This window comes from Hypomesus transpacificus, chromosome 23 (assembly GCF_021917145.1).
Source record: "Hypomesus transpacificus isolate Combined female chromosome 23, fHypTra1, whole genome shotgun sequence".
Taxonomy (NCBI): domain Eukaryota; kingdom Metazoa; phylum Chordata; class Actinopteri; order Osmeriformes; family Osmeridae; genus Hypomesus; species Hypomesus transpacificus.
This window is the reverse complement of record NC_061082.1, coordinates 399,560-543,738: the sequence shown is the minus strand read 5'-3', so window position 1 is coordinate 543,738 and position 144,179 is coordinate 399,560. Positions and strand designations below refer to the sequence as shown.

At 47.5% G+C, this 144,179-nt stretch overlaps 1 protein-coding gene across 1 annotated transcript; it reads left to right on the top strand.

The window, feature by feature from the left end:
- The first annotated feature begins 25,803 nt into the window (after window positions 1-25,803).
- nrg3b (neuregulin 3b) lies at window positions 25,804-141,432 on the top strand. The gene is made up of 9 exons (XM_047047206.1): window positions 25,804-27,594; window positions 87,540-87,672; window positions 122,891-122,964; window positions 127,428-127,454; window positions 130,470-130,572; window positions 133,879-134,005; window positions 136,632-136,789; window positions 138,062-138,226; window positions 140,742-141,432. The coding sequence occupies exons 1-9, from the start codon at window positions 26,730-26,732 to the stop codon at window positions 141,430-141,432; spliced, it is 2,343 nt and encodes a 780-aa protein (XP_046903162.1). The 5' UTR covers window positions 25,804-26,729.
- The last annotated feature ends 2,747 nt before the right edge of the window (window positions 141,433-144,179 follow it).

The following is a 144,179-nucleotide window of genomic DNA, read 5'->3' as shown; positions in this document are numbered from 1 at the left end:
GCAGGGTGGGAGCTGGTCTCATGGTGCAGGGTGGGAGCTGGTCTCTCATGGTGCAGGGTGGGAGCTGGTCTCTCATGGTGCAGGGTGGGAGCTGGTCTCTCATGGTGCAGGGTGGGAGCTGGTCTCTCATGGTGCAGGGTGGGAGCTGGTCTCTCATGGTGCATGCTGGGAGCTGGTCTCTCATGGTGCATGCTGGGAGCTGGTCTCTCATGGTGCAGGCTGGGAGCTGGTCTGGTGTGGGTCTCTGATGGGGAAATGACAGTGCCACTTCTCCATCAACACTGCCTCTCCTGGGAATAAGTATGCCAATCACAGCCACGCTATCCGACAACAAACTCCTCTTTCATTGTTTCACCCCAACACTGATGACATCTGTATTCTGGCTGAGTGAGAGGGTGTGTGTGTTTATGTGGCCATTAGGCCTACACTCCTACACACTGTAGTGAGTGAACATTTTGGAGCATGTTTTTGATGACAATGACAGAATGACTCTTCCTGCAGATGCGGGGGAGAGGGGGAGATGATGGAGAAAAGAGAGGCAATCGGAGAGAGGAGGAGAGGGAGGGGAGGTGATAAGAGAGGGGGAGGTGATGGAGGAGAGGGACTGAGGAGGAGTTGGAAACAGATGGTGTGGTGATGGGGGAAGGCAGCAGGGAACAGACAGGGAGGTCACTGTACAGAGAACACACAATGAAAGAGGAGAGAAAGACCATGTTAAACAGAGAATTCATATTCAAGCTGTGGCACGAAGGGAAGGTTCTCCTATGTGACAGGCTGAAGGAGCGATCCATACAGCAGGAACATGGCTCTGTGATGTCTGTTGTGATGGTATTTTAGTTGACACTCTCTGGGGTCATCAATACAGTTTCATGTTGTGGCATTGATTTAGAGTGAGGTGGGCTGTGTGGACGTCTCCTTAACGATCCTGGGACGCTGTGGAGAATCTTTAACCTGCGTGGCTTTTCATTCTTATTTCCCTGCTGACTGTCATTTAGTCATTGTGTCACATTGTTGTGGAGAGAAAGCTGTTAAAATGTAAATTCAACAGCAACAGCACCAACAAGGAGAGAGTAGCCTTGTTCTGCTCCCACTAATTATCTCACTAATCCATATTATGCTCAACATGAAGGTTTTCCATGATTAATGTCTGGCTCCCCTCCTCCATGCCCCCACACGGTCTCACCCTGACTGCCCTGAACTCTTGGAAATCTCTGGAGCTCACCTTTTAACCATTTTCCTCCAAGGTAGTTGAGAGTTTGGAGGTGGTGCCAATCTAGAATCAGTTATTGGCGTTTCAACAGCAAAAGAACCGGCTCCCGGCCAGGGTGACAGAGCAGCTACAACCATCAGCTGGTCTAGAACACTTAAATCAGGAGCTATGGAAGGGATTATCAAGACCATTATTTCAACCAATACCCCTCCCTCGCTCCTCTCCCTCACTCCTCTCCTCATTCCTCCGCTCACCCCTCTCCCTCACTCCTCTCCCTCACTCCTCTCCTCATTCCTCCGCTCACCCCTCTCCCTCGCTCCTCTCCCTCACTCCTCTCCTCATTCCTCCGCTCACCCCTCTCCCTCACTCCTCTCCCTCACCCCTCTCCTCGCCTTCACCATGGACAAACCCCCTCACTGTGTTCTGTGTGCCTGGGCTCTGAAGCCTGTTCCAGGGACTTCTGTCCAGGCGACAGCCAGGATGAGACTGAGCTCCTAGCACAGTGCCAGACCCTTCTCTGGAGCAGATGAAATAAAAAGTGTGATTCATCTCTTTTTTATTTGTCTTTCTCAGTACAGCTCCTTGACCCCCCACCCCCCTACCCAGCATTCATTCTCCATCTTTCATCACGGGTCCTGGAAATGGAGCAGTGGAGTTATGGTAAAGGAGAAAGTTCATTTCCAGAGGCTGACTAACTGAGTGATTAGACACCTTTTTTTTGTCAAGTGAGGTCATCATGGTGAAGATGTGAGGTTATCAAGGTGAAGATGTGAGGTCAAAATGGTGAAGATGTGAGGTCATCATGGTGAAGATGTGAGGTCATCATGGTGAAGATGTGAGGTCATCATGGTGAAAATGTGAGGTCATCATGGTAAAGATGTGAGGTCATCATGGTGAAGATGAGAGGTCATCAAGGTAAAGATGTGAGGTCATCATGGTGAAGATGTGAGGTCATCATGGTGAAGATGTGAGGTCACTGTGAACTCAGACCATCTCTTGACTTGTTGAAGGTATAAAATGGGAGCTTCAACAGTTAATTTCTGAGTCAGAAAAGGCTATTTATGCTGTGCTGCTGAATATTCATCAGTGACACTGTCACGGCACACTGCGAGGCCTGGCTTCACAGTTAATATCTTGCTCATCGCATAGTCATCACATAGAAATGCATTTATTTTTTCCTCCTTGAAATATATTAGTTATTTCATGCGTGTTTTATAAACAATAGGTTTATAGTGTGTTTGATTACCTTGATTTAAAACAGCTGTGTTGTGACCTTTTAACACTAGGACAACAACCCAAATACTTTCAACGCCTAAACTAAATCTCATTGTTAGGTCAAAGCATCCTTATTCATTTAAACTGTGTTTTCCTGTCAAGCAAGTGTTTAAAGTGTTTAAGTGGTAATGTAGAGTGTGGCTGTGTGTGAAATCTGTGTGCATGCAACCCTTATCCTCTTTTCCCCAGTGGAAATCACTCTCTGACCTCCATTGCTGCATTTAAACAACAACTTCACAGTTAATTACCATTAAATTACCCTTAAACCATTTATTGTGCGACTGACATAACTTATTTATCTTGTGTTCAATTCCCTAAAAATATGTTGTTTGTCTTACCTTTGTGGAAACGTTGTTTCCAGACAGGCCAGACTAGAGAAGGGATTAAGGAGAGCTCCTTGTGAGTCTTAGCTGAAGCTTCAATTCCATTCAGGTGGGACTATTATCAGGTAAGCTACTTATCCCTGGAACCTTGCAGCCATTGTCCTGCACTTTCCCATGGTCGTCTGACTCAGGAAGGTGCAGTTCTAGGGATTTAGAGTAAAAGAAAATGAGGATGCCTTTTTGCTTGTCATCTCGTTATTCCACCTGTTCTCTTACCTGTACAATGACCCCGCAGGCTTTCTGCAAATGTTTTCTCATCTATCACTATGAGAGATCATTTCATCATCTCCAGAGGCTTTCCTCTCATACACCAAACATTTCTTTTTTGTTTTCTGGAAGAAAAAATGATAAGTATGGATGGTCTTTCATTAGCGCTCCAGAGCTTCCCTTGGGGGGGGGGTGGCTTCCCCTGGGGGGTGGGGCTTTTGCTGGGGGGTGAGGCTTTTGCTGGGGGGGTGGAGCTTCCGCTGGGGGGTGGGGCTCCCTGCGGGTGTCCTGATCCTTGCTGCTGAAGGAGGCGCTGCCCACATCGCTGCATGACACCTCTCCTGTCTCTACCTTGCTGTGTGTGGCTTCACATTTGCATGCATGAAGAATAACGTTCTAGTGCACTGTGTGCCAGCATGCTTTGGACATGATTATGTGGTTATGTGTGTATGCATTGCCTTTTCCACATGCTCACACACACCTGTTTATACAGGCCATATGCAAATCTTCACCCATGCAGAGCTTTGATAAGAGCGCTCACCAGGCAGAAATGGTAAACTGTGATCCAGGGAGCTGTGCACCCCCCCCCACCCCCCCCCCCGCCCCCCGCTCACGTCCACCTCAGGCCCCTCCGCCTGACCTGAATGTAATCTCTGGGAGAGTGATTGCACAGGGAGCCTGGGGGGCAGGGGGGCAGAGGCTTATCTCCAGAGCCTGAAGGGTGAGGCTGCCCAACGCGGCGACGAACCAGGAAGAGGAATAGGGTGCTGGCAGCAGCCAGAGATCAAACACTGCATGCTGGGTAGCAGGGGGAGCGGAGTGAAGGGCAGAGACTGGGGAGAGACGCACAGCCTTTACTGATCGAGCAGATCTCTGGAGCTATCAAACAAGCCATCCAACATGCCTTGAAGCTTGTCTGCAGATGACCTCCCATACGGAAGAAAAATATATTCACCAATATATAATTTGAAATATATTGTGATATATTGTGATAAAAAAACAATTATATACAATTTTCCAATATATAATATATTGAAATACATGGGATAATATATTGATGATACATATTTTTTGTATAGTGTATAGTAGTATAATAGTATAATTTTATTCTAACAACGTTGTCACCGGAAGTATATACTGACAATGATCGCTTCCAGCACACTTCTTTCAAATTAGCCATTTCCCCCTAAATAAATGTCAAACTTATTTACGTTTTTTGGGCATATTTTCAGTTAGCAGATGGTACTGTTTGAATCAATAAATAATAGTTTGTTAGAATGCCTTCTAGATGGCTGAGCAGTTAGGATATCGGGCTATTTATCAGAAGGTTGCCAGTTTGATTCCTGGCAGTGCGAAAATGACGCTGTGTCCTTGGTCAAGGCACTTCACCCTGCTTGCCTCTGGGAATGTCCCTGTACTTACTGTAACTTACTGTAAGTCCCTCTGGATAAGAGCGTCTGCTAAGTGTAAATGTATATATGTACATATATACATACATTGTATGTGCATATTCTCATATATGTACACACATTATACAATATATATGCAACCCTGCGTCCACACCCAGCAACAGCACTGTCTGTAGATGACCTGGCACTCTGCCTCCACACAGCACTGTCTGTAGATGACCTGGCACTCTGCCTCCACACAGCACTGTCTGTAGATGACCTGGCACTCTGCCTCCACACAGCACTGTCTGTAGATGACCTGGCACTCTGCCTCCACACAACACTGTCTGTAGAATCAATGCAAGATCAATAAAGATTGAGTGAGAGTTTTCAGTCTTTGTGGGATTTCTTGACCTGCAAGGTCCCCTTCAATCAAATGTCCATAACAGAAACAGAAATACTCTTTCCTTTAAATCTAACTATATCAAGGTCATCAGCCACTGGGTTCATACATTTTCATTTGCAGTTTGTAGCTGTAACAGTATATTGTATGTAGAAACGGAACGAAATTCAAGAAATAACAATGACAAATGCCTTTATAACCATGTGGAAAATCCTTTAATTTCTGTCCTCTGCTGTCCCTGGCAGAATGTTCAATTACTGAAGTTGTGCAAATATCTCCTGCCAGTCAGCATGCTCTGACCACTGCAAGGTCTGGTGACAAAGGCTTCCAACGATCTCTCTCAAACGATCTCTCTCAAACGTTTTCTTGTCTTGGGTATAGCAGCCATTAGTGTTCTCTGTATCAGCACTATAATCCATGCACCAAATCAAACCAGTCTTTTTTTACTTTAAATATTGTATGTAACAAAAAGCAACTTAGTCAATAATTGAAAAATGTATATATCCTTGTCAACCACAAATAATTCTGGACCAAGAATGAAGTCAGAACATGGAACAGGCACCATGATGCTCCTAACCGCTGCTACCATAGACATATATACTATGGCTGCTACACCCAAACAGGAAACATCCTGCACACCACAGCTGATGGTATGCTATGAACTGGTGACCTCTTCAGGGCTACACAAAGGAGACTATGCAAGCTTTACTTTTCACACAAAAACACTTATATGTCTGATATCTCTTCCTCTCAGAGGGTTACTATAGCTCTCAGCCCACCTTCCATGCCTGCAGTTTTGTCTGCTAGCACATGCTGGTGGCTTGTCAGGCCTGTGCTGCAAATCGATCCTTGTTAAGAACATCCAAGTTGGAGATGCATTACTTCCAATCCAGGGTTCTCCTTGGGCATTAGCTGCTTTGATTTAACATTCTGAACAGGTTAACTACAGGTTAGTTGCTGTGATGTGAGGTCACAGTATGCTCCGACCACCAGCACAACAACTGTCAACAAGTGTTCCACAGATATTTGTGTTTTTGTGACAATGGTATCAAAAATAGTTGATTGACTTTCTCAGTGAGGCACCTGTGTGGCCATGATGCAATTGCTGTCCTTTCTTCTCCTTTGACAATCTCTACTACCTTGTAGATACAACAAGCACACTGGGATGGTCTAGCTCATTAGTGGAGCATAGGGATGGGTGTAGTTTAGTGGTTAGAGCATGGGCAAGGGTGTAGCTCAGTGGTAGAACATTGGACTGCAGATCAAGAGGTAGCAGGTTCAAATTCCCCTCTGTATATTGCTGTGGATAACAGTGTCTGTAACATGAACACATATAGAGGTTAGAGGTTTCTCAGTTCAAACTACCAAACAGTTTGTCTAATGAGCATGTCTTTGTTAGCTTTATGATACTATAATCACCAAACTGCCATTTTCATCCAAGCTTTCATTTGAAATTCCACAGTGCTACAAACATCAGTGAATAATTAGGATTATTTAGGAGTAAAATCCCTCTAATTATCACATGTTAATGTGCTGAGGCATTCATTTGTAACACCACTTTAAAATTCAGGATTCATGTCTCAGTAATATAGCTTTCAAACCCAACTGCGGAACATGAGATGTTAGTAGTACAGTAGAGGTGATTCGAGACATGGAAAGCGGTGTGGCAGGGCTGTTGAGAGGTGTGTGGATGCTCATTTGGATTTGTTACCAAATCGTCAAAATGGCCTTAAAGGCTTTAAATGGCCTTTTGCCATGTTCATCTCCAACATCCAGACAAACCTACCCATAATCAGCTGTGATACCACTTCCACCCAGTAGCAGGTCCTGTGGTGTTTATGCGTGTGTGGTATGTATTATCAGACCATACCACACACAGAGCTAATGATACTATCCACACATCTGCATCTTCCCTTTGGTTGCAGACTTCGTCTCCCCTGCAAGTCTTTTCTTCTTTTTTTATGCTTCACCCATACTCCACTCCACACTCTGAAATGTTACAATTTAAGATCCACTTAAAGCTTTTAATTTTTTATTCTCATTTCATATTTCATTCGAGTATTCACAACATAAATTTGGCGACAGCAGTTAATGCGATTTTGGAGGCTGGAATTATTTTCGCTTTGGCACGGGCGGTAGATAAAATAAAGCATGTAATTGCAAAGTCGTTCCTGTCCTCTTATCGGCTTCCCTCCCTGGGAGGAGCCGAGCAGAAAGCCCTGCTGACTGACCGCTGCCTGGCTGGCCGCTGGAGTGGGCGCTCTGATAAGGCCTTGGAAGTGTTTACGCCCAATCAAAACACAGCTGTGATTTAATGAAACTTTTCTGTAGTTTGGCTGTGGAATATCTCTTTCATGGGAGCCCCTCAACCCTGCAGAGAGAGAGAGAGTCGGCACAGAGCCACCAGGCTGCCCTGCTGCCCTGACTCCTGCTGCTCTGACTCCTGCTGCCCTGACTCCTACTGCCCTGACTCCTACTGCCCTGACTCCTGCTGCCCTGACTCCTGCTGCCCTGACTCCTGCCGCCCTGACTCGTACTGCCCTGACTCCTGCTGCCCTGACTCCTGCTGCCCTGAATCCTGCTGCCCTGACTCCTACTACCCTGACTCCAGCTGCCCTGACTCCTGCTGCCCTGACTCCTGCTTCCCTGACGCCTGCTGCCCTGACTCCTGCTTCCCTGACTCCTACTGCCCTGACTCCTGCTTCCCTGACTCCTGCTGCCCTGACTCCTGCTTCCCTGACTCCTGCTGCCCTGACTCCTGCTTCCCTGACTCCTGCTGCTCTGACTCCTGCTTCCCTGACTCCTGCTGCCCTGACTCCTGCTTCCCTGACTCCTGCTGCCCTGACTCCTGCTTCCCTGACTCCTACTGCCCTGACTCCTGCCGCCCTGACTCCTACTGCCCTGAATCCTGCTGTCCTGACTCCTGCTGCCCTGACTCCTGCTGCCCTGACTCCTGCTGCCCTGCCCACTACTGCTGCCCTGACTCCTGCTGCCCTGACTCCTGCTTCCCTGACTCCTGCTGCCCTGACTCCTGCTTCCCTGACTCCTGCTGCCCTGACTCCTGCTTCCCTGACTCCTGCTGCTCTGACTCCTGCTTCCCTGACTCCTGCTGCCCTGACTCCTGCTTCCCTGACTCCTGCTGCCCTGACTCCTGCTTCCCTGACTCCTGCTGCCCTGACTCCTGCTGCCCTGACTCCTGCTGCCCTGACCACTACTGCTGCCCTGACTCCTGCTGCCCTGACTCCTGCTTCCCTGACTCCTACTGCCCTGACTCCTGCTTCCCTGACTCCTACTGCCCTGAGTCCTGCTGCCCTGACTCCTGCTGCCCTGCCCACTACTGCTGCCCTGACTCCTGCTGCCCTGACTCCGGCTTCCCTGACTCCTACTGCCCTGACTCCTGCTGCCCTGACTCCTGCTGCCCTGACTCCTGTTGCCCTGACTCCTGCTTCCCTGACTCCTACTGCCCTGAGTTCTGCTGCCCTGACTCCTGCTGCCCTGACTCCTACTGCCCTGACTCCTACTGCCCTGACTCCTGCTGCCCTGACTCCTGCTGCCCTGTCCACTACTGCAGTATCTGATCTGGAAATCATGAAGGCTTTATTTTCTTTCAGCTGAATTCAACATTTGGCCTGGGCTATAGGCTTAAGTTGCTTTTTCAAAAATCTGTCTAAATTATTTAAGTGCTTTGAATATAAATAGGCTTTTTAAAAGAAGCCCCATGCTAATATTGCTCTGGTTGCCGTCTTCATGCTGAGGTGGGTATCAATTAGGTGAACCAGGCATGTAATTGATTTTCCACTGGTTAACTTTGCATTGGTAAGCCATGACGCTAAGACAGACATGCTGCAGACCAACACTTGTCTTCCTGCTGCCCAATGTCAACACTAACAAACATGCATGCATCAACACACCAGGGACGGCAGCTTGATATAGCAAAAAGCACACTATTCTATTCTGTTAACGTTCCTCAATCCTGTTCTATTCCATTCCCCTCCTTGACAATGTTTTAGTGTGTGTTCTGATGTTATCCAGTATCGCTGGTTCGGTACAGCGAGTGCTGGAGCAGCTTTCCTGTGAAGCACTGGAGCGCTACACAGCACCTCCTGCCCTTGGCGATTTGAATAATTCACTCAGATGTTTGGCTGTGATTGGGCCACCGACCTCTGTCAGGGCGGTCTGCCTCTCTGTATGCGAGGGGAGATAACGGAGAGAACTGTGGATAGAGATACCTGAGGGAGGAGAGGGGGATGGGGGTACCAGGGATCACCAGGGGTCAACAGTTTCCTGCCTGAGTGCCTGTGCCAGGCAGATGTGAGAGCCTGAGCCGATAGGATGCTCGTGATTGGCTGATGTGGTCGCAGCTTGCAGGCTGAGGGGTTTGACCTGACGTAACATGGTGAGTTGTTGGGTGATGTGATGCTCTGGGCTCAGAGGCAGGGAGGTCTGAAGTCTGGCAGGTGCTGGAGGAGGGAGGGAGGAGGAGGTACGGAGGAGGGAGGGAGGAGGAGGTATGGAGGAGGGAGGGAGGAGGAGGTATGGAGGAGGGAGGGAGGAGGAGGTACGGAGGAGGGAGGGAGGAGGAGGTACTGGAGGAGGTACTGGAGGAGGGAGGGAGGAGGAGGTACGGAGGAGGGAGGGAGGAGGGAGGGAGGAGGAGGTACTGGAGGAGGGAGGGATGAGGAGATACTGGAGGAGGGAGGGAGGAGGAGGTATGGAGCAGGGAGGGATGAGGAGGTGCTGGCAGAAGGGAGGGATGAGGAGGTGCTGGAGGAGGGAGGGATGAGGAGGTACTAGAGGAGGGTGGGATGAGGAAGTACTAGAGGAGGGAGGGATGAGGAGGTGCTGGAGGAGGGAGGGAGGAGGAGGGAGGGAGGGAGGGAGGGAGGGAGGGAGGGAGGGAGGGAGGGAGGGAGGGAGGGAGGGAGGGAGGGAGGGAGGAGGGAGGGAGGGAGGAGGGAGGGAGGAGGAGGTTCTGGAGGAAAGAGGGATTAGGAGGTACTGGAGGAGGGAGGGATGAGGAGGGAGGGAGGAGGGAGGGAGGAGGAGGTTCTGGAGGAAGGAGGGATGAGGAGGTACTGGAGGAGGGTGGGATGAGGAAGTACTAGAGGAGGGAGGGAGGAGGAGGTGCGGAGGAGGGAGGGAGGAGGAGGTGCGGAGGAGGGAGGGAGGAGGAGGTGCTGGAGGAGGGAGGGATGAGGAGGTGCTGGAGGAGGAAGGGAGGAGGAGGTTCTGGAGGAGGGAGGGATGAGGATATCATCAGACCAGTATCGATGGAGGGAGGAGGTGTGAGAGATACTAATCGTCCCTGCTTGCCCGCTGTGCCCTTGGGCAAGAAATGTCACCTCAATCTGCCATGTGGCTCTGAACTATGATTGTCTCAGACTATCAGACCAGTACACCATCAGACCAGTGCGATATCAGACCAGTACAACCTAAAGACAGACAGGTCAGACTGGAGACAAACAGGTGATGGACAGGCTCAGCTTTCAGTAAAGACAGAGGACCAGAGAGGGTGGCACTATCAGGAGGACAAAGAGGCCAGGTTACAGACTCTTCATACCCCGTATTGATTAGTTTCCAGACTTCCGATACAGATTGTTTTCCTTTTCATGATGTGGGAGGACAGCTGGGATGGTTGCCTGTGAGGCTGGGAAGGGGCGCGTCGCCTTATCTACCTCAACAACCGGGTTTATCTTTATTGACTGTAATGCAGAAAATTAGATTTCAACCCAAGTTCACACTAGAATGGTCACTGACAGCACCTATGATGCAAACACAACAGAAATGCAGATAGCTGCATCCTCAGTACCCTAAGTGTGACAGACAAGAATACTTATCTGCCACTATCACACATTCATACTTGATGGCCCGTCTGGAAGATGTATTTATAAATATATAAGTATGAAAGTGTGATATCTGGAGATGGATCAGTTGGGAAGTCTACAAGGCTTTGTTCACATGAATGTGTTTCTGAAATGCACAGACCTATAGAGGAGGTAATGAGAACTGTGAGTGGAAGATGGAGAGACAGATAAAAACACCTTCTTTCACTTGCTTCTGGGTCCTCTTTAATATGCTGTCAACCTAAACTAGGAGGTTTTGCTCATGGAAATAAAGAAAGGAGAAAGAAAGAGGCTTTTTTACTGCGAGCCTCCGGGTCCAATAATTTGATTTGTGGCCCTTCAGGATGCTTGGCTGAGACAGGCCTGCTCTGCTTCAAGGTTACAGCTGCTGTTCCCCTCTCACAGACTCTGCAAACACACATTTCAGCCCAGACAAGATTTCTCTCTCTCTCTCTCTCTCTCTCTCTCTCTCTCTCTCTCTCTCTCTCTCTCTCTCTCTCTCTCTCTCTCTCTCTCTCTCTCTCTCTCTCTCTCCACTTCTCTATTTTTCAGATTGTTTTAGTTTTTCTCAGTACATGGACAATGCATTCCAAGGCCACTCAGGTCTTCACAGTTCATAGAACAACAGAACAATGTTACAGTGGGCCTCAGTCTGGAGTGCTTTCACAGTCACGTCTTCCTACCTTGCACAGATGTAAACAAAGCCTGAGTCATTTCATCCATCACAGAACATTACAGGAAGTTGTTTGTGAGTGTTTGCATGGGTGTGGATGTTTGCATGTGTGCCCCAACCTTTTGTCATTGCTGTGTGTGTCTCTTCGTGTGTGTCCGTGTCTTGTTTGGTTATGGAATTATGAACCGTCTTGTCATTTCCATTTTTATTCTAAGATTTTGGCAACAGAGGAACCAGAGAGAGGCATCAGTGAGCTTCCAACAGGCAACGCCTCAAGCCTGTGCATCTGGTCTGAGGGAGGAGCTACACTGTTCAGACCAGTTTGATCTGGAGATAAGAAGCTGTGAACAGGTTTCAATTGTGTGTTATCTGTGTGTGTGTGGGAGTGTGTGTGCATGTGTATCCATGTGTGTGTATGTTCATTACCTGTATGTGTGTGTGATATCTGTGTGTACATGTGTGTGTACAAACTATAATCCTCTGTATTTAATGTCAAGATGAAGGAGAGGTCACGCAGGGAGTGATGCCATTAAGCCGAAGATCCAACAGATGGTGGTGAACACAAGCCTGCCATGACACTGATCTAGTCAATACTATATCTATGAAATGCATCTATGGAGTAGAATGGCTTCAGACTGGTGTCATGGCTTAGTCGAGTTCAATACAGCAGGGTTGGGCGAACCTGCTGGGGATTAGGATGCAAGATTAAGATGTCATCTCACTGTGTGTGGCGTGTGACAAACACAACAATGCTGAACTGGCTTGTCAGAAGCTGTTCTCATCCATGTGCAGAATGGAAGAGGAGAACAACAGGGAGAGAGGAACCACATCTGCTTCATGCTTCGCAACAATTAATAGGGGGGGGGAATTTCGGTACCTCACGATTCAAATCAATTCTTGGGGTCACGATTCGATAAAAAATCAATTCACAATTTTTCAGAGAATTTAGGAAAAAAATCTATATTTTACAATTATTTTATATATATATATATATGTGGTCCCACCGGTCAAGACCGCCCGGTCCCAACACAAGCTCTTCTCCTGCCTGGCACCCCAGTGGTGGAATCAATTCCCCACCTCCATCAGAGACACAGACTGTCTCTCCACCTTCAAGAGAAGGCTCAAGACACACTTGTTCCGGGAGTACAACGGTACTTAGGAATGGTTTGCTGAACCCAATGCTAGTTTCCTCAAGGATCACAATGACTCTTGCTTAGAGACTTGTTGCTCTTGTTGGTTAGTGGTAACTGATTTAAACTGTTGTATTCGCTGCGAAATATTCTATTTTAGTTTATCTTATTTTTACTGTTGCTTGCTTTTTCTACAGGTACACTTGCACTTAGAGATTCATGATGTTTAATTGTAACTTGCTTAACTACATGCTCTTATGGTTCTTCCCTTAAGCACTTATTTTTTGGTTGTTCACAATGTGTGCTTCTTGTTTTTGCTACCCGCAATGCTTTGGGGCTATCTTGTTGTTATTATCAGTGACCTATGCACTTTGTTAAGCTCTCTCTTGGAAGTCGCTTTGGATAAAAGCGTCTGCTAAATGAATACATGTAATACAATGTAAATATATATATATAAAACATTATCAAAAAAAAGGATTCACATAAATTTGGGAATTGATCTGAATCGCTAGCAGACTGAATAATGATTCAAATGTGAATCGATTTTTCCCCCACCCCTACAAATTAATATATTCAGTTTTATTATTATTTAATGTTGAGACCAACAGCCATTGTTCATCAAACATGTTTGACTCAGAATACATTTAATTAATATTCTTACACATGCAGTGTAAGTGAGTTAGTTTTGTAAACTTGAGCGATGACAGTTGGCGAGTTGAAGCAGAACATCTTAATTAATTGGAAAAACTGTCAATTTTGCTGGTGAGAGAAGACGGAGAGCATAGTGACCGTGTCAGAAGAGGTCTGGAGGAGGGTAGTCATGGCGATGCAGAGCATATCTGACTAAGCCTGAGTTTCCTGCAAATGTAATTATGGTCTGCCTTTGTATACACACTCCCTGTGTGTGTTGTGTTCTCCAAGCTGGTGGTCTTGAGTGTCGTTCGTCTCCAGACCTGCACGCTTCATTATCCAGCTCATATCCAACACATCAATCAGCAACAAGTTATTATCCCAATGTATTTATAATTATTTATGCAGTTATCATTCCAATGTGTTTATAATTGCATGCCTAGAAATGTATTCCTTCAGTTAATACGTGTGACATGAGACTGCGATTACATAAATTCTACATTAACCTTTCTCTGTGCATTCTATAATAACCCTCATTGTGCAGATCCATGTCTTCATGATGGTGTCATGGTTGCGTAGCCACAGATAGGTTCATGCAGACATTAACATGAACGTCATTAGTGTGAGAGAGCATCAAGCTTCTGGTGATGCATGTCTTTCCCAGGGTCATACCAAAGTAACTGAGCTGAATTGGTTGAACTCTCTCCTCAATCGCCCACCCATGAATGTAGCATGTATATATATACACATCATACCACCCATGCCATCATACAGCCAGACTCCTGGTGTCCTAGCTGATTAAAACTAAATGTCTAAATCCTGTCCGAGGCGGAGATCTCTGACCTCATTCACTCCGATTGCCCCACCTCCTGTTCCCTTGATCCTGTCCCCTCCCCTCTCTTTCAAACCACCTCTCCCTCCATCATAACTTATATTCTCCATGTCCTCAACTCTTCCCTTGCTTCCGGCACTTTCCCCTCTGCCTTCAAACAGTCCAGAGTTAGCCCTCTACTCAAAAAACCCTCCCTTAACCCAGCTGTCCTCCAGAACTACAGACCAGTATCACTGCTATCCTTCTTTTCAAAAACAATTGACCGTGCTGTATCTAACCAACTGTCAAACTTTCTCTCTCAGACTAACCTGCTTGACCCCAACCAATCGGGCTTCAAGACTGGCCACTCCACAGAAACCGCCCCTCCTGTCAGTCACCACTGCCCTCCAGTCTGCCATGGCGGCTTTGAGGTCATCCGTCATCATCCTGCTGGACCTTTCTGCAGCGTTTGATACGATTAGCCATCAGATCCTGCTTGCCAGACTTTCTGAAATGGGCATCACTGGCACTGCACTTCAGTGGATCTCACCCTACCTGTCGGAAGATCCTAGCAGGTCTCCTGGGGAGGCAAAGTGTCAGGACTCCGCCAGCTCTCCACTCGTGTCCCACAGGGCTCCGTCCTTGGACCCCTCCTCTTCTCCCTGTACACCACCTCACCTGACTGATCATCACCTCCCATGGCTTCTCCTACCACTGCTACGCTGACGACTTGTCGCTCCCCCCGACTGATCCGGGGATCTCAGCGAGGATCAAGGCCTGCCTCCCAGACATCTCCGCCTGGATGACCAAGCACCACCTCCAGCTGAACCTCGCCAAAACAGAACTTCTCATCATCCTGGCCAAGCCCTCCATCTCCCAGGATCTTTCAATCACCCTGGGATCTGCAACGGTGACCCCTTTATCCTCTGCCAGAAACCTCGGGGTTACCATGGATGACGAGCTCTCCCTCACGGCCCACATTGCTGCAGTCTCCCGGTCGTGTAGATTCACCCTCTACAACATCCGGAAGATCAGGATATACCTGTCTGAGCACTCCACCCACCTGCTAGTCCAAGCACTTGTCCTCTCCAAGTTGGACTACTGCAACTCGCTGCTTGCCGGTCTCCCAGCATGCGCAACCCGCCCTCTCCAGAGGATTCAAAACGCAGCAGCCCGCCTAGTCTTCAACCTACCCAGACGCTTCCATGTTGGCTTCCCATCAGGGCCCGTATCAGATTCAAGACCCTGGTACTGACCTTCCGAGCAGTGAATGGGACTGCACCCGACTACATCAAGTCTCTCCTCCAGCCTTACACCCCCACCCGCCATCTACGGTCTTCTTCTGATAACCGCCTGGTGGTCCCACCGCTCAAGACCGCCCGGTCCAACACAAGCTCTTCTCCTGTCTGGTCCCCCAATGGTGGAATCAACTCCCCACCTCCATCAGAGACATTGACTGTCTCCCCACCTTCAAGAGAAGGCTCAAGACGCACTTGTTCCGAGAGTACAACGGCACTTAGGAATGATTTGCTGGACCTGATGTTAGTTTCCTCCAGGATCACAATGACTCTTATTGAGAGACTTGTTGGTCTTGTTGGTTAGTTGTAACGGATTTAAATTCTTATTTTCGCTGTAAAATATTTTACTGTTGATTGTTTTTCTACAGGTACACTCTTGCACTTTTTGAGGTTCATGTTGTTTAATTGTAACTTGTTTAACTACATGCTCTTATGGTTCTTCCCTTTGGCACTTATTTGGTTTTTCACAATGTATGCTTCATGTTTTGGCTGCCCGCAATGTTTGGGGCTATCTCAGTGACCTATGCACTTTTGTAAATCTCTCTCTTGGAAGTCGCTTTGGATAAAAGCGTCTGCTAAATGAATACATGTAAATGTAAAGTGTGTGTGTGCGTGTCAGCAGCACTCCAAGTGTAAGGTTCTGATGAGTGACACCTGTGACACCAACATTTATGCTCTATCCTGCAGTAGTCCAGGGTCCAGCTGTTGTACACACACACATGCATGCTCTCTTTCCCTCTCTCACGCACACACAAGCTATCCCTCTCTCACACACATAAGCTCTCTCTGACACACACATGCCCACCTAAATCCACTTGACACACTTACTTGTACACAGGTGCATGCTCTCTCTCCCTCTGTCTCTCTCTCTCACACACACACAAGCTATCTTTCTCACACACATACACTTTCCCTCACACACAAACATGCACCAAAATCCTCACACATACACTTGCAAAACACAGAGGAATGTTTAGGAAATGTTCTGGAAGCTAAGAAGAAATTCAGTCAGAATAATGATCTATGGATATTTAGATGTCTGTTAACTTATAGTAAAACTGTATTATTGTTACAACAACAAAAACATCATAAATAAAGATCAGAAAATGACATTGTGCTGCATGCCAATTACGTAAACCATCCACCGCTGGGTCCTGCCAGGCAGCAACAAGGATATTGATATGCTTGGGCACGTATATTAGGGTTTGTATTAAATCATCTGAGAATAGTGGATTTGCTTTGTGCTTGGAGAAGCCTGTGGGTGAGTATTTTCCCAGCAGCAGGTCTTTGATCAGAGGGGCTGAACTTTCATTAAGAAATTAGCAGTCCTGGTTCACTGGTGGCTGGGTTCCCATAGCAGCCCATGCCAGGCTGGAGGCAACCAACATGGCTGTAGAGGCAGGTGTAGGGCCTTTGTATGGACCTGGGGAGAGGACAGCCTTGAGAACAGCCCAACATTTACTTTCCTCCTCGAGCTTTTTGTCTTTTTAAGTTAATCATCATAGTACGAAGCAAGGACAACACAAAGATTAATAATGGCTAGGTCATTGTTGCATTAACTGTTTGGGAAGAGTTTGATCAAAATACTTGAAGCCTGACTGACTTGACACGATCTTGACAGTGTGTTTAAGACATGCATCCTGTCAAGCAAAAAACATACACACAGTCTCACACAGCCCTGACCAGCCAGTCCTGGGGCGCTATGCGCCGGGGATGTGACAGTGTATAATGAGAGCAGACGGCTGACACACGCTGAGAAAGGATCCCCTACGGGCATCTGGGCCACAGCCAGGGAGCTGGGACATGCCACAGTGAATCAGCAAACCAGCAAATCTGGACTCCTTCAGCACAGTGCTGCTCACCTGCAGTGTGTGTGTGTCTGTGTGCTGCTCACCTGCAGTGTGTGTGTGTCTGTGTGTGTAGATGTGGATTAGCGCAGCCATGTTCGAGATAAAATCATGTTTTTGGGGGTTTTCATAATTTGGACTCTTCTTAGATTTATTCTCTGTTCTCCACTCCCATCTCCTCCTCCCTCCTCTCTTTTCGCTGTGTGGAATAAAAGTGTCCCCCCCCCCCCCCCCCCCAAAAAAAAAAAAAAAAACATCTAAAGGTTTGGAAAATGTTTTCTACCAAAAAATTGGAAAGGTTGAAAAAAAATAATTCTTGTGGTTTTGCATTTTGACATTCTGACATGGGTCTAGATTATTTGCAACACTATTTAAGTAATCCACAGTCATGGGGCTCAAATAAATGTCTGAATTTCAATGTGAATACAATTCTTGGTGTGGCTGTAGCCCAACCAAGCCATACACTGATACCGCCCATGTGTGTGGTAGCTTCATGTCTTGACATGCCTGTACTGAAAGAGGTTGAATGGCCGATAACGGGACACACATGGCTAATGTAACCGCCCCCCCAAAAAACTAACAAATAACTATTGGATTTTAAGGCCGGAATGTTTTGATATAGCCAGGTGTGTATCTACATATTAAAGAATAATGTTTTGACAAGGTTTTTATTGGGTGTGCTCCAGCCTTTGGCGAGTACAACCGTTGTTTTCTCACATATTTCTTTCTTAAATGAAGCATACATTGTTTAAACTAAATAAGTCCCAAAGGGAAGACCCATTCTTTATTATTTATCCCCCCCCCCCCCCCCCTAAGGATCCCTAAATATTTGGGCTACATAGACAACGTCGGTGTCAACAGGTTCATCTTGCTAGCGATTGCGTTGCTTGTATTGGGATTTACGTTCCGTTGCACGTTTTAATAGGCTACAATGTTTTTGTGGCAAAAAGTGCCTTGTGTGCACAAAGGGAACTCCGTGCTAGCCTAACATCACAACGTCAGCACACGTTAGCAACGTCACATAGATACAACGTGCATAGATGTGCTAGTAAGACTGTTGCACAGCAGGTATCGTATCGTGTCGTACTAGCAGCATCATACATTTATGCATTCAGCAGATGCCTTTATTAAAATCATTCCTAAGTGCCGTTATACTCCCGGAACAAGTGCGTCTAGAGCCTTTTCTTGAAGGTGGGGAGACTGTCGGTGTCCCTGATGGAGGTGGGGAGTTGATTCCACCATTGGGGGGACATTCAGCAGAGGAGCTTGTGTAACCTAAGTTAAAATATGATATTCATGGATTGTTTTACAATGTTTGTTTTGATGTTAGCCTCAAGTGGAGTGATGGTTTGATTTTGTTTTAAAAAGAAAATAAATAAAAATACTTATTTTATATATTATTTTCCAATTGGTTAACCTAAGTTAGTACAACTAATCAGAAACCCCCAATTCAATAACCAATCAGAGACAGGTGCCTAATAAATCTCGCGTCTGCTCGTTTTTCTTTCTTTATTACCATACCAAAACGGGCATGAGAGCAGCCATGCTGACGAACAGATCAATTACATTTACATTTATTCATTTAGCAGACGCTTTTATCCAAAGCAATTAGTTGAGACAAACATTCAAACAACAGTTTAGTAATAAGTTTACACTGAGTTGGTTTACTACTGGGACAAAGATTTAAACAAGGTAAAGAATACGTTTCACATTGAGTTGCTATACCGAATTGAAGTTTGCAAGCATCGTGGAGATCCTGCAGTTCAGATTGTTAAAATAACGCATTGGTAAGGAATGCCGTTGCTAGTATTTAAGTGATAGCGTATGTATGTCAACAATGTTTGTTAAGATGTGTATTATATTTTAGATGTTTCAGTTGAATTTGGGAACGGTGTTTTGCTAATTGGTAACGCATGTGGCTGGGTTGCCATAATGCTACATAGCTACTGTTGCACGAGGCAGAGCACGAGGTCATATATATTTGGCATCGATGTGGCCAGTTGGTACTAAGTGTATATATTAGATTTAGATTTATTTATCCATTGTAAATAAGAGTTTGAACACAAGTTCTGACCTTGCCCACATAGGTCAGGTTTTTTTTTAGTTTGAGTTTGAGTCGATCCTGGATTGGATTCGATATTTGATGGCGAGCTACAACCCAACGGAAAAGACCTACGGAGAATTGCATGCTGAAGATTGAAAGACTTTGTACTACACACCAGTCCACTCAGCAGTGTGGTAGGGTGTGCATACCGGTCCTAGGTATCAAATATCGTCAAGATTTGTGTGTTAGCTACATTGTTATTTAGACCATTGAAATGTATGTATTTTCTTTGGTTACCCGGGTAACAATGAAAAGGGATTCATTTAAAGGAGACATGACATGAGAACTTCATTTTATGAGGTTATTTAATATTAATGAGTTCCCCTAGCCTGCCTTTGGTCCCCCAGTGGCTAGAATTTTCGATAAGTGTAAACCAAGCCCTGTGTGTTCTTCTCCGCCTTTGACAAAATGAAGGCTCAATTGCTCTGTTTGAAAATCTCCTCCTAGTGACGTAGATAGGAGCAAGGTTACTTCCCTCTCTCGGCTTTGCCCGCCCAGATCATCTGGCCCGCCCATGAGAAACTGCGCTACCACCGTGCAAGGGCGAGTGCAATATCGTTTTTTCCTGGGGAGACGTCATGGCGAGCAAACAAACGAAGCATAACAGTTGCTCAGTGCTTGGATGTACAAATCAAAACAAAATAATTTTTTTAGTTCCTTCATCCAAGCTTCTGCACAACCAGTATCTTAATTTGATTTTCGCTGGAATTGCACCGACACAACTTCACAAAGTTTTGTATGTCTGCGCCAAACATTTCAGCCTCTACTGTTTCCTCAACTTGAGCCAATACAAAACTGGCCTTGCTGAAATAAAATTCTGGATCATTACTAACTCTCCTTGGTCAAGCTACAAACCTTGGACAAGTAAGTTAACTAACGCTATATAATTGTTGCTTTACTGTATATGGTTACCTAGCTTGCTACCCTTAGAATGTGGCTGTAACATTAGCTCTGCAGCTAACAGCTGAGTTAGTATGTGTGTGAATACAAACGCTGTAACGCCAGTGTTTTTCACTTTGTTATTTGGATAACCGTTATGCTGTTGGTGTTATGGTGCGCGATATCCGCCTTTCTCTTCATTGAAATGACTGTGTGCACCTCTGCAAATCAGGGTGATCAGATGAGAATGGCTAAATTCGAGGCATCTTACAGCAACGGGGGCTACGAGCCATTGCGATACATCCGTTGTAAACATTAGCGCATGTTGCCGCCCATCTCCTCCTCATTAGCATTTAAAGCTACAGACACCAAAACAGCGCTCTCGAGGAAAGCTCATTGTGGGATTACTCGTAGTGGCTATTATTCTGCACCAAGGCTGAATTTCGGGAAAGAGACTTCAGATACAGTACTAGGGGACCACTAAGGCCTATATAAAAGCATCCAAAAACGGCATTTCATGTCTCCTTTAAAAGGTAATGTTTGAAAAGGTAAAACTGCAAAGATTATCCGAAGAGTAATATTACTGAATAAATAAGTTGATAAATAAAATAAGAAAGTAATAGATAATGAAAAGCCGTTAATGCGTAATAATAATAATAATAATAGTTAAATAAATAGTAACAAATAATAATATTAATAAATAGTAACAAATAATAATATTAATAAATAGTAAATGGATTATAACAAATAGCTTAATAATTAATACGTAAAACTAAACAGTTAATAAGAAACAGATAATCAATAATTGGGACACAAAAATAGTATATTCTGACTTTTTTTAACGTTATAAAAAAGATTGATTCCCAAAAGGAAATAATTGGTGTGTTGTGATTCCGGGTATTGTTGTCTATGCTAGACTCCATCGTCATAATATAGTATACACTGTTTTTAAATGTTTCTATATGAGTTCATCTTTTGAAGACGACTTAATTAAATTTCTGCACTTCCTGGATTTGATGGGATGGTAAGTAAGTAGGTCCTACTAACTAATCTCTGAAGGTGCAGCCAGTTTTACACAGCGTGGCTCTCAGCCAAGTCCAGTTGACAGTCTGTACATCTCCCCCCTGTGATGCTGTGTGGAATATGCTGCCACCAGCTGAACTCAGCAGTGAAGCTGTCAGCAGGACAACCTTGCATGATCACCCTGGACGGGCTTGTTTGAATTGTAAACCTCTTTATGGACCGTGCGACCTCCCTTCGTGATGTAGCAGGTGCAGGGAACTGAAATGGAGACACTTTGGACAAATCACTTCAGACACACATTATCAAAGATTTGAAAGTTGTGGAATATAAGGGATACGTGATAGTTTTATTTTTTTTAATAAATTGCTGCCATTCTGTCTGAGATTGGAATCTGCTGTGGGATAATGTGATGGGAGATGGATGATCTCCAGGTAAATCTCTTGAGTGTTCTCAGGTGTGGCTTGTGCATGTCTGGTACAGGGTGTTGAGATTGACGCCCTCTGAGCTTGGAGGGTAATTCGTACATCAGAGCTAAAATAATACAAATTCACTAGTCTTTTTATTGTCATAAAACTCCTTTCGGGTCTGAAACTGGAGTCGTCAAAACATCTTATTGAAATTCACTTTCAAACGTTTGAGTGAATCTAATGAAGGAAGGCCTTTATGGCTGGTAGAAGAGTTTGGGACAAAGATGTATGCTACGTTTAGGAAAATGTAGTTGTTCCACAGTTTAAGTGGGATTTGCTGTCCACTGAATGTGTTCCCCAGGAAAGAGCCATCCCCTGGAATACTGCACTGTGTTCCCCAGGGAAGAGCCATCCCCTGGAATACTGCATTGTGTGGCGGCAGGTCAGCCTCTCATCAATAAGTCATTCGATGCTAGCTTAGCGCCAGCTTAGCGCTTGTGGGTGGAAAAGTGAGGTTAACCAGCTGAAGAGGAGCTGTAAAGGTGTGTGGAGCCTTGGAACCAGGAGAAGCACATGGGAACATATATTGATGTTAAATAATATTTGCTTGTGCCTTTACCTCTTCCACTATGCTAATGACTTGAGGACTGGATACACACCACAACATTACCTCTTCAAGTGTTCTTTCCAAATATCGCAATCAGTAGGAAAGCTGTTGCTTGTTGAAAGCTGAGAAATGTGTTGCTGACAGTGTCCTTCTGTAGTTACACTATATTTAGCTTGAGAAGACACTAGCTGTTACTGCCTTGTTGGAAACAGCTTCCTCATGCCACATGTCGTGTCATCTAGTGGGGAGGATTAAAGGCAGTTGGCAGGTCGACATTTTTATTCCATGTTGCATATGTTTATGAATATTTTGTACTGAGGCTAATATTAGATGAGCACTTCTTGTGTATGTGTATTTTTGTGTGTGGCATTTTTATTAGTGTTTGTGTGTGTGGTATTCTTATTAGTGTTTGTGTGTGTGACAGAGAGAGGGAGATAGATGGGGAGAGAGGGAGAGAGAGAGAGCGATTTGGAGATGGGGGAGAGAGGGAGAGTTGTTCTACATGAATGCCCTCAAGTCGGCAGTGCTGACTCTTACTTTCCCCTCGTCTGCTGTTTCTAAATGTGAGCGCTAATAATGTTGTCTTGCTTAAGCTGGCTCACACATTTGTTAAAACAATCCCGGGAAATCAGTTTGATACAGCGGGATGTTAAGATGAACAGCAACTTATTAACTGTGTATATTGATGGATTGATTGTTGTTTCAGCGATTTGTGGGAAATATTACTCAATTAAATGAATACAATAAAATCATATAAATTGGGTTTGACAGTTTTCACTGAAATCTAATTTAATACATTTTTAAAGATTTCGTGGTCTTTTTTGGGCTTTGTTTTTAAAGACTGGAAAGCAGGAATAGAGGGGAAAATGCAGGGAAAGAGAGGGGAACATGCAGGGAGAGAGAGGGGAACACATGCAGGGAGAGAGGGGAACACATGCAGGGAGAGCGAGGGGAACACATGCAGGGAGAGCGAGGGGAACACATGCAGGGAGAGCGAGGGGAACACATGCAGGGAGAGCGAGGGGAACACATGCAGGGAGAGCGAGGGGAACACATGCAGGGAGAGCGAGGAGAACACATGCAGGGAGAGCGAGGTGAACACATGCAGGGAGAGCGAGGGGAACACATGCAGGGAGAGAGAGGGGAACATGCTGGGAGAGAGAGGGGAACATATGCAGGGAGAGCGAGGGGAACACATGCAGGGAGAGCGAGGAGAACACATGCAGGGAGAGCGAGGGGAACACATGCAGGGAGAGAGAGGGGATCCACATGCAGGGAGAGAGAGGGGAACCACATGCAGGGAGAGAGAGGGGAACACATGCAGGGAGAGAGAGGGGAACATGCAGGGAGAGAGAGGGGAACCACATGCAGGGAGAGAGAGGGGAACCACATGCAGGGAGAGAGAGGGGAACACATGCAGGGAAAGAGAGGGAAACACATACTCACAAAAGACCAAACTTGGAGCCCAGCAATAATAAAAACATTACTTTCATGAGCTGGAACAGAAAGGATCTTGTTGCAAAAACCTAAACCAAGGAAACAAATACAAATTGTTTTAACTTCAAAACAATTTTGCACAGTTGTTCAAAACTCGCATTGATAATGGAAACTGAACCTATGTCTATGAACTTCAATTCAGCAACAGCTTTGAGGATTTGGTAAATATATTAGAAGCCGGAACAACAGTCAGATTGAGCAATCTTAGAGTGAGACGTAAGTCTCCTGACTCAAAGCTTCCACAGCTCAAACTAAGTAGCACAGTAACTCCTGGGAGAGGCGTTCGTCATGACAACCTGTCTAGTTCAAAGGCATCTTCCTGGGGCTCCATCTTAGCTTCTCTGTGTGTAAACATCCGACTCATCATTAGCATCATTAGCATAATTACAGGTACCTGATTAAGCATAATTAGCATTAGCAGCATTAGCGTCAGTTGACTATGTGGAGGTGTGAATAACTATGGAGCTGGAGGTCTGTGTCCCCCCCTGTCCCCCTCTGTGTCCCCCTCTGTCCCCCTGTGTCCCCCTGTGTCTGCATAATTTACAATGATGAAGACAGAAAAGCATCTGATAACTGGGGGTGGTTCTTGTGAAAACACAGCGTTGAAAATTACAAAATATGATTGATGGGATGGGAATTTGGGAAATGTGAAAACTGAAAATGTTTACTAGAATCTACAAGAACGTTGCTGGTTGGGAATGTTGTCTTACGTCTCCTGGGTGAGTTGTCGGTCTGGAGGTTATCTCATCTGCTGAGAGAGAGAGAGAGAGAACTAGAGAAAGAGAGAACTAGAAAGAACTAGAGAAAGAGAGAACTAGAGAGAACTAGAGAAAAAGGGAACTAGATCGAGAAAGAGAGAATATACAGGATGCATGTTAGCTTCTTCCTTCCCTCCCACCTGTCTTTCTATTGTCCTCTTTCTTCTAGCTGTTGTGTTGTCTCTCTCCCACACACGCTCTCATCTTAGTACACATTTCTCAAGCTGGACGCAAAGCATCTGGCCGCTACACTTATGTTTCCTTCTACTGCGTTCTTTCAAAATTAAATGAGAAAATAAAATGTAAAAAATTGAAAATAATTTAAAATTTAAATTTAAAATTTGCATAAAAACCATACAAAATGTTCGCACATGATTTTCTCACAGCAGATTTTTTGGGGGTTGTCAACTGCGCAGTGCAATGTGTGTGACATGTGTGATGTTCTGTATGAATGTTTAATGCAAGATTTTTAGTCTGCCAGAAGCACCCCAGCAGAGAGAGCTCTGATTGGCCGCCTGTCGAGTCCCAGAGCCCCTGGGGAACGGTGAAATGAGGGTCTCATCGACTGTGGACCGAAGGATGAGGAGAGAGGAGGGCTCTAATACGCCCATCAACTATATGCTCAAGGTTTGGTTTGTTGTCTCTTCCTCTTTCTTATTCGTGCTACATCCCGCATCCCTCCTCCTCTCTTCTCTCCTCTCCTCCCTCCTCCTCTCCTCCCTTCCTCTCAGCTCTCCTCGGGGTGTGTCTCTGCACGGTGTGTGTTTCTGCACGGTGTGTGTGTGAACCACCGTCTGTCTCTGCCTCTACTGCTGCATCTGCCGCAGCACAGCTCCCTCGCTCTCTCGCTCTCTCTCTCTCTCTCTCTCTCTCTCTCTCTCTCTGTCTTTCTCTACCTCTCTCTACCTCCTCTCTTGCTCTCATTTACACATTTTCTCTCTACCTCCTCTGTCTCATTTAACCCTCTCTTTTTCTGCCAACTCTCTTTCCACCTCTCTTCCCCTCTCTGTTTCTTGCTTATGTCAGGGTAGGCAGTTTTGCCCGCACACACGTGCACGCTCTCCGTTTGAGGTGTGGTGTGGAGGGAGCGATGGGGCAGTTGTTGTCTGTCAGGCTGGACTCCTGCCATCGGAGGGGCGAGCCGTAAAGCCCACATCACACCGAGGATCGAGCCAACATTCCCCTCCCCCCTCTCTCCCAGCTCTCTTTCTGTCTCTCTCTATCGCCCCCCCCCTCTCTCTCTCTGTCTCTCTCTCTCTCATTACTTCCTCTCTCTCTCATCTGTACCTTCTCTCTTTCCTAGTCTCCGCAGCCTCCAAGAACAGCCGCCGCATCCGTTTTTTAGAGCAGTCCCCTCCCTCCCCCTCCCTCATCCTCTCTTGCTCTCGCTCTCTCTCTCTCTCCACCTCTCCATCTCTGCTGCTTGCCAGTGGGGGAATGTGGAGAGATCTGACCAGCAGCAGCAACGTTCTTCCATTGAGGCAGTGTGAGATTCTGAGGACCGACTGCCGGACACAGACGGACAATTCAGACAGGAGGACACGGATCTGAGAGAGATCAGTGGGATTTACCCCTCTCTTCCACCCCTCCCTGCTGTAGAGAGAGAGCAGGGCGATCTCTCTCTGCATCTCCGTGCTTCTGTGTCTGTGCGTGCTCGTGTCTGGTTGCTGCTCCTGAACAGGAGCACCTCTGGAGGCTGTGGAGGTGTGTGTGCAGCAGGCAGCTGAGGGACGGAGCCCCAGGCGTCTGGGAGCGGATCTCGTCCAGAGGACCAGGGCGTCGGGGCAAAGTGGGAGGAAGCTGAGCACCAGTTTTGGATTGAAGTGTTTTTCAGCAGCGTGAGGGTGCAGCCCTGGGTGTATTGGTTAATCCACACACGCAAACACAAGCTCACCCACACAGGGATTTACAACAGAGCTCGGAAGACTGGCCGTGGATCGATACCCTGCCTGCTTTTTGCCTCTGCTTTCCCCCTCTATCAGGGGAGGGAAGCTTCCTGGAATTTACCATTGCCTCGTTACTGCTGAACTGGGGAGAGGCGTGTCTCCACGCCTCGCTCCCTCACCTGCCCACGTCTAACCTGTGTCTGTGTTAGTGTGTGTGTGTTTGTTTGTATTCTGCTCTGTGCCGATGGGAGCATGGTTCTGCTTGTGTGTGCATTAGTGTGAGCTACCCAGCTTGTAATACTGGTCTTCTGTGTGGGACGACAGTGTGTCTTGTTAGTTTGCTCCAGTGTGTGTGTGAGTCTTTGTGTGTGTGTGTGTGCGCGCGCATGTTGCTATTTGAATGTAGGTGTTTCGTGGGTACATGGTAAGATGCCCAGTGTTGGCTCCGTGCCCTGTCCCCTCCCTTGTGCATGCCCTGTTGTGATTGGGCCCCCAGTTTGACCCTGACCCCCACCCAGCTTGGCAGAATGAGCGAGCGTTCGGGCGCCAGCACGCTGGCCGCCATGAGCCTGGAAGAGCCGGGGGGCGAGCAGGCGTCTCCACGGGCCCCGGGGCACCTGCGCTGTGGACCCTGCGCCCTCCTGCCCCGGCAGCAGACCTGGCTGTGTGCCGTGCCCCTGGTCATGGGCTTTGTGGGGCTTGGCCTCAGCCTTATGCTCCTCAAGTGGATCGTAGTGGGCTCCGTCCAGGACTACGTCCCCACAGACCTGGTGGACGCCAAGGGCATCGGCCAGGACCCTATCTTCATGTCCCAGCCCAGCTCGGTGCCCAAGGGCTCGGACACCTCCACCCTGCCCTCCCCGGTGTCCAGCACCACGCCCCTGGCGGCTGACGGGACCGCCCCCGCCCCCAGAACTCGAGCCGATCCACCGGCCAATCACTCGGCCAACGGGAGCCCGGCCAATGGAGGCAGTAACCGCGCCCCGCACCTCCACAACAGTGTGGTGAACCGCGTCCCCGCCACGGTTACCACAACAACCGCCCGCCCACCACGCAGCCCTGCACCGGGGAGGGAGGCGCCCCCCCGCAGCACTTCCACGCGCAGGGAGAACGGGCAGAGCAACGGACGCAACGGGGCGTCCAACCCACGGCCACGAATCACCTCCTCTACGACCACCACCACCTTGGGGCCTGCCACTAAGGGCCCCCCAAAGGTGCCCCCCCCCACCGCGGCCCCCGGACCCCCCCTGAAGCCAACACGTTGGAGCAGCGGCCGCGCCCCCAAGGGCCCCCCCAAGGCCCCCGCCACACGCCCACACCACCGCTTCAGAACACGTGAGTCTGGACTTCTATTACAGGGTGTGTGTGGGGGAGGGGCACTGTAGATGTGTTTGTTGACGTACATGTGTGTGTGTATGCGTACAATATTTGAGCCCTGACTTCAGTGTAAGTAGAATGAGACGGATTGTGTTACTGTACTTTACTGCTGGTGAACTAACCCTCAGAATCCCAGGGAGGTGGGTCTGTGAACTTGCCTGTAGTACAGCTCTTTCAAATGTAGAGAAAGATAACATTACAGCTGCATAATGATATTTTCATCACACAGAAGCTTTCTTCAGCACCAGACACACGTTTGCCAGTACTCTGATTTGTTCTTCTCTCCCATCTTTATCTCTCGACTTGAACATTAACAAGATTAGCATCTTCCCCAGTGTAGGCTCCACTTGATATGTCTGTCATTAAACAAGGCCAGGTGATGGTGCTGTGACCTTTGGCCCCTGCTCTCTCGGGGAAGGCCTGTGGACAAAGTGCAGTTATACACAGGTGGGTGTAGATGCAGACCAGGTGGGTGTAGACCAGGTGGGGTTCTCTCTGCTGCAGGAAGTACTCTCTGATACCAAGCCTGCTCTGCCCCAGAGAGGGATGAGAGGGAGATGGGCCAGAGATAGAGAAGCTAGAGATAGAGAGGGGGGAGGAGGATGGGGGGAGAGTAAGGAAGAAAGATCCAGAGAGTGTGTGTCTGGGGGGGGGGGTAGCTGGGGGGAGGCGATCTGACTGAACCATGGAGGAAAAAGAGAGATGGAGAGAGGAAGAGATGGAGGGAAAAGGACAGGGAGAGAGGTGGAATGGAGGGTGCATGGAGAGGGGCAGGATCAAAGATGACGGGTATAGGAAGACAGAACTGGGGAATTTTGTAAAAAGGCAGACTCTGGGAATATTTACTGCACAAGAAATTTGTTTTATCATCACAGGGGAGTTTCTGCTACGATGTGTGACTGTGTGCATACGCATGCATATTGAAATGTTAAACTTGTGGTTGAGATATGTCGGTCTCTGTGTAACTTTCTCTTTGATAACATTTCAAAAGGAATATGATATGAAGTGTGTAAATGTCCTATTGACTTTTCATGCCGTGTTTAAGTGCACTCTGCGTCTTAGACTGCTGCAGGCTTCTGTGGAGCAGGTTACGTCTCTTTACCATATGCTGAAAACACTGCTTTGTTTGTTTTCACTGAGGAAGTAAATAATTGAGTGTGGTCAATTTTCTCAATCAATATTCTTAAACCAACTGAAGGTCAGGCGTGGTTCAATACCCCAACATCCCAACACAGTTCACTTTATATATTAATTATTGTTTAACTCTCAAGCAATCATCCTGAACTTAAAAACGTGTTGATGTGAGCACACACCTTCTGTACACTGAGGAGACTGAATGTGATGATGTGTCTTTGCTTACCTGAGGAGACTGAGGGCCTCATGTACTAACGCTTTTGCGCCCACTTCAGGCATATTTGTTTCGCAATCTGTGAGTAAAAGCATGGCGAGGTATGTACAAACATGCCGCACTGGGGAAAAGAAAATGGCAAATTGGGCTTTTCCGTGTCATGAATATGCATTCACGGGAGGGTCAAAGGGAAAGTGGGAGTTTCCCATAAAGGGCTGGGATGCGTAGAGTGTGTCTAATTACGTATTCCGCGGTATGTACAAAAACCGCCTGTGAAAGTGTGCCTCTATTTTGAGGTGAAAATTCTGCGCCTCTTAAAAGCAGGTGTAAACCTGGATACACGTGGGGTTCTCCTGGACACTAGAGATGTGCATGTTCTCCTGGACACTAGAGCTGTGCATGTTCTCCTGGACACTAGAGATGTGCATGTTCTCCTGGACACTAGAGCTGTGCATGTTCTCCTCTAACTAGGGTTCGGTATCCTTTGGGTTTTGACAAATCGATACTTAACAAAATAGCCACAAAACGACGGTGTATGACATTGTTTTAATAGAAAAAAAACAGCTTTAAAAAATTAAAAAATCACGTCTGCCATGTTTCTTTGACTTCCTGTGTTCAGACTTGCATCATGTGAATATTCTGAAACATTTTGTATTTTTTTTCTTCAGATTATTTTGACACCACATGAATGGAGTATAATATAACTAGCATTCATGTGTGGTAATGATGCTTCTTACGTATGTTTTGGAGCACCAGAGGGCAAATATTTCAACAGAAACCTCAGGCATCTAAGTGGGACCGAAATGCAGCACCAAAATCTGCATTAAATATACAGTATATGTGTTGTGTGAAGTCTACATGCAGGGACATGAGACAGGACTGGAGGAAGTCTACATGCAGGGACATGAGACAGGACTGGAGGAAGTCGACATGCAGGGACATGAGACAGGACTGGAGGAAGTCTACATGCAGGGCCATGAGACAGGACTGAAGGAAGTCTACATGCAGGGACATGAGACAGGACTGGAGGAAGTCTACATGCAGGGACATGAGACAGGACTGGAGGAAGTCTACATGCAGGGACATGAGACAGGACTGGAGGAAGTCGACATGCAGGGACATGAGACAGGACTGGAGGAAGTCTACATGCAGGGCCATGAGACAGGACTGAAGGAAGTCTACATGCAGGGACATGAGACAGGACTGGAGGAAGTCTACATGCAGGGACATGAGACAGGACTGGAGGAAGTCTACATGCAGGGACATGAGACAGGACTGAAGGAAGTCTACATGCAGGGACATGAGACAGGACTGGAGGAAGTCTACATGCAGGGACATGAGACAGGACTGGAGGAAGTCTACATGCAGGGACATGAGACAGGACTGGAGGAAGTCTACATGCAGGGACATGAGACAGGACTGGAGTTATGGACTTATTTTCATGAAAATAACGTGTTGTTTGGATTTAAACAGTTTAAACTTACATTTACATTTACATTTATTCATTTAGCAGACGCTTTTATCCAAAGCGACTTCCAAGAGAGAGCTTCACAAAGTGCATAGGTCACTGATAATAACAACAAGATAGCCCCACAGCATTGCGGGTAGTCAAAAACAAGAAGTACATATTGTGAACAACCAAAAAATAGTGCTAAAGGGAAGAAACCATAAGAGCATGTAGTTAAACAAGTTAAAAATTACACAACATTAATCTCTAAGTGCAGGTGTACCTGTAGGAAAGCAATAAAAATAGGATTAACTAAAAAAGAATACAACAGTTTAAATCAGCTACCACTAACCAACAAGAGCAACAGTCTAAGCAAGAGTCATTGTGAACCTTGAGGAAACTAGCGTTGGGTTCAGCAAACCAAACTTAAATTAAGCATTGTTTCAGCATTCACTGAGAAAGGATTGAGCCGTTGTTTTGCACGATAACAGAACCACAAGGCAGTTATACTAGTCAGCACATACAGACGATTAAGTACGGATCTGCTGGGTGATTCTTCTGGGTTCATGTGCTGTGGTGTTGATAGAGGAAGGCAGAAGCCCCAGGCTGTGTGTTAGCATGGTGATGGATCTTCTCTACTCTCTATTGGATATTACTGGTATAGGGGCCCATGCTCGTCTCACAACTATAAAGATGTTTTACTGTCACAGCACAGTCTCACAGGGCCTGAGGTTTATAGGCACTTTGTATGGCGTCTAGCTAACTCACTGAGGTAACCAACATATTACTGAGCACACTGTGGAGGTGTGCTGTCAGGCTGGTGCTGCTGTGATGCCATAGTCTCTTGGACCCTGGAGCAGGCTGGTGTGTGTAGTGCATGTATGTGGTGTGTTTGTTTGGTGTAACAGCATGTCTGTGCTGGTCCAGATCTTAATGAATCTCAGTGTGCTAGAAAAAGACATTCTCTGCCCATTAGGCCCCCTGTTAGACAACACTGCATCTTACAGTCTAACCCTAGCCCGTGCTCATCCCTCTCTCTCTCTCTCTCTCTCTCTCTCTCTCTCTCTCTCTCTCTCTCTCTCTCTCTCTCTCTCTCGGTCTCTCTCTCTCGGTCTCTCTCTCGGTCTCTCTCTCTCGGTCGGTTTCTCTCTCTCGGTCGGTCTCTCTCTCTCGGTCTCTCTCTCTTTCTATTACTCTCTCTCTCATAGGCACTCTCTTTTTTTTCTCTCCACCTCAGTCTGTTCTCGTTTCTTAGTATTTCCACATCTCCTTTGCCCACGTTCTTTCTGAAAGACCTTGGTACACACACACAAGCAAACACAAACATTCAATTATACCCCTGTGACTCTTGTTTACCTCTCCTTACCCTGTGAACCCTAGACTTCCCTTCTGTGTGAGTTTCTGGGGAGGGAACAGCTCTGTGTGTATGTGGAGGAAACCAGGAGAGATAAGGAGGAAACCAGGAGAGATGTGGAGGAGACCAAGAGAGATGTGGAGGAGACCAGGAGAGATGTGGAGGAGACCAGGAGAGATGTGGAGGAGACCAAGAGAGATGTGGAGGAGACCAGGAGAGATGTGGAGGAGACCAGGAGAGATGTGGAGGAGACCAGGAGAGATGTGGAGGAGACCAAGAGAGATGTGGAAGAGACCAAGAGAGTTTATAACTAAGCTGTGTTGGCTGTGGGCCTGTTCCTTTGATAGAGTGTTGGGGGCCGGGAGTCTTCACACTAACACATCATTGTAATTCAACACACACCTCACAGAGTCAGTCAGGAGCCAACCAGCCAGCTAGCCTTTCTGTAGCAGAATCTTTTCCAGATAGCATAACATTAGGCAATACACACACAAGCACACACACACCCCTCACCCCAGAAATACACACACACAAAACAACATACACACACACACACACACACACACAAGGCAACCAACAACAAAGTCTAAATGGATCAACATCTGCCATAACATGTACAGAAGGATTTGGATGTGGCAGCAGGGCGGGAGCTTGTTCTGTGACACGTTACGGCCCCCATGTTCCCCATCCTGGCTACACAGGCACACGAGGAGCGTGCGGAGAGACCGAGAGGAGGGATGGGATTAAAAACAAAGATATAAATCTATTCTTTTTCCCTCTCTCTCCAGGGAGGGTTAGGCTCAGATTTTCCTCGCTGCCTCTCAGGCCCTCTCTCTCAGTCCCCAGATGCACTTGGCTTCTCACACCATGGCAAGACCCGAGCTAGGCTAAATCTCCCTCCCTCCACGGTGCCTGCCCTGGAAACAGCGGCAGGCACCTGGCTCTGCCTGCCTGCGGTGGGATGGAAGCAGAGAGACTGCTGTAAGAAGCCAGCATCGCTAGGCAGAGGGTGTAGCAGTTCTGGAGGCTGCTCCCTGATTGCTGCATCATCCCTCTCCAGTCCTCCAGTCCCCCAGTCCTCCAGTCCTCCAGTCCCCCAGTCCTCCAGTCCCCCAGTCCTCCAGTCCTCCAGTCCCCCAGTCCTCCAGTACTCCAGTCCCCCAGCCCTCCAGTCCCCCAGCCCTCCAGTACTCCAGTCCCTCAGTTCCCCAGCCCTCCAGTCCCCCAGCCCTCAAGTCCTTCAGTCCTCCAGACTGCGTCACAATACTAATAATACTATTTCATGATACTAATGCGTCCACCAGGCTACCATAATGGAGCCCTCTTCTCCTGTGACTGGTCCATAGGGTCCAGGCCCCTGTTGTTCTCCTGTGACTGGTCCATAGGGTCCAGGCCCCTGTTGTTCTCCTGTGACTGGTCCAAAGGGTCCAGGCCCCTGTTGTTCTCCTGTGACTGGTCCATAGGGTCCAGGCCCCTATTGTTCTCCTGTGACTGGTCCAAAGGGTCCAGGCCCCTGTTGTTCTCCTGTGACTGGTCCATAGGGTCCAGGCCCCTGTTGTTCTCCTGTGACTGGTCCATAGGGTCCAGGCCCCTGTTGTTCTCCTGTGACTGGTCCATAGGGTCCAGGCCCCTGTTGTTCTCCTGTGACTGGTCCATAGGGTCCAGGCCCCTGTTGTTCTCCTGTGACTGGTCCATAGGGTCCAGGCCCCTGTTGTTCTCCTGTGACTGGTCCATAGGGTCCAGGCCCCTGTTGTTCTCCTGTGACTGGTCCATAGGGTCCAGGCCCCTGTTGTTCTCCTGTGACTGGTCCATAGGGTCCAGGCCCCTGTTGTTCTCCTGTGACTGGTCCATAGGGTCCAGGCCCCTGTTGTTCTCCTGTGACTGGTCCATAGGGTCCAGGCCCCTGTTGTTCTCCTGTGACTGGTCCATAGGGTCCAGGCCCCTGTTGTTCTCCTGTGACTGGTCCATAGGGTCCAGGCCCCTGTTGTTCTCCTGTGACTGGTCCATAGGGTCCAGGCCCCTGTTGAAACTATACTTACACTGAAGAAATCAATGTCTCTATATTCTCTACAACAAACAAACACAATGTAACATATGCCCAGCTGCCGGCAAGGCTGTAACAGTGCCTGTGATGGAGGAAACAGAGACCTGGGGCTGTTTCCCTAACCCATGCTCTCTCAGGAGACGGGCCCTCGGCCCCCGGCCTGGGAGATATAAGGAGCCCAGTCCAAACACCATGGAGGCCATCTTAGGAAAACTCCACAGAGAGATTCATGCAGACCTGCATTCCAGTAGGAAGTGTCGGAGGAGGTGAACAGGCCGGTGGCTGAGGAGGGGGGGTGGGGACGGGCGGGTGGGTGGTGAGGAATGGAGGGATGGGCATGGAGGGGAGGGGGGGGGCTGAAATATTAATGAATGGGAAACATGTGGAAGAAGAGTGGCAGGAAGCCTGAATAATGGATGAGGCCTCCAGCAGTTTGGAGTGCTGGGATGTCCCACACTGGCGCAGTTTAATGGCTGGAACAGGCTACGCCCTCCTGGTTGATGTTCAATGCTCACACGTAGAAATCGCTGACCTGGAGGTCTGACTAGGCATGAAAACACCCCACACCCCACTGGGTTGTTCACTGTTACAACTATGCTCTTCTGATCCTCGCCTCCTTGAACGTCACTTTGGATAAAAGCATTTGATAAATTAATCCATTGGAAAAAAATGGTTTCTGTGTGGTTTGCTCTTTAATGTTTCTTCTTCTTGAGGTGGGTCACCTTAGAGAAATTACGGTGTTACCAGGCAGGACAGGAGGAGAGACGTGTGGAGCAGGAAGCAGGAGGAGAGACATGTGAAGCAGGAAGCGGACAAAGACAATAACCTGTTCATGTGAGCGTGTGTGAGCTCACCCAGAAGCAAGTCCAGCTGGTACCAGCGTGCAGGTCCAGCTCGTTCTCGCTTCGCCATACAGTGTTCATCTTCTACTGATGATTCTCCTTCACTCAATCATGCACTGAGGATGCGGGTGGCTTGACAATAGCCGGGGGTAATGAGATACTGTGTGATTGCAGCGTGTGGCTTGGCTCTGCTGAGAGCATTAGGCCCGTACATATCTGATCACAGTCTGTCAGACCTGTGGTATTGAATGACAGACCCAAAGGGGCTCCCCGCTTCCGGCATCCATTTACAAACAGACACAGTGGAAGAGGGGGTCTACTAGATGGGGTGAGACGTGCATTGTCCATCCAATAAGCACCCTCTTGGTCCAAGTCACTGTAGAGAGGCTGGGGACCAGACTGCAGGTGTGGGGAGTGTTGGGGACAGACTGCAGGTGTGGGGAGTGTTGGGGACAGACTGCAGGTGTGGGGAGTGTTGGGGACAGACTGCAGGTGTGGGGAGTGTTGGGGACAGACTGCAGGTGTGGGGAGTGTTGGGGACAGACTGCAGGTGTGGGGAGTGTTGGGGACAGACTGCAGGTGTGGGGAGTGTTGGGGACAGACTGCAGGTGTGGGGAGTGTTGGGGACAAACTGCAGGTGTGGGGAGTGTTGGGGAGTGTTGGGGACAGACTGCAGGTGTGGGGAGTGTTGGGGACAGACTGCAGGTGTGGGGAGTGTTGGGGAGTGTTGGGGAGTGTTGGGGACAGACTGCAGGTGTGGGGAGTGTTGGGGACAGATTGCAGGTGTGGGGAGTGTTGGGGAGTGTTGGGGACAGACTGCAGGTGTGGGGAGTGTTGGGGACAGACTGCAGGTGTGGGGAGTGTTGGGGACAGACTGCAGGTGTGGGGAGTGTTGGGGAGTGTTGGGGACAAACTGCAGGTGTGGGGAGTGTTGGGGACAGACTGCAGGTGTGGGGAGTGTTGGGGAGTGTTGGGGACAGACTGCAGGTGTGGGGAGTGTTGGGGACAGACTGCAGGTGTGGGGAGTGTTGGGGAGTGTTGGGGACAAACTGCAGGTGTGGGGAGTGTTGGGGACAGACTGCAGGTGTGGGGAGTGTTGGGGAGTGTTGGGGACAGACTGCAGGTGTGGGGAGTGTTGGGAAGAGGGGGTCTACTAGATGGGGTGAGACGTGCATTGTCCATCCAATAAGCACCCTCTTGGTCCAAGTCACTGTAGAGAGGCTGGGGACCAGACTGCAGGTGTGGGGAGTGTTGGGGACAGACTGCAGGTGTGGGGAGTGTTGGGGACAGACTGCAGGTGTGGGGAGTGTTGGGGACAGACTGCAGGTGTGGGGAGTGTTGGGGACAGACTGCAGGTGTGGGGAGTGTTGGGGACAGACTGCAGGTGTGGGGAGTGTTGGGGACAGACTGCAGGTGTGGGGAGTGTTGGGGACAGACTGCAGGTGTGGGGAGTGTTGGGGACAAACTGCAGGTGTGGGGAGTGTTGGGGAGTGTTGGGGACAGACTGCAGGTGTGGGGAGTGTTGGGGAGTGTTGGGGACAGACTGCAGGTGTGGGGAGTGTTGGGGAGTGTTGGGGACAGACTGCAGGTGTGGGGAGTGTTGGGGACAAACTGCAGGTGTAAGGAGTGTTGGGGAGTGTTGGGGACAGACTGCAGGTGTGGGGAGTGTTGGGGAGTGTTGGGGACAGACTGCAGGTGTGGGGAGTGTTGGGGAGTGTTGGGGACAGACTGCAGGTGTGGGGAGTGTTGGGGAGTGTTGGGGACAGACTGCAGGTGTGGGGAGTGTTGGGGACAGACTGCAGGTGTGGGGAGTGTTGGGGACAGACTGCAGGTGTGGGGAGTGTTGGGGAGTGTTGGGGACAGACTGCAGGTGTGGGGAGTGTTGGGGAGTGTTGGGGACAGACTGCAGGTGTGGGGAGTGTTGGGGACAGACTGCAGGTGTGGGGAGTGTTGGGGAGTGTTGGGGACAGACTGCAGGTGTGGGGAGTGTTGGGGACAGACTGCAGGTGTGGGGAGTGTTGGGGAGTGTTGGGGACAGACTGCAGGTGTGGGGAGTGTTGGGGACAGACTGCAGGTGTGGGGAGTGTTGGGGACAGACTGCAGGTGTGGGGAGTGTTGGGGAGTGTTGGGGACAAACTGCAGGTGTGGGGAGTGTTGGGGACAGACTGCAGGTGTGGGGAGTGTTGGGGAGTGTTGGGGACAGACTGCAGGTGTGGGGAGTGTTGGGGACAGACTGCAGGTGTGGGGAGTGTTGGGGAGTGTTGGGGACAAACTGCAGGTGTGGGGAGTGTTGGGGACAGACTGCAGGTGTGGGGAGTGTTGGGGAGTGTTGGGGACAGACTGCAGGTGTGGGGAGTGTTGGGGAGGCTATCATTACCATAGTAATTTGTGTTCAGGTCCAGTACCTCTAATGATGAAGTCATGCAGGCTTTGAAGGCCTTGATGAAGCCATTCATTAATGCACCTCACTCCGTAAAGGGAAAAGGTCATGCTTCATTAGGTAAAATATACTGGCGTTGGCCTAGGTGAATGACTGTGAGACTGTATCTTCAAACAGTTTCTGTATCTTGGTGAAAGACCAGTACTTAGATATTCAGAAAGACAGATGTCCCTCTTTTGAGCTAAGGTGGCTCAAGTTGTACTTTTAAAAACGGTTTTCATCAACAGCGGTGACTGTTATGTTAGTCACGATTCTCATGCATCTCCCTGCAGTGTGGAAACTGTTAAATACTCTCACTTTCCCTGCTTAGCGCTTAGCATCTGGGTACATCATGAGTCCACAGGGAAGTGTTGATTGTGGAGGCTGTCAGTGGGGCTGATTCATGCCACCGTGTGGCTGAGTGCCATGCTGACGACACCATGCCCACACAAAGGACACACACACACACAGGACACACACACACACACAGATACACATAGGACCCCATGGAGGCTCCTTGGTGGTGGAAGAGGTCACCTCTCCTCCCTCCCTCTCTCTCTCTCCCTTCAATCTATCCTCACTGCATGTCACCCTCCCTCCTCTGTCCTGCATCATCCCTGCCCCTGAGCCTCGTGACTTTCTCTCTCTTTTTCTCTCTGTCTTCTACACACACACAAACAGCAACAACAATTCTGGCGTCCTATTTCAGCCTTGAATAGGACAGCAACTATGAATACTGTCCAATGAAAGCTACAGAATGGCATTCAGGCTTGTTGTGATTTATATATAAAATGTATATTTTTAGAAACCTAGTTAGAGATGCAGTTAGCTCTGCATCTGTTTTCACCCATTAAAATCACAAAGACAGTGATCAGCTGTGCCGGTGTAACTTAACCAGTTCTTCTGTGTAGAAGATGTTCTTACGGATTCACTAACGTCTAATTATCGAGTGTAAACAGTTTAAGATGTTCCTCCCCTTGTTACGGTACAAGTGCACACATGCCTGACTGTGGGCTAGATGTCAACTGTGCTGAGTAGAAGTACAAGTTTGGTTGTAGCATCTGGAGTCGGTTTATCATGAAGCTGAATAGTTTGTCTCTGCTATCTGTGGAGGCCAGGTCCTCCCAGATTAAGAGACGGCATGTGTGTCGTTGTTTAGAGAGTTCTTGAGTCGATGTTGTCGCCGGGGATATTAATCAACAAACAAGCAACAAAGCTGCACGGAGAGTAGGTGTCATTAACACAGCAGCCTCCACAGCCCAGCTTCAGCCTGATCTGTCTGCAGCCACAGATTGCTGGAGAGAGAGTTGATGGAGGGATAGAGGCATGTAGGAAGAGACAGGCAGCTATGGAGATAGAGAGAATGAGACAGGGATTGAGTGGGACCGCTCTTGTGTTTTTTTGTTGTCGTTGTGGTAATCTGCGCATGGTAAAACCTTATCCATGGGGATAATGTCAACTCACTCCCAAAGATAACAAGACAAAAGCTCCCAGGCTAGTACTCGCCCTAGTGTGTGCTGTATTTCCCCCTAATCTGCAGTTTTACATGGATGTGCTCTGCAGATGTGTTGTTCACCGATTAGTGCAAATGCAGTTGTATCCCTTCCTGTGTCAGCTTTAAACAGGCCGATGAAAGGGACAGATCCTAAAGCTCCAGTAGCTTCATCTTCAGTGTTCCTGCTGAGAGGGGCTGCAGCTGGACACTGTCCTCGATGATATCAGTTTGTCAGGAATCTGGATCCTCTGGAAGTCAGGGTGTGCTACTTGGATTTAGCTGATTTTTGAAGCGTTCGTGAGCAGGGAGGAGAGGTTGTTATTTGCCTACTGTTATCACACTTCTAGTCTTTAACATTTTCTGGATGATTCTTTGAACCAAGGTGATTATGCTCCTCAGTCCATTGACTTGCAGTCTCCTAGAACAAAACTTTCCTGCTACCCACCCTGGTCTAACCCTGCTACCCACAGGTGCAGGTTAGAGGCAGGGAGGGTTTGACTGGAGGACAGACTGAAGACAGGACTATGTGTAGGCAGTCAGACAAGAGAGTGAGTTATGTATCAAACACTGCTGCAGAACACCTGGAGAAGACTTTAATAGCTTCTCTGTTTGAAACATGAGTCATTGATAGGACGGTGCAGTTACTATGGAACACCTGTCACCCAGGAAGTCTGGTGCTGTTACCATGGAACACCTGTCACCCAGGAAGTCTGGTGCTGTTACCATGGAACACCTGTCACCCAAGAAGTCTGGTGCAGTTACCATGGAACACCTGTCACCCAGGAAGTCTGGTGCAGTTACCATGGAACACCTGTCACCCAGGAAGTCTGGTGCTGTTACAATGGAACACCTGTCACCCAGGAAGTCTGGTGCTGTAGCCATGGAACACCTGTCACCCAGGAAGTGTGGTGCTGTTACCATGGAACACTTGTCACCCAGGAAGTCTAGTGCTGTTACCATGGAACACCTGTCACCCAGGAAGTCTGGTGCAGTTACAGTGGAATACCTGTCACCCAGGAAGTCTGGGAGACAGAGGAAGTGGAAGTTCTCATCAGCCAAACTTGCTGCAAAAAGACTTGACAGGCTGTGTGGACTGGTGGTGCACGCTGGTGACACTGCAGCTTCACATCAGTCTGCTGCTAAGCTGCTACTGAAAAGGAGGCAAGGGCGTCCTTTCGGGGGGTTGTGTCCCCCCCAATATTGAAAAAATACTAATCTGTCCCCCCCAATATACAGCAGAAAATATCTCAAATATATGTTCTCCTTTTATGAACCCTGTCAACGGATCGGTCTCTTGTTATGTCTTATTTATTTTCCATTTATTTCCGTTTGTCAAGAAAAACATAAGTGTGTAAATCCCCCGTCCTAATTGTACACTTGTGTGATATCGTTTGAATCCACCTTGCGTCGTTCTGCTTTGTCATGGTTACACTTTTTCGTGAGTCAGTTGAGCGTAAAGAAAGTAACGTTAGTAAACTTGTTGGAGAGGAGGTAGAGTAATGGAGGATTTGAGGTTACCTAAAGAGCAGAAAAACGGGACCAGCAGCCAAGCAGACACGTTTTTTTCCAGACAGTAAGTTGATAGCTAGCTAAATGTGAAGCAAATAAAACGAGTAGCCTCATAAAAGCATGAGTCGCTGTTTTTCTGATAAAATGACGTGGTCACTGTTTCTGAGAAATTACACTATTCCTTTAGATATGAATTCAAATGGTCAATGTAGTCCTCGAAACTATGTTCTTAATGTGCGAATTTTCGATAATAAATATAGAATTGTTGGCAATTCACTTAACAAAACAATTATGGGGAAGGGTAGGCTATTCATTTGGACCCCCCCCAATGTCTAAACCATGGTTAGGAGGTGGAGGAGGAGGTGGAGAGGTGAAGGAAGAGAGGTGGAGAGTTGGTGGAGGAGTGGAGGAGGAGAGGTGGAGAGTTGGTGGAGGAGGAGAGGTGGAGGAGGAGGAGGAGAGGTGGAGAGGTGGTGGAGGAGGAGGAGAGGTGGTGGAGAGGTGGAGAGGTGGTGGAGGAGAGGTGGGGAGGAGGAGGAAAGGTGGAGAGGTGGTGGAGGAGGAGGAGAGGTGGTGGAGGAGAAGGAGAGGTGGAGAGGTGGTGGAGGAGGAGGAGAGGTGGAGAGGTGGTGGAGGAGGAGAGGTGGAGGAGATCCTCTACTGGTGGTCAACCAGAAGGACAGAAACAGTCTGAAACAGTCTGAAATACAACAGTAGCAGACGTCCTGTACCGTAACTCTCTCTGACACTTCTAGTCTTAAGCAGGATTGCAGACTTCACCACAAAGGTTTCCTTTCTTATGAATACATGAAAGGGCCTTTGTTTTTTTACAAAGTAAACTTCTAAACAGTTTTAAACCACGCCTGTGCAAAGCGGTTATATTGCAACCAGCATGTTCTGCATCAAGCTCAGCACTGGAGAACAAGCTGTTTGTTTTTAAAGAAACGAATATCATGTTGGCACATTTCCAAGAAGGAACACAAGGAATTGAACATCTTACTCTAATTGCCTCTCTCAACCCATCTCCCATGGCTTTTGTCGTTGACGTGGAAATAATTATAGTGGAACTGAAGTACAAAACTTGAAGTATCTTCATGGCTGTAATGAAGTGAGGTGGTGGTGTTGGGTGGAAGGGAACTGCTCTGCTCTCAGTCACACAGTCTTATCCTGCTGGAGGTCTTCTGCTATTGGATAGAATGTTTCATTACTGATGTGGGTTAGGGTTAGTGTGCTCTGTCGGGTTTCTGCAGTCATAAGGATCCTATACAAATATCATACACACACGGCACACATACCACCCCCCATCACATCACCCCCCCCATCTCATCCCTGTAGCCTTATTGCCAGTTGCCATGGCTGCCCATCTGTAGTGTTGCTGTGATCTACCTCTCTTCTCCTTTCTCCTCTCCTCTCTCATCTTTCCTCTCTCTTCTCCTCCTCTCTACTCTGTCCTCTCTCCTTTCCTCTTCTCCTCTCCTCTTCTCCTCTATCCTCTCCTCTCTTTGCCTCTTTTCTCTCTTTTCCTCTCTTCCTCTCCTTTCCTCTCTCCTTTCCTCTTCTCCTCCTCTCTCCTCTCCTCTCTTTGCCTCTCTTCTCCTCCTCTCTCCTCTTCTCCTGTCCTCTCTCCTCTACTCCTCTCTCCTCTGCTCTGCTCTCCTCCTCTCCACTCCTCTTTTCCTCTCCCCTCCTCTCCTCTCCCCTCTCAGGTCAGGTTGCCTGTACAGGCTTTACACACAATAATGAAGCTAAACCCGCAAATGGCATAGGGAGACTGCAGGGTCAACATGAGCCTCGTGCAGGGATGTAGGGAGGGGGGAGGAGGAGGGCAAGGCAAGGGAGGAGAGGATGGGAAGGGATGTATGGAGGGGGGAGGAGGGAAATGGAAGGGAGGGGACAGGAGCAGGAGGGGAAGGGAGTGTGGATGAGGAGAGGTGTTGAAAAGGGGGGGTTTAGAGATGGATAGATCAGGCTCACCCCTCACCTACCAACCTGTCATAGCCCCCCTCCTCCGGCACCCTCCACCAGCCCCCTCCTCCAGCCCCCTTCGACCAGCCCCCCTCCACCAGCCCAGCAGGGTTTGGCTGGTAGCAGCAGAGGGTGGTGGTGGTATGGGAACAGTCTGACAGGAAGGAGGGGGGGGGGGACCAGAGAGAGGATCTTGCTCTGTGGGCTTCAGGTCAGACCCAGGACAAGCCCATCAAACGCTGGCATACGTCATAGCAGAGCTTGCCTGGGTAATCCACAACAGCTGGGGTGTGTGTATGTGTGTAGTATGTGTCCTGGTGTGTATTACGTGTCTTGGGGTGTGTGTTTTTCTTTGTGTGGTGGCAGGGTATGTGTGTGTGAGAGCAGGGTATGTGTGAGTGGGGTGTGTGTGTGTGTGAGTATCAGAGGGACAGAGGGATCGCCCGCCAGATGTGGTGGCCTAGATAAGAGGCTGATGACACCAGCCTCCTTCATGAGGAGCCAGAGATCTGCAGGCGGGTGGTCTCCTCCTGGCCGCACAGACACACACACAGACACACACACACATAGACACGCAGACACACAGACATGCAGACATGCAGACACACTGCATTAATAAACCACTAAGCACTTACATTTGAGCTGTTGTTAAGTCCTAGTAGCAGAATTAGGGAGGATTGTGGAGATTTTGACATGCTGAACACAAAAACTTCAAATTCCTGGTCAAGAACATTCACAAAGACATTTTGTTTTGGTTAACACTAATTATGGTATAAAATCAACCTTAGTCTTCATAGATAGAGGGAGAGATAGGAGAATAGATATAGGGAGAGATAAAGGGAGATAAATAGGGAGAGATAGAGGGAGATAAATGGGGAGAGATAGAGGGAGGGGGATATATATCTCTTTCACTCATTCACCCCCCCTCCCCCTCTGGCTGGGGAGAGAGTAGCTGAGCAGGCTTCTCTGTGCCTCTCTGGGACAACTTGGCTGAAGGAAAGTGAGAGGAAATGAAGATTTAACGTTGATGAATGCTGTCTTTGTTTCTGTGTGTGTGTGTGTGCGTGTGTCAGCGTGCATGTGTGAGTTTGTGTTTGTATGTGTGTGTGTGTTGTGTGTGTGTGTGTTGTGTGTGTGTGTGCTTCCTTCCAGGTGTAAGACAGGTTGTGGGGGAGCTGACAGAGTAGCAGTGCTGTTCTGCTGTCTGCAGGCTGCCAGGACAATCTGCCCACACCTGAGGAGGAACTGAGTCTTCTATCAAAGAGAAAACGCAACACATCATGGCAGCCGCTTAGAGAGAGAGACTCAGTCCTAGAGAGAGAGAGGCTCAGTCCTAGAGAGAGAGAGACTCAGTCCTAGAGAGAGAGAGACTCAGTCCTAGAGACAGAGAGGCTCAGTTCTAGAGAGAGAGAGAGGCTCAGTTCTAGAGAGAGAGAGACTCAGTCCTAGAGAGAGAGAGGCTCAGTCCTAGAGAGAGAGAGGCTCAGTCCTAGAGAGAGAGAGACTCAGTCCTAGAGAGAGAGAGAGACTCAGTCCTAGAGAGAGAGAGGCTCAGTCCTAGAGAGAGAGAGAGACTCAGTCCTAGAGTGAGACAGAGAGACTCAGTCCTAGAGACAGAGAGGCTCAGTTCTAGAGAGAGAGAGACTCAGTCCTAGAGAGAGAGAGACTCAGTCCTAGAGTGAGACAGAGAGACTCAGTCCTAGAGACAGAGAGGCTCAGTTCTAGAGAGAGAGAGACTCAGTCCTAGAGAGAGAGAGACTCAGTCCTAGAGAGAGAGAGACTCAGTCCTAGAGACAGAGAGGCTCAGTTCTAGAGAGAGAGAGAGGCTCAGTTCTAGAGAGAGAGAGAGAGAGAGAGAGACTCAGTCCTAGAAAGAGAGAGGCTCAGTTCTAGAGAGAGAGAGGCTCAGTTATTCTTGTTAGACAGCTGCAGCTGTAGATCTGTTTCTCTATACAATTCAATTCAATCCAGCTTAGCATGACAGTCATGACAACCCTATAACCAAAGCTAGAGGCACAATAACAGATACATCAACAAATAATGATAAAAATTATTATATGGCAACGACAGTACGAGCATTCTGATTGGCTAATATAGTATTATTATTGCCCTCCTCTGACGTCATTTGCAGTCTGATATGGATACTAGACAAAGACTAGAGTCTTTGAATCACTTGTGTCGTTATTTGTGTTGGAATTAAAGCCATTTTAGCAAAACCGTGTTGTCCGCTTTCTATCAAAAGTAATTGGTTGCTAGGCAACACCTGAAACACACCGTGAGAAGACTTGAGAGCTAGCTTCAATTAGCCTACCATTTATTTTCATTTACAAAATGAAAAGAGACAAAAATGCCATATAATAAACAACTTACTAACCTCGACCGTTAAGTCATGCTGGGAAATATCAAACTGAGGCTTGAACGTATCGACCGAGCGATAGCGATAAATCTCGGTCAGTAAATAGCTAGTAAAATAAAATCTAAACAAAAATAACTAAAGTGAATAGTACACAGTGAGATGGACAATACATATAATAAATAGAAGGCAAAATGTTAAGGCTGTATGCTATACTCTCTCGTTCATAGTGCATGCTGTTTCAAATATCTCTGTCGATTTACCTCTGCTCCCCTGTCCTGTTGCTGTAGCCCTCTCACCACCTCCTCTCACCACCTCCTCCCCACCCTGCACGTAGCCCTCTCACCACCTCCTCCCCACCCTGCACGTAGCCCTCTCACCACCTCCTCCCCACCCTGCACTCCCACATCCATGTCTTTTCAGTTCACCCCTGTAAGCTGAGCACTGGAAATATGCTGATGTGTTCGCCTACCTCCACCCCTCCCCTTCTTGTCTCTCATCCCCCCTCCCCTCCTCAACCCTCTTCTTTCTCTCACCCTTTCACCTCCCCCCTGCCCAGCCTTCCCCTCCCCCCTCCCCCTCCTGACAGTGTATCTGGCCACAACATCCCCAGCAGGACAACAGCAGCACATGAGGAAATATGAAAGGAATTTCCCATTGAAACTACGATCAAACTGTCGAGTTTCTGAACAGTGAATTACTGAACAACAATCTTATGTGAGATAAATATTTGCATACAGTACTGTGCAAAAGTCTAAGGAGAGAGAGAGAGAGAGAGAGAGAGAGAGAGAGAGAGAGAGAGAGAGAGAGAGAGAGAGAGGAGAGAGAGAGAGAGAGAGAGAGAGAGAGAGAGAGAGAGAGTAGGAAGGAGAGAGAGAGAGTAGGAAGGAGAGAGAGAGAGAGAGTAGGAAGGAGAGAGAGAAAGACAGTAGGAAGGAGAGAGAGAGGCAGTAGGAAGGAGAGATAGAGAGGCAGTAGGAAGGAGAGATAGAGAGGCAGTAAGAAGGAGTTTTGTTCTCTGTTACAGTGTTGCACATGGCCGAACCTCTCTTTAAAGGGCAATTACTGTGTAATACTGTCTGACTGGGCAATCTCTCACTGGCCTGAATGGAATGAGAGACCTCGTCAATCCATTGGACTGTGTGTGTGTGTGCGCGTGTGTGTGTGTGTGTGTGTGTGTGAGTGAAGTGAGAGAGAGAGAGAGAGAGAGAGAGAGAGAGATTATGAGTGAGTGAGCTTTAAAGTGTGAGTGTGAAGATCACTGACTGTGAGTTGGAAATGTGACGAAGCTTCCTGTTGACCCCTGAGTGTAACAGCTGTCCCTGAACCCTTTCATTACACACATGAAGACCACTTACTTCTTATTACTTACATACTCATTACATTTGTCTTCCACCTACTACAAGGTTCGCTGGTTGGTCAATCTATGTTTCTTATTTAAATTATTAAAAAAAAAAAATTTTCACCCAGAAGTTGTCTTTAAGTCTTGAGGCATTACTGGGGTTGTGACCTTTAGGAGGTATGATTGACAGCAGGTTAAAGGTTGACTGCCCCTCGGGGTCTGGGGAATCAGAGGTCACCATGCTTAATTTCAGATGAAGCAGCGGGAGCCACCGGCTACAGCTCAGGCCTTCCTCCTCCCCTCCTCCTCACATCCCCTCTTCCTGTCCTCCCCTCCTCCTGTCCTCCCCTCCTCCTGTCCCCCCCTCCTCCTCTCACCCCATCCTCCTGTCCCCCCCTCCTCCTCTCACCCCCTCCTCCTGTCCTCCCCTCTTCCCCCCCTCCTCCTGTCCTCCATTCCTCCCCTCCTCCTGTCCTCCTCTCCTCCTGTCCTCCCCTCCTCCTCCTGTCCTCCCCTCCTCCTCCTGTCCTCCCTCCTCCTGTCCTCCCTCCTCCTCCTGTCCTCCCCTCCTCCTGTCCTCCCCTCCTCCTCCTGTCCTCCCTCCTCCTGACCTTTGCGACTGTAGAATCAGTTCAGAACAAGATACAGTAATCAGGACATTCCACACTGGGGCACACTTCTTCAGACACATCTCTCATATTTCTACATTTCTACATCTGTCACATCTCTCCAGCTATATTCAGTTGCTGTGCAGTTTCCACCTGGAATGACATCATGGTGGTTCTAGCTGAGCTAGGTGTTCTCTTGGATGCTGCTAATGGCCACGCATGAATCTTTAATCCCAGAGAAGATGTCTTCAGAGGGTCTGTGTGTGACAGCAGCCTCCACAGAGAGCGCTCAGGTTGAAGAAGGCTGCATTAGTGGGTCATGGGCAGGTTGGAGAAAGCACTACAAGAGGGAACATGTTTAATGGTGTTTGTTTTCACGCCAGCATCCGTCTGGATGCTGATGTGAGGTGAGGCTGTCGGGACACACGTGGAACGGGCTGCTGTCCAAGATGGAGACGGGCTAGCACACTGTCAAACGCCCTCCTCAGAGGAAGAAACAAATCAGTCAATATTTGGAGAGTGTGTGTGTGTGTGTGTGTGTGTGTTTGGATGTTCTTCTAGCATGCTGTGTACAGTATGTGTGCTTACTTGTGTGTTTCTTTATGCCTAATGGTGTGTGTGTGAGTCTGTGTGTGTGTGTGCTTGTACCTTGTGTGATGTACTGCAGTCCCAGGCCATCACTCCTTCCTAAAGCCCTCAGTGACGTCTGAAGGCCCACTGGTGTTTCTGCTGCTGAGGCAAAAAAACTGAATTTTGGAGAGACTGCAGACTGAGAACCAGAGAGAGAACCAAAAAGAGACTGCAGACTTTTGTTCCAACTCTCACAGCAGACAGGAACCAGCGAGACAGCAGGCTGGTGTACTGCTGTCTGGTCGATGCACGATCCTAAGCACCAACAAACCCCTCTGCAGCTGCAGGAATGTTTGGACTGTTGCTAACCCTCGTCTGTGGTTCAGTATCAAAGCATTATTATGCAAGTTAGACAGTAACTTATTTTCCTATTCTCATTCACCTGATAATTGCTTGTGGGATGGAGGCTTGATGGGGGCAGCATTAGACAGGCAGGGAGTGGCTGTAGAGGAGCAACTGGAACCCAAAAATAATTGTGAGGTGAAAATACCTCTACAGTGGAGAAGTCCCTGAGGCCTTGGTTCCACCAGCTCTGCCAAGTCATTATGACTTAAACACATTCATCTTGTCTCTCTGCAAACCGTTCAACTTTGGCTCAGGGAGGCTAAAAAACAGAACTGGGACCAGGACTTGGCCCAGAACTAGTTCTCAAACTAGGACAAGGCAGCCAGAACCAAGATTAGAATCTTCACCAGAACCATGACCAGAACCAGGACCATGACCAGAACCAAAACTGGGTCCAGGACCAGAACCAAAACTGGGTCCAGAACATCTTAACCAGCAGCTTGACTGCATCTTCCCCCGGTCGGCAGAACTTTGCCTTGGAATTCTGAGCTGAAAGAAAGACTCTTTTTTCTCGGCTCAAACAAGTCAATAATATTCCAGTCACTCACTGTAAAATGCAAAGTGAGGATATGTGTCAGTGTTGAGACAGGCCAGCCCTGGTCCGCTGTGGAAGCCTGATCTCTGTAAACAAACACAAGCTGCATCAGGTCTAAACCTGGATTAGATTCACCCTACACCCTCACCTGTGATCGGTGGCATGGAGCACACTAACGGCTAAATTGCTCTTGAACGAAGTGGCGCCTCAAATATGTCTGGGTTAGTCACCTAGGGAACAGGACGACAGGGGTAACAAGGCCCGGTACCGGATGGGCGTTGTGTGTGGACCTGTTTCCTGGCGGCTCGGAAACAGAACAAGGCTAACTTGAGCGTATGCAAATGAAGAAGGAGCTTTGTAACGTTACACAACAGGACGGGATGTGGATCCACATGCGGGAGGGGCGTGGGGGGTTGCATTATGTCCAGTGCGGTAATGAAAATGGAGCTGCGATTGCAGCAGGTGCTTCAGGAGGTGATGAGCCCATTCTCAGGCCTCATCATTACACAGCAGTTGAGGATTGAGGAGGGCGATCACTGAGACCCAGGCTGTTCCCACATGGCTTCATGACTGCTGGTCTTACTGGCCACCACCATGCTGTTCCCTGCAATATAAAACTTGGTGTAGCCACTGTCCTTTATGCCTATTATAATAATACAAATCATTTATATCATACTGTGACCAATTATCAGATGCTTTTATCAAAAATTACGTACAGGGGGTTTTCAAAATTCGGATCTTTTGATCCATAGTCAGTGCTTTCCCACTGAGCTACACCCACTGACTGTGCTACTACTAACGGTGTCAGCCAATGGCCTTTTGTTGGTGTCACTTGTACTTTTTTACCATCAGGTTCCTCCACCTGCTGTCATAGTTTCCTATTACTATCTTCCTAACCCAGACCTTCCTAACCCAGACCTTCCTAACCCAGATTACCCGACTTCTCCTAACCCAGACCTTCCTCACCTCAAGGTCTAGCTGAAGACCCTATCATATCCACCCTGTCTGTTGACACCATTCATGCTATATTGAAGGACTCAGGCGTCTGATTGGCCAGAGTGATTGGTCTCCTTGGCTCGTTTCCACGGTGAAGCAACCTAGGCCTCCTTAAGCAGGAGAGGACCTGGCATGATGAGCTGCAGCCATGGCTACGGTCCCCATGGCTACAGGTCTCAAGCATTGTGTTCGTAGACTCTGCTGCTTATAGAAATCCCCCCCTCACATGCTCTCCTACTGGGAGACTATTTTCTCTTCTTTACAGACTCTTGTGTTCTGCCTGCTTCTGTACAGACTCTGGTGTTCTGCCTGCTTCTTTACAGACTCTGGTGTTCTGCCTGCTTCTAAACAGACTCTGGTGTTCTGCCTGCTTCTTTACAGACTTTTGTGTTCTGCCTGCTTCTGAACAGACTCTGGTGTTCTGCCTGCTTCTTTACAGACTCTTGTGTTCTGCCTGCTTCTGAACAGACTCTGGTGTTCTGCCTGCTTCTTTACAGACTCTTGTGTTCTGCCTGCTTCTGAACAGACTCTGGTGTTCTACCTGCTTCTGAACAGACTCTGGTGTTCTGCCTGGTTCTGTGTTCTCTGCTCTGGTTGATCCGGCCATGAGGGAAATGATCAATCTTTTTTTTTCTCCATTGGACCGCTATGATTATAATAATGTCTTGATCATGACTAGTTAGGTTTTAATGCAGCCAGTTGGCAGAACACTGATAATTAATTCAGTCTCTGTTGCCAGTCTCTTCTTTTGACCTGCAAATCCCATGTGTGTTTCCACGGCTGTGAGGGAGCGTGTCAGACGTGTTTGGATGAGGGCCCCAGAATCACACAGAGAAGCACTTCTTGTTTGGATGAGGGCCCCAGACTCACACAGAGAGGCACTTCCTGTTTGGATGAGGGCCCCAGAATCACACAGAGAGGCACTTCCTGTTTGGATGAGGGCCCCAGACTCACACAGAGAGGCACTTCCTGTTTGGATGAGGGCCCCGGACTCACACAGAGTGGCACTTCCTGTTTGGATGAGGGCCCCCAGACTCACACAGAGTGGCACTTCCTGTTTGGATGAGGGCCCCAGACTCACACAGAGAGGCACTTCCTGTTTGGATGAGGGCCCCGGACTCACACAGAGTGGCACTTCCTGTTTGGATGAGGGCCCCAGACTCACACAGAGAGGCACTTCCTGTGTTTATCTGGCAGGAAGTCATACCTGCAACATGTCTCAATGTTCCCACATGTGCCAGTCATCCCCATGACTTTCACAGCTTCTTGAACAACAGGAAAATGTACATTCATTCTTGAACATAAGTGGCAGCTTGGATATGTACTGGCTGTATGCATTAGGAGCATGCTGTGGGTCAACCTGCAAAGTGAACACATTCCTGGCCAGCCTCGAGATGATGTATGATATTCTCTCGTCTAAAACATAATTATGGTAATAGATGTTTTGTTTAGATAATCACAGTGTCGATATTAGTTCATAAATCTGGCATGGTGTTGTGGAGAGCCAAATAATTTCCCTTTAGATAAATTATTCTCAGGAAAGAAAAGAAAATACCTGTGGGGAACAAATCCCTCCCCTCCCATATTTTACAGCCTCTCAGTTGCTGTTCCACACAAAGATTCTGATAATACACAGTAGTTTGTGCCCCTCCTCCCCTCACAGTCCCCCCCACGCGTGTCCCTGGTGGTGGGGCCCCTCCTCCCCCCACAGACCCCCCCCCCGTGTCCCTGGTGGTGGGGCCCCTCCTCCCCTCACAGACCCCCCCCCCCCCCCTCCCCTCCCCCTGGTGGTGGGGCCCCTCCTCCCCTCACAGTCCCCCCCCCCCCGTGTCCCTGGTGGTGGGGCCCCTCCTCCCCTCACAGACCCCCCCCCCCCCTCCCCCTCCCCCTGGTGGTGGGGCCCCTCCTCCCCTCACAGTCCCCCCCCCCCGTGTCCCTGGTGGTGGGGCCCCTCCTCCCCTCACAGCCGTCATCATCATAATTAATAGGGGACAGAGGAGGGAACCTGGCTGATCCCCTTGTCCTCGGCAGCTCAGGCATAACATTTGAGGAAGCATGAGAGGTCCCAGACCTCTCTCATTAATCAGTCACATTAGAGACAGACACCTTTGAGAAACATGTTCAGGGAAAAGAGCATTCACTGTGTAGTTGCTCCTCAGTACACTGAGAGGCATTTATGAGTGAGTTAGGTGATTGTGTTGTTTTTCCTGCTGAGAGGCTGACAGGACCTGATACCAGACACCTGCAGGGGACCCCAGGAGAAAATGGACTTGAGTGCAGTCCTTTGATTTTGTTTGCTGCCTTTGTCCTATAAGGACGATGACTTGACCTTTGAGATGCAATCCATAATGCTCTTCCAGAGTGAAAATGATCTCAATCTGAGATGCCATTTCTGTGAGGCGAGGTCTTAATCGTTGCTGGCATTTCCCCCAGAGAGGTAATCAGCCCCTGAGCGCTGTCTGTTTGACCGGACGACTGGCGGAGCAGCTGAAAGGCAGCGGAGGGGAGTGGCCGGAGGATACCACTATAAACGCCTCTACACGGTTAAAGCCTCACAAATTATCAGTAGAGTGTTATGATTCTCATTTTATAGGATCTCAATCCATTCCAGCATGGCATTTATACAAGGATGTAAGCCACTGGCAGGATATTGAATCATGTCCCAATAGTAATACAAGCACAGATAACAGGAAGAGTAGCATTAGCCCCGAGCTACAAGGTAAAATAGCATGACCCCAAGCTAACAGGAAGACTAGCATTAGCCCTAAGCTAAAGGAAGAATCGTATTAGCCCTGTGATTTAATGAAGATGAACATTAGCTGTGTGTTAATCAGAATCAGAATTTGGTTTGATTCGCCTTGTAGGTTTACACAAACATGGAATTTACTGTGGCCAAAAGGTGCAAACAATAAACATATACGGATCTTCAATTAAAAAGAAGAAAAGTACAGTAGTGTAACTAGTCCTAAGAACTAACAATCTAAATAAAACAATTTAAAATGTAAAATATTAAATATATATATAAAAATAAGAATATGAATGGACAATAGTGCAAATAAGGTGGCTTGTGTGTAGTGCAGTAGGTGTCGGATGGACTTATAGTAGATAATAGTTAAATGTCAGTGGGAGTCCTTGGCCTTGTTGAAGAGGCCAGTAGAGGATGGAAAGAAACTGTTCTTGTGGCGTGAGGTTTTGGTCCTGATGGACCACAGCCTTCTGCCGGAGGGGAGTAGCTGGAACAGAGCTAATGCTAATGCTAGCTAATGTTGTAAATGAAATACAGAAACAAAAAATATAGATTCAAAGAATATCTGTAGCACAGGGCGTCCTTCCACACTTCCTGTGAAGGGCTGTCTGTCCCTCAGCCTCTTGTGAAGCTGGGACATGCTGAGCGAGGGAGGAGGAGTGAGGGAGGGACGAGGAGTGAGAAAGGAGGAGCGAGGGAGGGAGGAGGAGCGAGGGAGGGAGGAGGAGCGAGGGAGGAGGAGCGAGGGAGGGAGGAGGAGCGAGGGAGGGAGGAGGAGCGAGGGAGGGAGGAGGAGCGAGGGAGGGAGGAGGAGCGAGGGAGAGGGAGCGAGGAAGGGAGGAGGAGCGAGGGAGGGACGAGGAGCGAGGGAGGGAGGAGGAGCGAGGGAGGGAGGAGGAGCGAAGGAGAGGGAGCGAGGAAGGGAGGAGGAGCGAGGGAGGGACGAGGAGCGAGGGAGGGAGGAGAAGCGAGGGAGGGAGGAGGAGCGAGGGAGGGAGGAGGAGCGAGGGAGAGGGAGCGAGGAAGGGAGGAGGAGCGAGGAAGGGAGGAGGAGCGAGGGAGAGGGAGCGAGCGAGGGAGGAGGAGCGAGGAAGGAGGATTGAGGGAGGGAGGAGGAGCGAGGGAGAGGGAGGGAGGAGGAGCGAGGGAGGGGGAGCGAGGGAGAAGGAGCGAGGGAGAGGGTGCGAGGGAGGGACGAGGAGTGAGGAAGGAGGAGCGAAGGAGGAGGAGCGAGGGAGGGAGGGTGGGGGAGCGAGGGAGGGTGGGGGAGCGAGGGAGGGAGGAGGAGCGAGGGAGGGTGGGGGAGCGAGGGAGGGGGAGCGAGGGAGGAGGAGCGAGGGAGGGTGGGGGAGCGAGGGAGGGAGGAGGAGCGAGGGAGGGTGGGGGAGCGAGGGAGGGGGAGCGAGGGAGGGGGAGCGGTTCACTCAACCAGGAGACGGCGGCCGGGACATCCTTGGGGGGAGGCAGCATCGCAGGACGTTTCACAGCGTGCAGAGATGTATTTTTAATCGCCCATCCAGCATCTCTGACAACGCAGCGTCCTTTAAGGAGAGAACAGCCACAGTCTGTAACAGCTCCCTCCTGCTTCTCCTCTCAGATGACCTCTAACCATGGATGAGGTCGCCAGGAATCAGGCTGGAGTGCTTTTCCATGTTCACTGTCTCTACTGGAGGGAGAGGCTGTGGAGGAGTCGCCCTCACTAGAGTGAGTCAGCTCCAGGGTAGAGAACCATAGAGGAAGGGACAGAGACGGAGGGAGAGGGTTTAGAGAGAGAGAGAGGGTCTGGGGGATGGGTAGGAATGGAACTGAAAGGGATTGAAGTAAAGGACCTAGAGGCTTTGCTACCAAGCACAAGCACTCTGTTAGCAGTGTCCTGAAAGTTCCTTTAGGGTGAGGTTAGTTCACGCTCACAATATCTGGATTGAAAGGAATTGCTATCTTGTGATCTCCCTTAATCTCAGCACAACAGATGCCTGACACTGATTCAAAATGGCTGCCACGCACCACTATTGATGATACACGGTGAGGATGAAGAAGACGCTATTAACAATGGCAAAGAAGGAGTTGTGCAATTCACTGTTTAATTATTATCAGTCATTTATTCTCTAGGTTCGACAACTTTTTCTTAACCTCTAAATGTTCTGAAGGAGATTGCAGTAAATATTCTCTTTGATGACTGTCTGAGGAATGTTCATCTACAGACAGCTCTAAGCTGGCTGTGACCTTGAATGAAAAGGGCTTAGACTTTGTTGAATTCACGGATGGGTGACTAAATAATCCGCTCACTTTGCTGAGAGTGATCAAGCCGTCTGTTCCAGAAGAGTTTATACCATACGGTGTTCAGAACAAGGCAGTTACACCCCACATCCTCAGTGTCAACGACGTTGAACATATCAAGGTTGACGCAACAATTGAGGTTGATGTCATGACAACGTGGACGTTTGGATTTCATGGAACCAGCGGCAACTCATCACCTATAGCAACAGAATCCTGAATTAGCTCTAAACTAAAAGTAGCTAACCGTCGCTCCTTAGAACAAACTACATATGCAATGGGTTGTGAAACCAAGTTATCACAAATATAAATGAAATCTTTGTGGAGGGACTGCGAGGGAGGGAGGGTGGAGGAGGGGCTGGGAGGGGTGAAGGGAAGGTGGAGGAGGGGCTGGGAGGGTGGAGGAGGGGCTGGGAAGGTGGAGGAGGGGCTGGGAAGGTGGAGGAGGGGCTGGGAGGGGTGAAGGGAAGGTGGAGGAGGGGCTGGGAGGGTGGAGGAGGGGCTGGGAAGGTGGAGGAGGGGCTGGGAGGGTGGAGGAGGGGCTGGGAGGGTGGAGGAGGGGCTGGGAAGGTGGAGGAGGGGCTGGGAGGGGTGAAGGGAAGGGGGAGGAGGGGCTGGGAAGATGGAGGAGGGGCTGGGAGGGTGGAGGAGGGGCTAGGAGGGGTGAAGGGAAGGTGGAGGAGGGGCTGGGAGGGTGGAGGAGGGGCTGGGAAGGTGGAGGAGGGGCTGGGAGGGTGGAGGAGGGGTTGAGCGGGAGAGTGGCCCACCTGTATGCAGCCCTGTGCAGGAGCTTTAGGACGAATCCCAATATTCCCCCTTACCCCTAGCCCTAGTTTACCCCTAGCCCTTGAAAGGGGGTAAGGGCTACATATCCCTAAGAAATGGGACGCCACTTGGTTACGGGTACGTCATCTAGCACGTATCGATATCTCCAAAGCAAGTGGTGTTGTGCACTGATATCAAGCGAAATTCGCTGCTAATGGAGTTTACTTAAAACTGTAGAAATGCGGGACTGATGCAAATCAGCACTGTAACATTAGCGTAGCAAACTAGCGATCTTTTGAAACGTTTCAATGAGGAAAATGGTTCTCTGTGTGTCCTGTAGATCTCTGTGTGTCCTGCATGTATGTGCACATACATGCATACACACAAACACATACATGCATACACATACATGCATATACACAAACACATACATGCATACACACACATACACACACAAAGAAGCATATTTCATCAACAGTTCTCAGATACACGTGTACTGAGTGGAGGGGAATTACTGTGAGGGAGGCGAGCCTGCTCCTGGACTGGTCTTCCCTGCTCCTGGACTGGTCTTCCCTGCTCTTTCATCTGTGGTCTGAAAGACCCCCCCCCCCCCCCCCCCCCCCACACAACCTATCTATAATTTAAGGCCCCAGAGGAGACAGATAGATAGGGATGAGGAGAGAGGGGTAGAAAGAGATGGAGAGAGAGCAAGGTGAGGAGGTGCTGTGGTAAATCTGTAGTCTTGACTGATATACAAGTTGGCCGATTCGATATGCAATTAGTAACTAACCCTAACCCTGAGGTAGTAGGGTGGCGTGCAGCCCTGCTACAGTGCAGCTGTGCTAACCAAGTGCTGCGTAGCTGCAGAGGTCTATGTGGACAGAACATGCAGTGGAGGAACATGCGGGAAAGGTGTTTACCACAGCTCAGTGTAGGGACGAGAGATTTCAGCTTCTAGTTTCATTTCCATCACTGTTTATTTTTCGCCTGAGTCGTGCGTTCCATCAGGATCAGCTAGAACGTGTTATTCATCCCTCACGTCTCGGCCCTCGTTCCTCCAGGCGAGACGACGACTCAATATTCAGTAAGTGTCACACTGTCTGTTAGCCTGTGGGCTGCCTCTGACTGGCAGCTTCATCTGTCACTCATCCTGAAGAAGTGGACAAGAGCCCGCCCCCAGGGCTTTTCATTAGAAAGAGAACCCTGGGATTTTGTGGAGTTATCCTATTGGTCAAGTGAAGGGTCCCTTGATGATGTGAAACATGAGAGTGATGCAAAGCGCTAATTCTAGCAAGTTGTCTAGCAGACCCCAAAGGCAGAGCCTGTCGTCGACTAGTCCCAGTCAGAACACTCTGGAGCGGGGCGCTCTGGTGGCTCACTGGGTAGGAGCACGTATAGCTAAGTCCCTGAAGCAGGGTCCGGGTTAGATTCTGAACTGGATATTTCCTGGATGTCTGTCCCTGCTGTCCTGTTTCTTTCTTAGCATGCAGCAGAACAGGAAGCTCCATATGTCTTTGAAAAAGGCCCAAAAAATAAAAACTGTGCTCAGACGTTTGTAAACTGCTGGAACTAGCAGACTCAGGCAGGATGTGAGCTAGCAGACTCAGGCAGGATGTGAGCTAGCAGACTCAGGCAGGATGTGAGCTAGCAGACTCAGGCAGGATGTGAGCTAGCAGACTCAGGCAGGATGTGAGCTAGCAGAGTCAGGCAGGATGTGAGCTAGCAGACTCAGGCAGGATGTGAGCTAGCAGACTCAGGTAGGATGTGAGCCAGCAGACTCCGGTAGGATGTGAGCTAGCAGACTCCGGCAGGATGTGAGCTAGCAGACTCAGGCAGGATGTGAGCTAGCAGACTCAGGCAGGATGTGAGCTAGCAGACTCAGGCAGGATGTGAGCTAGCAGACTCAGGTAGGATGTGAGCTAGCAGACTCAGGCAGGATGTGAGCTAGCAGACTCAGGCAGGATGTTAGCTAGCAGACTCAGGCAGGATGTGAGCTAGCAGACTCAGGTAGGATGTGAGCCAGCAGACTCCGGTAGGATGTGAGCTAGCAGACTCAGGCAGGATGTGAGCTAGCAGACTCAGGTAGGATGTGAGCCAGCAGACTCCGGTAGGATGTGAGCCAGCAGACTCCGGTAGGATGTGAGCTAGCAGACTCAGGCAGGATGTGAGCTAGCAGACTCAGGTAGGATGTGAGCCAGCAGACTCAGGCAGGATGTGAGCTAGCAGACTCAGGCAGGATGTGAGCTAGCAGACTCAGGCAGGATGTGAGCTAGCAGACTCAGGCAGGATGTTAGCTAGCAGACTCAGGCAGGATGTGAGCTAGCAGACTCAGGTAGGATGTGAGCCAGCAGACTCCGGTAGGATGTGAGCTAGCAGACTCAGGCAGGATGTGAGCTAGCAGACTCAGGTAGGATGTGAGCCAGCAGACTCCGGTAGGATGTGAGCCAGCAGACTCCGGTAGGATGTGAGCTAGCAGACTCAGGCAGGATGTGAGCTAGCAGACTCAGGTAGGATGTGAGCCAGCAGACTCAGGCAGGATGTGAGCTAGCAGACTCAGGCAGGATGTGAGCTAGCAGACTCAGGCAGGATGTGAGCTAGCAGACTCCGGTAGGATGTGAGCTAGCAGACTCAGGCAGGATGTGAGCTAGCAGACTCAGGTAGGATGTGAGCCAGCAGACTCCGGTAGGATGTGAGCTAGCAGACTCAGGCAGGATGTGAGCTAGCAGACTCAGGCAGGATGTGAGCTAGCAGACTCAGGCAGGATGTGAGCTAGCAGACTCAGGCAGGATGTGAGCTAGCAGACTCAGGCAGGATGTGAGCTAGCAGACTCAGGCAGGATGTGAGCTAGCAGACTCAGGCAGGATGTGAGCTAGCAGACTCAGGCAGGATGTGAGCTAGCAGACTCAGGCAGGATGTGAGCTAGCAGACTCCGGTAGGATGTGAGCCAGCAGAGTCAGGCAGGATGTGAGCTAGCAGACCAGGCATTCTCACTGCAGGAGAGCAGTCATGCAAATGATGCTAAGCTCTCATGCGCTCTTTACTAAATAAGTAAAATGTCTGGAGTGAATATGAACATTTAAAGGAATGTTCTAGTTTTACAAGAATCTACCAGGATAAAAGTTTTAGTATTCCCTATCTAACCTGCTTTTGAGTAAAATAAATAAACAAAATCTGTAGGTTAACATTTTTCTCATAAATGTACACATGTATTTAAACTGAGAAGAACTCACGTGTGAACAGAATGATGAGACTGGTCATCATCAGGGATTGTTTCATCCTCATCTCTTTTCCTCTCTCCCTCTCTCTATTTCTCCCTCTCTCCCTCTCGGTGCCTGCTCCGCGGTTCTCAGTCTCTATTCTCTTAATTTATTCCCCCTCAGCCCATCCCTACTCCCCCCAGTCCAACGCTTCAGCCTTGCTGCCTGTGATGAAAGGAGGTCCTTGTTTGGGCTGACATACAGCTGCTGCACTTTGGTGCAGGTGAGGCCATTCATACGTCCGAGGCTGGATGGAAGATACACACAGATTCTGCAGGTGTGCATGTTGAAGACACTCCAGTTTCCTAAGCACTTCTGAGAAACACTCTTTTTAAGCCTCGCTAACAATTAATTGAATGTACTGTACCACCTGTGCAATATATTATAAATGCATTTCCAGCCTTTATACATTTATGAATGCTTTCATAAGAAGCTTGTGTTGGCTGCTGACTGCATTAGTCTGACCACATGATGCGGTGTCAGGGCGTGGCAGGAGGGAAGGACCAGAGTGACTGCATAATGCATCATCAGTGGGACTGCATGGAGATGGTTACTGTGAGCTTTACTCACTACACGCAGGTACCCCTACAACATGCCCTCTGTGTGTTTGTGTGCGTGTGTTTGTGTGTGTGTTGCGTGAGTGTGTAAATGTATGTGATGTTCATTCCATCGTCAAGTCCTCGGGAATTGTGATTAAAATCAGTCCGTTTTAATTACAGCAGCCATTAATTTGGAGACAGGATGGTCATTAACTTATTCATAAGATTCCAGCTTTGCTCAGGTCTTTCATAATTCCAGATTAGTTATGCTGGGTTACTGCGAGTATTACTGTGCTCCATCTGTTGAAGGAGAGAGGAACCTGCCGTGGGGAATCCTAATTCTATTAGTGCACTGCCACATGATTCAGCTCTCAGCCAACAGGATCTTCATGTCTGATCGCTGGTTATCTACGACTCTACCAGCCTGCCAGCAGGGCTCTTGGAGGCAGTGGAGACGGTCTATTGTTTTTACATTTTACCATCTTGTGTCGGAGGAGGGGTTTGTGGAGGAGGGGGATGATTTGCATTTAGATTCATCCTGAAACGCCCTCGCCCCTTCTCATGGTCAGCCTCTGACTCCTGACACAGACCCTCAAGTCCACACTAAAAGATTAACACCTTTAAATGTTCCCCCTTGGTGAGGGTAAGTCGATTCCTTTTGCCAGGTTATTTCTGGTCACATGATTGGTACACATATCTCATGCAGAAGACTTAGCAGCAAGTGTGAATTTTGAAATATATTTTTTTTTTCTCATGTAGCCCATAGCATTTACATTTTCTGACTAGACCAAGCAAACATATTCAAAGGGGGTAGTTTGCCTTGAATTGTAGCTGGCATTTTGTCAAGTAGAGAGGTCTTAAAATTAAGCTTAGAGCACAGGTGCTGATGTGGCCAGTCTCCTGGTGTGACTGATGCAGATAACAGGATACTCTAAGAAGAGCAACCTGGCCTTAGCTTCGCATGCAAAAAAAATTATATTTATATATAGTTTTGCAGAGAAAAGGTCCAGTAACAGCCTACAGCCTGCTGCCTGCAGCCTGCAGCCTGCAGCCTCGGTCGGTGCTTGTCAGCATGTGTTTGTGTTTAACCTGATATCAGTCCAGTCATGTCAGGTCAAGGTAGCCTTCTGTTCCGGCTCTGAGAGTCGACCTGGACCTAACCCTGGACCTGGACGTGAGGCTCCAGGCAGAGCACTCACAGGCGGGCGAGGGTCAGAAGCATCATTAGGGTTAGGGTCAGAAGCATCATTAGGGTTAGGGTCAGAAGCATCATTAGGGTTAGGGTCAGAAGCATCATTAGGGTTAGGGTCAGAAGCATCATTAGGGTAAGGGTCAGAAGCATCATTAGGGTAAGGGTCAGAAGCATCATTAGGGTTAGGGTCAGAAGCATCATTAGGGTTAGGGTCAGAAGCATCATAAGGGTAAGGGTCAGAAGCATCATTAGGGTTAGGGTCAGAAGCATCATTAGGGTAAGGGTCAGAAGCATCATTATTTATCTTCGCTGATACGTGATCGTATCTGTTGATTACTGCTGTTGTCATTGGTACCAGCAGCCATGTTGGTTTAGTCAGCCAGAGAGAGAGGGGGGGGGGTGACATGGCAATGTGCTTTGTTGCTTTGACCTTTATGTCAGGGTTATTAGTTTATTCAGCTCTCACAGCTCTGTTTCACAAAATAGCAATTAGGCCGAAGTGATTAGAGTTGTATTAAAAGGCGATAAACAGAAGTGTGGATGTTCTAGATGTGTTTTATTAACCACAACCTACTCTACTGCTGTCATCTCTCTGTGCCAAGACAAATAATACACATGGATGGATGCTTACAAACACACACACACGTACAGTACACACACACACCACACACACACTAGAGAACAGGCTAAAGCGTGCCCAACATATTCGGTTGACCTTTGTCTTGATTCTGGCTCACACACAAGCAGATGCTGCTGTTTTATTTATCACTGTCCAGGTCCAGACCAGTCTCCCCTCCCCACTTCCCCTCCTACCCTCTCCTCTCCTTCTTGCCTCCCCTCCTCCGCTCCACGCCTCCCCTCCTCTCTTCCCTACACCACTAGTCCTGTGTCCTATCTCCTTGGCTTCCTAGCGCCTGCTTGTATCTCCACTGATCTTAGTCATACTGCATGCTTCAGTGTCTGGATAGCCTAACCCGAAGGCGCTAATCCTGTTAGCAAATGAAACTGCTGGATCAGTCAGAGTTTTCTTTTTGAAGCCTCAGTCCAAATCTCCAAGCAGATATGTTATTTTGCTGAAAATATATATATAATTGAAAAACTATGAATATTTCAGCATTCTTTGAATTTTCGTCCTGGCTTCAGCCTGGCTTGGTTAGGGTTAGCCCTAAGGGTTAGCCCTAACCCTAACCCTAACCCTAGCCCTAGCCCTAACCCTAACCCTACCAGAGATAGTGAATGCCTTCAACAACAACAAATGGGGTACAAAAAACATATGAACATTTATAGAATTACGTCTTCTTGAAAACTTTAAAGTGCCACTTCAAACCTTCAGGAAAACAATGGCATTGTGATCACCATGGTCAAGCTTTGTCGGGACTAAGCACATCAGAACAACAATAAGAATTAAGAGCCACGACTCACAAACGACAGCTCTCTGCATTGGCGGTAGGGAGGGTGTTGGGCTGGTGTGGGGATGGTGTTGGGATGGTGTTGGGCTGGTGTTGGGATGGTGTTGGGCTGGTGTTGGGCTGGTGTTGGGCTGGTGTTGGGATGGTGTTGGGATGGTGTTGGGATGGTGTTGGGATGGTGTTGGGCTGGTGTTGGGCTGGTGTTGGGATGGTGTTGGGATGGTGTTGGGATGGTGTTGGGATGGTGTTGGGATGGTGTTGGGATGGTGTTGGGCTGGTGTTGGGCTGGTGTTGGGATGGTGTTGGGATGGTGTGGGGAGGGTGTTGGGCTGGTGTGGGGATGGTGTTGGGATGGTGTGGGGATGGTGTTGGGCTGGTGTTGGGATGGTGTTGGGATGGTGTTGGGCTGGTGTTGGGATGGTGTTGGGCTGGTGTGGGGCTGGTGTTGGGATGGTGTTGGGATGGTGTTGGGATGGTGTGGGGATGGTGTTGGGCTGGTGTGGGGATGGTGTTGGGCTGGTGTTGGGATGGTGTTGGGATGGTGTTGGGATGGTGTTGGGCTGGTGTTGGGATGGTGTTGGGATGGTGTTGGGCTGGTGTGGGGATGGTGTGGGGATGGTGTTGGGCTGGGCTGGTGTTTAGGTTTTGGAAAGATTCCATAGAGTCTAAAACAAAGAACTGTGTTCTGTAATTGAATGCAGTGAAATTATAGTTTGGAATGTGCATTCACATCATAGACACCAAACTTGAGTTCAAAAGTGTATTTTCACACAAAACTATTCTAATTGGCTGAATATTTGTGTTGTGGTACTGTAACGCCGTACAGCATCAGTGCTGTTATTAACTTGGTGCTGTGCAGAGGTGCTGACAGACTTATGTTGTGACTGACGGTAGACAGCATTGACACCTTGGAGTGTGTTGAGTCCCTCATCTCTGGAGATGGATGACAGACACACAATAGACACATTCATGTCTAGTGCGACAGAATGACTTGAATACAGACATTTATCCATAGGGAATATGTCACATAAACACATGTTTAGATCTGTTTTACAATGCCAAGGGATTGAGAGGGGATTGAAGACAGCAACATACGACACACAATCATACCAGAAATCCTACTAACGTGCTCTGTGGGGCATTGTGAAGTGAGCATGGTGATCTCTAGTGTGGATTAGACCTGGTCAGCCTGGTCCCTGGAACAGGGAGAGGAGTTATGGTATGCTATATTCCCCAGGTATGGATATAAACCCAGACATAGGGGTGGGGGGATTAGCGTTTGTGCTAGCTCACTGATTTACTGTCAGCAAGGCTAGGGTTGCCAGGTGGGGCTATCTCAGTAAGGCTAGAGTTGCCAGGTTGGACAGCAATGCTAGGGTTGCCAGGTTGGTAATCAAGGGTTGCCAGGTTGGGCAGCAATGCTAGGGTTGCCAGGTTGGTAAGCAAGGGTTGCCAGGTTGGGGGCCTGGATGTGTCCATGGCTGGGACTGGGCTTCTTTCTCTAACAGTGAAAACACAGAAGCTCTCTTCAGACTCCATCACTCCCCCTTTCTCTCTCCCCCCCCCCCCCCCCCCCTCTCCCTCTCTTTTCTTCTCTCAGTCTCTTTTGTCTCTCCACTTTTTTTCTTTCTCTTTCATATCTCCCAAGTGTTTCTTAAAACTGCATCTGCATTCCAACTTCTTGGCTCATATTCTGTGCAAACCCCATGCTGGAGACCTCATCAGTTCCTATGAGGCACACACACTGGAATGTCAGTGCTGAATTTATACTTTTTTCTTGGTAACATTTCTATGAAACCAAATTCCATATATATATGGTACTTCCTTATAGAGAGATACAAGAGGGACAGGGAGAGAGAGACCCTTAGAGAGAGACCCTTAGAAAGAGACAAGAGGTACAGGGAGAGAGAGACACTTAGAAAGAGACCCTTAGAGAGTAAGTAAGTAAGACTTTATTGGTAACACTTTGCAATAAGGGTGCATTAATTAGCATTCATTAATGCATTAACTAACGCATGGATCATCATCAGTTAATACATAACTCAGAAAGTACTTAATGTAATAGGGAGTCACATATGATTTACTATTAATAAAATCTGGAATCTTGCATCAATTCCTATTGACATTAACACATTAACTGATAGGTGAGTTAACTACTTTAGTTAATCGTGCAAAGGTTTGTTGTTGTTTGGTTTGTTATATGTTTTAGATCAAAACTTTTATTATTGTTTTTGTTTATTTTATGTAAAGCACTTTCAGCTGCAATTCTTGTATGAAAAGAGCTATATAAATAAAGTGGTAACACTTTACAATAAGGGTGCATTAATTAGCATTCATTAATGCATTAACTAATGCATGAATCATCATCAGTTAATACATAACTCAGAAAGTACTTATTGATGCACTGATCATGAACACATCATTTGGTAATAGGGAGTCACATATGATTTACTATTAATTAAATCTGGAATCATGTATCAATTCCTATTGACATTAACACATTAACTGATCGGTAAGTTAACTACTTTAGTTAATTGTGCAAACTAATACTGTTAGTTAACTGTGTGAACTAAAACCCTGAGTTAACAGGGTAAACTAATGGTAATACCTTAATTCATGTGTTAATTACCAGGTAAATGGCGGCACCCATGGATTGAGACGGTACTTAGGCCGAATCCCAATACTCCCCTTACCCCTTCCCCTTACCCCTTAGTTTTGCGCGTTCCCGTGAGAGCTAGTGGTGTCCCAATACTCTTTTGGAGCTAGGGGAAGGGCTAAGAATAAGGGGTATACACCCCTTAAAACCAAGTTTTAAGGGGTGTAGCTTACTTGAAACCTAGGGCTATGTGAATCCTGCGCGACCGGCAGCCGGTTGGATCAAAGGGGTTTAGGTTAGGGACCTAATAGGGACATATTATCTGCTTCATCACACTTCTAGTAATAGAGTTACCTAGGTTCTAGGTTCCTACTCAGCCTAGCAGGAGAGGCAGCTGCCTCTAGTATCAGCCTAGCAGGAGAGGCAGCTGCCTCTAGTGTCAGCTTATCAGGAGAGGCAGCTGCCTCTAGTGTCAGCTTATCAGGAGAGGCAGCTGCCTCTAGTGTCAGCCTAGCAGGAGAGGCAGCTGCCTCTAGTGTCAGCCTAGCAGGAGAGGCAGCTGCCTCTAGTGTCAGCCTAGCAGGAGAGGCAGCTGCCTCTAGTGTCAGCCTAGCAGGAGAGGCAGCTGCCTCTAGTATCATGGCAGCATTAACAGTGCTGGGCACCAGTCCACCAGACACTGAACTGGAACAAGTCAAACACGTGACACCGTGTTTAGAGGTGTCATCATGGCTAGGCACCGTGAACACGCTACTGCACATGTTACTGTACATGCTACCGTATGTGCTACCGCACATGCTACAGCTCACGCTACTGCACATGCTACTGGGCACGCTACTGCACATGTTACTGTACATGCTACTGCATATGCTTCCGCACACGCTACAGCCCACGCTACTGCACATGCTACTGCATATGCTACTGCGCACGCTACTGCACATGTTACTGTACATGGTACTGCACATGTTACTGCACATGCTACTGCACACGCTACTACACACGCTACTGCACACGTTACTGCACACGCTACTGCACATGTTACTGCACACGCTACTGCACACGCAACTGCAGGAGTACGATACAGAAGCACACCCAGACGTCTCTCAGATACTGACCACAGCAGCTGTTCCCATCAGCATTTAGACTGGGTGGGCCCTGACTTCAACAACAGTTTCAGATTGGTCAGCTTCGTTTTTTTCAGTTTTTATGAAAAATGTTTGCTCATGATCATCATACATGGTTAAGATGAGGTGCTGGGCTGGTGGGGGAAGGGGGGGGATTGAGGCGCATCTGAAATGTGTCCCACTGGGTAAGCTGTGCAGCCTGCCTGCTTCGTCACGGCTTCTGATTTTCCTTCTAGGAAGTAAGCCAGAGGAAAGCAATCCCCAATCCCTCCTCCCTCGTGTCTATTTGGGGAACTGACAGGATGTGGAAATGTTTTCTCTGAGGTTTTCTGGATATACCAAAAGACCGGTCTTGTAAAGGACTCACAGTGTGTGTGTGTGTGTGTGTGTGTGTGTGGATATGGGAGAAAATACATCTCTGCATTTGTCTGTCAGACTCAGTCTTGGGACGTTCTCTTCTTCTTCCAGACAGGTTTGTATACATGCAGACAGCTGTGCTCTGCAGACTACATGGCAGCTCTGTAACACCGTGCTGGTCTGGACTCCCACAGCCTCTGTGTAGTTTCTGCTGTCCCTGTATGAGACCCTTTAGACCTCATCTCTCCTCTCTGCAGAGTTAGGGTATATGACCCTCTCTCCTCTCTTTGCAGGGTCTCGTTTGCCATGTTGAATGACGCGTGGTTGTCAGGGTGACAGGCTCTGTAATATGCCAGCGATCCGTGTGTCTGTCAGCTGACTGAGCTGTCAACTGAATGACGTCTCTCTCCCATCAGCAGAGATGAAACACCATCATCCTCTGCAGACGAAAGTTGTGTTAGGGTGTTTTGTATTAGGGTGTTTTGTGTTCATCACGGCCGCTGTGGTCCCCAGCAGTGAAACACCATGTGTATGGATGACCAGTAAAACACTGTGTGTATGGATGACCAGTGAAACACCATGTGTATGGATGACCAGTGAATCACCGTGTGTATGGATGACCAGTGAAACACCATGTGTATGGATGACCAGTGAAACACCATGTGTATGGATGACCAGTGAAACACCGTGTGTATGGATGACCAGTGAAACACCGTGTGTATGGATGACCAGTGAAACACCATGTGTATGGATGACCAGTGAAACACCATGTGTATGGATGACCAGTGAAACACCATGTGTATGGATGACCAGTGAAACACCGTGTGTATGGATGACCAGTGAAACACCATGTGTATGGATGACCAGTGAAACACCGTGTGTATGGATGACCAGTGAAACACCATGTGTATGTATGACCAGTGAAACACCATGTGTATGGATGACCAGTGAAACACCGTGTGTATGGATGACCAGTGAAACACCATGTGTATGTATGACAGGTAGCAGGATGTTTTTAGACATGACTGTACCTTCAGTAAATCACCTGGATGTGATTTGAATGCGGAATCATAGTACTATTATTCCAAAGTACAGCTATTTTTGAGATGGAGAAGCAATCAAGAAACATTCAAGCTGAAAGTCACCTTTTATTGCTACTCCAGAGAAGTTTTATCCCTATGGACTGTAAGAAATGCTCATATTGTGTAAGTTATGTAGCACTATTTCCGTCCTGTCCAGTAGGTAGTACTGTTGAAGAGAGATGAGCTGGGGAGTGGAAGAGGAGCAGTGTTGATGTCTTGAGTGCAGTTTCAGGACAGGGCCCAAGTGTCCTGGAGATGTGTAGCAGGGCAACACTCATAGATTCACTTACTGAGTCTCTCTCTCTCTCTTTCGCTCTCTGTGTCTCTCTCTCTCTGTGTCTCTCTCTCTCTCTGTGTCTCGCTCTCTCTGTGTCTCTCTCTCTCTCTGTGTCTCTCTTTTACTCGCTCTCCCTTCCTCTCTCGGTTTCTCTCTCAGGCAGTGGAAACACACACACTTTACCAGCAGGCCTTCAGATTACAGCTGATGTGTCCTCTGGTCAGTAATATCTGTTTGTGCCAATACAGGTCCACACTGTGTCAATATTGCATGGGGAATATCATGTGAAATAAGAGCCAAGCATGGGAAAATAACGTGTTTACAGTCTGAGATGATCTGAAGTTAAGTTAGAAGACTGCATATGCACACACAGTTTTTTTATTGAGCCATTACAGTAAAGGTTTGTAAAAACTGTGCACTGGAAACATAGAGGATCCCCTGTTACCCAGTTTCTCCTTTATTGGTTTCACATCGAATTGTGTTTGTTATGATGCTAACTGAGGGTAGGTCCAGCCCTGAGAGGAGCACAGTTACAGCAGCATTACAGTAACCCGCTGCCTGTCAAGAGACCTCACCCGGAGATGAAGTGTGAATCACAAGTCCAGTCCTGGTAACCCCTGTGTTGGTCTGTCACACAGACTGCAGCAGCGGGCAGGCAGGCAGGCGAGTGGGTGCTGGTGGTCTTGGGATGCTGGAGGGAGCTCACTGACCTGACAGAGAGCTGCAGTAAACCCACTAAGCTGCTGAAATAGATCCTTCTTCCTAAACGGAGAGATTCTTCTGTTTGTGACTGTGTGTGTGACTGTGTGTGTGACTGTGTGTGTGACTGTGTGTGTGACTGTGTGTGACTGTGTGTGTGACTGTGTGTGTGACTGTGTGTGTGACTGTGTGTGTGACTGTGTGTGTGTGTGCAGCTCTGGGCGTATGTGTCAGGAGGAGCAGTGACCTGGCTGGATGGAGGTGTTGGTAATCCTGACGCTTGTGTCTGCGTCACGGACACAACAGCAGATCCTGACGCTCCTGATCAGAGCTGCTGACTCTACTGACTACTGCTACCCCTAACCCTACTGCTACCCCTAACCCTACCGCTACCCCTAACCCTACTGCTACCCCTAACCCTACTACTACCCCTACTGCTAACCCTAACCCTACTTCTACCCTTAACCCTAACCCTACTGCTACCCCTAACCCTACTGCCACCCCTAACCCTACTGCTACCCCTAACCCTACTACTACCCCTACTGCTACCCCTAACCCTACTTCTACCCTTAACCCTAACCCTACTGCTACCCATAACCCTACTGCTACCCCTAACCCTTCTGCTACTCCTAACCCTACCGCTACCCCTACCCCTAACCCTACTGCTACCCCTAACCCTACTGCTACCCCTAACCCTACTGCTACCCCTAACCCTACTACTACCCCTACTGCTACCCCTAACCCTACTGCTACCCTTAACCCTAACCCTACTGCTACACTTAACCCTACTGCTTCTTTGCTTGGTAGCAGCAGAGCGTTTCAGATGATATTCACAGATATCCAGACCAGGCAGTTGTGCTGCTCTGGACAACGCAGTGTCTCTCTGCTGTATGACCTGGAGCTTGACAAGGAGACAAGGAGCTTGGCTTTACTGAATCTGCCTTCATGGTCCCTCACCCAGCCTCCATTTGCCATACTTACCTGGGTATCACTTCCTTCTGTATTTCTCTTCCTCCAGACACAGAAACACCACACTCATTCACAGTCTGTCAATCGTGCTCTCCTGGCCACGCATCTACTCATAAATCACAAAGAAAATCATTTCACCCCAGGTGAAACTTTAGCTGCGCTTACGTAAACTAGAAATGATTTCTTCAAAGAGGAAGCCAGGCCCAGAGGATTTCCACTGAGTGAATTCTCTATTCCTCATAAAATCACATTTTCAATATATTTGTCATAAACTGGTAAACAAAGATTTTGCAGGCATTCGTGTTTTAAACCGTTAATAATCACGTGATTTGAAAAAAAGATTCTGACTGGAAATCACATCACTTTACATGACCCACGCATACCAGACCAGACAGAGATGACCAGTCTGTATGTAGTGGTTGTTGTCAGCCACTCAGAAATAACTCCTCAGGTCAATCAAGCTGAATCGGAGTGACAAGATGCTCATGTCGCTATCATGACTGTGTGACCGGGTGAGAGAGGACAGGGGTGAGTGGTGTCCTCTCTCCTACTTCCTCCAGGGTCTGAGTGGCTAGGCAGTGAGAGACACACAGACATGAGGAGACAGAGTCCATCATCAACATGCCAGGACAGAACACCTTGTCTGTCCGACAGTCTGTCCGACAGGATCTCGCTCTCGCCCTACTCCAGTGTTGCATGGTCCAGCAGGACCAGCTAGCCCTCCCTAGATCCATGTGGAGCAGGTTGAGATGAAGAAGTCACACTCACGCACCGTTCATGCTACAGGAGCGAAGCCGCCATTAACAGTTTATCACCAGGGATCAGAACCTGGGCCTTCTGCTTCATGGGGCAGAGAACAGGAGGCTCATTAAAGATCAACATCCAAAACAGAGCTTTGTTGTCTGAATCTAGAAATGTTTTGATTGTTTCATTACTTTTTGGAAGCAGTATTAGGGGATGTCATGTCAATTTAGAAGCCTCTTATTGTTGTGGTGCTGTGCCCAAAGCAACACTGTGCTGGCGTGACATTATGACACTGTGTCTACAAGCTGCGCTGCTATCACTTTGTTAATGAGATAGCCCACAGCCCACAGCTCTGAGATACACTGCATGTGTGTGGTGGCAAAAACATTACATTAGGCACCCATGAGTGACTTGTGTAGACAAGGGAGCAGGTGGTAGATATCTGGACTTGGGGCAGGCTGGAGGTGCTGCCTCACTCAGTCTCTTTCTAGTTGGTAATTAAGGTACAACAGATAACCCATATTCAACCCATACCCCTGACCAACATCGAAGATCAGATTTCAGGGAGCCGGTCTTCAGGCTGCGGGCATCAGGAGAGGAGCGACACAGGTGCCTGAGAGGAGGAGGTGGGTGCCACGGCCATCAGCACGGCTCCTCCCCCCATCTGGCCCCGGCCCCAGCCCTAGCACATATTTCTGCGATGTTTTACATTTTTAGTTTGTTTAAGAAGATCCTCAAACCACATCAGCTCTGCAGAGGCTGAACGACGTGCTGTGAGTTAGAGTGAGATGTTCGGAGGACAGTTTGTATGGTTTAATCATGATACCAGTTTGTGGTTTAACCATGGTAACACCGCAGACCGTACTGCTATGTTATTGGGTTAGTTAGCTGCAATGTTATAGCAGTATGGAGTTACTACTCTGAATATCAGCATAAGTCATGCCTCAGCAGTCGTAAGGTGTGAGGGACCTTCTCCAGAAGGCCAGGGGACATGAGAGAGTGCATGTGGAGTTCGACACCCTGTCATGACAGGAGAGCAGCAGCAGGCTGGCTCCAGCCTCCTCCAGCAGAATGCTGAGTGTGTGACACACAGCCCATATCTCATGAATAATTCAGCAGCCTAGTTTCATTTTGGTAGAAGGAGTAGGGGCCGGGGGTGATTATTACACCCATAGAATAAACAGAGGCAGTACTGCTGGTCCAGAACTCCCTCGACTGCAGTAACTCTCACCAGCTACAGAGAACTACAGCAGCCCTTGATTGGAGCGTAGCTGCCAGCCATGTTTACACACAGTGTTGCCTCAACCCTGCTAGAAGTACGATTCAGAGAGAAGAACGTTTGTTACTAGCTGTACCTCAGAGCTCGTCCCAGGGTTAACCCTAACCCTTCTCCCCTCCAGCAGGGTAGTTACTCCTCCTGCCTCCTCCCCTTCAGCAGGGTAGTTACTGTCAACACAATGTAAACTGTCGCCCTGTGCTTCAGTGCTAAACGACAGCAGTGTCATGGTCCACTATCTGCATTTCTGTGTTGCTGCAGCACTTGTTCAGATCAGCCATCATTCAGTAGATTTGACTCCTTGTTTTGTCACAGTTACAGCACCTTTAACGACACCATCTGCTACTTAACTGTCTGTTGGAAGATTTCACTGCACAGTGCATGACCTGAGGTAGCTTGGAGCATGTTATCTCTGAGTGGAGCACACTGACTGGAACGTCATTGCATTCTGCATGTATAATATGCAGGCATTCTGCATGTACAATTTGCAGGCATTCTGCAGGCATTTCTGCTATTATGTACAGAAAAGAAAACAACAGAAAAGCAACCTTGTTGTGTCATCATGCCCCTGTGTTGTATCGTGAGCTTGTGTCTTTCTCAGGATGAGAGTGGGGAGCCTGTTCTCCTGCAGCAGAGATGAGAGAGTGGGGAGTGGCCAGCTTTAATGAAGCAGTGTGTCTAATTAACACACTGACAGCACCGCTGACTGGCCAATCACAGTCTGGTTTATTCAAGTGGTTAAAGAAGTCCGTTGTGTCGTACTGGGACTGCTAGTCATTCTCTCCCACAGCTGGATTATAGAGAGATGGAGCAGGTTCTCTCACTTCCCCTGCTTTTATTATCTTGCTTCTCTCTCTCTCTCTCTCTCTTTCACTCTCTTTCACCTGCACTCCTCTCCATCTCGTTTGGTCCATAGTTTGAAATATAATATCAGATCCAGTTTTTTTTCCTCTATCCCCAAAATAGCTCCTGCTGCAGGAAAAGCTGACTGTTCACTTCCTCCTCTGCCTGTGTGTGCTGTGAGATCATTGATTTGTGGAGACCAGCCCCTGTTGGCAGTCTGGGAGTGGGGCTGCTTGGCGTGTGGCCAGGGTGCTAACGGAAACAACATTTAAAAATACAAATACACCCTTGGAGGGAGGAGATCAAGCTGGTTACCTGGTAACCCTGGAAATGTACTCTTCATGGTAACACTTGTAACCCTGTAGATGTACTACCTTGTAACCTTGGTAACTGGTCTCTGTGTTGTTGCCAAATACAGATGGTTTTTAGAGTGTCTGGGAATCTTTGTGTTTTACGAAGAAATGTGAAGCGATGCAGTACATCCATTATCTACCATGTAATGTACATTATTGTTTTCAGCAATGATTTCCTGAGACAACCTTGCATCCATTAATGGAATAACTGACATGAGATTCCACATTGAGTTACAAGAATCCAGAGACGTGATGTTACAGTAAAACCTTTCGCTTTGACAAGCTAGCAAACACTCTGGTGCTTCAGCACTGGAGGACGAGGTCGAGTGATGGAGGGGCTCAGGTAAGCCTGAGGGGAAACGCAATCCTCTCCTTTTCACGGTTAGGGTTACTGCACTCAATGTTTTCATCTGGTTCCACCTTGCTGGACCCATCCACCATAACAGTGCTTGCTACTGTATCTGTGTTAAAGCAAATCTGATCCCATACTTCCAGTGTTCTCTCTTCAGCAGGCTTGGCTGGCCGTGGCTTTGATGTATGGTATTAGTTTTGGAGCAGAGCAGGGTGGTCTACAGGGCATGTGAAGATAGATGGGTCCTAATAAAATGATGAAGTTCTGCTGTTTGAAGTCCTATTGAACACAGTGTTTGATGTGTTCTGTACTGAAAGCAGATATCTTCCAGTCACATTGATCTGGTTTCCTGGACACAGAAAGAAGCATGTCCCACAGTGAAAAAGATTCTGTTTTTCAGAAGGAGCAGTTCTATCCTTCAGACCTGTGTGAGAATGAGGTCTCTGAAATATTATTATAAAACTAGTGCTCCCTCACTGCTACTTACCATTAATCACTCATATTCTTCAGTCTGAAATCTGAATACCTCTGAAAACCTCATGCAGCTGCAACATGGTTATCCCAACAGGTATAATGATGTTTTGTCTGTGCTGGCTAAGGATACACAACTCACACACATCACAAACACTGCACGTATACCTCACACACATCTCACACACACCCCATGCAAACCTCAAACACACCTCACACACCTCAGTGTTGTGTTTCGTGTGATGGAGGTGACAGTCGGCCTAGCATGAGCTCTGGGTGTTCAGGAGTTCATCTGGCGGCATGATGATGACAGTGACTGGAGGGCTGGAGGCTGTAAGAGGTGGTGACATGGAGCAGAGGAGAGCTGGCAGGGCCACCAGCACAGAGACACTGATCCTGCTGACAAGCTGTTCCTGTTCCACCAGAGTCTACCACCACCATGGTCACCAGAGGCAGGGGTCAACCTCAACACAGTGCACATGTACAGGATGTTATTCAGTTAGCAGATGTTTCTATCCAAAGCGACTTACAAATATTGCAAATAGTACTGTACATTCCGGTACTCCATTATCTGGGTTAGGCTCAGGGTGTCTGAACAGGGCCTCTCTACAGCCTGTCCTTGTTGGTGAGGCCTCTCTACAGCCTGTCCTTGTTGGTGAGGCCTCTCTACAGCCTGTCTTTGTTGGTGAGGCCTCTCTACATCCTGTCCTTGTTGGTGAGGCCTCTCTACAGCCTGTCCTTGTTGGTGAGGCCTCTCTACAGCCTGTCCTTGTTGGTGAGGCCTCTCTACATCCTGTCCTTGTTGGTGAGGCCTCTCTACATCCTGTCCTTGTTGGTGAGGCCTCTCTACAGCCTGTCCTTGTTGGTGAGGCCTCTCTACATCCTGTCCTTGTTGGTGAGGCCTCTCTACAGCCTGTCCTTGTTGGTGAGGCCTCTCTACATCCTGTCCTTGTTGGTGAGGCCTCTCTACAGCCTGTCCTTGTTGGTGAGGCCTCTCTACATCCTGTCCTTGTTGGTGAGGCCTCTCTACAGCCTGTCCTTGTTGGTGAGGCCTCTCTACATCCTGTCCTTGTTGGTGAGGCCTCTCTACAGCCTGTCCTTGTTGGTGAGGCCTCTCTACAGCCTGTCCTTGTTGGTGAGGCCTCTCTACAGCTTGTCCTTGTTGATGTGGCCTCGGCCCCAGACGTGGTGCTACTTCCTTATGAACCCATCATAACACGTAACATAATAAATAATCTGTTTGAGATGCAGTAGATTAAGGAGACTAAACCTTATCTGATTAAGCAATTTCCTAAAATTAGTGCATCCCCCATAGCAATAAGATATACACATTTGCAGTCTAATTTGTTGTCCATGTGCCTTGGGTCAATCAATACATCCTCTTAAGTGAAAATACACGTAGAGCTTCAGCTACACTCCTCTCCAACACACCCCAACCAGGCTCCACTCCTCCCCAACACACCCCAACCAGGCTCCACTCCTCCCTAACACATCCCAACCAGGCTCCACTCCTCCCCAACACACCCCAACCAGGCTCCACTGCTCCCTAACACAAAATGATCATATACATTTGAAATAAGAGATTTATTGGCCCTAAAAAATTACTTTAGGACAAAAAAACACATTTCACAGTTTTTGGGCCCTGGGACAAAACGACCAGCTAACATCATTTCACTAATCACATCATCAGCACATGGGAAAGTGTGAACGAGTACTAGTCAGTGAAATCACTTTATCTTTCAGATTGATAATGAAGAGTTTTGCACCATAGTCAATATGTAATGTTCTTTTTTCCATGTTGTTTATAATGAGGTTTTGGTTCACCTGGGGATCAGTGCACAGCTCAACACACTCCCACTATCAAGTGAAGGTTCTCATGTGAAACACTGACAAAGTATTAGGAAGTGTAGAATGTGAGGGAGGAGATACCAGGTGAGTATTTGTGAAGTGCGTGCTTGCAGAGTGCAGGGTTGGACACCCCCCCTGTGGATGTAATTAAGACCACATCTCCTCGACTGCCCCCAGAGGTCAGCGTAATCAAAACAGTGATGTGGATGAGGAGTGAGCTAAAATACCTCAGGCTTTGTTTTGGTCTCGAGCACCCTTCAAATCAGCTCCCGTTAGCTACCTAATGACGATGGAGAGGTGACTGAGCTGTTTACAGTGCTGCTCTCTCCTCCCTCCTCTGCTCTGGATATGAAACCTGCATAGTTTCTGCATTATCCATAATCAGCTCACTATTCTCTCTATACCCACTAGTCTCTGCGTATTAATTTCTGTTTGACATTGTTTTTCTTTTTTCTGTCTCCCATTATCATGAAAAGGAAATCCGACAATGACTGTGGTTTGGTTTTGCATGTTCTGGATCTATATTCATCATGAAGCTTGGCAGCGCCGTGGTGAATAGGCTTGACATTTCCCATCTCAAATGAGGAGCAGCATCATGGTGTGTAATCATGTATTGTGCTGTCAGAGCACTGTCCTGTCCCTATGGTAATCACTCAGCCAGCACAGGAGGGCCTCTGGGTTGTAATGGCTTTGAACCCTGCTAATACAGCTTGGTGAAAGCAGCCCCACTCTCTCCCAGACTCCTCTGCTCCCTCTGGCCAGGCTGGGCGAGGGAGGCCCTGGAGATGAAGCTATTCCCTCTGACAGCCTGCAGCCATGAGCAAGGAGGCCCCAGTCCTCCTGGATGGAGAGGCCCACACTCTACAGCCCCGTCCCATTGGAAATCCTATTACCACCCCCCCCGCCCCCCATCATGACGGATTTCCTGACTCTATCCCGCTCTACTCCCACCCCTGCCAAACCCACCCCCTGAACCCTCCTGTGGTGCATTAGTCCTGAGGAGACCAGATGCAACACAGAGCCTCCGAGGAGCAGGCCATTGGCTGCCAAGTCAATCCCTCCAATCAGGATTGCAGAGGTAGGGCTTGACCAGTTACACAACAGGGGCTCTTCTAATGCATGGCAGCTATTAGCCTATAGCATTTAGCTGTAAACCAAATGGAAAGCGGTTGGAGGGAGAATGTGTCCCATTTACTGCACGAGGCTCACATTTGATATAGCCATTGTGGTGTCGGGCGGCTAATATTGAAATGGACTTGAAGTCCGAGCAGGGAGTTTACATAGCTGACAGGATAATTATAGGGATTGGCTGCAGCAGACCGTGGCCTATCAGCTCTGGGGAGAAATTAGTTCTGGTGCAGAGAGAGAATGAGAGACAGAATGAGAGAGGGAGGGAGAGAACAAATGAGAGGACCATAGAAGGAGACAGAGGGAGGTGCAGAGATGCAGAGAAAGAGGAGGAGGGAGAGTAAGAGATGCAGAGAGAGAGGAGGAGGGAGAAGGAGGGAGACGTGTTGCTTCTGGAGAGAAGAGGAAGAGAGAAATGAAATTGAGGAAAGGAGAGAGAGACAGAACCCGAGATGCAGACAGGGACCATGTGCACATGCTTGTGTGTGCACAGGCGTGTGTGCGCACATGCCTGTGTCTGTGTGTGCATGCGTGTGTGTGTACGCTGTTTGGATTAAGTGTGTGCGTTTGTGAGACATAAACGAGGAGGTGATGGGAATGTTGAGCTACAGTCCCCTGCATCCATGTGTTTTCCATAGTTTTAATAAAATTGTCAAACTGACGCCTAGCAGATGCTTTCAAGGGATTAAAACCAAATATGTCACATTTGACACCAATAATGATAGGTATTTTCACAACACTTAAATCCTGTCAAGACTACTTCCATGTTGCTGTTCCAGTCCAGTCGTCTTAGTTAAGATGTTCGTCTGTAGCCGCTCACCTGCTGAGCTGTTGGCTGCTACTCAACTAGTGGTTTGATGTTTTGTCCTAGAACATGACATACACAACCTGAACCAACCTACAGCACCAGATCAGATGCAGTTACCCTCATGAAATGAAGGTGCTGTATACCAGGACCTTGCTAAAGCTGTGGGGTCATCGTGTCACCTGCTAATAGCTGCAATCTCTGTCAGGACTGACAGTTTATTGACTGGAACATGGAGTCCAAAGGCTGTGGGTCACCAAGGTAACTGTTGCTATTGGAGTGATACACACACTGGACTATCCAGTTGTACACTAGATGTGTACATGTGCTGCACTAGATGTACATTTACATTCCACAGGTTCACACCCGTTACACCAGCACCTTTCTACAGCTCTGCTAAATGAATAAATGTAGCTCAACACCAGGCTTTAACCTTTACAGGTTACGTTTTAGTGCCATTTAAAAATGTTCAGGAAAATACAATGTTTTATAAAACCTAAAACACTTCAGTTCAATGAAGACAGTTGTATCAAACGACTTATGTCCCGCCCCTTTTCATTTAAAATGAAAAGCACATTTATTTTCCTTTGAAAAGAGGCAGGACATAACCAGTTGCACAGAGCTGTCCTTATTGGACTGCAATGTTTTACTCTTGGAGCACTGTGATTGGACACTGATTGATAGCAAACTGTCAGACCTGAGCTGTCAATCAAGCAGTTGACATGTTTGGTCTTAATGAAACACAAATGGGCTGATTTCAAATCTATTGGTAACATTTGGCCTGTTCTCAGTCACCTTCATTGAATAAAACGCATGATCAGGTAGAGGGGTCAGGAAAGTGAGTGTGTGTTTTGGTTGTGCCAGCACCGTTTTACAGCTCAACACCAGGCATAAACTAATACAGGTTACGCTTTAGGGCCATTTAAAAATGGTCAGGAAAATGCAGTGTTTTATAAAGCATAAAACACTGCAGTTCAATGAGGACAGCTCAATCAAGTGGCTTATGTCCCGCCCCTTTTCATTTTATGCTTTATAAAACACTGTATTTTTTAAAAGTATTTATTTATATAGGTATTTATTTATTTATGTATTTAATTTTGGCACATTTAGTCCTCCATAGTGATGAGGTTTAGCGTGTTGAAACAGGGCTCTTGCATTTAGGGAAACCAACACGATTAGCCTTTACTCAAACAGGGTGCAATGTGATCAACTCAAAAGGCCTGTTTTATATTCAAATCATTTTATCTGCTTGTTCGACACAATGTGGCTGCTTTGGCAAGCAGAGCATTTACACACAACCCTTTCAGACAATAACAGGCAGGAGAAAATCTGTATGTTCTTCCCAGAAAGATTTTTTCATTTCATTAGTTTGAGGCAAGGACCATCTTCCCAGCAGGCTGAGGACTCCTGCAGGCGTTTCAGCGTGTCTGTGTGGGGCATCAGGGAGAAGGCTGCATGGAACCAGCCAGTAAACACGCATGTGAGGAGGAAGAACTCGACTCACCAGGACGTAGGAGGCCTGCATGCTGGGTTCATCACAAGCCTGCTAGTGGACTCTGATCACTGATCTGCAGAGACTCTCCTCTTCCTGTCCAACAGACTTAAAGACTGAGACAAGTTCTCTGGAATTGGAGAGAAGGAAGATATTTATATTTAGCTTTCAGTAATGAGACATGAGATGACAACACATGCATCCATGGTGCTTCACCTTCGTGGTTTGTTATAAGGAGAGAACCCTCTGAAGCCTTAGCGGTGTCTGAAAGGAAGAACAAGCCCTCCTGAACAGAGAGCAGCTCTGCTGGGCTCGTAACCTAAGAACACTCAAAACACTAACTTCATTCTAATGCCTTATTAACACAGAGTTATTACTCCTTAGTCTTTGATTGCCATGTCAGCACATGCTGTACTTTACACAATGAAGCAGTTACAACTACAGACGTGCAAGTTGGTTAAGGTGAACAGCAAGTGGACAAACTGTGTGGCCTGATTGCATTCTCACACACACAGATCATGAGCCACAACAAGCACATCAAAAAGAGTCAAGACGTTTAAAGAGCTTATTTATAATTCTGAATCTAGTGAATCTCATAACAGAATTGTCTTGAACTGAGGGGATTTTGACCTACTGGATGGTAGAAGACTGTCAGACGCTTGAAGGAGTAGATCTGTTTAGGCCAAGTGGTGAGCAGCAGCAGTGAGCATTAACATAATAGCATGAGATGTGCCTCTGTATCCAAGCTCAGAAACACAATTAGTTCCTCTGTTGAAAAGATTGAAATGTAAATTCTCCTGGAGTGACTCACTTACCAACAGATTGTTGAGGCAAACATGTGCTTACTGGGTGTGCTCATCTTATCTACTGTTTGAAAAGATGATCATTATCACAAGCTGCCAATACATTTAATGGACCGATTGGATCATAGCAGTGGCTGACAGTATTATTGGTAGTGTGTGTGTGTAAGTGGGAGGGGGCTTGTCCAGGGACTTGTGCAGGTCTGGTCTGTACACGCAAGTCTGGTGTCTACATGCATGTCTGGGAGACTCTAGAGTGGCCGTGACCCTCCTGTTGTTATTTCCCTCAGTGCCTCTGACAGGATCAGCTGCTGAGGGGACTTGTAATCCTCTTTCCAGACCTCCAAAAGCTGCCCCCTCCCTGCATGTTTGGCGAAGGGAATTTGCTGTGACTTGTTTTCTCTTGTAGTGATGGAACTGTTGCCATGACGCAGGGATGAAAGCTGTAGGAGGAATCTGTGTTCCTGGAAAGGGAAGCTAGGCTGTGGATGAGAGTGCTGTGTGTATTACTGGGGATGAGTGCTGTGAATGAGTGCTGGCTGAGGATGATGGTTGTGGATGTCTGGGTTGATGTCTGGAGTGTTTCCTAAATCTGGTCATGTAGGGACATCATCTGGTCCCTTCAGGCACGATCCTTGTGGAAGTGGCAGATTTTTCTGGCCAAGGCTGGCCCACCTGGCTGCAGGGCTGTTAGGGCTGTTAGGGTTAGGGCTGTTAGGGTTAGGGCTGTTAGGGTTAGGGCTGTTAGGGTTAACTCTGCCACATCACACGCTGCCAGGGTGCCCACACGGAAGGCTCTGCCCGTCTCACCGCTCATGCATATTCAACCCCCAGCCACCTGTTTGTCGTACATCACACCCTGCTGTCTGAGGCCCAGGAATTATAATCAAGAAGCTGTTGCTACAGTGCCCCGGTGCAGTGCGTCCCTCTGCACTGCATCATGGGTACAACCAACATCTGCTTCTGTAGGCAAACTCAGCTCTGAGATCAGCAGGGTTGTGTAACTGAGTCAGGTCATTATGCACACTGTTTAGATATTTTGTCAACTTGTACACAGTACTGGTATACAGTACATCTGTAATTGTGTATTGTTGTCAACATGGATAATCAGTAGACTGTGAAAACTATACTTACAAGACCTTTTGATAAAATATATTTTTTTATTCATGACTTCAGTTGGCTGCACCTCTCACAACACACCTTAAGAGTAATGAATATAATGTTCCTAAGTGCCTCTAATGTCCAATATACAGGAGACAGCAGTGTCCCTGGATCTAAACCCTACCATGTGCTTATTTAGTTGCACAACATGCCAGAATTCATTTAACTTTGCAAAGCTACTAAACTATATGGTCAAGTTAAATAATTGTCATGCAGCTTGCATGGGTTAGCAGAAGACAATCAAGACACACACCATAGTATTGTTAGTAAATTATTCATGAACCGTCACATTTTGTACAGGCTTCCAATACACACTTGTTTCTAAATGATCTATGAAATGTGTTTATCTTATCCAGTGTTTAGGAAGCTGTCATCTGTTATTAGTCCTGTTTGTACATAAATAGGGAGTCGGATGGCTGAGCGGTTTGGGCACCGGGCTAGTAATCTGAAGGTTACCAGATCGATTCCCGGCCATGCCAACTGACGTTGTGTCCTTGGGCAAGGCACTTCACCCTACTTGCCTCGGGGGGGAATGTCCCTGTTCTTTCTGTAAGTTGCTCTGGATAAGAGCGTCTGCTAAATGACTAAATGTAAATATGAAGTGCATTTTGTACGCAGCTTTGTATAAAAGCTAAATAAGCTAAATAAATGCATACAAGATACAAATCATGGATACTTTGTTGTAGCAGGGATGTCTTTATACACAGGGTTAGTGTGTAGCACATATCATTATGTGCATCATTTTGCTGCTCCCACACATTACAGGACGACTAATGAGCTTGTTTGAAGGTAAACATTCATTAAGTCTGATTAATCGCTCCCCATTCTCAAAAATCCTTCCCGGAAACGTTCTGTTGGTTAATCAGGAGGGTTTGAGACTGGAGGTGTGTGCTTCAGATTATCTCTCAGGAAAACTGTCTTGTTTTTGCTTTACTTCTCAGATTGTTATAAGGTGAAACATATTAATAAAAAACACATTAATAGAATGGGTGTTTGCTTAGCAGAAAATAGCATCAGAAACACAAACTTGTGATTAAAAACTTTATAATAAATACAAATAATATATTATATAAATATACATGTAAAAATAAACTTGCCCATCAGTTTTGCCACGTAGAATTGACAGTGTGGGAATGTGATGATGTAGGTTTAGATAAGATGAGACAGGTGTCCTTCCTGAAGGGCTCAGATGTTTATATTTAAACATCAGATTTACCTTTCTGTCCCATTCAGTCCCTTTCAGTCCCATTCAAAATGAATCCAACATCAGGGAAATTCTGGAGGCACATTACAATGAGAAAGTGTCTGATAAAACAAAATGTAAGAAATGTTTATGGTTTATTGGATAGGATAATTCAACATGGAAAGAAAAGGCAGGAGAGAGACAGAGAGAGAGGGGAGGATATGCAGAAATGTCCTGGGCCGTAATTGAACCCGGGCAGCTGCGGTGAGGCGTCAACAAATGTGATATGCCCCATAAAGGCATGTGACTGTTGGGAATCATTTTACAAAATTGTGGAATCATCGTATGAAATCATGGTATGAAATCATGAATAAAAGTGCAACCGCCTTTTCTACAAGAACATGCACAGGGTAACCACAGATTAAGATGAGCAGATTTGCCCTAACCCATGACAAGGTCTCATTTTAGCTACGATGATGCTGTGATAATGCATTCCACTGCATAGAAAAGCAGTAACCCTCAAGAGGGAGTGGTACATCACCAAGCTGTTGCTGTGGTCAGAACCGCTAAGTGCTGCACAATGATAACCACCTTCTATATCCTTGCTTTTAATATTCCAGGTGTTGGACAGGCTCTCATTCTGCTGTTTTGTTTGCAGGATAATCAGAGTCTCGTAGTATGATTATCAGATTTAATCAGAGAAATTGTTTTCACTGGCAGGTATTGATTTTGAGACAAAGCAATCAAAATTCCCCTGTCTTTATACTATTTTAGGAAGAATATATGATCATTGCTTCCCAGAAATGTTTATTAAGTGGTTGTCATTAGTTTTTTAAAAACTGTCTGCGGTTGCTTTTTAAGTATCCTCAATTCCCTCTGTTTTCAGGAATCTCATTACTGATATTTAGGTAAGGACAATCCTTTGAAGTAATAAGATTAAAGTGAGTCTGTTCTACTGTGTTTAAACTCTCTACTGAGAATGACTTATCCTATCCCTCCAAGCCTCCCCTGTCCCAGACTAGCTAGCCCTCCAAGCCTCCATGTCTCTCGGCCTTAGAGGTGTCAGGTGATGGACAGTGTCAGGTGAAGGTCAAGCCAGACCCCTGCTGTGTGACAGATGTCCCTTGGAGAGCTCTGGCTCCACTGCCCAGTTTACCTTGACCTCACCCTCAGGGCTGTCAGTCAGTACCTGTCCCTCAGGTCAACTCCATCAGTCCCTCAGGTCAACTCCATCAGTCCCTCAGGTCAACTCCATCAGTCCCTAAGGTCAACTCCAGGTCAACTCCATCAGTCCCTCAGGTCAACTCCATCAGTCCCTCAGGTCAACTCCATCTGTCCCTCAGGTCAACTCCATCTGTCCCTCAGGTCAACTCCATCAGTCCCTCAGGTCAACTCCATCAGTCCCTCAGGTCAACTCTATCAGTCTCCAACATGGAGCGGTGGCCTCTCTGTCCTTCAGGATGCCTATAGACCCGAGGAAGGAGCTGTGAGTATCCACAGCAAGACTCTGCTTCATGGCCGTTCTGAAGTCGATGAACTCGCTGTTTGTTCACGGGGCATGTGAGTGCACTGCTTCTGACTGAGAGTTAGAATGAGGTTTTTACCAAGCTGAACCTCGTGATGGTGGAGAAGATGTGGGTTAGGGTCCAGGGTGCCCCGGGTCCAGCAGGGTGAGTGTCCTGGAAATCAGTTCCGGCAGGAAACAATGTTTGTTATGATGTTATTTTGTTTGGGTACTTATAAGCAGCTGTAGCAGTTGCCCTCTGATCTGCCTCATATCAGAGTCACTGGAACACTACTGTCATAATCTGCCTCTCTTCAGAGTCACTGGAACACTACTGTCATAATCTGCCTCTCTTCAGAGTCACTGGAACACTACTATTTTAATCTGCCTCTCTTCAGAGTCACTGGAACACTACTGTCATAATCTGCCTCATATCAGAGTCACTGGAACACTACTGTCATAATCTGCCTCTCTTCAGAGTCACTGGAACACTACTGTCATGATCTGCCTCTTTTCAGAGGGTCTTTGATGTACGCTGCTGAAAAAAGAAGCACTCCCTCCTCTCCTCTCCTCCCTCCTCTTCCCTCTCTCTCCTCATCCTCCTCTCCCTCCCCATTCTCCCTCCTCTCCTCCCTCCTCTTCCCTCTCTTCCTCCTCTCTTCCTCCTCTCCCTCCCCATTCTCCCTCCTCTCCTCCATCCTCTTCCCTCTCTCTCCTCTCTTCCTCCTCTCCCTCCCCATTCTCCCTCCTCTCCTCCACCCTCTTCCATCTCCCTCCCCTCTCCCTCTTCTCTGTCCTTCCCCTTCCGCCCTCCATCTCTCCTCTCCCTTCCCCCTCCCCCTTACTCACTCTCTTCTACCCCTCTCCCTTCCCCCTCCCCCTTACTCACTCTCCTCTCCCTTCCCCCTTACTCACTCTCCTCTTCCTTACTCACTCTCCTCTACCCCTCTCCCTTCCCCTCCCCCTTACTCGCTCTCCTCTACCCTTCCCCCTCCCCCTTACTCACTCTCCTCTCCCTTCCCCCTTACTCACTCTCCTGTACCCCTCTCCCACTCTCCTGTACCCCTCTCCCTTCCCCTCCCCCTTACTCACTCTCCTCTCCCTTCCCCCTTACTCACTCTCCTGTACCCCTCTCCCTTCCCGTCCCCCTTACTCACTCTCCTCTACCCCTCTCCCTTCCCCCTCCCCCTTACTTACTCTCCTCTCCCCCTCTCCCCCCAGAGACTGTCTTGAGCACAAGCACACTAATGAGCACATTACCAGGTAGCCGTTGAGGAAAATGCTACAAATGTAAATTGGCATGGAGGGGTGTGTGTGTGTTTTACCTGCCTTGTGTTCTGCCTTGAATTTTAATGAGCTGTACTAGCATGTTTATGCGAAGACTGGAGGACAAAACTAAGGAGAAGACAAACCTGGGGGAAGAGATCAGAGGATTTATGGATTTGTGAATGTCTTGCTTAATCTCTCATAAATTAAACAGGCATTATCAATTTTAGATGATTGTGAATTGAGGCATAATCTGCTCTTTAATCTTGAGCTAATTAATCGTAGTAAAGTGTGGATTGTGCCTGTAGCTCACACAATGAACCAGCCCTAATCCTACAAGAGATAATGGGATTGGTATGCTAGACTTCACGACAGGTGGAAAGCATTCAGGGATTCTTTATTAGTCAGTTATTAATCATATTTGCCATGTGTCAAATACCAGAAAGGCAGTAGCTAATCAACATGTCATCTGAAATGTAGCTGTATACAGCTGTGAACTGTGGAGACAGCCCTGGGTGCTACCTGTTCCTGAGAGGTCCCAGGAACAGAAACACATATCAACAACCTCATTACAGAACGCTGATGCTGGTACAAACTGCGTACCCATTCAGACAAATACAAGGCCTCAGACACAGGTACTGTCCACCGCAAGGCCTCAGACACAGGTACTGCCTCAGACACAGGTACTGCCTCAGACACAGGTACTGTCCATTGACTGTAAAAAGAATGGACAGCATGACAACTCCCCAAAAGTGAAGCCAAAGCATCTTGATCGCCCCCTGGTGGTATAGGTCATAAGTCCCGCCCCCTCCATGTTAGCGGATGGGACATGAGCCAAACTAAAAATTAAAAGTGCACGTCAAATAATATTTTCTCCAAAGATGTGTCCATCATTTTAGGAGTTCTTATCACGCTGATTTATTTTCAAATGCTCATTTTTCTGATAATTTGTTTTTAATGAGGTATTCGACTATATAAAAAGGGTTTAATGTGTGCTTGCGATTGGGTTGGGCCAGTGTATGGATGGGACCTCGATAGCGGGGCTCCACCACACATCATTACTGTGCAGACCCTGGTTCCAAATGACATCACCAGCGCAAAATGCCAGCACCAGTATCCGGGATATTTTGACTTCATTTTTGTACAGTGGGAGGAGGCGGGACGTGTCGTCCATTCTTTTTACAGTCTGTTGTCTTAGTATCGTGGGTACAGTCATAGCCACTAGCTGTAAACCCCTCATCCAGACCTCATTGCTAGTCACCACCATGTTTGAACTCACTTCAGACCTCCAGAGAGTCTTTTGATGCCTACATGCGTATTTTATTGTGGACCAGGTCCTGCCTTTTGGCCTAACATAACTGAGATGAAATGGTAGAAAACCAGTCTGTGACTAAAGACAATAATTATTATATAATAATTATCTGAACCATTGGAAGATGCAGTCTAGGTCTCCTTCCTCCAATGTTCCTGTAAATGTTCAGTAATATTGTGATATTTTCCTTCTTGTGCGATGCTTCTCATCTGAACCTGGTCATTATAAGAGGGTTAGGGTTCTCTCACAGTGCTAGGATTTCTTGTATTCTCCAGACAGCTGTATTAACGTACAGTTCTGATTCATCTGGAATACAGTCACATTCATCTGATCAGGTTGGGTCCTTCCTTCAGAGGTGTAATCTCCATGCAGGGTTAGGGTTAGTACTAACCCTAGTACTAACCCTAGTACTAACCCTAGTACTAACCCTAACCCTAGTACTAACCCTAGTACTAACCCTAACACCAGCAGGAAGCCTGAGCATACAGTTTTGTTCTAGGAGGCTGTGATGTCACAGGGCTGGACCTATCATGATACATCCATGCCAATACATTCCTTGTAAGTTATCTTGGGAATTACAAGTGAGTGATTTCAAAGGAGTGGAGGCGTCCTGCTCTCTCTGTAGCTGCCTGCTCTCTCTGTAGCTGTCATTGCTGCTAGCTGTCATTGCTGCTGTTTGTGGCTAATCGAGGAGCCTGCTGGGGACTTGAGCAGTCAGGCTTTTGTTACGGCGAAGATAAAAGCGTAGAATTCACACATCAACACCTCAGGTCTTGGTTCTGGGCTGCTCCTGTAATGTGCGGCCCATTATCTGAGGTGAACGTATTATTTAGATGCAGACTTAAGAATACTTCCATTTGAATACAGATAACAGAGTTATTCACTTACCTTGGTGACATAGTTGTTCTCATAGGGACTACATTGTGATGAGACAGGTGTGTGTAGGGGTGTGTGTGTGTGTTTGTTCAAAGATTTGGATTGCCAAGATGGAGCATGAACTGTTTCGGTGTCCTCTGTTCATGACGTGATGATGAGGAGGGGAACTCATGACCCTGTGCATCGAGGAAGAGAAAGCAATACATTCATAGTTTGTAGATGTTGAATGCATCAAACATTAATTTTGTTTTTACGACTCACTGAGCAGTTGAATTGAGATGATTTTTCAGGTGGAGCTGCTATAAAGCTCTAAAAGCCCTTGTGAGAGTGTTTGTTCTTTAGAATATATTATAAATGATGACTAACATGCTATATTGAAGCTTGAAAGAGACTAAATATCCCAGTGCTACTTTAGACAGTGTGAGGTCTTAGTAAGGGAGATGATGTTGTGCAACAATGACAGGCAAAGGACAGGTAAAATCTCACATCCAGTATTTCTTTAAGATTCAGCTGGGTTTCAACATTCACATTCCTGATTCACAGATTGAATGCTTGTGTGTGTGAGGGAAAGAGTGTGTTTGTGGTCAGTGGTGTGTGTGTGTGTGTGTATGTGTGTGGTCAGTGGTGTGTGTGTGTGTGTGTGTGTGTGTGTGTGTGTGTGTGTGTGTGTGTGTGTGTGTGTGTGTGGAATGCGGTTGGGGTGTCAGGAATTTGTCGCATGAGATAACTGAAGTGGAAAAACCACTTGAAGTCAGAGGAAAATCATTACCATCTTGCACAGTTAATTAGGCTAAATGCTTGGGGTTGGTCCCAACAAGCATTCATTTTCTGCTCTGTTTGAATAACCTGTCAATAGTGACGTTAGCCACAGGGCTAGAATTAGGTGAGCTATGTAGAGGGGGTTCCCTGAGGCATGCCACTTTAGGAATTAATAAACTTGTCCCAAGATTGGACAGAGAATGAGACTGAGCTTTTCCACAAGTGAGAGCATTCATCTCTGTCTTCATTAATACATTAAACACTTTCCCTCTCCAGAGGAACATGGGTCATCCATTTATTATGGATGTTAATATCCATCAGCATGGTAGAGGTTTGCTGCTGCCTGTAAACCGTGTGACCAGACCAATCGGGAGGCTTAAAGGCTGCCTGACCACAACAGCAGGTCCACACAGCCACCTGGAGACCCTGGGTGGACCACCACCCAGTTACTGCCGTGGACGTTTCTGCTGGTTGGAGACTTGAGTTCTATTTTCTATTCTTGAAGTTTTGTCTTGAAATAGATAACCTTTTGAACAGCCCGTCTTTGGAGTGTGTTGAATTAATAATTCAGGTTCTGTAGTCCGGTGTCGTCTGAAGCCGAGATAATGACAGTGGCTGGTGACAGTGAGGCCTGCTCACAGATGCAGACAGACTCCAAGGTCTCCTCAGTATTAAAAAATATCTCAATTTCTGCCTCGACAATAGTTCACATGAAATGCTCGTTTTTCTAATGAGAGCAGTACTTCATGTGATGAGAGAGTTATGGCTGAAATGCTTAAGTCTCACAGTAAATGGGTGAGACTTGAGAGCCCTGGATATAGTGGGTGAATGGTTCTGGTGATATAAATGTAGTGAGAGAGGTCTGTAGCATGGTGTTCTCCAGTCCAGGGAGAAGGGCTGGTCCAGGGTCCAGAGAGTGTGCTATCTTGTCAGGAGATCCTGAGGGGATTGACAAAGGCCGAATCAGATAACGTTAACTAATGTGTAACTACATAGCAAGAACTATAGCGAGAACCCAAATATTTATGTTGTGTTGCCGAATGTTACTTTGGTTTCATGGTACAGAATTTCAATGATGTTTACAGGTTGACTTAACTCTCTTTCTCCCTCCCTCCCTCAATCCTCTCCCCTTACCTCCTCCCTCCCTCCTCTCCCCCTCCCTCCTCCCTCCTCTGTCCCTCCCTCCCTCTCCTCCCCCCTTTCTCACTCCAGTGGCCCCCACGTCCCCAAGTCTGCGCTCTGAGGTCTTCCAGCCCTGCCTGGAGGATAAGGACCTGGCTTTCTGTCTGAACGAGGGAGAGTGTTCAATCATCCAGACAGTGGCAGGGGTGCACAGACACTGCAGGTGAGTGAGTGCGTGTGTGTCTGTGTGTGTGTGTGTCTGTGTGTGTGCGTGTGTGTGTGTCAATGTGTGATAAGTGATCATGTGTGCAGGTTTCTACAGAGAACAGTGTGAGAGTTAGTCAGCTCCAGCACAGAGACATTTCAGCAATACCAAGAAGCACAGGTTGATCTTATCACTTTGATCACTGACAGCTAATTAAAACTGCTTCAGAGGTGCAGTCATCTCTTCCATAAAACACGGGTGTGTCCTCCCGTCTGAGGGGGGGGGGGGGGGGTCCCCCCACCAGCTCTCCTCTAACAGGGGGGGGGGGTCCCCCCACCAGCTCTCCTCTAACAGGGAGGGGGGGGGGGGTCCCTCCACCAGCTCTCCTCTAACAGGGAGGGGGGGGTCCCCCCACCAGCTTTCCTCTAACATGGAGGGGGGGTCCCTCCACCAGCTCTCCTCTAACAGGGAGGGGGGGGGTCCCTCCACCAGCTCTCCTCTAACAGGGAGGGGGGGGGGGGGTCCCTCCACCAGCTCTCCTCTAACAGGGAGGGGGGGGGGGGGTCCCTCCACCAGCTCTCCTTTAACAGGGAGGGGGGGGGTCCCTCCACCAGCTCTCCTCTAACAGGGGGGGGGGGGGGTCCCCCCACCAGCTCTCCTCTAACAGGGAGGGGGGGGGGGGGGTCCCTCCACCAGCTCTCCTCTAACAGGGAGGGGGGGGGGGGGTCCCTCCACCAGCTCTCCTCTAACAGGGAGGGGGGGGGGGGGTCCCTCCACCAGCTCTCCTCTAACAGGGAGGGGGGGGGGGGGGGGTCCCCCCACCAGCTCTCCTCTAACAGGGAGGGGGGGGGGGTCCCCCCACTAGCTCTCCTCTAACAGGGAGGGGGGGGGGGGGGTCCCTCCACCAGCTCTCCTCTAACAGGGAGGGGGGGGGGGGGGGGTCCCCCCACCAGCTCTCCTCTAACAGGGAGGGGGGGGGGGTCCCCCCACTAGCTCTCCTCTAACAGGGAGGGGGGGTCCCCCCACTAGCTCTCCTCTAACAGGGAGGGGGGGTCTCCCCACTAGCTCTCCTCTAACAGGGAGGGGGGGGGGGGGTCCCCCCACTAGCTCTCCTCTAACAGGGATCTACCTAGTGTCACACACGCTTTATTCTAGAACTGGAAATAGTGAAAGAGTTTCCTGCTAAGCAGCTGTGTTTAGTGGATTGGGTTGGAGGGGTGTGAATGTGTGTGCAAGTGTGTGTGGGGTTGAAGGGCTGTGTGTGTGGGTGAGGTAGGAGGGGTGTGTATATATGTGTGTGTGCGAGGTTGGAGAAGGCCCTTAAGTCATTTTACGATGACTGGTGTGCTTCGTCAGAATGTCCTACTTTAGCTGCTGCAGCATCAGATCCTCTGAAGCCATCCTCAGGGGTATAATTAGCAGCCTGCCTGTGAGGAGGGACCCAGGCAGGATAACCTGGGGCTCTAGCTGCAGCGATGAAGGGATGATAACAGGTTTGGTGGAAATCTTTATCGGGAGGTTGTTTCATGGTACATCAGAAGAATGTTTGAATCCTGTTTTAAACCCTTGGCGTGGTGCGTGGTGGTGGTGATGGTGACGTTGTGTTTGTGGTTTGAAGATGTTGAACGTGGCTTCTAGGAGTCATCAGTATCAGTTACTGAGTAGTTCAGGAACTGGCCCATGGCATGCATGCATGGACGTGATCATGAGTTTAGATGTCTTATCAAAGAACCGTAAACTAGATACTCTCCTGTGGCCAAATTTAATCAAATTCATTTTTGCTGTTTTTCAATTAGGCTGGTTTAAAGAGTCCAGAGTTTGACTTGCAGAAAGTGACATTAAGTCTCTGCAACAGTAACTGTGCTAATGATACATGGCGCCCCCTTCCTTCCCACCCTCATGTTAGCCAATGCTAATCAAGGCCCAAAATAAACATGCTAATATGGTTTAAAGACCTAGTTCCACATCAGCAACGATTCTCAAAAGGATTGCATTCTGGTCCAGCTCATTTCCTAGCATCCACGGTTGAGTTTGATTGAAGGACTGGATTGAGAGGAACATTAAGCTGACTAACACACCATGCAGCCCAGCCCTGGGAGGAGTTTGGCCCTGTGTGAAGAGAATCAGGCTGGGTAGTCATGCAGGCTTTTTCTAAGGAACAATCTGAATCATCTGGAGATGGAGCTATGTAATCATCTTACGACCACATTCAGTTTGTCTACTTCTGTACCTGTTGAAACTAGTCTCAACGCGACCTATAGGGTGGTGACACACCTGGTTTACCTGTAGTGGTGACATACCTGGTTTACCTGTAGTGGAGACACACCAGGTTGGCGTCCAGCCTCCTTTTCAGAGCAGCTGTGAGCGGTGGGCCTACAGAGAGATGCTGTGCCTCCCAGGAGCAGAACTACAAACCTGGTTCAGGCTGGATGCCCCAGGTGATCTGACTTGCTGGCCAATCGATGACGTTAATAAATGAATGAACTGCTGTTGTGAGAGGAAAAACACCATGTCTGTGACCCCCTGAGGCCAGGAATGAAAAGCTTAATGACGGCTATGTTATTTTCAGTTCCATATCAGTAATAAAGTAGTTTAAAGTGGTAGTTTGGTACTGCAAGAATATCCCTTTCCCTTGAATTGTCTGTTAAAATAACCTTAAAATGCCCACTAGTGTTTTAGTGGCTAGTTCTGACCTGGCTGTGGTGCTCTAGCAATGTTCTCTGTCTCCTATGATATTTAGAGTGGACTACAACCCCCACGAAGCTCATGGTATCTCTCCTTCCCATCACCATGGTAACATCTCCTATGAGTCTGGACAACAGAGAGGAGATGAAAGGAGGAGGGGAGGGGAGGACAAGAGGACGGGAGGGGAGGACAACAGGACGGGAGGGGAGGGGAGGACAAGAGGAACGGAGGAACGGAGGACAAGAGGACAAGAGAAGAGGGGAGGGGAGGGGAGGGGAGGGGAGGGGAGGGGAGGGGAGGGGAGGGGAGGGGAGGGGAGGGGAGGGGAGGGGAGGGGAGGGGAGGGGAGGGGAGGGGAGGGTAGGGGAGGGGAGGGAAAATCCCCCCTTTTCAGTACTTTTACATAAGCTTGTATGGATGATGAATTATACAAATGAGCATTAAATAAATCCCCATTTAACAGAATTAATACGTCCAAGCTTAAATAATGAATGTAAATATGCAAATGTGATGACTTCACCATGAGCAGTGTTGACATTCTATAGCAAGGCAAATCAAACAAAGTCATGTACCTCTGGTCTGTGTGTCGCCAGTTCCTCGTCTTTCCAGAACAATCAAGACGTGTGACTTTCTTCCTTTCTCATAAGCAGAATGCTCATGCTGAGGGTTTGACACACATCTCAGGACTAGGACCCCACAGATGACACTGGCAAAGACAAATGAAAGAGAAAGATATTCATAATACACACACACTTACACACACATACTTACACACTGTCGGAGAAATTAAGGATGCGATGTTTTATACTGAACAATACAGATGCTTAGCATTCTTTGTCATCAGATAACAGAGCCCCCTAAGTTAACCTCTATGCGTTCTTATCACCCTGGAGGGAGGGTGAGCATTTGTTAGGACTAGAGGATGTTGGGAGTTTTGGTTGTTTTAAGGAGAGACTGTGTGACAAGGTGGAGTCGCAAGGTCTAGTGACCATTTGTTGACACCTATGTAAAGGAGTTTTTACGACCCCAGGACCGAAGATTCTGTTGTTGTGTTTCAATCAGGGTTGATGTCGTAAACCTGCACGCACACGCACGCCAGGTCTATACAAAGAGGGCCAATGAAGAAGAGCCATGGGACATTTGCATGCCTTTGTGTTAACCAATGACTGTCAAGAGCGGGACTGTTGAAATAGTTCAGCTAGCACAACATGCTAACAGACAAACTTCAGACTTTGTCTCCTTGCTGGCAAGCATTAAACCATTGTACTTTCTTTGAATCCGACAACTGTGCATTACTTGAGAAATGATCCTAACACACACACACACATACACACACACACTTACATACACAGCCTTTCTCTGTGAAACCTGTCGCGGCCGACAGCACTATTAACAGGATCTGAAAGGACAAAATGAATCATATTAATGAACACTACATCCTTCTTCCTACTTTGGGTTTCCAGTTTGACGATTAAACTGTCACTGCTGTCAGAGCATGACAAGCTGCACTAATCCTGCTGCTGGCTCTCCTCCTATCCCCTCATCCCCTCCTCTCATCCTCTCCTCCTATCCCCTCATCCCCTCCTCTCATCCTCTCCTCCTATCCCCTCATTCCCTCCTCCCCCCTCCTCCCCCCTCCTATCCCCTCCTCTCATCCTCTCCTCCTATCCCCTCATCCCCTCCTCTCATCCTCTCCTCCCCCCTCCTATCCCCTCATCTTCCCCTCCCCCCTCCTATCCCCTCATCCTCTCCTCCCCCCTCCTATCCCCTCATCTTCCCCTGCCCCCTTCTATCCCCTCCTCCCCCTTCCTATCCTCTCATCCTCTCCTCCCCCCTCCTATCCTTTCATCCTCTCCTCCCCCCTCATCCCCTCCTCTCATTCTCTCCTCCCCCCTCCTGTCTTCTCCTCCAGCCTCTCCCCCTCCAGCCTCACTCCTCCAGTCTCTCCTCTCCTTCAGCCTCACCCCTCCTCCTCACCCCTCCTCCAGCCCCCCGCTCTTGCAGCCTTCCCTGCTCCTCCCCTTTCCTTCCTGGGAGTCTCAGCTGCTGTGAAGGAGGAACATCTGGTCTGTGTCCCTGCTGCTGCTTGGAGTGGGTTACGTCCACAGTGGACACCAAGTGAAGAGCCGTGTGATTAAACATCCGTGCCTGAACTCCGAAGCGTGCTGCTTTTGAAGGGTCTGTTTGACAAAGGGAAGCCAGGGGCTGCTGGGATGGGTGGGGATGAAGTGGAGGGCTGTTAAAATCAGAAATGGTGCAAAACGCTGGAGGATGCTGTGTGTCTGTGTGTGTCCTGCAGAATAAGTGGCCTCCATAAAGGCACAGGCAGGAAGACACACATAAAGAGAAGGAGAGATGGAGAGATATTTTGTGGTTTGAATGATGCTGTGACTGGAGAGGAGGAAGAGAAGCAAAGGTTAGGATAGCAGGCGGATGACAGCAGACAGAGAGAAACATGGAGGCAGGAAAACCTGTAACACAGCAGCACTAAACAGTGGGATATTTCATCCTAAAAGCCTCCAACATGATTGCTTATTTTTCTGAACTGTTATTGTGTTTTTCTTCTAGGTATTGCTTTTAATAGGTGCAGTTTGTTTTGTTCCTGTGACGGGAGCCTTAGCCCTGATAGCAGAATGGAACACTCCCGGAATTGAATTTGAATTGAATTGAGTGAAGTAAGGGACAGCAGCAGAGACGATGGCTGTGTTTCCTCCCAGCTCGTGTCAGCCCCAGGACATGACTCGCTTAATCATTGCAAACTGCACAAACAAAGAGGGCGATTGGGAATAAACGTCACATTATCAAAGAAGATAGATGCTATTAAACAGAGTTAGCTCAGCTCAGCTCTCCGTCAGCACAGCAGTCAAACCCAATCACCAACAACCCAGGTGTGGTCTAGCGAGGGAAACTTCACTACCGTGAATGGAGGGCTGGATGGAGGGAGAGAGAGATGAAGGGAGAGAGAGATGGAGAAAGAGGGAGTTGGAGATGGAGGGAGACAGAGATATAGGGAGAGAGAGGGAGAGATGGAGAGAGGATGAGAGATTAAGAGAACAATGAGTGGCTCAGGATGTCTCTATGTGACTGAGCAGCAGGACGTATTACTCAGCCTCAGTGTGGATGAACGCACAGGTCTCCACAGACCTGGACAGAAACACTTCAAACCACTGCAGCCCCAGAAACTACCACCCTGACCCTGAAACTTAAGTAGCCCTGGTAGAGACCAGACATTTCAGAAGTGAGAATGACTCTCCTGACTAAAATGCCTCCATGTCTTTCTATCTGATTGGAAGTTTTAATGGAGGTTCACTTTCACACCTAGAATGACACCCATCTAGTGGGCTCAGCCCAGTGGAAGGCTTGCCTTGGACCAAACCTTGTGCTGTGGCAACTGAGAGATCTGAATGAGAAGACAGTGCAGTACAGGATTAAACTTTTTCATGGTTTTATGAAATCAGTCCATATTGTGGTGGGAGTGAAGGCAAATTACAGATGCTTCTAAAGACGTTGTGGCGAGAATGACATTGATTACATGTTGTGGAGGTACAGTCAGCTGTCAGTGGTTGTGTAGGGAGAGAGGGAGTTTGTTTTGCTCTTGCAGATACTGCTCTCTCCATCTCCCTCTCTCTTTCCCTCTCTCTCCATCTCCCTCTCTCTCTTCCTCTCTCTCCATCTCCCTCTCTCCCTCTCTCTCCATCTCCCTCTCTCTCCATCTTCCTCTCTCTTTCCCTCTCTCTCCATCTTCCTCTCTCCCTCATTCTCTCTCCATCTTCCTCTCTCTCTCCCTCTCTCTCCATCTCCCTCTCTCTCTCCCTCTCCATCTCCCTCTCTCTCCATCTTCCTCTCTCCCTCATTCTCTCTGTCTCTTCTGTGGCAGATGAAATATGGACAGAACCTGTCATGTCTAATTGGAGGTTGTCTCTTCATCCTGTCTCTCAAATAGCAAATTGTTATATTTGACAGCAGAGCTTCGTGCCCTTTGTGTCTACAACATGAAAGCATGGAACTATTAGAAAATGTCATCACTTCCTTTTTGACAGACATTATCTGTAACCAGAACTCCCTGTACCAATTACAACAAACCCAACAAACCCATGGTCCCAGGCAGCCTGTGGAGCAGGAGCCTTGGCTCTGTTGATGGCTCATTCCTGCATTCGGGAAAATACAATTGAAAGATACACAGTTATTATGACTATGGTGATGTTGGCCCACCAGAGTCTAACTCCGATTGATCCTTATAAACACAAATTGATGCAAGTCAGTGAGTTAATCAGATTTGCATCAGTCTGCCTAATATGCTCAGTTGAATAAATTAAACAATTAAACAAACATTATAGTAGCTAGTAAATTAGCATCGTCACACTATCACTATACACAGTCACACACAGCCAAGTCAATACATATACATATCCATTTTTTTTAAATTGCTGGCAAACCCAGAACATACATTCACTTGATACAATTTTATTGAACTATTCTTGAGCTTAACACAAATGGCTGTAAGTATAGAGTATTTACCGTAACGTGCTTGAATATGAAAGTTGGTGTACGAATTGTATCCTCCACAGTACCCTGATGCTTTCATACACACACAAGTTGATCATTTATAATGGTTCGTTTCATCAAACCTTCATGACATTTACTGGGAGCGAGAACAGGAGACGGTCTGAGAAAGAGAGAGATAGATTAGTATTATGAGAAGCATCTTGACAAGGGCCCCCTTTCAAGTCCCCAGGTTTGATGTGCTAATCATATGCAAATGAATGCAAACGAGGCTGCCTCCTGCCCCAAATGTCTTCCTAGTGTGTGAGGCAGAGCAGCAAGCTGTGGCTGAATGAGTGTGTTTTCTATAAATACTTAAAGTTTGGGGAAGTTTTGAGTCTTCATTTTGTATTGTTTGAACAAACAGATATTCTGGGTTTTGTGACAGGGACACAAACATGGAGAGTGTGTTTTGGACAGATCTGCTGTTTTTGGTCTCTGTCCATCTGTCGAGTTAGTGGGCTGTGCTGCCAGAGAGCTTCTGGCTCTGGATGGAAACCCATATGGGTATTTCTGCAACACAGAGCTGATGATAAACTGTAAATGTCCTGATCGTTGGGCTTTGCCTCTGCCAACATTTGACAATTACTTTTGTTTCATTGTAGGAGTGAAATCCTTTCAATTTACAGTCAGAAAAAAAAGTTTTTACACAGCTAGAATTTTGATTTTGTGGTATTGGTTTTGAATGAAACTCCAGTTTAAGAGTCAAAATGTGAACAGTGTGCAAGAAAGTTCTGTCTGTCTCCACTAGAACATTGTGACAGTTTAGGTTCTGGGTCTATGAGTTCCAGACAACCAGCTGATTATAGAGAGAGTTTATCAAACAGCTTAACATGAGAACGACCAGTTCAGACACAGCGGTATCCCCGTCAGAAGACAGTGTTTGTCAGAAACAAAGATAATATACAGCCAATATATGTTCAGTATTACAAGCAGGCAGAGACAGTTAGAATACAAAATGTGAATGATTAATAGCAAAGAACATATGACCGGATAATAATGCAATAGCTGATCTATACTGATGGTGATCAATACATTAAAATCCTTGATTTCTCCCACATTCATATACAGCCACCTCCATCTGCATGATTAGCATGAAAACTTCCTTATCATCATTTTACATTAAAATTGTTGTTATTTAGCAGACGCTCATATCCAGAGCGACTTACAGTAAGTACGGGGACATTCCCCCCGAGGCAAGTAGGGTGAAGTGCCTTGCCCAAGGACACAACGTCATTTTTGGCACGACCGGGAATTGAACTGGCAACCTTCAGATTACTAACTGCTTAGCCACCTGACTCCCATCATCCGGGCTGTACTTATTTAGTTTGGTGTAGCAAGTGAAAACTTGTAAAGCAAATGATGTATATTGTCAAGTGCTCCTTAATAAGCTTTCAAAGCAGGACCACACACCTGCAGAGTTTACTGTTCAGTACAACCAATTTCATCAAAATGCACAGGGCAAAGGTCATGTGACTCATTCAGAAATATTTAGTGTTTTTTATGTCTTTTTTTAAATAGTGGCAAATACTTGTATGTATTTATTATTTGGAATTGGAATTTTGTTGAACAGCATGTGCATTATAGCATTGATTAGTTGTTAGGTATATTTGTGCAGACTTCTGCAGTTTGCTGATCTTATTGAGCTCTGGTCAGGAAGCAGATATGTTGTGGAGGGATGTTAGGAGTGCAGTGTGTTCCACTGGAAGGAGCACAGAGGTGTGAGGTAAGCGGAAGTTCACTGCCCTGGGAAACACATGCACAGAATTGCATGTTAAACTAGTTGAAATGTGAAAGGTTAGGAGTGACATAATAAATGCTAATGAGATTTTTCTCTTCTGCCATTGTACAAAGACTCCCCAGAGACAAGGTAAACAAACATGGAAACCAGCTTCTTCCTGCTGCCCAAGGAGGGACCTCCTGCTGCCCAAGGAGGGACCTCCTGCTGCCCAAGGAGGCCCAGTTTCAGACTGGAGTCAAAGCACACACTGTGTAGCACTCTCAAGACACACTTGCTTTAGTTTTTCTCTGAGCTAAAACGCTTTTGCACATTGTTATCCTCACAATGTGGGCTATAAAATAACTTGTCATATTAATGTTTGTCTATAAAAATTGAGAACTCCTGCTTGCATAGGCCTTCCTGCAGCCTCTGTGTGCTCACCAACTCCCAGTCCTACAGTTGATGCAGTGGTGAGATGAAGTGATTTTATTAGGTCTAGGAGTTGCTTTATCACCCACCATTAGCACTAGTGTCCTCCATTACAGCCATGTGAGGAACAGATCAATACACAGCAGGAGGCATGGAGGAATGGAGAAGATCCTTAGCCTGACTATAAATCTGCTTGGTCCACAAGGTTACCCTTTACACATGTTCACCGGAAAAAGCCTTTGCCAAAGGTAATGACCTAGTAACGACCAGAAAGTTAAGCATGTCGTCGCTGACAAGATGTGTGTTCATTGTTGCAGCTCAGGAGTGCATCTGGTTGAGTTGAGCTTGCAGTGTGGAGGACCTGTGTAGTGGCAAGGCTTGTCTGCAGGGTGGTGAGTTGATGCAGTGTGGAAGCCCTGTGTAGTTGGAAGGCTTGTCTGCAGGGAGGTAGAGATATGGTGGCTTTGATTCTCCTTCCTCCAGTCACTGTCATTTCCATCTCGCTCTCGTCCTCACACACTCACACCCCCGTCCATCACCCCAATTTGGACTCCTTGGTGTCGCTATCGCCGTATTTGTCATGTGACACCTCTTCTCAGCCACCAGAAACTGAAATACAGCCTTCTATAGGTTACAGACAGTACTCTATAGGAGACAGCCCTCTATAGGAGACAGCCCTCTATATGAGACAGCCCTCTGTAGGAGACAGCCCTCTATAGGACACAGCCCTCAGACAGCCCTCTGTAGGAGACAGCCCTCTATAGGTGACAGCCCTCTATAAGAAACAGCCCTCTATAGGAGACAGCCCTCTATAGGAGACAGCCCTCTATAGGAGACAGCCCTCTATAGGAGACAGTACTCTATAGGAGACAGCCCTCTATAGCAGACAGCCCCTCTGTAGGAGACAGCCCTCTATAGGAGACAGCCCTCTGTAGGAGACAGCCCTCTATAGGAGACAGCCCTCTATAAGAAACAGCCCTCTATAGGAGACAGCCCTCTATAGGAGACAGCCCTCTGTAGGAGACAGCCCTCTATAGGAGACAGCCCTCTATAGGAGACAGCCCTCAGACAGCCCTCAGACAGCCCTCTATAGGAGACAGCCCTCTATAGGAGACAGCCCTCTATAAGAAACAGCCCTCTATAGGAGACAGCCCTCAGACAGCCTTCTATAGGAGACAGCCCTCTATAGGAGACAGCCCTCCATAGGAGACAGCCCTCAGACAGCCTTCTATAGGAGAAGTAAGCTCCTCCAGAGCCTCGTCACTAGGCTTTCTTTGCTGTCAGACCAGGGCAGAGCGGGGCAGAGCGGGGCACGTTGCCTCAGAGAATCCAGACAGCCAGGCTGATGTTTATCTTAATCCGCTACAAGCAAGTGGAGAAGAGCCTACCAATGCAATGCAAAACTACTCGGGAACCAGTTTTAGCATGACATCTGTGACAAGAAACAGAACCAGAGCCAGTACGTGACATCATGTGACTCATGTCCCTGTTTAGACTTCCTCTCCCAGTCAGCAAGCAGGGACTGGTTTATGCACCTTCAGGTGACATCAGGTAGAGAATGCTTTGTTGCGTCTGAGAGCAGACTGTGATTTCCCTGGGTAAAGTGATTTTGTGAACTATTAACATTCCAGTTGTTCCGCACACTGCGGATCTCCTGCGATGAGGTGAAAATTACATTTGGAGGAAGGAGTTAAAAATAACATCAGAGCTGCACAGCTCACTGGCAGCAGAGACTCCCATCAATCAAGCGCAATGCGTGGATAGTCAGAATAAATAGAAATGACTGGATAATTAAGGCTGATTGATCATTGGACTCTAAATGTATCCATCAAGCACATAATGGGAGTACATAAATCCACAGAAAATTATAAGAATTCCTTAATAAATTTCTGAACTTGAAAATTAGACTTGAATTATAAGGTGAAAACTGGCACTGCATTTGACAGCATCAAAGTATTGTCCTGGGGCTCCCAGACTGTCCTCCTCCTGTACATAGTCAGACAAGGTTAGGGAAAATGGTCGATCTTGTTGCTTTTCATTTCAGCGCTACTCCACTGTCTGGTGTTCTTTCTAGTTTGTGTTTAATTGCTTTTTAGCGATGTTGAACATGAAGTGTCATGGGAAGATGCTGCACCTGCGATCAGCTAAACACGATGACAGCATTTTGAGTCAGCTTTTACTACATTTCACAGTTACTGCTGAGTAACAGGGGATGAGAGCTCCCACTCTGCCTGGTGTCTGTGTTTCCTCTGCCGACAGCAGCTGCTAAACACCAGTGAACATGTTCATGTTCAGAGGCTTCTGACAACACTGGTACACAACTCTTACAGGGCCACGTCACCATGGCAGCCTGGGACCAGTGTGGGGCAACCTTTAGCTCTCGGAGCAAAAGATGGCCTCCTATATGAGAAACATTGTCATTATCAACCATTAGTGGGAGTATAGACAGGAGACATCATGTTTAAATGTATCTGCTTGTGATAACTGCTCAGGGGCCAAAGAAACCAGTGCCCCCAGGGTTAGGGCACAACACGGTCTGGACTTGGATGAGGTGGAGGAGGATGTGTTAAGTGCAAAATGATCATTCATTCTAAAGTCAAAGTTCATCAGAGCTTACAGGAATCAGATTTGATGTTGTTATGAGGGTATCTCACACAGCTTAGGTTGGGTAGATAAAACATGAATATGCTGCAAACCAAAATTAATAGAAAAGATAGACAATCTATGTTCCTGATTTAATTTGATGTTTATCTTGTCCTTTGACTTGCGGTGAGTGAGTTTGCGAGCTAAATCACATCAGTGTTATTGTACAAGCTTCTTCTCCGCCATCCTCATCATTGTTCTATGTTAGTTACAGGTGAACAGAGAAAGGCTTACTGCCCATTCCTACTGCCCCTCCCTACTGCCCCTCCATACTGCCCCTTCCCTACTGCCCCTCCATACTGCCCCTCCATACTGCCCATCCCTACTGCCCCTCCATACTGCCCCTCCATACTGCCCATCCCTACTGCCCCTCCATACTGCCCCTCCAAACTGCCCCTCCCTACTGCCCCCCCATACTGCCCCTCCATACTGCCCAGGGCTGCAGAGAGAGATGGACGGAGGGGAAGAGAGAAATTGAGGGGGGGGGGGGGACAGCAGACAGTAGGAAGAGATTGAGGGGTTACAAGGGGTTTGGAATATATCTTCTTTCCTTCATAAGGCCTAAAGTCACATGAAGGTTGCAAAGGTCTTCAATTCAGACGTGATGGAGCCTCATTAACATATGTATGGAGCTAATATGGTAACCCTTCCTTTTACAGTCCCCTAAGTACTGGGTATTTACATAGAAAGTAAAGGGTATTTTGTGTATTATTGGGTATTAACGATTGGTACCAAGATGGTAAATACCTAGATAATTCAAAGTATTTACCCATTAACTAAATACTAACTTGCTGGTCATTACTGGGTATGTTTTCTGTATTATTGGGTATTACCGATTGGTACCAAGGTGGTAAATACAGAGATAATTCGAGATATTTACCCATTAACTATTTACTAACGTGCTGGTTATTACTGGTTAATTTTCACTGGTCCTAATTAGGTAAAGACAGAAGACAAAACTTAGTATTTACCTGGAAACCTATAAATATTACTATTTAAATACCGCTGGTAGTGAGTTGGTATCTACAGGAGATGTATATGGTAAATTATAATGTGTTATTGGGTAAATACCACTGCTACTAAGTAGGTAAAGACGGCCAAGCTCCAGCAGAATTACGAAAAAAATACTCTACTATTACCCTGCAGTTACCTAAGGTTAATGTCGATAACAGTCCACGTCTAATGAGAATATAAGATAGTACTTTCCAATAAAATACCTTTTCAGATACATTTATCGATGATGGCCTCATTTACTTGGCTGGTATACCTACCTCCGCGGGAAGAGTTTTCCTCTACTATCATGGTAAATCTTCTTGGATACTGCGTATGTTCCTGCGCATGTTTGGACTATTTACTCAGTAAGTAATCTGAAACTGGACTGTAAAAGGAAGCCGTGTTTGTTTCCATGGTGTTACCAGGTTCTTACCATATTCTTTGTAAGCGAATACGACTTTGTCAATGTTACCCTTAGTATAAACTTGTACTATTCTTTCCAAGGCGATACCAGGTAAAACATGGCTATGTACTCAGTAAGTAATCTGAAACTGGACTGTAAAAGGAAGCCGTGTTTGTTACCATGGTGTTACCGGGCTCTTACCGTATTCTTTGTAAGCGAATACCACTTTGTCAATGTTACCCTTAGTATGAACTTGTAATATAAGTTCCAAGGCGATACCAGGTAAAACATGGTTATGTTCTTAGTAAGTAAACTGAAACTGGACTGTAAAAGGAAGCCGTGTTTGTTTCCATGGTGTTACCAGGTTCTTACCATATTCTTTGTGAGCGAATACCACTTTGTCAATGTTACCCTTAGTATGAACTTGTACTTTAAGTTCCAAGGCGATACTAGGTAAAACATGGCTATGTACTCAGTAAGTAATCTGAAACTGGACTGTAAAAGGAAGCCGTGTTTGTCACCATGGTGTTACCAGGTTCTTACCATATTCTTTGTGAGCGTATACGACTTTGTCAATGTTACCCTTAGTATGAACTTGTAATATAAGTTCCAAGGCGATACCAGGTAAAACATGGCTATGTACTCAGTAAGTAATCTGAAACTGGACTGTAAAAGGAAGCCGTGTTTGTTACCATGGTATTACCGGGCTCTTACCGTATTCTTTGTAAGCGAATACCACTTTGTCAATGTTACCCTTAGTATGAACTTGTAATATAAGTTCCAAGGTGATACCAGGTAAAACATGGCTATGTACTCAGTAAGTAATCTGAAACTGGACTGTAAAAGGAAGCCGTGTTTGTTTCCATGGTGTTACCAGGCTCTTACCATATCCTTTTCAACTGTTCATTCCCTTTTCATGCAGTAAACACAAACTTGGATTATGTTTCAAAGGAAAACGTGACACTTCACTCTGTAAATTGTAACATTATTGACCAAACATGAACAAATACAAAGGTTAAATCTATACAAACCTCCATATAAAAACTCAAAATTCAATAACTTCATACCATAGAACACCTCAGTATTAGTTTGGCCCCTATGGTTTGTCTTTCTACAGCTCCTGTAACATAAAACATACAAATCTACAAATATCTAAGATTCTACCTATTTTATTTTAGAATACAGAATAATCGATTGCCCCATTTATCTGAGTGTATCCTGTGTGGTAGCCAAGGATGCTGTGGTAGTTTTGGTCGTCCTCTGAAGTAATATTTTTGTAAATGTCATACTACTAAAACAGATGTTCAATGAGTCTAAGTTGTATTAGCACTCAGGAGCTTCGTTTTCTTAGCGAGAAAAACTGTGGACGCAGATATCACGCATCGTGAGATTAAAATGGCTAGCAAAGATTTAAATGGCTATTGAGTGTAGTGCAAAATGTAAATAGTTTTTAAAGACATTCAGTCAGTGTGAGCTTTGGCCTTGTTGAGGAGGCCAACAGCGGAAGGGAAGAAACTGTTTGTATGGCGTGAGGTTTTGGTCCTGATGGACCGCAGGGTCCCCGAGGTGTGCAGGTCCTCGAGGGAAGGCATATTGCAGCCAATCACCTTCTCTGCAGTGCGGATGATATGCTGCAGCCTGCTCTTGTCCTTGGCAGTGGCAGCAGCGTACCAGGTGGTGATGGAGGAGGTGAGGATGGACTCAATGATGGCTGTGTAGAAGTGCACCATCATTGTCTTTGGCAGGTTGAATTTCTTCAGCTGCCGCAGGAAGTACATCCTCTGTTGTGCTTTCTTGGTGAGGGAGCTAATGTTCAGTTCCCACTTGAGGTCCTGGGAGAGGATAGTGCCCAGGAAGCGGAAGGACTCCACAGTGTTGACTGGGGAGTCACACAGGGTGATGGGGGGGGAGTGGGGCTGTGTTCTTCCTGAAGTCCACAACCATCTCCACTGTATAACATGTAAGTACACGGAACATAATTTACATCTATGCTGAGCTTAAATAAGTGAAACTTCCTAAGGTACAGGTGGCATCTCTGCCAAATGGAGTTGAATCAACATACATTGTATCAAGCTTCTTAACCAACTGTAAACTTCTTTAAAAACACATTCATTGTACATAGGCCCAACATTTCTTTCACAATATCTAGCCATCATGCCATCAGGGTTACAATTTAAACAGATAGAGAATAGAATAAAATAAAACTGTTGTCCATCTGGGATGGAAATGTTTCCGCCTTCCATTAAAAACATGACATTTACAAATATTCTCCATTTGCAAAACTCATTCAATATTCAGTATGCACATTCTCTGAATCCTTAAGAGTATTAACACATTCTCTGAATCCTTAAGAGTATTAACACATTCACTCACAATGACCGATTGTCTCTGTGCTCAGACCCTCTCCATGACTCCTGTGTTGATGTTGCTTTTGTTGTGGCGGTTGTTGGTGTCATGAAGCAGCACATCTGACAGAGAGATGTATGGCAACAGTAACTACGTTGGTGGAAGAACCATGGGAGGATCTTTTTCTTCTTTCTGCTTTTATTTTTATTGCGACATGTATCTCATGTCTACATGCTCCACCACCACCACGCTAAGATGGTGATATCTGCTTAAATCGGACTCATCAGAAGTCCGGTTGTTGATCTGAAACATGGCTTGTTTGAGAGGGTAAGCTGATCTGGTCTGAGCCTGGGGCGGATCCAACCCTTGTAGGGATCGTATCAACAAGACAGAGTGCCAATGTCAACAACGTGAGCTCTGACCCTGCCTCAGTATGAACTCACTTTCTGTCTGTGTATCTTTGCCTCCTGGTAGATGTTGAACCTCAGGAAGACCTCACTTCCTGTCGGTGTATCTTTATTTCCTGGCAGCTGTTGAGGAGTCTGGAGGAGGCTTCCTTGGTGGGTTCCTGCTGTGGATCCTGTGAGTTCAGCTCCAGTTGCTTCAGCAGCAAGGATACTGAACATCGGGGATGCAGATGTGGTTGCACAGTCATGGTTAAGGTTGGGTTAGGGTTGTGTTAGGGTTTGTAACCCAATGCACAATGTAATGAGTTTTCCAAAAGCAGCTTAATTGTACAAGTGAAACTGTATCTTAAAGAAATGCTATGCCAGCTATATCTGGGAGAGTGCCTGTGGTTCTTCAGTTCCCTGTCACACCTTGTGGAAGCAACCATGGCCTGTTTCACTGTAATTAACTGAAACACTATAAGCATTATTTGCTAGCATAATAGTAAGCTAAATTAGCCCATAAATAATCACCTTGCTGTTGAACCATGGCTTAATCTCCTTCATGCCACCAATCTCTGGGTGGTACCCCACGCTAGAGCCGCCCCATGGTTACGATGTGATCGTTAGTGACTCACAGCCTAGCAGTGCTCATTGCACTGGTTTCTACTGATGGACTCATAATGCTAATGCTACTGCTGATGGATTCATAATGCTAATGCTAATCCTACTGCTGGAGCTTCTGCACAGCTTCATGTCCCACCCAGGGATGAATCTGCTGGGTTCCCGGCTTTGTCAGCCTCCGTCTGCTGAGTGGAGTCAATAGGATCAATGTGATGGAGTGTGACAGGGACACCTGTGTCCATGATGATTGGGGACATAGTGAGTGGTGAGGGAGAGGGAGAGAGAGAAAGTGAGAGAGTGAGAGAGTGAGAGATTAGAATCTGACAGCATACACCTGTGTGTGTTTCAGTGTGTGCACTTGTAGTGTGTGCACGTGTGTGCGTGTGTCATAGTGAGAGATCTGGAGACAGATCCATGAGATACAGAGTAGAGCAGTGCAAATCACCAAGGCAACCAGGTAAAGGATGTTCCTGCAGCTCTGTCAGATGTTAAACAGATTCATCCAACAGAGGTTTGGAACAGCTACGGCCTCCATGCAATTTCACAGAATAATCAACATGAACAGAAAACATTTGACTGCTTCCTCAAGGATCCATGATTACTTTTTATTTGCCAAACATTTGTTTTACCGGCAAGGTGTTTTGAGGATTCTTCAATAGTAGTTTAATAAAATCCTGTATTGAAGTATGAATGTCTGGATAATGTTTCCAGATTGCTTTAAATGTTGAACCGAAAAGATTTGATCTGCACCAATAAAAATGCTAGTTTTTTTATCTGACAAAAACAAAGGGCTCAAAAACTCTTAAGTTTGATCCATGAACAAAAGCCAATATAATGACATGCTGGAGACTGAAGACCTGCTGCAGTAAAGAATCAGCTCCTCAGAGGAGTGCTGTGAAGCTCCACAAGAGGGCCCACATCACATCTCTGCCCGAGAATCAAACGTCAGAAAACCATCCCCAACATGTCAGTGTGAGAGTTGCTGTTCTTCTGGTCCCCAGGGTCCTAGTGCCCAGGTATGAAAAACCTGCCCCCTCCTGTACCCTTCCCCCAGGGTCCTAGTGCCGAGGGACACAGGACCGGTGCTCCTCAGACATCCAGAGAGGGAGAGCTGAGAGCAGCCGCTCTCTCATATGAGATGGGTGTGTTGTTTGGTTGTGTTGTTTGGTTGTGTTGTTTGGTTGGGTGTGTTGGGTTGGGTGTGTTGTTTGGGTGTGTTGTTTGGTTGGGTGTGTTGGGTTGGGTGTGTTGTTTGGGTGTGTTGGGTTGGGTGTGTTGTTTGGGTGTGTTGTTTGGGTATTTCCCGGTTTCAAAGCGTAGCTTGTTACTCCATCAGACCTAGCTGGGGTCAGGCAGCATCGTCAGGCTGCAGCTTTGAGATGCGAGGAATTCATCTGGAAGGCAAGTCACGCCAAATTACCTTTTTGGGGATTTTGCGTTTTAGCTACTCCTGTTTTGATCAGTGCCTCCTCACTATATTTTCTTGTGTTTTTATTAGTTTGTTTTGATCTAGTGGATAATGAAGCTGTATTTGGCAAGGTTGGGCTGGTGGGCTGCACTGTTAAACCACCTTGAAAGAGTGGTGTTCAGTGTACAAACAGTAAAGTTACATTAGCTTTTGTTTTATGACGAGATTTAAATGAGCAAGTGAACGCTGCAGTCTTGAAGAGGTCATGTGGCTGCAGGTGGGGGATGAGCTGCAACATACTGTGAGAATGGTAAAGGTTAGGGTTGGCCCAGCATACTTGCATGGCAGTAGATAAATCTGATAAGGTAGCAAAAACTGTCAGGACACCGGAACATTCTGCCTGTTCCATGATCTGCTCCACCTGCTCCATGATCACGTTTGCTCTTTTACATCTTCTTAAGGGGAACCATAAGTCGTAAAGTGCTCGGTTATAAATGTCAACTGGCAGTTGAAGCCTTATTCTGGTCTGTGGTGGAGTAGCGGAGGGCACAGCAGAGCCCACGTGACCGGGTCCGTGACTCATCCCCACCTCGCCATCACTAACGAGTGCTGCCTTTTCTGCCGGCGTGCAGTGTGGGAGCAGGCTGATGGCCTGACAGCGTGATAGGAGGAGGATGGGGGCCCACAGCTCCTGGAGGAGATGTCTGGGAGGCGTTTAGCAGGGAAGACGGCTCATGTTCATCCATGTGCTTGATTTTTGGAGCGCCGTTAGGGCTGTGATCTGGTCCAGATACAACTTTGAAGCGTTGGAACCTTTTGGAGATTCACCCATGCTGGAGTCTCTCCCCTCCAGAGCAGAAGAACCTAGAAACACCCTGATGTGTTCCACCACCTGTTCAGTCTGCATAGTGTGAAATGAGTAATGAAATCTGATTAATATCATTATGATTGGTCTCATCAAAGGAATCCAGTCTTATGGCTGTACAGCAGGGAACTGTTGCTAAGGTAGCATGCCCTTTGAGTTTTCGCTTAGAGAGAAAAAATGTTTCTGACATCCAGCAGCAGAACAGCAGATTACAGGGAGACGAGTAAGAGATGGAAGTCAAGGCAGCTCCTTGTGACCCCCTCCTGGCCCCCGAGGGTGCTGAGGACTCCTCTGGTCTCCATTATGTTTTAACATTCTTCCAATGAACGGACTGTGTGGGAAGCCTGGCAGTCAGATATGTCTCATGGGTGAAATTCTGAAACATTGGAGAGGTGGATGGAAATACTAGATGTGGAGAATGGATAAACTCTCTGAAGGTTATCCACCACCACTGCCAGACGTAATATGATTAAAACTGCCACTTCAAGATGGGGCCTCAGTCATGCAGAAGGAGTGAGGAGGAAGGCAGGGCCTGTGTTTGGTATTCAGCAAGCGTAGGTCCGTAATGCTGAAATCACACGCATGAGCATGCCAGGAATGGCCCTGGTCACGTAGTTGAAACAAATCTTGATTATTCCCCTGTACTCGAGAAATGTGGATGTTTACCGAGTGCAATCAGATTTGATTTCACAGTCCGGTTGTCATTTTGCTTGTGGCAGGAGTGATTAGGCCCCAGGCACACACACACTCCAGGGTTGTGAGCTGGGGGCTGGGACATGCCAAACCTGATTGGCAGTGCATAAGAAGGTAATTAGGAGCATTACCTCTCGTTTCCACACGGCAGGAGATGGGGAGGATATCCAGGCTCAGTACCGACTGGAGACATGCTGGGACTGTTTCTCAGCTACAAGAAGTGTCATCAACAGGAGACTGCAGATACGTGTCATCAACAGGAGACTGCAGACACGTGTCATCAACAGGAGACTGCAGATACGTGTCATCAACAAGAGACTGCAGACTGGGGGATGTGGAGGCGTATTTGAACGCCTGTGAGAATACTCCCCCTTCTCTCCTCTCTGTCTTTGTGGGAGCTGATTGGTCATGGTGCGACAATCTTACCTCTACATCTCACTATTTTGAGCTTATAGCTAGACAAGGAGTATTACGGAAGCAGTTAAATGTGCAGTGCTTCCTGTTTGAAGATCCATAACGAATCAACAGATACCTCTGTTTCCTCGCTGGATACATCATGATGTCATAGACAAATAAACGCAGCATTTTCAGAACATCAACCCTGCTAGAATCCAGTTGCCACCACAGCCCATGCAGACAACATGTGTGAAGTGGTTGAGATGAAAATATCTCTGTGATTGTGGGAGCAAGATGAGGCGTCAGATGTGTCCTCCACTGTAGCATGTGTGACGGAGAAGATCTGAGGCAGATAGCAGGCACCACCTGTAGCTTTCTGGTGTTTCAGGCTAACCTTAACCCTGAAGCTGCACCTTCCAGGATCAAATCAAATCAAATCAAATTTATTTGTATAGCCCTTTTTACACGCAAGCATGTCACAGAGGGCTTCACATGCGCCCATAGAACTGCCCCTCAACCAACCTAAACCCTCAAGGAAGACAAGGAAAAACTCCCAGAAAAACTCCCACCGGGAGAAAAAATGGAAGAAACCTTGGGAGGAGCAATTCAGAGAGGGATCCCCTCCTCCAGAGACGGTTGGTAAGAGAGAGGAGCAGAACACAAGCTAAACATAGTCATACAGTGTCAATGGGTTTTGAAACACCAAAATCCATTGTTCGGCTTTATAGACGTTGGATGGGACCGGGAAACTCGCTGTTGGCCGTCATGGAGACTGGATTCCGGGTGACGACCTGGTTCAGCGTTGGCAGACCGACGACCAAGCAGGTCCTGACAGCTCAAACCCCCCACACCACAGGGAATGTGTGGGGGGGGGACAGAGAGGAGAGCAGGGATTAGAGAATGCCAGGAGCAGCTAACAGTTACAGTCAAAATAGAATGAGATCCCCACCGGTCAAGTGTGGACTAGTGCAGCAAAGCAGGAGAGACTCTAAAGAGTTCAAGTTTCACCTCCCACAAATCGGACACCAGTCATTTCATTTTTTGAAGCAGAAAGTTGAGTTGGTTTCACACCGAATTCAAACCACACACACAAACCATCCAACCACACACACAAACCACCACAATCAAGTTTGTGAATTAGTAGGCCTACTTTTTGGTAGTAATGAAAACACAAACTAGTTTAGATACAACTGATTGAAAGACAGAGACCTTAGTTCAAATAAAATATGACTTCATCTATATTATAATGAAGAGAAACACAGCGTCTAGGACCTGCGTTCAGCTGAACTACGGTGCGGCGTAGAGAAGAGCCAAACCAACATGGCTCCCGTCCAAATGGAACCAAAAAATGAATAGTCCTTTGGATGAAAGAAGCAACAATCCTCTAAAAGATTTAGAGAATGGATTTCACATTTGGAAATGAAAAATGAGTCATAGCAGCAACGTTATAGCTGGGTAGTTAATTGGAAGAGAATTGCGCTTTAGAAATAGCCCAACAATCTCACTCTAACCGACAGTATTATAGATTTATGTGTGTCCTTTCTGGACAGTGATGTATATTTACTACCCTCTCTGTAAATACACCAATATTTACAGATTTTTCTATGTGTGAATGTTTCGGGAATAAAGGTTGTTTGTTAACCTTGGGACAGCAGTGAATTGCTATTGATTTAATTCTAATTTAATTCACCTCAATTTGCTGTTAAAGCCCAGCTTTTTCCCTCCAGCAGGAGCTAAGACATATTGGCTGTTGAAGCATGTGCTCTGAGCACAATAACTGTGACCCCTGATGCTATAATTACCCTTGGAGTGGACGAGCTGAGTTCAGCTGGATGTTACTGCGCTCCAACTTAAACAAACTAGATGTCCAGTCATGTATACTCTTGAGGAGATGACTTGTTTTAAACCGGAACCTTGTGATCCATAACAATATACCACAAAATATACCACAAATTTCCTTTTGAGAGTGTTGTAGCGGGGTAGCACATTTAAGATTAGCAATACTTAATTTATAATAAAGTATAGTAGTTCTTGGGGGCACCACCTCTTATTTGTGAAAGGGACAGAGGAAACCTTATTTAATGATAGCACTCGTAATCCTCAGTCTAATCTTAAGTAGTGAATTCTATGAAAGTAGAGCAGATCAGATAACGTGAGGGACAACGCGAGTATTATAAACAATAATTTATTTAAGAAAATGTAATTATGATAAACAAATACTACAGAAGTTATAGGTTAGTTGAGAGTGAGTTGAGTTGAACAGTATACAGTAGGTCCTAAACTATGATGAGAGCGGAATATAAGATGGTGGGTTGAGAGCGCGTGGGGAGGGGAAGAGAGAGAGAGAGATAGGCTTTTGGAGAACAATGGAGGGAGTCTATGTTAACTAAACCTAATGAAAGCTAGGTTAAATCATTTGCAAACTAAAATCAAACGTAACAAATTAAATCACAATATGCCAATGTTCACAAGTAAGAAATGTAGCAATATCGCATTTACTGTTGTCAGTTCGAAGAAGAAGAATCAAAGTTCTGTTCGTCGTTGTCAAACGGTTAGAGCAAAGGAATCTTTCGTTAAAGTTCCTGGTGGTCCAGTGAGTTGCTGATCGAGAAGGATACGTCAGATGTGTCGTGAACATATCAGGTGAATCCTTGCGAAAAAGCCAGGTTTGCTTGTGCCTTGGGGTTTATAATCCCTGCGAAAAGGGGGGTATCCCTTTGGAGGTGAACTCTTTGATTGGTCAGTTACACCCACCTGGGCGTCCATCCTGAGATTGACGTATGGGTGTGAAGTGGTTGATAACCTTTCAGAGTTCAGCTATTTAAAATGTCCATGTATTGCTTATACTTCAAAATATGACAATACAGCTTGTGGAAGCCATAAGCATTAGCAGTGACTGGAGCTGAATGGAACAGAAAGGATTAGCGGTGGTCAGGCAAATGTCAGCGGCCAACACTGCAGTTCACAAGACTGTATTCTTTCGACTAAACCATTTCTCAAAAAAAAGTCATTGTTTAATTAAATGGCTCAGATGATTCTGTGTGTGTGTGTAGGGGGGTGTTTGTAGGTCTGTGTGTGTGTGGGGGGGGTAGGTCTGTAGGGTTAGGTCTGTAGGGTTAGGTCTGTAGGGATAGGTCTGTAGGGATAGGTCTGTAGGGATAGATCTGTAGGGTTAGGTCTGTAGGGATAGGTCTGTAGGGATAGGTCTGTAGGGATAGGTCTGTAGGGTTAAATCTGTAGGGTTAGGTCTGTAGGGATAGGTCTGTAGGGATAGGTCTGTAGGGATAGGTCTGTAGGGTTAAATCTGTAGGGTTAGGTCTGTAGGGTTAGGTCTGTAGGGATAGGTCTGTAGGGATAGGTCTGTAGGGTTAGGTCTGTAGGGATAGGTCTGTAGGGATAGGTCTGTAGGGATAGGTCTGTAGGGTTAGGTCTGTAGGGATAGGTCTGTAGTGGCTCCTGAATGGCCAGGCAGAGAGCGCCGGCAGGATTGTTATCAGCAAAGGAGCCGTTCATATCATCGCTGTATGCAGAGCAACACTAAACATCCCTTGTATTACATTTAACCTCAGTGTTCGTAATGGTGGACTCTGGGGCTTGTAGTTAGTGTGGGAGTGTCTGGGGGGGGGCCTGGGGGGGAGGGGGCAGGGGGGCTGACGACCCTGTTGGGTGATGATCATGTTCTTATTGTGTTGAAAACAGCATCCATCTCATGGTCTATTCCTCAGACATTACTGTTAACATCTAACAGGCTCCTTTAGGATACTGTTCTGATGTGTTAGGGTGAGGTTAGGCTTGTTCATTCTGAACTGGGTTTAGGGTGACGGTTAGGCTTGTTCATTCTGAACTGGGTTTAGGGTGACGGTTAGGCTTGTTCATTCTGAACTGGGTTTAGGGTGACGGTTAGGCTTGTTCATTCTGAACTGGGTTTAGGGTGAGGTTAGGCTTGGCCGACGTTGCTTCCAGTCAGAACGCCCCAGCCTCAGCGCTGGCTTCAGTCACATTCAAGGTGTTCAGTTTCCTGCAGGTGTGATAAGGAAGAGAGAAGCCCTGTTGCCATGGCACCACCAGGTCACTGTACATCCCCTCAGGTGCCCCACCCTCATAACAACACCTGAAGTAACCTAGCAACCACATTAACTTCCTAAGAACATTAGTCTCATTAAATTCTGAATAATTCTTTTCATCTCCCAGAGAGAGAGAGGCTGCAATCACAAAGACATGAGGCAGGTAATTATGATCCTGTAGAGGTGAGGGTTACCGGTAGAGTTGCTGCCTAGATAAGAAAAGGTTGACAGACTGTATACATGTACTTTTCAAAATTGTTTACTTTCACCTTGTACGGTAAACCCAGCAACATTATCCAGCCCATAATACTCATTTTAGACACGTTTCACCCAAAACCTTATCAAATCTGGGAAGTTCAAATGTTGAAATATCACCAATGAGAACCGGTCAGTGTGTGTGTACATGTGTGTGAGACAGAAAGCTCTGGAGACCAGGATGTAAAGCCACCAGTCACATGAGCAGCCTTGTGTTGTCAGAGTGGCGTCCCCATGCACTGACAGGGTTTAATATGACTTATTAATGTGGGAACTCCAACACTTTAATAAAATGGCTTTATTAATACTGGCAAAGGACATGATTAAAATAGCTTGTATTAAAACCCAGTGTCTATATGCAGAGGACATGGTGGGGTGTGATGGGAGTTTAACTGAATTATTTTGTCATTTACATAAACTCAGATCTCCCACTCTCGGTGTGTGTGTGTGTGTGTGATGACCACACTATGCATCATGCTTCATATGCTTAGAGATGGAATTAGAACACAATGCCTCTGGATGACTGTACGTATGAGGCTCTGTGTGCATGCTGTGTGTGTGTGTGTCAGTGGGAACTTTAGCTGGTTGCGTATTCATCTTGTATGTGTGTGGGTAGTGTGTGTGTGGGTAGTGTGTGTGTGTGTGGGCGGTGTAAGCTGGGAACATGACCGAGCAGGGGTCAGATCAGCCCTGATCCTTGAGGTGTGAGAGAAGGTTCCTTCGGCTGTGAAATAGCCTTTTCTACCGCCTGTCAGCCAAGCTACAGTCCACATGTACACAAACAGAGACCATTCTGCCAAATTAAGACAAGTAACGACCTCTTCAGTAGCATCCCACCTCTCCCCTCCCTCCCCCTCTCTCATTCCCTGCTTGGAGATTTATTTCCTGTCCTCATCTTTGTGAGGGTGAGGGTGGTCAGCAGTAGAGGCGTGGTGCCACCGAGGGACTGGGTGAGGCTGGGCTGGGTGAGGCTGGGCTGGGTGAGGCTGGACTGGGGGAGGCTGGACTGGGGGAGGCTGGATGAGGCTGGATTGAGAGAGGCTGGGCTGGGTGAGGCTAGGCTGAGTGAGGCTGGATTGGGAGAGGCTGGGTGAGGCTGGATTGAGAGAGGCTGGACTGGGGAGGCTGGGCTGAGTGAGGCTGGATTGAGAGAGGCTGGATTGAGAGAGGCTGAACTGGGGGAGACTGGGCTGGGTGAGGCTGGGCTGAGAGAGGCTGGACTGGGAGAGGCTGGGGGAGGCAGGATGAGGCTGGGGTTCCTTTGCCATCATGTTAGTGATGTTAAGGAATTCTTAAGATTTTTTGGGGGTAGTTTAATTTGGCAGTTTTCCATTCTCATTCCTCATACCGATCACATACTTCAGTTCCCAGCTCACAAACAGAAGCAGAAATACATCAAAGTCTGTCAAGAATAACTAATATCTGTTCAGATGCTTTCTCTGCACACTCCTGCAGAATGCAGATATGAATATGTACGGCTTCTGAGATCATGCAGGAGAGACTCTTCACTTTGACAACACCGTTTTTTTACCCGGCAACAAGCCAACAGTGAGGAGACGGCTCTCGTCTCCCTACACAAAAAAACATTCAATTACAGTACTTTTTCTGTCAATTATACGTGTTTTTTTCTGTATTTCTGAATGACAGGAAATACAGATAGAAAGACAATGCCAAAATGTCAATTTATATATTTACATTAAAATTACAGCAAAATGTTGTTACTTAAAAATACACAAAACCTTTTTTTTTTTTTTTTTTTTTTTACAAATATTAATAACATTGTCACCAAAATGTTCTGTTTAAACACAGAATTCGACTTCATTTAGCTATTTTAACAATTATTTTGCTTATATTTACTTTCATCCCATGGACAAATAACTTAATAACATAATTTTTGGTTTAGACATTGAACCTTGAATTGTGAACTGAGCTCAGGTAGTTGACGTCATGCAATCCCAGTATGCACCAGTCAATATTAAAGACTACAAAACCCTGCAAAAGCTTTTTTGGGGCTATCTCGTTGTTTATGATCATTGACCAATGCACTTTTAGTAAAGCTCTCCCTTGGAAGTCGCTTTGGATAAAAGCATCTGCTAAATGAATAAATGTAAAGACTCCTGAGGAGGACAAAGGAAAGTTGATTAGATATTTGTGTAGCGGCAACGCTCCTGTTACCCAGAACCCCCCCCCCCCCCCCCCCCCCCCCCCCCCCCCCCAGGCAAGCTGAAAAGCTACAAAGTTAAAGGTTTAAGCTTAGTTAGATAAGCATTGTTTGGAGTTTTTTTGTTGTGTTCGTTCTGTTTTGATGTGTAATGTTATGGTCTAGAGTTTGAATACATCAAGTGTTCACCCTGAATGTAAATGTTGTCCAGTTAGATCTAGATCTACCCTGTCTTACAAAACCTACGCATGGCGAGCAATATTACTCTCCAGTTTGTACAGCTAGCTGGCGCTTCAGTTGTAAATATCTGGATACTGCTTACGCATCTGGATGCTGTATGTTGTGCACACAACTTGATTGAACATGGTTATTCTACTGTAATTGAATGGGTATTTTTCTGGCGTCCCAGCTGCCAGATTGTTCCTTTTTTTTCTTTTTACATTTTTACAGTGTAGTCCTCCCCCCCCTGCACCCATCAATAAGCCCCCTGTCTCTCACTGGGGGAGACGTGAGGAGAGCTGGGGGAGACAGGAGGAGAGCTGGGGGAGACAGGAGGAGAGCTGAGGGGGAGACAGGAGGAGAGCTGAGGGGGGACAGGAGGAGAGCTGAGGGAGACGGGAGGAAAGCTGAGGGGGAGACGGGAGGAGAGCTGAAGGGGAGACAGGAGGAGAGCTGAGGGGGGACAGGAGGAGAGCTGAGGGAGACGGGAGGAAAGCTGAGGGGGAGACGGGAGGAGAGCTGGGGGAGACAGGAGGAGAGCTGAGGGGGAGACAGGAGGAGAGCTGAGGGGGGACAGGAGGAGAGCTGAGGGAGACGGGAGGAGAGCTGAGGGGGAGACGGGAGGAGAGCTAGGGGAGACAGGAGGAGAGCTGAGGGAGACAGGAGGAGAGCTGAGGGAGACAGGAGGAGAGCTGGGGGAGACGGGAGGAGAGCTGAGGGAGACAGGAGGACAGCTGAGGGGGAGACAGGAGGAGAGCTGAGGGAGACGGGAGGAGAGCTGAGGGGGAGACTGGAGGAGAGCTGGGGGAGACGGGAGGAGAGCTGAGGGGGAGACAGGAGGAGAGCTGAGGGGGGACAGGAGGAGAGCTGAGGGAGACGGGAGGAGAGCTGAGGGGGAGACGGGAGGAGAGCTAGGGGAGACAGGAGGAGAGCTGAGGGAGACAGGAGGAGAGCTGAGGGAGACAGGAGGACAGCTGAGGGGGGACAGGAGGAGAGCTGAGGGGGAGACGGGAGGAGAGCTGAGGGGGAGACTGGAGGAGAGCTGGGGGAGACGGGAGGAGAGCTGAGGGAGACGGGAGGAGAGCTGAGGGAGACAGGAGGACAGCTGAGGGGGAAACAGGAGGAGAGCTGGGGGGGGAGACAGGAGGAGAGCTGAGGGAGACAGGAGGAGAGCTGGGGGGAGACAGGAGGAGAGCTGGGGGAGACAGGAGGAGAGCTGAGGGGGAGACAGGAGGAGAGCTGAGGGGGGACAGGAGGAGAGCTGAGGGAGACGGGAGGAGAGCTGAGGGGGAGACGGGAGGAGAGCTAGGGGAGACAGGAGGAGAGCTGAGGGAGACAGGAGGAGAGCTGGGGGAGACGGGAAGAGAGCTGAGGGAGACAGGAGGACAGCTGAGGGGGAGACAGGAGGAGAGCTGAGGGAGACGGGAGGAGAGCTGAGGGGGAGACTGGAGGAGAGCTGGGGGAGACGGGAGGAGAGCTGAGGGGGAGACAGGAGGAGAGCTGAGGGGGGACAGGAGGAGAGCTGAGGGAGACGGGAGGAGAGCTGAGGGGGAGACGGGAGGAGAGCTAGGGGAGACAGGAGGAGAGCTGAGGGAGACAGGAGGAGAGCTGAGGGAGACAGGAGGACAGCTGAGGGGGGACAGGAGGAGAGCTGAGGGGGAGACGGGAGGAGAGCTGAGGGGGAGACTGGAGGAGAGCTGGGGGAGACGGGAGGAGAGCTGAGGGAGACGGGAGGAGAGCTGAGGGAGACGGGAGGAGAGCTGAGGGAGACAGGAGGACAGCTGAGGGGGAAACAGGAGGAGAGCTGGGGGGAGACAGGAGGAGAGCTGAGGGAGACAGGAGGAGAGCTGGGGGGAGACAGGAGGAGAGCTGGGGGAGACAGGAGGACAGCTGGGGGAGACAGGAGGAAAGCTGGGGGGAGACAGGAGGAGAGCTGGGGGAGACAGGAGGAGAGCTGGGGGGAGACAGGAGGACAGCTGAGGGAGACAGGAGGAGAGCTGAGGGGGAGACGGGAGGAGAGCTGGGGGAAACGGGAGGAGAGCTGGGGGAGACAGGAGGAGAGCTGAGGGGGATACAGGAGGAGAGCTGAGGGAGACAGGAGGAGAGCTGGGGGAGACAGGAGGAGAGCTGAGGGAGACAGGAGGAGAGCTGAGGGAGACAGGAGGAGAGCTGAGGGGGAGACATGGGGAGAGCTGGGGGAGACAAGAGGACAGCTGGGGGAGACAGGAGGAGAGCTGAGGGGAGACAGGAGGACAGCTGAGGGAGACAGGAGGAGAGGTAGGGGGAGACAGGAGGAGAGCTGAGGGGGAGACTGGAGGAGAGCTGGGGGAGACGGGAGGAGAGCTGAGGGGGAGACAGGAGGAGAGCTGAGGGGGGACAGGAGGAGAGCTGAGGGAGACGGGAGGAGAGCTGAGGGGGAGACGGGAGGAGAGCTAGGGGAGACAGGAGGAGAGCTGAGGGAGACAGGAGGAGAGCTGAGGGAGACAGGAGGACAGCTGAGGGGGGACAGGAGGAGAGCTGAGGGGGAGACGGGAGGAGAGCTGAGGGGGAGACTGGAGGAGAGCTGGGGGAGACGGGAGGAGAGCTGAGGGAGACGGGAGGAGAGCTGAGGGAGACGGGAGGAGAGCTGAGGGAGACAGGAGGACAGCTGAGGGGGAAACAGGAGGAGAGCTGGGGGGAGACAGGAGGAGAGCTGAGGGAGACAGGAGGAGAGCTGGGGGGAGACAGGAGGACAGCTGGGGGAGACAGGAGGAGAGCTGGGGGGAGACAGGAGGAGAGCTGGGGGAGACAGGAGGAGAGCTGGGGGGAGACAGGAGGACAGCTGAGGGAGACAGGAGGAGAGCTGAGGGGGAGACGGGAGGAGAGCTGGGGGAAACGGGAGGAGAGCTGGGGGAGACAGGAGGAGAGCTGAGGGGGATACAGGAGGAGAGCTGAGGGAGACAGGAGGAGAGCTGGGGGAGACAGGAGGAGAGCTGAGGGAGACAGGAGGAGAGCTGAGGGAGACAGGAGGAGAGCTGAGGGGGAGACATGGGGAGAGCTGGGGGAGACAAGAGGACAGCTGGGGGAGACAGGAGGAGAGCTGAGGGGAGACAGGAGGACAGCTGAGGGAGACAGGAGGAGAGGTAGGGGGAGACAGGAGGAGAGCTGAGGGGGAGACAGGAGGAGAGCTGAGGGAGAGCAACAGTGGAGGATGGCTATTGTAGTTTCTCTTTGGGTTACGAAGAGGAAAAGAGCTACATTGTATATACATGTGGTTGTAGTTTCCTATCAGAAACATCATCTGAAAACAAGAGACTGCTGAGTTCAAGACTGATATCAGCAGAACACACCACCGCAGGCCCCAGATCAGTTTGGTTCAGACACAGAGTCCAGATCAGTTTGGTTCAGACACAGAGTCCAGATCAGTTTCCACAACTGACTCTAGACCAGCTGTTATGGTCAGCCTCCTACACTGTGCTATTTATACCCAGAGTCCTTCACAGGCGTGTCACATGATGCAGCAACATGCTGAGGTCGACATCAGTCACAGCTGCTGCATGGCTGGGTGTTTATGGGAGGGAGGTGCAACTAGGGGAGGGGAGGGCAGGGGAGGGGAGGGGAGGGGAGGGGAGGGGAGGGGAGGGGAGGGGAGGGGAGGGGAGGGCCTCAGCAACAGAGCTGTCTCCATTGCCCCTGCATGCTGCCCCTGCCTCTGACTCACTCTCAATCTCTACCACCTATATCAGGAGACATGGAGATGCATTGAGCATTCTTTCATATTAATAATTGAAATAAGCTTAATGTAAATTTGTTCATATGAAGATTTCTGAGATGTAAATTATGTTATCAGCATATCAAATTCACAATTGTTATAGGTTTAGTAGCCTAATAATCATGTAGGCTACATAAAAAAAAAATAGCATCTCACTATAGCATGACTGGACAGTTCAGAAACGGTCAAATGTTTTTTCAAACCTGTAGTCTTTTCCACAGATCATATCCTTAGGATGTAAGCTTTCAGAAAATACATGGTTTAGGTGGTTGAATCAGTTTCCCTAAATGGCACAGCCCAAAAATGTATCAGCCATATACTCCATTTACCAATACCGAATTTATTATGCATGGGCAGCATACTAATATGGAGAGAAGGACGTGTCTCTTGTCTCAATAGATAACATCCTGGGTGTATAAGCTTTCAGATGGTATGGTTTTAATGGTTGAATCAGTTTTGCCTTCATGTTACAGACTAACATGCGGCGATGAATTTTGGAAGACAATTCTGAATAAAGGGGGGGGTTTTCTTCTTTTTTTTGTCGTTAGAAAAACTAGCGTGTTAGCTAAAGTTAACTCCAGATTAGCTCACGGTTGTTATGGCAATAAAAAAAAAAACACCAGCAATTTCTTTTGTATCTACTTGGAAAAAACATCCTTGCTATCTCTTTCTGCCTGAAACAGACGCCTAGGTCTGAACACGGCCAAAAGCAGAACATATTTCAGACCCAGATTAAGAAATCAACAAATGCTGTTCCACTTGTAATGGGTAAATAAAGTATGGTATTGCCAAGTGCTAGATGTAGGTAAAAGCTTGCTTATGTAGCTAGCTATAATCATAATGTTTGCAAAAGGATCTTTGTGACTTAACTAATGCTATTATAGTCAGAGAATGTCTCATAAGGGTGCTTTGGCCACTGAAGGGAACACTTGGGCTATGACTTACTTTCCTTTTCCTCGAAAAAAACCTCCTTATGTCCATCTCGTATGTGGAACAGTCATTTCTAAAGTGCTACCAGCTACAAGCGCGATGCATCGATCAAAGAGTATGGGAGTTGAATCTGCGTGCGTGATGCTGTCAGTCTAGAAAACGCGGAGTGGAATTCTATTGCTATGGGTATTCTCCCTACTGATAAAGTGGAACGGATTTGATTGTGAAGCAATGGAAAGATTGCTGGACTAGTAGACCAGTCATGCACTGATATTTTGATCGCAAATGTGGGGGGGTCCAAACAACTTTTTTTTTAAGTGAGGGGGACATGACCCCCCCAAGTTACATTGCGGCGATGCCCATGCCTCTCCCTCTCCTGCTCCTCTCCCTGCTCCTCTCCCTGCACCTCTCCTTGCTCCTCTCCCTGCACCTCTCCTTGCTCCTCTCCCTGCTCCTGCTCCTCTCCTTGCTCCTCTCCTTGCTCCTCTCCCTGCTCCTCTCCCTGCTCCTCTCCCTGCTCCTCTCCCTGCTCCTCTCCCTGCTCCTGCTCCTCTCCTTGCTCCTCTCCCTGCACCTCTCCTTACTCCTCTCCCTTCTCCTCTCCCTGCTCCTCTCCCTGCACCTCTCCCTGCTCCTCTCCCTGCTCCTCTCCCTGCTCCTCTCCCTGCACCTCTCCCTGCACCTCTCCCTTCCCTGCACCTCTCCCTGCTCCTGCTCCTCTCCCTGCTCCTCTCCCTGCTCCTCTCCCTGCACCTCTCCCTGCTCCTCTCCCTGCTCCTCTCCCTGCTCCTCTCCCTGCACCTCTCCCTGCACCTCTCCCTTCCCTGCACCTCTCCCTGCTCCTGCTCCTCTCCCTACTCCTCTCCCTGCTCCTGCACCTCTCCCTGCTCCTCTCCCTGCACCTCTCCCTGCTCCTCTCCCTGCTCCTCTCCCTGCTCCTCTCTCTGCTCCTCTCCCTGCTCCTGCACCTCTCCCTGCTCCTCTCCCTGCTCCTCTCTCTGCTCCTCTCCCTGCTCCTGCTCCTCTCCCTGCTCCTCTTCTTGCTCCTCTCTCTGCTCCTCTCCCTGCTCCTCTCTCTGCTCCTCTCCCTGCTCCTCTTCTTGCTCCTCTCTCTGCTCCTCTCCCTGCACCTCTCCCTGCTCCTCTCCCTGCTCCTCTCCCTGCTCCTCTCTCTGCTCCTGCACCTCTCCCTGCTCCTCTCCCTGCTCCTATCCCTGCTCCTGCACCTCTCCCTGCTCCTCTCCCTGCTGCTCTCCCTGCTCCTCTCCCTGCACCTCTCCCTGCCCTCATAAACCATCGGCCATTTTCTTCCACTAAGTAAGGAGCAGGCGGTAATTATAGTTGTAGCCGTGTTAAACACCCTTGCTCCTACGGCCGGCGGCCGAATGTTTCCCTCCTGCCAGGCAGTGCTAAGAACAGGACGTGGGGTTCTGAGATGTGCTAAGAATAGAACAAATACATGTGCATACATACACATTCATCAGTCAGACATACACACACATTCATCTGTCAAACATACACACACATTCATCTGTCAGACAAACACACACATTCATAAATACACACAAATGCACACAAACGCACCGCCACACATTGACACATATTGTAACTGAGCTCTCACAACAATGTGCCCTTCTAGAGGTAGCACTGCCAGCTAACAAGCTAGCACACTCCCACACACACCTGGGCTCACCTACACATTCAAACACTCTCTCAAACACACACACAACCCAACATTCAGTCATAGCAACTCCACACTGTCAACACACACATACACAAAGGCTCATTATTTAATTGTTTAACTTACATTGAAGCACTCATCTCCACATTTGAACAAACACATTTGTCTGCAAAGCATTGTTTGCACGTCACTGAGGGGTGTCTGGGTTCTTCCCAGACAGAGGCAGGAGACAGCAGAGATCGAGACAGAGGCAGGAGACAGCAGAGATCGAGACAGAGGCAGGAGACAGCAGAGATAGAGACAGAGGCAGGAGACAGCAGAGATAGAGACAGAGGCAGAAGACAGCAGAGATCGAGACAGAGGCAGGAGACAGCAGAGATAGAGACAGAGGCAGGAGACAGCAGAGATAGAGACAGAGGCAGGAGACAGCAGAGATAGAGAAGACAAACAGCAAAGCGGGAGATGAAGTGATAGTCAGACAGACGTTCTGCTAGTGGGTTGTGAGTCAGAATGTTAACGAGGCATCAGCAGATACGAGGGGTGGGAAGGTGTGACCCAGACTGCTGAGGGGTGGGAAGGTGTGACCGGAGGAGAAACTCAAGTCCCAGACTGCTACGCCTCCTCATGCTGAGTTACACTCAGTCCTGCTTCCTGAAGCACAACCACAGGCCTCCTGGCCACAACCTGCTGTGCTCAAGCAGCCTGTTTGCTGTTTAAAATAGTGTGTTAAGAAGTTGATCATTTCTGGTACAGTAAAACCTTGCATGAAATTGTCAATTAATGGATAGCTACTGTGTGTAGTCATATTGCTAAGTGTGTTTCCTCAAGAACACTATGCATGTGCTGTGTGTAAGGTGAACACACTACCCAACAGCACAGCAAGGTTATGTATTGGGGGAGTCAGGTGGCTGAGCGGTTAAGGAATCGGTTTAGTAATCAGAAGGTTGCCGGTACGATTCTTGGCTATGCAAAATTATGTTGTGTCCTTGGGCAAGACACTTAACCCTACTTGCCTCAGGGGGAATGTCCTTGTACTTACTGTAAGTCTCTCTGGATAAGAGCTTCTGCTAAATGTAAATATATTTCTCAAATATCCATGTTACGCTTGTTTTCACTTGGAAGACCCTTGTATGTACTCTCCTGTTCCTGCCCATGCTCGAGTGATGCAGGAAACTGGCCAGAGCAGGAATATATAGAAACAACACTATCTCACACACTCCAGGAGTCTGAGGAAATATACACCTGACTGTCTCTGACCCCAGTGTGAGAGCTTGCTCTAACACGATAGGTTTGCCTGAACCTCTTATATTTGTAGATCTTTTAGGTATAGAACCATATTGTTGACAGCTATATACTTATGATAAACCTACAATACCCGGTATGTGCAATTCCTATTTAGCATAGTTCTGACCAAATCATACTTGTGTTGATAGAGTATGAATTTGAGTGTATACGTGTGTGACAGAATGAGCATTTGGCTCCAGTAGAGCATCAATCAAAACAAATGGTGAAAATTAAAGAAAAAAAATGGCACCCCTTGAGGCTGCTCTGACTGCACTGAGGTACAGAGGCCACATGAAAATGAGCTCCAGGAAAAGAAAGAACAGCATTCATAAGTCATAAAGTCTTGATTTATTTGACAAAAGTGCAAGGAGTGAACAAGCATGATCCACAAGGGCTTGTGGAAAAGCATCAAATAACCAGTCAGAGCGCCTTGGGAGCTCTGCTCTCTGCTATCAGCTCTTCCACAAGCGCAGCGCCTGCTTGAAACTCTCTGAGACACCAAGTGTTCTCTGTCCCAGTCCATCCAGAATCCTCAGGGACCTAACATTACAGAGCTATCAGCAGGGCTGCAGACGTGAGGCTGCAGACACTGGCCTGGCCAGCCTCTCCTCCTCCCTTCAGCTCCTCTTCTCCTCTGGCTCTCTCTTCTCTTCCATCCCTCCCTCTTCCTCATTCTACAGTGTTGTCTGTGCCCCCTGGGACTGCTATAGTTCCTCCTCCTCCTCCACCTCATGTTCTCTTGTTCTCTTGTTTTGCAGATGTAAGGAGGGTTACCACGGCCTTCGCTGTGACCAGTTTGTGCCCAAGACAGACGCCATCTTATCTGACCCGGGTATGTTTCCTGGCTCTCGATATTGATCTGCTAGAAAACAGAAAAACAAAGAATGCTCTGTGTTGGGTGCCTGGGAGCAGCTCTCCTCTAACTGGTCGAGATAAAGTACACACTTATCGAGCTTCACAGGCCCTGCAGCCAAGCACAGAAAACCATCTAAACGAAATCCTCCTTTAATGACCTGGTCAGGAGAGAGAAAGTATCTTTGATTGAACTTTCTCTTGTTTATACTTATAGCTCTCGACCTGCCCTTGCAAGTTCACGAAATATTTCTTAAATCGACTGCAGATATTGTTTAAAATATATTTCAAATTGACACATTTTGGAGCAACACTTTGCTTGTTGGTAATGTATGAATGTACAGTGAATACTTACATTTTAAATATTGATTTCCACTGTCTCAACAATCAGCAATCAACTTGATGATTTCCTGTTGACTTCACATTGATTTCCATCTGTGCATCTTAAGCTAGTAGAGCTGTGATGTTTCTGTGATGTTTCTGTGATGTTTCTGTGATGTTTCTGCTTTGCTAACCTGAAATCAATATAGAGATAATTATCATGCTATTAGTGGAACCAGCCTTGTCAGAGGAAATCCCTCCCAGCCTTGCTGATTGCAGCTGAAAGACAGAGGTTGTCCATCAAGCTAGCAATTACCCCAGATTACATCTAGCACCCAGGCAGCATTTGAGTATACATATTCATCAAAGTTGCCTCTAACATTGTGGGGTAATTTTCTAATCAATATATTCCTGGAACAACTAAAACTGTAATAGAGAAACAATAATAGCTTATTTCCAAAGATAATAAACACAACTGACATCTCTTTCATTTTGTGGTGCTCAAACAGTATGCTCATGCAAGCTGAACTATTGTGTTTAAAGGTTTACTAAACATTGTCAGAGGAGACTTTTTTTTTTTTTTACTTTTACAAAAAATTACAACTGACCACACCCCCCCTCCCCCAACGCTTCCTGCTCACTGCAAACTGAACAGTGACAACTGCATTATAGCAGGCATATATTATTTCATACCTGCATACACACTCATAAACAATATAAGATGTCGGTAGTGTAGCAGTTGGTTTACCCACCAGACATCAAACCTAGCTTCAGCAGGATACGACCTATAGTGTTGATAATAAAACCCTTTCAAGGTCCTTGAACCCCACAACAGCTCACTGGACAAGTGACAAAAAACCTTGACACAGATTGTATAGGACCTGGAAAAAGAATTTGAAGACCTAAGCTTCTCCCTGGAGAGATGGGTTTCATGAATTGTCTCCGTTTTATAGAGTGACTTGGTTTTCCTTTACAGAGAGCCAGATGGAGGCCGTAACTCCTGCTCCCTGGGCTCACGGCACGGGCCCTGGGAGATGCTCCTAATGGCCTCCTGCAGCCTCTCGCTCTCAAAAACAACCGCTTTCATCATTCCTCCACTCTCTGATTCCCTGCAAGCTTCGCTTCATTAAGATTTGAACAGACCGATTGCTTTGTATTCCGACAGCGGTTTGGAGCTCACATGTGTGTGTGCTACACCCTGTTAGCATCACATGCATCGTTATCATCCAGCGTCCTCCCAGCGACGAGGTCTAAGTGAATGTTTGAATGACGTTCCCTGGGCTAGAGAGCTAGCTTGATAAATAGCATGAGATAACCAGTATCACTGATCCATACTGGGCTAGATAGCTATCTTGATAGCTAGCATGAGCATGAGGGTAGCACCTTGCACAGCCCAGTTCAATCAAGAATTAATCTCATGTTTCCTGTTGATATGTGATATTCCTTGTTATTCCTGCTCGGGGAGAGGGCTGTGTTCCCCTCCAGGTCCCTCCCATATAATCACACTGTTGTTAGTGCTATCTTCTGACGGCCTACACACAGATATCTGTAGAACACACAGAACTGCAGTACCCACTGCTGCTGTAGACCAGACACTATGACTGGAGAGGGCACTGAAGCCTATTTTGGTGTATGTTGATACAGAATAATCTGAAATTTACCCAGATTACTGTGGGGATTGTGGGATTATCCTGCTTTCAAAAGCAAATCATGTGACAAGTTACTGGAGCCTTCTGTGGAGTGGAACCCTTAGCTGTGGCTGCCCAGTATGCATGTGTTTGTGTGTTTATATGGGGGGGGGGGGGTGTGCGTGTGTTTGTTGTTTGTGTCTGTTTCCAGTGCATTTTCCACATACCCCTGGGTCGAATGAGGAAGGCTTTTTCAGACATCTTTATGCTCCAGACAATCATAAAACATCAACCTTCTTTCTCTGTTCCTCATCGACCGCCAAGCTAACCCCCGACCAATCAGGAGGCCCTTAAAACAGCAGTCCCATTCAGCGTTCCCTACACCTGGACTCTCCAGAACACACAGCCCTATCTGTAGACTCACAAAGACAGGGAGAGCGAGGGAAAGAGGGAGAGAGAGAGGGCGGGAGAGTGAAAGATAAGAATGAGATGAAGAAAGGAAAGGGAGGGAGGGAGGGAGGGAGGGAGGGAGGGAGGGAGGGAGGGAGGGAGGGAGGGAGGGAGGGAGGGAGGGAGGGAGGGAAAGCGAAAGGGGTAGAAAAGGAAAGAGAGAGGGAAACCACTGCCAATCCCACGGCCAAACACAGGGCACCCAAAGGAAGTGTGGGAGGTTGTGTGTGGGAGGTTGGTGTGAGGGAGTGTGTGAGGGAGGGTGTGGGAGCTAGGTAGGGGGAGGCTGGTAGGATAAGTTGGGTAGGAGGGAGGGCTGAGGGACTAGCCAGTAGCTAGCTAGCTGTTAGCCAGGCCAGCTATCTGAAGGGGAAAGTGAGTTCCTTAATTTGGTTATTCATCCAGGACGCATTAGGCCCTGGCCCAGTAACTAGCAGCGACAGAAGCAGTGATCGCCTCTACTCCCCTGCTCGCCCAGACTAAGGGGGATTAAGGATGTGATTCACTCCTGCTATTGTTCCCCCCCCAGATTTATTCCTAATCGTCCAGAACGAGCGCTGGGCTCAGGGTGGTATTCTCCATGGGAACTAGGCCTCACGGCCAGGGAAACGCCTCCCGACGGGGCAGTGAGACGGCAGAGATCTACTGCTTTATGGGCCTGCAGGCCTGCTAGTCAATGCCAGAGCCAGAGATCTACTGCTTTATGGGCCTGCAGGCCTGCTAGTCAATGCCAGAGCCAGAGATCTGCTGCTTTATGGGCCTGCAGGCCTGCTAGTCAATGCCAGAGCAGGGGATGTGTATCAGTGCTAAATGACATTACCTGTGCAGGCTACGCCGCTACAGCAGATGAATGTAGGCTGTTTGTTTGTGGCCAATCACAAAGAAGGCTTGAATGCTGTAGCCAATTACAAAAAAGGTTTGAATGCTGTAGCCAATTACAAAAAGAAGGTTTGAATGCTGTAGCCAATCACAAAAAAAGGTTTGAATGCTGTAACCAATCCAGAAAGGCTTGAATGCTGTAGCCAATCACAAAAAAGGTTTGAATGCTGTAGCCAATCATCAAAAAAGGTTTGAATGCTGTAGCCAATCATCAAAAAAGGTTTGAATGCTGTAGCCATCAAAGAGAAGGCTTGAGTGTGTAAAGTGGAGGCATCAGTAAGAGCTAAGCTCTCTGTCCCCTGGAGAGCTGCTGCTGCCAGCAGCCTGTCACAGCCTCAGCTGCCCAGCAGCCTCTCACTGCCTCAGCTGCCCAGCAGCCTCTCACAGCCTCAACTGCCCAGCAGCCTCTCACAGCCTCAGCTGCCCAGCAGCCTCTCACTGCCTCAGCTGCCCAGCAGCCTCTCACAGCCTCAGCTCCCCAACAGCCTCTCACAGCCTCAGCTGCCCAGCAGCCTCTCACAGCCTCAGCTGCCCAGCAGCCTCTCACAGCCTCAGCTCCCCAGGCCCAGCCCACCATCTCCTGATGCTCATTCAGATCCAAGATGGTAGTAGGCAGTATGGAGGTACCGTCAAGTAAGAGTGTGACACTGACTGATGTCCCTGTGCTGCAGTCATCAGCAGATGGTTCCCCTGTCTGACTGGGGCCTCTCCCTTCCTCTCCAAAGCTGCCCAACACATCATCTGTCACAGTCCTGGCAAGCTGCAGTCTATTTAAAACCCAGACCACCTCTGTCAGAAAAGCAATTAAGTGTGAGGGTTTCATTTTAATTTAAATGAGATTATATTACAGTGGCGTGAAAAAGGGGCACTGTCAGGATGAAAAGAACACGAGAGCTTCTCTTTATCTGTCTCCCCAGCTCGAGGATTGAGGAAGGGACTTTACTGCGCCGGGAAAGTATTGTGTGTCTGTGTGTGTGGCGAAGGGGCACTTTTTATTGCTGAATCATGGTGGTGCTGAAATCCATAGAAATCTAAATAATGTACTATCACTTGAACTAATTCTCCCTCTCCTTGTTTCTCACTCCCTTTCACCTTATCTCTCTTTCCCTCTCTCCCTCTCCCTCTCCCTCTCTCCTCTCACATGCCTCTGGTGTTGATGACGCAGTGGATGAACTGGGCATTGAGTTCATGGGTAAGACCTGTTTCCTTGCATAGATCTCTGCTACCCTGTCCCAAGCCGGCATGTAAAAACACAATCTGCTCCTCACCTTGGAAGAAATTAACGTGTGCCAGTCGCCATGGAAACACAGAGGTTGCAAAATTGATGTGTTTTTTTCTGCATGGAGACCTGCACTGTGAAGGACAAGGGAGAATAGGAAGGATGGAGTGATGAAGAGAGGAGGAGAGGTGTGGAGGAGAAGGGAAGACAGGAAGGATGGAGTGATGAAGAGAGGAGGAGAGGTGTGGAGGAGAAGGGAAGACAGGAAGGATGGAGTGATGAAGAGAGGAGGAGAGGTGTGGAGGAGAAGGGAAGACAGGAAGGATGGAGGGAGGAAGAGAGGAGGAGAGGTGTGGAGGAGAAGGGAAGACAGGAAGGATGGAGGGATGAAGAGAGGAGGAGAGGTGTGGAGGAGAAGGGAAGACAGGAAGGATGGAGGGATGAAGAGAGGAGGAGAGGTGTGGAGGAGAAGGGAAGACAGGAAGGATGGAGGGAGGAAGAGAGGAGCAGAGCTACGTCTGCAGTGAAACAGCCACATGTTGGTGGAAACAGATGTTCTGTCGGGGGGGTCTGACCCTAGAGAGAGTTCCTCCACATTCAAACTGTGGGCTGTTTTCACAACCAACAGCATGAATAGAAAAGATTTACATGTTTTCCAATTTGAACCCAGTCTGTAAACACACGCTCTTTGGCGGCACACTAACAAAGGTTGCTGTGGAGGGGAATCGATAGAATAACCTTCAGAATAAAAGTTCCAGGTACAACTTCACGTTCCATACATCCATTTTTCATCCAAAGAAAAGTTTTTAAGGTTGGAAACAAGTTATATACAGTGCCCTCCAAAAGTATTGGAACAGTGAGGCCAATTCCTTTATTTTTGCTGTAGACTGAAAACATTTGGGCTTGACATCAAACGATGAATGTGAAACCAGAGATCAACGTTTCAGCTTTCATTTCCAGGTATTTACATCAGGATCTGATGCACAAATTAGAAAATATCACCTTTTTGTTCGAACCCACCCATTTGTCACGTGAGCAAAAGTATTGGAACATGTGACTGACAGGTGTGTTTTGTTGCCCAGGTGTGTCCTATTACATACATTATTCAATCAATAAATACCACTGAATGTCTACACTCAGGTTCAGATTGGGTAAGATAGGTTTTGTCTATGCAGACTGTATTCAGAGGTGTAAACAACATGAAAACCAGAGCGCTGTCTTTGGGTGAAAAACAAGCAATTGTGAGTCTTAGAGAAGATGGAAAATCAATCAGAGCCATTGCAGAAACATTGGCCATAGCCAGTACAACCATTTGGAATGTCCTGAAGAAGAAGAAAACTACTGGTGTACTAAGTAACAGACGTCGAACAGGTAGACCAAGGAAAACATCAGCAGTTGATGACAGAAACATTGTGAGAGCTGTAAAGAAAGACCCTAAAACAACTGTTAGTGAGATCAGCAACAACCTCCAGATGGCAGGAGTGAAGGTATCACTATCTACTGTTCGCAGAAGACTTCATGAACAAAAGTACAAGGGCTACACCAGAAGATGCAAACCACTCATTAGCAAGAAGAATAGGAAGGCCAGGCTGGAATTTGCCAAAAAGTACAGAGATGAACCTCAAAAATTCTGGGACAAAGTTTTATGGACTGATGAGACAAAGATTAACTTTTACCAAAGTGATGGAAAGGCTAAAGTTTGGAGAAAGAAAGGAACTGCTCATGATCCCAAACACACAAGCTCATCTGTGAAACACGGTGGAGGTAATGTCATGGCTTGGGCTTGCATGGCTTCTTCTAGGACGGGCTCATTAATCTTCATTGAGGATGTAACACATGATGGCAGCAGCAAAATGAACTCGGAAGTCTACAGAAACATTTTGTCTGCCAATTTAAGGAAAGATGCAACCAAACTGATTGGCAGAGCCTTCATCATGCAGCAAGATAACGACCCAAAACACACTGCCAAAACAACAAAGGAGTTCATCAGGGGCAAGAAATGGAAGGTATTAGACTGGCCAAGTCAATCTCCAGACTTAAACCCTATAGAGCATGCATTTTACCTGCTTAAGAGGAGACTGAAGGGAGGAACCCCACAAAACAAACAACAACTGAAAGAGGCTGCAGTGAAAGCCTGGGAAAGCATCAAAAAGGAAGAATGCAAAAGTTTGGTGACGTCAATGGGTCACAGACTTGCTGCAGTTATTGAAAGCAAAGGATTTGCAACTAAATATTAAGTCTTATTCACTTAAATATGTTTTAAGTATATATGTTCCAATACTTTTGCTCACATGACAAATGGGTGGATTCAAACAAAATGTGATATTTTCTTAGTTGTGCATCAGATCCTGATGTAAATACCTGGAAATAAAAGCTGAAACGTTGATCTCTGGTCTCACGTTCATTATTTGATGTCAAGCCCAAATGTTTTCAGTCTACAGCAAAAATAAAGGAATTCGCCTCACTGTTCCAATACTTTTGGAGGGCACTGTATAGAGCAGTATTATCGCTCTACATGGTGTGCACATTAAACGATCTGGTTATTATTATCAGTTCAAATCAGTTCAAGTATAAGCACAGCAGAAAATGACAGCTTTTGTTACATAACATCACAGGCAAGATGTAATGTCACATATATGGATGTTTCATCCCACATATACAGTACTAGCTTCTGCATGAAGACCTAAGGTATACTACATTAACATTTACTCATTTAGCAGACGCTCTTATCCAGAGCGACTTATAGTAAGTACAGGGACATTCCCCCCGAGGCAAATGGGGTGAAGTGCCTTGCCCAAGGACACAACTTCATTTGGCACGGCCGGGAATCGAATTGGCGACTTTCAGATTACTAGCCCGACTCCCTCACCGCTCAACCATCTGACATACAGGCTACATACACACAACACATACTGCACACACATACAGGCTACATACACACAACACATGTGAACCTATCTGAACCTGGGTCTTGTTCTGATCCCCCAGAAAGGAGGGATGCATACCAGAGCCAGGTGCTGTCCATCTGCAGCATCGCCTCGGGGATCTGCCTGCTCAGCCTGGCCTGTATGGCTCTCTACCGACGCAACCGGTGAGTGACTGTTGCTCTGAGAGGAGGAAGTGATGCTCTGCAGAGAGGAAGTGATGCTCTGTAGAGAGCAAGTGATGCTCTACCGAGAGGAAGTGATGGCTCACTCAAATCAACATGGGTCTTGTCTGGAAAACAAGACTGGTAGGCAAGTCATTGGCTTGCCTACCTCAGGAGTAAAGCCACGCTAGTCTCCTCATTTTTGAATGTGTTAGAATATAAAGTATAGTTTTATGTGTAGTCAGGTCATATTCTACTTCCTGTGTGCAGTGTATCATCAGCTTCTATTCTACGCTAGACATTTTTAAAAGACAGCTTAAAACCTACCTTTTTACCGAAGCATTCAAGTAATTTGATCTCAAAAGGGTTTTATTACTTGTATTAGTTATATTATTGTTCTTATAGATTTGCTATTTTAATTATTACTTTTGTCACTTGTATTATTGTTTTTATTGATTTTATGTAAAGCAACTTGCGCTACAATTCTTGTATGAAATGTGCTATATAAACAAAGTCTTACTTACTTCCTGTGTAATCTGACTCTCAGGTGTGTGTCACCTGCAGCCTGGCTCAGGAGTAGGTCTCCATCTGTTGCCACAGCAACAGCAGACAAATAAATACTGCGGCCAGCTAATGGGGGCTTTTACCCTTCCTCACCTCAATTACATGTGCACTTTGAAAACCACCCTATCCTCCAGCCCTGTCCTCCAGCCCTGTCCTCCAGCCCTGTCCTCCAGCCCTGTCCTTCAGTCTAGTGCCCCCCCCCCCTCCCCAGCTCCAGTCTGTCATGACTGCTTGCTGTTAGCAGCAGAGAGCAGCAGAGAGCAGCCATGAGCAGCAGAGAGCAGTCATGAGCAGCAGAGAGCAGTCATGAGCAGCAGAGAGCAGTCATGGGCATCAGAGAGCAGTCATGAGCAGCAGAGAGCAGTCATGAGCAGCAGAGAGCAGTCATGGGCAGCAGAGAGCAGCCATGAGCAGCAGAGAGCAGTCATGAGCAGCCATGAGCAGTCATGGGCAGCAGAGAGCAGCCATTAGCAGCAGAGAGCAGCAGAGAGCAGTCATGGGCAGCAGAGAGCAGCCATGAGCAGCAGAGAGCAGTCATGAGCAGCCATGAGCAGCAGAAAGCAGTCATGAGCAGCAGAGAGCAGTCATGAGCAGCAGAAAGCAGTCATGAGCAGCAGAGAGCAGCCATGAGCAGCAGAGAGCAGCCATGAGCAGCAGAGAGCAGCAGAGAGCAGTCATGAGCAGCAGAGAGCAGCAGAGAGCAGCAGAGAGCAGTCATGAGCAGCAGAAAGCAGCAGAGAGGAGCAGAGAGCAGTCATGAGCAGCAGAGAACAGCAGAGGTTAGCTAGTTATTGGGTTAGGTTTTAATTCTGTGAAAATGCCATTATCCTCATTCCTCTGTTTCAGCAGATACCTGGGGTCTCATGTATAAACGTTGCGTACGCACAAAAAGCTTGCGTACGCTGGTTTTCACGCACACTTTATGATGTATAAAGATTTACTTGATGTGAGAATGTGCAGGCCGTCCGCAAAGTTGTCTGGCTCTGTAACATGGCGAATTCTAACTGAAAAGTGCCGAAACTCACCAAACATTACAAAATAAAGTTTCCACTACAGTTTCTGTCATACGAAGGCATTATGTTAGTTATTCAAAATACATATTTGGGCTACCTACGGAAATAAAAGTTTGATCATTAATGTGGATGATCACATCAAAACCCAAAACGGGAAATGCTGTATAGCCTTCTGTTTAATCCGCCAACACTGAATAACTTCTGTTAAACTTGAGGGTGTTAAATGAACAACAAAATGACTCGGGAAATGCATGGCACGCACCCTATAGCTGCCATGCTGTTACGGTGCGCCACCACTCGTTTCTTCATTTAACGTTTTACATCGGACCATTTCTTCTTAATTTCTGCCATGGTCCGGTTCTCTGAACCCACAGCATTTATGGCCCTATAATAATAATAATGATTTTATTTGTAATGCACTTTACATTTAGCTAAATCTCAAAGTGCTACAGGTTAAAAACAAGAAAGGGCGCAAATAGTGACAGTTTTCCACTCCGCCGACTTTCTTCTGTCGCTAATACCTGATGACAGGCCGCCAAACAGGACACATTTTCTCGCCTCCACCTCTGTTGTCAGAACATTCACAGTTTTTCTTCGAATAAACGCTGCTGCGTTTATCAAATAATGTTAATTTTTGGTGCAGCGTTTATTCGAGGGCGGTGTTTATTTGAAGAAATACGGTAATTCAGACAAAGAAATTACCTCAGGAGCGCAATTATAGTCCATCTGCATATTAATTTATGGGAGTAGGCAAAGCGGGGTCAGTGGCTCGTTCACGTGCGGTCAATCTCATGTTGATTGTGATTTATAAAGAAAAGGTGCGCAGGACCTGGCGTACGACCGGTTTTATACATGTGAATATTTCTGTGCGTAGATACTTTTGAGTTTTGGCTGTACGCAATCTTCTGGTATGAAAGTTGCGCTATCCTTTATACATGAGGCCTATGCTGGTCTGGTCAGACTGGAGACAAGTAGGGGAACCAGCACAGGAGTGCTCCTCTGATGGGCCTGGTGCTGCAGGGGGGCGGGACATTCAGTTCTGCTCACACTAACCGCTGGGTTGCAGATCCTGTTAGATACATCAAAAACATACCCAATAGTGTTGTTAAAGGGAACTAGCTAAATCCAAGCCTCCAAAGCCCTGCTCGTCCTTCATCAAATACAACAGGAAACCTAGCAAAGGGCATGTGTCCCACTGTCCTTTGATGTGCCATTATTAGTCTGTTTACTCTGCACTCTGAGAAGGACTACAACAGCTCAATAAAACCCATTATCTCCATGGTGATTGCCTTGTGTGAATAGAGCACTGGCCTTTCTCTGGAGAAGTTGCTGGAAGCATCGACGGCTCCCTATTAAACTTGAGTGTATCTTCGGTAAACAGAGTAACAGTGTGTTTCAAAACAAGCAGAGATGCATGTGTAGATGCTGGAGCCTCTGATGCAGCCTGACCCTCAGGGACAGCAGGGGGGAGGGATGAACGACAGTCTCAAAGAAGGTTTGCATGAGTGGGATTTCATGGTGATGTATTCTTAATTGATTAAGCCATGTGTAATGTACCAGTAACAATGAAACACACATCTTCTGGAAATTTCTCAAGAACAATTACGTTTGTTTAAAAGGAGTCTTGTTTGTATTGTCAATACAATATTAGACAATATGTCAGGTTTTGATTTTGCCGTTGCCCCTTATTGCCCATGTGTTGTGACTAACCTGAAGGATGTCTCTTCTGTAGGAGACACAGGGAGAAGCTGAGAGCACACTTCTCAGAGAGCCACATCCTGAGGGACTGCAGCATCAACACCTCTGGCCTCATGGCAAAATCCAGCCCCAGGCCCCAGTCCGGCCTCCAGCTTCAGAAGGTGGGATCCTGTGCTGGTGCCTCCGGTTGGCACAGTGATGTTCCTCTGCGGTGTCTCCCGCTCCCCACTGTCCCTTTACAGTCCCACAAAGGACGAGAGGTTGAGTCAGCAGGGATGCATCATTACAAACACTCTGGACTTCACTTTGAGATCTATTTGGAAGTACATATTGTAATAGTTTGTTACCAGTGACATGAGAACGTTAAAGCCCAGCTGAAAAAAAATAAAATAAAATGTATAGTTTTAGGACCTGGAGTTCACAACATGCTGTCAGGTTGCTGAGGCACACAGCAGGTTGCAATCCTCCTGTTGACATCATAAACACAGCCTCTCTCAGACCTGCAGATAGCTCTTCTCTCACTAACGTCGCTCACACACTAGAGACCTGTCCAAGCATTTACCAACGCTACAGCAAAACCACCAGCTGTCATGGTGCATGTCTGTCTCTGCCAGTAACCAGCTGTATTTTGTTTGATCGAGGTTGATGGTAAATGATCTGCTTCCACTTCTGCTCAGCTCATGAGTCTCCTATGGGAACAGGATTCAAAACCACGTAGAACAACAGAATGCTGTCATGAAAGGAAATAGTAGGGTAATACTTAAGCAATACATCAGTGGGCTATTATCAGTCTGCCAGGCCTGTCATCATGTCCCCTGGCAGCTGTCTCATTCTCATGTTATGCTGAGAAGGTTACATTCATTGTTCACAAGAAAGTCAGGAGATGGGTTGTGGCCCCTTGTCGCCTGCCTCCTTCCCTCTCACCCTTCACTACTGTACCGTGGCCCCTTGTCGCCTGCCTCCTTCCCTCTCACCCTTCACTGCTGTACCGCAGCAGAATGTGTGTGTGTGTGTGTGAGAGAGAGAGAGAGAGAGAGAGAGAGAGAGAGAGAGAGAGAGAGAGAGAGAGAGTATGACAGTTGTGTGGGTGTGTGTGTAAAGTGCTGCTTTACGTCAACTTTTCATCTAATTATCGTTGTCAACAAACCTTTATCACGTGACAAAAACGAGACGAGATACAACGTAAATGCTGGTCATGTGACGATGACTATAATTAAATGTATAATGCAATATTATTGACGAATAAAAACGAGACTAAAGTAGTTTACAAAATAAAAACTGCTAAAATGTCTCTTCATTTTCGTTGACCAAAACTAGACAAAATGTTATGACTTTATTTTGTCTTGTTAAGTCGTGTTATTATTATTATCCACTCATGAGGCTGTGGTTAATGTGTCTCATTTTAACATTAGCTTTAGAAGCTAGCTTTAAAAGTTAACTTAAAGTAGAAAAAAACACTCTCAAGCTTGTCTCATTGCTTATTTTGACCAGTTTATTCACAGACGCGTTTCGGCCTAAGCCATCGTCAATGTGTGTTCTTAGGCCAAAATGCGTCTGTGAATAAACTGGTCAAAATAAGCAATGAGACAAGCTTGAGAGTGCGTTTTTTTTTAACTTTAAGTTAATAGTCTTTTTCACTCGCATCCTAAATCGCCTTTATTTTGGAAGTAGAGCGCGCCTATCCTTACAAAAGCTTTAAATGTTAGCCACTGGAGCTGAAAACGACTGAAACAAACGTGTGTGACTAGCGTGTGTGTGTATATTTGTTTGTGAGAGTGTAAAGTGGGTTAACATGTGTGACATGTACTGTCTATGTGTATTTGTTTGTGTGAGAGAGCGTAAAAGTGGGTTTTAGTTTCTACCTGACTGACTGACTCCATGTGTACTGTGCATCCCTTGTTGGCCAAATACTGTAGCTAGTTTTGTCATTCACATAGCAATTACACTGAACTGAATTTAGCATCAACAACATGACTTTGAATACCTTATTCTCGAGAGAGAGAGAGAGAGAGAGAGAGAGAGAGAGAGAGAGAGAGAGAGAGAGAGAGAGAGAGAGAGAGAGAGAGAGAGAGAGAGAGAGAGAGGGAGAGAGAGAGAGAGGGAGGGAGGGAGGGAGGGAGGGAGGGAGGGAGGGAGGGAGGGAGGGAGGGAGGGAGGGAGGGAGAATAGGCTTAGCGGGCACAGAGAGGCCCTTACTGGGTCTGAGTCATACTACATACATTGGTAGTTGAATGATGCAGCACAGGAAGGAAGGTGGAGGGGTGGAGTGAGCATACCCAGTACTATCCAGCTCTGGGCATGCCCAGTACCATCCAGCTCTGAGCATACCCAGTACTATCCAGCTCTGAGCATACCCAGTACCATCCAGCTCTGAGCATGCCCAGTACTATCCAGCTCTGAGCACAGATAATGGGGATGGGATGTTAGGGTGTGTTTTTTAGGAATCCAGTAACATAATCTTGTGTAGATTAATTCCTGACTGCTGTTCCTGCTAGGCCTTCAGGGAGTGTAATCAGAAGGCCTCTTCTGCTAATCTGCAGTATAAATGTAGTTCCATTAAAGTGTCACTGGGGGAACTTCTCTACTCTAGACTACAGCAGGAATCTTTGTCTTATCTAAATAAGGGACAGACAATCGGCTGTGTGTGTATTGGGGAGGTTGTGTGTGTAGATTTTGTGTGTGTGTGTAGGTGTGATTCAAGCACCACACACCTCTGATTAGTGTGTGAATACCATGTTCCTGGTGCTGGTCCCTGTGTTAACACCTTGTTGTTCTTCCCTGCTGTAGTGCTGCAAGAACCACAGGCCCCTTCTGCCCCCGCAAGCCCCCCTTCTGCCCTGGATGGGGGCCAGTCTGGCACCTGCTGCCCCGGGCATGACCCCTCCCGCCCCGCCTGCCCCCCCGCACGTACGCAGCAGAGCCCTGGCTAAAGGCAAACTCTTCAGGTAAACCAGGAGGATTCTGTCTGCTGTAGACCAGGAGAATTCTGTCTCCTGTAGACCATGAAGATCAGGTAAGCCAGGAGCATTCTGTCTCCTGTAGACCATTAAGACCAGGAGAATTGTGTCTCCTGTAGACCAGGAGGATCAGGTAGACCAGGAGGATCAGATAGACCAGGTAGACCAGGAGGATCAGGTAAACCAGGAGTATCAGGTAGACCAGGAGGATCAGATAGACCAGGTAGACCAGGAGGATCAGGTAGACCAGGAGGATCAGGTAGACCAGGAGGATCAGGTAGACCAGGTAGACCAGGAGGATCAGGTAGACCAGGAGGATCAGGTAGACCAGGTAGACCAGGAGGATCAGGTAGACCAGGAGGATCAGGTAGACCAGGGGGATCAGGTAGACCAGGAGGATCAGGTAGACCAGGAGGATCAGGTAGACCAGGGGGATCAGGTAGACCAGGAGGATCAGGTAGACCAGGAGGATCAGGTAGACCAGGAGGATCAGATAGACCAGGAGGATCAGGTAGACCAGGAGGATCAGGTAGACCAGGTAGACCAGGAGGATCAGGTAGACCAGGAGGATCAGGTAGACCAGGTAGACCAGGAGGATCAGGTAGACCAGGAGGATCAGGTAGACCAGGGGGATCAGGTAGACCAGGAGGATTCTGCCTCAGGCTTCATAACCTCATCTGTTGCTAACTGTGTTTCACTTCACACAACAGAAGAGGCAGTCAAGTAAGAAATTCAATCATCCCACAATATGGCACAATATGTTAGTGTCAAAAAATAAACAGCACTTTTATGGAAAGTTTAAAAAGATTGATGGTGATTGTAATTGGTAATAAACATGTATGCAGCCATGCTAGCGCTAAACACATAGGACGTCATCTGCTTCTCTGAAGAGTCAGGACTTGATGAGTAACTGCTTTTCTGAGTTAGCAGCATTAAATATAACACTCACGCCTGACAACAGATGGAAAATGAACGCTGTTATTCTGAACTAGATTTGACAAAAAAGCTGAGTGCTTGAAGGAATTATATACATGCAACCATGGCAACCATGGCACTGTTCATATAGAACTCCTTCAAGCTTTCACCTTTTAAGATGTTTATTTACATCAGACCGGAAAGGAAGCAGAGTTTTTCCTTTAACAGTAAAGAAGTTAACGATTTACCAGGTATTAACTTTAACAACTTTACCAGCATTACCAGCGCAGGCTGACAGAGTTGATAAACGTGCGTTGCATGCTTGTTGTTTCCCTGTGGTTTAAGGAGCAGCCCCCTGTCTCTAAGTCCCGCCCAGCAACACAGGGAAGCCAATCATCTCGGAACCAGAGGAAAACCACTCCTCATTGGAGGAGCCCAGGTTGCTGGCCACGCCTACAAGCACCTGCAGGAAGTAGATTGTACAGAGATGGAAGCAGAGATGTTGAGAGGGTGAGAAGTTGTAATGGTATATTGTATGTACTACTAAGACTCTTAGATAACAATGTTGCATTCTGTGCACGATAGTCTATAGGATAGTACACTATTCAAACAACAGGTCTCTCTTACCTACACTCACCCTCCCTCCCTCCATATCCCCTTCCAGACCTCTGAGCCAGTCTTTGAGAAGAGACTTCTTCAGTCAGTCTTCACAGCCAGTCGAAAGAGATCCGCTGAATGAGTATAGTACCGGTGTTGACTATGTCGCTAATTTTGTTTACTAGAATATATCATAATAAACGCATTCTAAACAACTGTTCAGGATGTATTATAATATCAATATAGGTATAATAAAGGTGTGTTGTTTCATAAGCACATTCTCTTCTGGCCACTCAGCATTACGTAATGACATGACCAGGATCAACCCTCTCCTCACCAGGATGGTCCTACACCTCTACTAGATCAGCTGTTTACAAACTGACCACTTTTTACATGTGAATTTGGTTCAGAACTCCTTTAAGCCTGATAACTTGAGCACCTGTTATCTAAGATGTCTGTCATTAAAGCAAGTTTTCCCCCAGCAACTCACACTCTTGAACGTGGCTGGCAATGCTCTTATTAGCATTCCAACCTGACAGAGCATCACAGACACTTGTAAGATGCACACAGTACCTAACTCTTTATATATGACCTATTTCCATAATTTACATTCTGAAACAGCACAGTGCTCAGCATTTCTTTAACAGACTGTGGGAAGATCTGCTTTAGGAGCTGTACACACACACACTCATACACACTCATACACACACACTCATACACACACACATACAAATAAACAGAAAATCTAACTACAGCCCTTCCCTTTACAATGGGGAATCTGCAGCCAATGGCAGTTACCGCTTTGTGTGACTTCCCTGTCCTTAGGGATGAGGAGGATTGCTGACGTTATTAGAGATAGTTGACTATTTAGGACTGTTTAACTATTGATAAACTCTGCCCAGATGTCTCAGGCCAGGCACGGCGTGACCTATTTCTCGACTTAGTAACAGCCAAACAACACCAGCTATACACCCCCTCCACTTCTCCCCCCTCCCTCCAATCTCTCCCTTGTTGCCATGGAGACACCCTCTGGTCTCTGGGAATGAGAAATGAAAGGCTAGAAAGAGACAGCGGGGGAGAGGGAGAGAAAGAGAGAGAGATAAAGAGAGAGGGAGAGAGAGACAGAGAGAGAGAGATAAAGAGAGAGGGAGAGGGAGAGAGAGAGAGAGAGAGAGGGAGAGAGAGAGACAGAGAGAGAGAGATAAAGAGAGAGAGAGAGAGAGAGAGAGAGAGAGAGAGAGAGAGAGAGAATGGGAATACAATAACATAGAGATATGCAGTAGAAAGAGAGAGGGAGAAGGAAAGAGAAAGATGTTACAAAGTCAGAGAGCCCATCAACATTTTCAGGTTTGACAGAAGGTCCCTAGTGAGTATTGTCAGTGTCATTATACAATGTCAAAAACATATATTTACCCATCCAAGATAAGGAATGAATTGAAGCAGAAATGTGTCATGGTGGTTTATTTTTAGATGTTAAAATGTGCCTGAAGCTGCCTCCCCAGCTCCACATCCTGAATAGTCATTATATCATCATGTCATTATATTAACTCAGTTATGTTACAAGCAGTCTCCATAGTCTGCAGTTAGCCTAGTAGGGTTACACCCCCTCCTCTCCCCCCCCCCCCCCCCCCCCCCCCTCATCCAACCCTTGTCGTCAAACATAGCCCTGTTTTTTATATTTTATTATTATATATTTATATTTCTCATATCTGGGGTGTTTCAGGCTGTCATCACACAAGGTGTGCTGTTTGATAAGGACTCTCACTTCAAACAGATCAAACTCTGCACCCAGGGCTCTTCCTCCCTCCTCTCTCACCTGCTGGAGCAGTCAGATACTGGGGGTGAATCCTGCACAGGGTCAGGGAGGCACCAGCTTTGATGCTGGTGCCTCCCTGACCTCCCTAAACCTCTAAAGCTTGGATAAGACAGCCATGAGAGAAAGGATTTCCAGTTAAACATTTATGCATCTAGAGTAGGCTGCCCATATTGGGGATTATAAATAATTACACAAAGATGATGAGTTCCTTGTGACTCTTAGTGAGAATAGTTTCACCACTGTGGGATGATTTCTTCTGAGGATGTGTGTGTGGGGGGCAGGATTGTGTTTGGTTTGTGCATTGTAAGGGGGGGATTTTTAGAGTGTGAGCGCTCTCATTTTCCCTTTTCCTTTATTTCTCTTGCTCTCACTTTCTCTTTGAAAATGAGAAATGCAGTAGAAAGGTCTGAGAACAAAAGGTCATAATCTCCTTCTCTCTCCCCTTCCTCTCTCCCTTCTCTCTCCACCTCCTCTCTCTATCCCCTCTCTCCCCTCTTTGTTTCCTCTCCCTCTCTTCTCCCTCTCCTCTCCCTCTCTTCTCCCTCTCTTCTCCCTCTCATCTCCCTCTCTTTCTCCCCTCTCTCTCCCTCTCCTGCTCCCTGTTCTCCCCAGGTCGGAGTACCTGGGGTCCCAGCAGGGCAGGGTGCTGCCGTCCCCTCTGAGTGTGTGGGCGGCAGGACAGGGGTGGACCGAGGTCCCCTGCACCCGCCTGGACAGCGGAACACGCTCCTCTCCTCCTGCCCCTCCTCCCTCCTCCTCTCCTCCTCCCTCAGGCCTCCGGGCTCACTCCGTCCCCATCATCCCGTCCCTCCAGGGAGATAGCAGCGAGGACAGAGATGGAAGCAGGAGCGATGGGTGGGGCTGTGATGCTGCTCCAGCCCCCCCTGGGGTCCCAGCCCCCCCTGGGGTCCCTCCTGGGCCAGGGTCCAGGGCTCCTTCCCGTCATGCCAGCGGTGGGGCCTGGCGGCCCGGCCCAGGAAGGAGCCAGCCTCTCATACAGCCTGCTGGTGCCTCTAGAAGTGTAGCAGAACCGGAGGGCAGGGTCAAACATGAGAGTGTGGTGGGCACTGTGACAGCCCTGAGCTCGTACCAGAGCAGGAACACTGCTGGAGCAGTGCTGGAACCAGAGGGGAAGACCAGGCGCTGCTCACCCAGGGTCCACAGCTGTTCTAGGGTCGGGGGTCACCGGGCTGGAGGCCAGAGAGAGACCCAGAGCCACCTGCTGGCTGGAGGGACACACTGCCTCCCAGCTGAGCTAGCCAGAGGAAGAGGAAGTGCTTGTGCCAAACCCTCCGCAAGCTGATTGGATTAATTTCCACTGAACTACATGGAGAGTATCTGCCCACTTGAGAGGGCGGGGCTAAGAAATGGACCAATGACAGGGGGCACTGCTCCTCTGCCAGACCACAGCAGACAGGACTGCTAACATAAATGTATTAACACTTTTAAGACACAGAATTATAAAAGAAAACACACCCAATGTGAATAAATGTGAAACAATGCCGATGATTTTAACAGACTGGGGTGGGAGCTTGATTCGAACCTGTACTAAAAAAGATAAATGATTTATACGCCACTATTTAAACAAAGCTTCTACTTAGAAACCAAAATAGTGTGTCATCTCAATGTTGTTTCTCTATTGTAAAGAAATCTAATTATATATGTCATATTATATGTCATATATATGTCAAATGTGACAAAATAAAGACTAAGACTACAGTGATTTTTTTTCTTTCTAACATCAACAGCATTTCTCTAGAAGTGATATCAGACTCGTGTTTATGGAAGCTCCACAAGGCTTTAAACTGAAACAGTGTGGAGGGCATGCCTGCAGGCTGAGGCCTGGCAAGCCAGCAGGTCAGTCACCCGGATGTCAGCCATGTTCAGAGACTCTGCCAGAAGGACTCCTGCCACACCAGCATATCACACAGCAAGATCATCAGAACTCACTGAGCACAAGACAAATATTGTCAGTCACTGTTCCTGTCTCCATGGCAACAGCAGCCGTAGAGCGTTGTGTTTCCCTGCAGTAGAGAAGACAGGGCCTTCTATTTAATAACAGCACTGCAGAGATTTTAATCATTTACTTGTTTATCTTTCTCTCTCTTCCCCCCAAAACAGCCTCACTAATGAAGCCAGGTTCATTATCCAGATATTTACAAACTGCTGCAAGGGAGCAGAAAAGTTTTTAACTAGCTGATCTTCAGGTGATCCAGAGGAATTAATCAGTAGGAAGATGAAAGCACCAGTGTTTGGGTTGTCTGCTGTTAACAACAAAGAACTCAGCTTCCATTCCAGCACTTTGTCTTCCCTCCAAATTAGCTGCTCTTGTTCTCCTCACTCTTCCTAAACTCTGTGATCAGATCCTCAAGCTGAAACATGGTTCTGAAACATGGTTCTGAAACATGGTTCTGAAACATGGTTCTGAAACATGGTTCTGAAACCTTGCATGTTTGAGTCAGATGAGTGGGTAGGAAAAAGCACAGCAAGAAGCAGACTTTGACCCCCTGTGATTCCTGGAGACATGCTCTAGGACAGGTCTGGAGACATGCTCTAGGACGGGTCTGGAGACATGCTCTAGGACGGGTCTGGAGACATGCTCTAGGACAGGTCTGGAGACATGCTCTAGGACGGGTCTGGAGACATGCTCTAGGACGGGGTCTTTTAGAAGTACAACACGGATCCTCAGCTTTTCATGAACATTTACATATACTGGTATACATTAGATATGTACATTAGATATATGCATTAGATATATAACATTAGTTTTCCCCTCTTGCTATTTGTTCCTCCACCAGGAAGACATTAGCTTAGTGTGGGACTAAGACTGTTCTGATTTAGGATATCAGATTAGCATGGTGTGGGACTAAGACTGTTCTAGATTCAGAATATCAGATTAGCTCATGTACGGACTGATGTCGTTTCAGGACTACGCAGCAGATGGTGTCTCAGACAGTCAGTTTGGATGGATAAATATGTGATTGATTACAGGATGGAGTGTCCTACAGCAGAATGTAAAACTCACACAACATCATTGAGCAGATTCTCTCTTCCTCCATACCCCCACACCCCCTCCATACTGCCCCCCCCCCCCCCCCCTTCATGCCTCTCTGTCTCTCTCTGTCCCTCTGTCAACATCCCAGACAGGTGATTCTTTGACTGTTATATATGAGAAGCAAACAAATCTGCACATCATCTAGTTTATGGGCAGTAGTATTCCTAAATAAAAGTTAATAAACAAGTAGTAGTATTCATGTGCTACTACTTGTTTATTAAAGGGGCAATTGACTGGGTTTTTTGGGTATTTCACACTGTTCCTTAAGGTCTCCGAATAGGGTATGTAACATTGGTTGGGTTGAAAATGGCCCGGGTGCTGTTCTATGCCCTCTGACAGATCCTCTGAAATGTTCCCGGGAAAAAACAAGCTTTTCTCCTTTTATGGTATGCTCATTAATATTTAGATCAGCTGCGCGCTGATTGGTTGGTTATCAACGAGTGAAGCTGGGAGCAAAAACGCAACACGGCCAACAGCAGCACTGCTGAAACACCGAAGTTGGAGACTTGAAATAAAAACGCGCAAATAAATCTATTGTGTCTACACAACACTGTTTTCAACAGATTGACTATTACTTGTTTCCACTTCTGTTGTTGAAGCAAACTGGATTGACTTAGGTGGGTAGAACGTTAGGCTACAGCTTAGCAACCAAACCATATCGTGATTCTACTCGGCTTCAGTTGGCTAGGTAGGCTAGCTCTAGATATCTTGCTGTAAAATAACATGACAAAGATCTGGACAAACATGCATCGTGAATTGTAGATTTTCATTACACAGGTTATTTATTTGAATGAAACACAGTCAGGAACATGAATCAACGTTAGCCCCATTGCCAATAAACTAGGCTAAATGATCACACATTCTACCTATGCTCTTGCGTTAACTAGCAAGCTAAACTTGTTTACATGCCTACAGTCTAGGTGTTACTAGTAACAGTTACTAGCAATGCTAACGTATCCTGTATCTAGAACCTGCCTTTCTCCAGTTCTTTCAAA

What these genes read in the sequence shown, in the direction of transcription:
- nrg3b (XM_047047206.1), top strand. Translation starts at nt 26,730, where the DNA reads ATGCCCTGTTGTGATTGGGCCCCCAGTTTGACCCTGACCCCCACCCAG. An exon ending in GCTCTCTACCGACGCAACCG is followed by an intron (nt 130,573 to 133,878) that starts GTGAGTGACTGT and finishes TCTCTTCTGTAG; the next exon opens with GAGACACAGGGAGAAGCTGA. An exon ending in GCTAAAGGCAAACTCTTCAG is followed by an intron (nt 136,790 to 138,061) that starts GTAAACCAGGAG and finishes CTGTGGTTTAAG; the next exon opens with GAGCAGCCCCCTGTCTCTAA.